We start from the raw sequence: 144,179 nt of genomic DNA on the forward strand, positions 1-144,179 counted from the left end.
GTATCTTGCAGGATTCATAAATTGGAATTGTAAGAGTTGTTGCCCTGTCCCTTTCTCTGCGATCGTCGTTCTAATGGAATCCAGAAAGAACAAAACCCTGTCCTCAAACATTTACATCAAAAGGTGCAAAGTTATGGGCAAAGACCCAAAACATCCACATCAAATTAAATATTTTTCTTTATCAAATAACATAGAAAACAATCCCTTTTTGTGCAGTATTAATTTACCATCCTTACAAACCACTTAATGTAAATGTACATTCCTGTATTGTACATAGGCTGGTCATCTAGGTTTGTACCTGTAGACTTTCCATCACCATGAAGAAAAACAATGTACAATACAGTAATTGAGTACATTGAGACATCAAATGGTTTGTGATAATGTGATGTGATAATGTGGCTCAGTTGGTAGAGCATGGCGCTTGCAATGCTAGGGTTGTGGGTTTGATTCCCACGAGGGACCAGTACAAAAAAGTATGAAAATGTATGCACTCACTACTGTAAATTGCTTTGGAGTAGAATGTCTACTAAAATGTAAAATGAAATAATAGACCATTTCAGTTTTCACATAGAAATAAGTAGCATTTGCAAAGTATTTCAAGAAACTGGAAAAAATATCAAGCAAGTATTTTTATATTCCACAAGTATTATCAGATTAACTGTTTTGTACAGATAATTATCAGACTCAAGTTACAAATGCTGGTAAACACTCAAATAGAAATACATTTAGTTAAACAATTTTGACAAAAGTAGTGCACTGGGCCTTTACTAGTCCTGTATTAGCGGACCAATATAGACGTCTGTAGCACGGGCAATTTTATTTTCCTGCATCGCTGCCCAAATCACAGCACCCCACCCCCAAACTACTTCCCGCGGCTATATATCCGTGCCCACCCACTGCCATAGCCATACACTAGACCTAGCCCTGTCCTATGGTATTGATGTTTTAGATGTATCAGTCTCTCCTCATAATCCTGTACTCTCAGAACACTTTCTTATAACTTTTGAAATTAAATTGGCAGTCCGCCCTAGAGCTGAACCTGGATTAGATTTTAGCCGCCTTGTAAATTCCTCCTCACTTCAAAAACATATTGACATCCTCCCAGATGTTACAGATTCTAACATTCTTACCACAGTTCACCACATGACGGATGATTTACTCTTACAACAGCCCTAGATACAGTGGCACCTATTAGAAATAAAAAATGTACCCTAAGAAAGCTTGCCCCCTGGTACACTGACCATACCCGAGCCCTGAATCGTGCCGCCAGAAAGCTAGAGCGTAAATGCCGTTCCTCCAAGTTTGAGGTATACCGGCTGGCATGGCAAGACAGCATCACCGAATACAAGCAAGCCCTAGCATCTGTGCATGCGTCCTACTTCTCTAAATTAATAGATGATAACAAAAATAACCCTAGATTTCTCTTCAGCACTGTAGCCAGCCTCAGAGAAGAATGCCCCAGCCTGCCCTGAGCCAGCCTCACAGAGAAGCAGGCCCCAACCTGCCCTGAGCATTTTTCTAGCCTCACCTGTAATGATTTTATGAAGTTTGTTATTGAGAAAATTACTACAATTAGAGCTAAAATCTCAAAGAATCCATCTGCTATGCCACAAACCCTACAGGATTATGAGGAGATCACAGCTCTTCTGGATTGTTTAACACCCCTGATTTATGATGGCATGGTTGAACTTATGATGCACTCCAAGCCTACCACCTGCCAACTTGACCCTATACCCAAAAAGCAAGCCAAGGCTTAACATTTTAAACACATCTCTCCAAAGGGGGATACTTCCTGAATCTCATAAATTGGCTGTAATTAGACATAAAAAATAAATACTAAACTTGAACCAGATGAACAAAAAACTATAGGCCCGATCTCAAACCTCCTCTTCCTTTCTAAGATACTAGAGAAGGCCGTAGCCCAGCAGCTGACATTGCTTTTAAATTCACACAGTATCTTTGAAACCTACCAATCCGGTTTTAGACCATTTCAAAGCACTGAGACTGCACTTGTCAAGACAGTAAATTACCTACTGCTGTCCCCTGACCGTGGTCATGTCTCTATTCTTGTTCTTTTAGATTTAAGTGCTGCCTTCGATACGATTGATCATGCTATTCTCACTAAGAGGCTTGAAGACTTGGATGGTCTACAAGGACAGGTTCTCAATAGTTTTAAATCATACCTCTCTGAGCGGTATCAATTTGTTCAGATGGGCAATAATTCATCTGAACGTTCCAAGGTTGAATGTGGCGTTCCCCAAGGTTCTTTGCTTGGATCCCTTTTATTTTCCTTGTACATGATACCCCCTGGTAATGTCAACTGTTAGTACAACATGCACTTTCATTGCTATGCTGATGATACCCAATTGTATTTATATTTTAAACCAGACGATGCTTTACAGTCAACCAACTTATTGCTTTTAAACTCTGATAAGACGGAAATTATACTACTTGGTCACAAGAAACTTACAAACAAAGTGTCAGACCTCACTCTCAACATTGATGGTTACCTCATTACACCAAACATGATTGTTAAAAACCTTGGTGTTACCTTTGACCCCGGCCTAACTTTTGACAACCACATAGAAAGCATATCCAGAACAGCATACTTCCATCTCAGGAATGTTTCCAGAATTAGAAACTGGTCCATGCATTTGTTTCATGTAGGCTAGACTACTATAATGCCCTCATCTCCAGCTGCTCAGACTCTACTATTAGAAGCCTACAACTTGGGGAGGGGGGGGGGCTTTTAATAAGTGATTGTTTTGCTTTCTATGTCCTTTTACTATTGTTTTAATGTAAAGTGATTCTAAATGCACTTTAAATAAAGTTTGATTAGATTAGATTTATGGGGACAGCCAAAGAACCCTTTTCTAAGAGTGTAGTGTTTAAATCATGCTTCAGGACCATTCTGTGTGTTTGAGACACATTGAATTCTGTTTCATTAGAAAACACAAGATATTTAGGAAGCATAACCAGCACAATAAGACTGCTTCTTACGATGATCAAATCTGACATAAAATCTTTACTTCAGAATAGGGGAGATGCTACACTGGAAATTGTCCCAAACCAAATTAAGGTAAAGTGTGTGAATGTTACTGCTTTTGTGCCAGTGAGTGTGTGTATACAGTATATTGTGTCTTTATGAATACATGTCTTTGTTTGTTTGTATTTTATTCTGTGTGTATGAGAGTGCAGTATTCTCTATCTCTTCCCCGAGGCAGTAGGCGGAATTCTGGGGAGGCGAAGCACTGCAATGTTCAAGTAATCCATGTCCCTGTCCTCCTCCTCCTCCTCCTCATTGTTACTCCTCTGTGGTGGGGGAGCATGGGCCTGGCTGTTCTGGAGGATGGAGGGGTGGTTTTGTGGAAACCCCTGTGGATGAACTGCCACATGCACAGGGTCCTGCACTGGTCTTCTACACCTCTGTGAATATAGGAATGTGCCATTAAACACTTTGGAGAGAAATTGGGTTGTATAGCAGCTTGGCGTCACAACATGTATCAATCGCAGCCACCAAGCTACACTGCAGTTCCGATTATAGCCACCTAAGGGCATTAGATAATTTCATCTCTAGCCCTCTCTCAGAACCAGGCTGAAATAGCTATGAAGTGAGAGAGGTGTTATGGGTAGATGTGTGGGTCTCACCTTACAGAGCAACAGTGCCATTATGGTCCCTCCCAGCACCAGCACTCCCAGAATCCCACTCGCAATGGACACAATCATTATGAGAGGAGATTCACCGAAGGCTGACAAAACAGGAGGGAACTAGTTAGAAATATCTTATATTTTCTACATCCAGATTATTACAATAGCTGACGTATAGGTTAGTGTGACAGTTCCGAAAGCACGTGCGTGGTGGCTGTGGGTGTCATCTTGGTGACTAGGTGGCTGTGGGTGTCATCTTGGTGACCAGGTGCTTCTGTGGCAGAACAACTTGGCGTAGAAGAGAAATATGTGAGGTACATGCTAGCCTGGTTTGGAGTTGGTGAAGGTGGGCAGTACCTGTTTGTGTGTATTCACTCAGATACAAATAAAGGCGACCATTCAGAGTCCCATGTGGGAAGGTTGTGAGAGAGCAGCAGTACGGCCCAGCGTCATTCCTCTGTGTTTCTAGTAACGTGTATCCACGCATCGTCACAGCAGAGACACGGTTGATATAGTCCGGCTCCACGACAATTGGGTTGTTTGTGTTAGAAACCAGTATCCTATGGCCATCACACCCTCCAATTCTCCACTCAACCTGGGACACCTCCCCGTCTCCAGACAGCTCACAGGACAGAGTCACAGCATGACCAATCTTTGCTGTGATGTTACCAGAAGTTCTCACCCTGCTGTCTGCAAAACAACCTGGAGGGGAGGGGGTGACTTATTTTGGGACGATCTTACACCAACATGAAAATATCGACACACGTTTCTAACTTTGTTCTCTATAATCATGTAAAATGAGAGATACAGTGCATTCGGAAAGTATTCAGACCCCTTCACTTTTCCACATTTTGTTACCTTACAGCCTTATTCTAAAATGGATTAAAAAAAAAAATCCTTATCAATCTACACACAATACCCCATAATGACAAAGCGAAAACAGGTTTTTAGAAATTTTTGCAAATGTATTAAAAATGAAAAACAGAAATGCCTTATTTACATAAGTATTCAGACCCTTTGCTATGAGACTCGAAATTGAGCTCAGGTGCATCCTGTTTCCATTGATCATCCTTGATGTTTCTACAACTTGATTGGAGTCCACCTGTGGTAAATTCAATTGATTGTACATGATTTGGAAAGGCACACACCTGTCTATATAAGTTGACAGGGCCTCTGGGGGGAGGTCGAAGGAGGAGGTCGTCGGGTAAGCTTGGCGTCGGGTAAGCTTGGCTTTATACATAGCTTGGGCTTTGTCGAGTAAGGCTTAAACTATGTATTTAGATTGTAGTTAGGTATTGTAGGTAGTTATCGTGGGTTGTTGTATGTATTTATTGTAGGTTAGTATTGTATTTGGCTGTGCCCGGTGTAGCACGAAGCTAGCTAGCTAGCCCACCACCTGGACTAGCTGGCGAGTAGCTATTAGCAACGGTATAGTTGTTTCACGCCTGAGAGTGCCTGTAATTACGCCAGCTGGCTGCCTACAATAATTACATACAATAATTGCCTACCATTCAGCTGTTTTCTAACCTCATTGTCTGAACCGTTAACGTTAGGTAGCAAGTGGCTACTGTGCTTGAAATTTAGCTAGCGTGTTGCTACCTGGATAGCTACTAGTAAACAATAGCTGGAACGACCTAGCGAACAGACGCGAACTGGCTGAGTCAATTCAGTGGCTAGCTTTGCACTTGGCTAGCTAACAGTAGCTGCTAGGGGTAAGTCATAACCTACATTCGTGTTTTGTTTTTTACATATTGGTAGCCCGAGTCATTCAAGGAATTCGGGACATGGGTGACTAGTTAACGTTAGTTTGGCTCTCTCTGTGTGTTTGTGCCGTGAAAGGAGGGGTTCTTCTTTGTCTGAAAGCAATGGCTAGCTAGTTTGCTAACTATTCTAGCTAACTAACTGGCTGAATAAGTTGACGACGGACTCGCTCAAGCTGTCGGGACTAACCCACAACGTTAGACACGGACACGAACGATCTGCTTTCGTGTTGATACTCTAGTGGTTTGTTGTGGCCGAGTATTGGCGCTAAACCGTGTTGTTGGAGTCCGGCATGCTAGCTGGCTGTGGCGTCTTATGACTAGGTGCCCGGACGATTTTCATGGAATAATACTGTACCTAGTTAGCTAGCTGAATAAACTAAGTTAGTCTATTCCTAGAAAACATTGAACCGCTGTAGTTTACAACAATTATAGTTTCTGAGGTGGAAGTTGGGAGAGTTATATTTGGGAGTTGTGGTGAGGGAGGCCCCGCTCTCTCCTTTCCCAGATGTTTAGTTCATTTCATTCCGATCTCCTCTGCATTATTGTAGCCATTTGCTGCAGCCTGTCAACTATGCCTCTGCCTATCCCTGTTCTCTCCTCTCTGCACAGGCTATACAAACGCCTCACACCGCGTGGCTGCTGCCTCTCTAACCTGGTGGTCCCTGCACGCACCACCCACGTGGAGTTCCAGGTCTCAGGCAGCCTCTGGAACTGCCGTTCTGCTGCCAACAAGGCAGAGTTCATCTCAGCCTATGCTACCCTCCAGTCCCTCGACTTCTTGGCGCTGACGGAAACATGGATTACCACTGAAAACACTGCTACTCCTACTGCTCTCTCCTCGTCTGACCATGTGTTCTCGCATACCCCGAGAGCATCTGGTCAGCGGGGTGGTGGCACAGGAATCCTCATCTCTCCCAAGTGGACATTCTCAATTTTTCCCCTGACCCATCTGTCTATCTCCTCATTTGAATTCCATGCTGTCACAGTCACTAGCCCATTTAAGCTTAATATCCTTGTCATCTATCGCCCTCCAGGTTCCCTTGGAGAGTTCATCAATGAGCTTGACGCCTTGATAAGTTCCTTTCCTGAGGATGGCTCACCCCTCACAGTTCTGGGGGATTTCAACCTCCCTACGTCTACATTTGACTCATTTCTCTCTGCCTCCTTCTTTCCACTCCTCTCCTCTTTTGACCTCACCCTCTCACCGTCCCCCCCTACTCACAAGGCAGGCAATACGCTTGACCTCATCTTTACTAGATGCTGTTGTTCTACTAATCTTTTTTTATTTAAATATATACATGCTGTTGTTCTACTAATCTTTTTTTATTTAAATATATACATTTGCAAAAAAATCTAAAAAACATTTTTGCTTTGTCCTTATGGGGTATTGTGTGTAGATTGATGAGGGAAAAAAACTATTTTATCCATTTTAGAGTAAGGCTGTAACATAACAAAGTGGAAGTAGTGAAGGGGTATGAATATTGAAATTGTCCTGTCATTTCAGCTCTGTTCGACAATAGTTTGTTCCTAATTGCTGTACATAATGCTATTTGCACTATGCAGTGACCTTGTTGATGATCAGTTGTGATCTTCCACAGTCTTAGTTGGCTAACGTTGTTATGTGGTATTCATGATTCATTTATAACAAGTCCTCTTCTATGCTTTATAGAATTATCGCCAATACTAAGTAGCTCACAAATTTAGGCATATTCGTACACAGAGAGAACCAGTCAGAATATATTTGCCAGTACCTATACTCTATACCTTATCACAACATAACGTCTCATAACACATTTATCAACACCAAGTCTCTCCAGTGGGAATGTGGGTCTCTTACCAGAACAGAGGAGCAGGAGGACGAGTGGTGCTGAGGACCAGTAGTGGACAAGCAGAGACTCTTTAGTACTGACACTCATGATGTGAAATACAGCAATGTTGTGGGGGATGGAGAACATCTCAGAGGTTTATGCATTGACAGGAAATGACAGATTCAACACCAGAGAGTAAGAAGGGTCAATCAAGAAACAGAAGGCACACCACGATATACAGTCACTGTGTGTGTGTGTGTGTGTGTGTGTGTGTGTGTGTGTGTGTGTGTGTGTGTGTGTGTGTGTGTGTGAGAGAGAGAGAGGGAGCGAGCGAGAAAGAGAGAGAGAGAGCATGTGCATACAGTTGAAGTTGAAAGTTTACAAACACCTTAGCCAAATACATTTAAACTCAGTTTTTCACAATTCCTGACATTTAATCCTAGTAAAACATCCCTGTCTTAAATCAGTTAGGATCACCATTTTATTTTAAGATTGTGAAATGTCAGAATAATAGTAGAGAGAATTATTTATTTCAGCTTTTATTTCTTTGTCACTGTTGAGTGTAGAAGTGGTGTGGAATCAAGCGCAGGACACCCAGAGGCTTCGTACTGACGTCTTTAGTGAAGACAAAAAAGAGCAAGCCAAACACGGCTACATACAACCTGGCAGGCAAGCGAACTTTACGCACACCGGTAAAGTACATACAAAGGCACAAAAGTGCGGAGCTCTCTACTACACCGAACAGAGAGACAAAAACGAACTAGCATCCCACAGTGACAATGAACAATTACACACAACACATGACAAAACTCAAGAGAACTTATAGGACGCATAATGAACACTAACAAGGAACAGGTGTAACAAAACAGACAAAACCAATCAAACATCGAAACATAGAACGGTGGCAGCTAGTACTCCGGAGACGACGACCGTCGAAGCCTGCCCGAACAAGGAGAAGGAGCAGCCTCGGCCGAAACCGTGACATTCTTTCATCACATTCCCAGTGGGTCAGAAGTTTACATACACTCAATTAGTATTTGGTAGCATTGCCTTTAAATTGTTTAACTTGGGTCAAACGTTTCGGGTAGCCTTCCACAAGCTTCCCACAATAAGTTGGGTGAATTTTGGCCCATTCCTCCTGACAGAGCTGGTGTAACTGAGTCAGGTTTGTAGGCCTTCTTGCTAGCACACGCTTTTTCAGTTCTGCCCACACATTTTCTATAGGATTGAGGTCAGGGCTTTGTGATGGCCACTCCAATACCTTGACTTTGTTGTCCTTAAGCCATTTTGCCACAATTTTGGAAGTATGCTTGGGGTCCATTTGGAAGACCCATTTGTGACCAAGCTTTAACTTCCTGACTGATGTCTTGAGATGTTGCTTCTCTGGGCGGCAGGTAGCTTAGTGGGTAAGAGCGTTGTGCCAGTAACCGAAAGGTCGCTGGTTCTAATCCCCGAGCCGACTATGTGAAAAATCTGTCGATGTGCCCTTAAGCAAGGCACTTAACCCTAATTGCTCCTGTAAGTCGCTCTGGATAAGAGCGTCTGCTAAATGACTAAAATGTAAAATGTAAATGTATCCACATAATTTTCCTTCCTCATGATGCCATCTATTTTGTGAAGTGCACCAGTCCCTCCTGCAGCAAAGCACCCCCACAGCATGATGCTGCCGCCCCCATGCTTCACGGTTGGGATGGTGTTCTTCGGCTTGCAAGCAGCTCCCTTTTACCTCCAAACATAACGATGGTAATTATGGCCAAACAGTTCTATTTTTGTTTCATCAGACCAGAGGACATTTCTCCAAAAAGTACGATCTTTGATCCCATGTGCAGTTGCAAACCGTAGTCTGGCTTTTTTATGGCGGTTTTGGAGCAGTGGCTTCTTCCTTGCTGAGCGGCCTTTCAGGTTATGTCGATATAGGACTCGTTTTACTGTGGATATAGATACTTTTGTATCTGTTTCCTCCAGCATTTTCACAAGGTCATTTGCTGTTGTTCTGGGATTGATTTGCACTTTTTGCACCAAAGTACGTTCATCTCTAGGAGACAGAACGCGTCTCCTTCCTGAGCGGTATGACGGCTGCGTGGTCCCATGGTGTTTATACTTGCGTACTATTGTTTGTACAGATGAACGTGGTGCCTTCAGGTGTTTGGAAATTGCTCCCAAGGATGAATCAGATTTGTGGAGGTCTACAATTTTTTTTCTGAGGTTTTGGCTGATTTCTTTTGATTTTCCCATGATGTCAAGCAAAGATGCACTGAGTTTGAAGGTAGGCCTTGAAATACATCCACAGGTACATCTCCAATTGACTCAAATTATGTCAATTAGCCTATCAGAAGCTTCTAAAGCCATTACATCATTTTCTGGAATTTTCCAAGCTGTTTAAAGGCACAGTCAACATAGTGTATGTAAACTTCTGACCCACTGGAATTGTGATACAGTGAATTATAATTGAAATAATCTGTCTGTAAACAATTGTTGGAAAAATTACTTGTGTCATGCACAAAGTAGATGTCCTAACCGACTTGCCAAAACTATAGTTTGTTAACAAGACATTTGTGGAGTGGTTGAAAAACAAGTTTTAATGACACCGACCTAAGTGTATGTAAACTTCCGACTTCAACTGTATCTTCAACAGTAGCCACGTTTGCAATCCAAGTTGAGGTGGATTTTAAACAGTTAAAATATAGAAAATAATGTGTACGTTTACTAACAAACTAGTGACAGTTTTACACAGACTCTCATTCTGTAGGTTTGTTTCCATGATGACACAGATGAGGTCTCCTGAGCTCACTAGCCACTTCCTGTGAACACAGCAGCCCTGGTCGATTGGTTTTTTATGCCCCCCCAATCAACATTGTCTCTCACCGTTAGCCGTTAGATAAGATATGCTTTATTGGCATGACAAACAAACAAGATACAAAGGAAGATGAGTCTTAGTCTTATACAAGTAAAAGGATAGTTGAAATATAAATAATTTACTGTACATTCAAACTTAACAATAATAGCACTTCAACTACAAAGAGTGTATGTGTGCGTGGGTGAGAGGATGTGTGTCTGTCATCTCTGTCAGAACATGCAGAGCTTTCCTCCCTTTGAAGTAATCTTATAGTCAGGTCAAGTAGTCTACAGTTTCTTAAACATGTTCTCTAACTTATGTATTTCTATTAATCTATTGCTATTTAGTCTACCATGGTTACGAATCTTTACATCATTTTGGAAAAAGATAGTGACAGCAAAATCAAACAGATATTTGTCAGAGGTTAAAACATAAAATCCTATTAGTCAGAGCAACCCTTTATATTTACACCATGCTATTACATAACTAATATTAAGAGTGTCATATCCATGACAACCTGGAGGATCATGGTTATTTTCTCTAACTGGAGTGTTTGGAATGTAGAGGTCTATAACAATTAAAAATGAACACCTCTGAGTTGCAATATGTCGAGTTCCAGAGCATCTCACAGTCCCTAAAGCAACACAGCTCACCAGCAGCATGGTTGAGGAAAGGCATTGCCAGTTGAAACCCAGCAAGGTTGACCTGCTTAGGCAGAGTGGCATGGTGTTAAGCCAAGGCTAAACCAAGTCAGTGAGGACGGAGGATGGTCTATCAACAGGCTCTCCCATGGCCAGGAATTCAGCCCAGTTCTGGCAGAAGCCACGTGAGTAGACCCCTGTGTCGACAACGAGGCCACACGGACGACTCTGGCCATTTTTCTTCCGCAGTGCAAGTTGTGCCTCCCGCTCCGTCACATTGTAGCTGATATTGATCATTTGCAGCACCAGCAGGTTTAGCAGGCCTGCTGTGACAATACTGCTGTACCAGGCACAGGTGAAGCACAGGGCTGAGCTGGAAAAACATCAGCATGAGCATAGTTACACTTAGAAAACAACATAACACTTTATCTTTCAGTTCTATTTCAGTTGGTTTTAGTTAATTGATTCTTTAAGTAAATCTTCTAGTACTTATTTCAAGTAACTCAAAATATTTGGTAACTACCTGGTGCCAAATAGTAGGTATTATAAACTGGGTGGTTTGAGCCCTGAATGCTGATTGGCTGACAGCCATGGTATATCAGACCGTATACCACGGGTATGACAAAACATTTATTTTTCCTGCTCTAATTACATTGGTAACCAGTTTATAATAGCAATAAGGCACCTCGGGGGTTTGTGATATATGGCCAATATACCACTGCTAAGGGCTGTGTCCAGTCTAAGAACAGCCCTTAGCCGTGGTATATTGGCCATATACCACACCTCCTCGGGCCTTACTGCTTAAATATAGTGGTTCTTGTTTCAATGAATGCTAAATAAACCCAAAGTAATTATTAGATAATTACTATGTAGTTACAATTGTCATTTTGTAACAAATCTTTCATGTGTGTAAATTTTAAGCAAATACCAGGTGTACCTGTACTGACTGTAGACGCCAGGGCAGTAGAGCAGGGCGGTGAGCAGGTTCTGTTGAGGACACACGCTGCGCAGCACCAGACTGATCCCATACAGAGAGGTCAACAGGAAGAGGAGCAGGGTCAGCAGGAAGCTGCGATGATTGGCCTGGCCCACACAGCTGTTTATCCTGCCTCAGCAGTGACAGACACAAGACAACACAACACCACACACACACACACACACATACCCTCAGTTCAAATGACCAACTTCTGCTGTGTTTACATGTGAGAGTACAATTAGCATGAATGTGAGAGAATGTGCTACATGCTCTAAATGTGTCTGGTTGTGTTGGTGCATGTATCTAAATGCCATAAATAACAGATTGTCCTGGTTTGAGGTCGCCTCACCCTGCTGAAGGGTGAACCCCTGTGGGCACTACACATGTCTCTACAGCCTGGTCTGCTTTGGTGACGTCTTTTTGGCCTGACAGTATGACACTTAGTGAGATCATGATTATGTGTGGAAGAGAAGTGTTGAGCAAATATAATTGTGGGGGATCTGAGAGATGAAAATATTGCATGTGTGTATAGCAGGGAAGTGTAGTCAGGCTGTGGTTATCTGAGTGTTGCAGAAAGGTATTTTTCACAAGTCATCCTGTCGCTGCACAAATAATGGTGTACTAAATGACTGGTCCTCCACAACAGACAAAGGTGTTTAATGACACTCACCAGATACAGTGGTGGTCCAGGCGCTGGACACAGCCTCCACAGATCCGGCAATGTCCCGCCCGAGGGGGACGCACCACTTTGCACAGAGGACACCTGGCCCCCTCTGCTTTTAGGGACTGTGTCTGCTGTTCCACTGGTCTGGCTGGGGGGGCTGGCACCACCGACTGGTCCACTCCATTCTGAGAGGCAGAGTCTTTGTCAGGCAGTTGGTAATGATTGGTGCTGGTGCTGTCTGTGTCAGCCAGGGAAGGCTGCACGAAGCCTGGCCCCCTCTTGGTGCGCACAAGAGAGATAAGAGTAAGAACCACACCCGTAGTCACGGTCACCAGCTGCAGGTGACTTACGTCCCCACGAGGTAGGATCTCTGTGATGAAGAGGAAGTACATGTAGGCTAGGGAGAAGAGCGCCAGGCTGAGGAAGAAGAGGGTGCGGCCCTTCTTCCTGTGTGTGGTGTAGTAGTACCACAGAACCAGGCCAGGCAGGGCTGTCAGAATGACCAGGCCCAGCAGGAAGTGCAGGGCTGCCAGCCGCAGTAGCAGGGGAAGCAGCACTAGAGCTGGGACCATGGAGATCTCCACCCGCCTGTCCCCTGATAACAGTCTCAACCTCAGCCGGTCCATCACGGCACCAAACACAGGCAACGCACAGTCAGGTTTCTGAGGCTTACCCTTCAGCCACCTGGAAAAGACATAAGGGTAGGGATGACAGAGAGGGAAACACAGAGAGGGCAGGGGGTTAGACCAAGTGCTTGACTTGGGTAGGAGCTCACCGGAGATGAATACCAGCACCTCAAATGTTCTACTGCTTGAACTCCTGTTCCTTTTATAGAATATTAGCTCAAAAGTATTGTGGAGCTGCTGCAACTAAATATAAACAGTACCAGCACCCAAAATGAATACCGGCACATATTTCAGTCCATGTCAAGCACTGGTTAGACCTGAACTTGGACTGCTGAGTCCTGCCATGATCCTCCCCATTCCACCTATTTCACCTGCTGCAAGCTTCATCCAGATCGTCACAGTCACAGCAGCATTCATGTGGGTCCAAATCACACTCACAACAGCACATGGGATCGTCTGGCTCTGGAGGCTTAAACTTCTCCCATTTCATTCTGGCTGTTCACAGATCCACTTGAAGGTCCTGTGCAAAAGAATAGCAACAGTAGAGAGACAGTCAAACCACATGATAACTATACTGAACAAAAATATAAATGCAACATGTAAAGTGTTGTCCCATGTTTCATGAGCTGAAATAAAAGATCAGACATTTTCCATTCGCACAAAAAGCTTATTTCTCTCAAATTATGTGCACAATTTTTTTTTACATCCCTGTTGGTGAGCATTTCTCCTTTGCCAAGATAATCCATCCACCTGAAAGGTGTGGCATATCAAGAAGCTGATTAAACAGCATGATCATAACACAGGTGCACCTTCTGCTGGGGACAATAAAAGGCCATTCTAAAATGTGCAGTTTTATAACACAACAAAATGCCACAGAGGGCTCAAGTTTTGAGGGAGTGTGCAATTGGCATGCTGACTGCAGGAATGTCCACCAGAGCTGTTGCCAGAGAATGTAATGTTCATTTCTCTACCATAAACCGCCTCCAACGTCACTTTAGAGAATTTGGCAGTATGTCCAACTGGCCTCACAACCGCAGACCACGTATAACTACAACAGCCCAGGACCTCCACATCCCGCTTCATCACCTGCGAGATCGTCTGAGACCAGCCACCCAGACAGCTGATGAAACTGATGAGTATTTCTGTCTCTAATAAAGCCTTTTGTGGGAAAAACTCATTCTGATTGGCTGGGCCTGGCTCCCCAGTGGGTGGGCCTGGTTCCCAAGTGGGTGGGCCTATGCCCTCCCATGGCTGTGCCCTGTCAGTCATGTGAAATCCATAGATTAGGGCCTAATGAATTTATTTCAATAGACTGATTTCCTTATATGAACTGTAACTCAGTAAAATCATTGAAATTGTTGTATGTTGCATTTATATTTTTGTTCAGTATAGAAATTATTTGTTATTTGGGTGTGGTAAGGATATCAAATCAAATTACATTTTATTTGCCACATGCGCCGAATACAACATGTGTAAACCTTACAGTGAAATGCTTACTTACAAGCCCTTAACCAACAATGCAGTTTTAAGAAAAAAAGTGTTAAGTGAAAAAGAGATAAATACAAAATAATTAAAGAGCAGCAGTAAAATAAATACTAGTAGGGAGGGTATATACAGGGGGTACCGGTACAGAGTCAATGTGCGGGGGCACCGGTTAGTCGAGGTAATTGAGGTAATATGTACATGTGGGTAGAGTTAAACTGACTATGTATAGATAATAAACAGAGTAGAAGCAGGGTAAAAGAGGGATGCAAATAGTCCGGGTAGCCATCATTAGCTGTTCAGGAGTCTTATTGCTTGGAGGTAGAAGCTGTTAAGAAGCCTTTTGGACCTAGACTTGGCGCTCTGGTACCGCTTGCTGTGCGGTAGCAGAGAGAACAGTCTATGACTAGGGTGGCTGGAGTCTTTGACAATATGGAGAGTAGTCTTCAGTCTTCATTCAGTGAAGTGCTGCAGTAAATTGGACTGTGTTGGAAATCTTATTCCACCACTGAGGTAATGGTTACATAACATCTTAAACTTGCATGGTGACATCACCTCTGTCAAGGCCTGAAGTCAACTGTCGCCTCCTACAGTGCATTCGGAAAGTATTCAGACCCCTTGACTTTTTCCACATTTTGTTACATTACAGCCTTATTCTAAAATGGAGTAAATCGTTTTTTTCCCCTCACCAATCTACACACGATATCCCATAATGACAAAGCAAAAATAGGTTTTTAGAAATTTTTGCACATTTATAATAAAAAAAAAACTGAAATATCATATTTATATAAGTATTCAGACCCTTTACTCAGTACTTTGTTGAAGCACCTTTGGCAGCGATTACAGCCTCGAGTCTTCTTGGGTATGACACTACAAGCTTGGCACACCTGTATTTGGGGAGTTTATCCTATTCTTCTCTGCAGATCCTCTTAAGCTCTGTCAGGTTGGATTGGGAGTGTCGCTGCACAGCTATTTTCAGGTCTCTCCAGAGATATTTGATCGTCTGGGCCTGGGCCACTCAAGGACATTCAGAGACTTGTCCCAAAGCCACTCTTGCATTGTCTTGGCTGTGTGCTTAGGGTCATTGTCCTGTTGGAAGGTGAACCTTCGCCCCAATCTGAGGTCCTGAGCGCTCTGGAGCAGGTTTTCATCAAGGATCTCTCTGTACTTTTCTCTGTTCATCTTTCCCTCGATCCTGACTAGTCTCCCAGTCCCTGCCGCTGAAAAATATCATCACAGCATGATGCAACCACCACGATGCTTCACCGTAGGGATGGTGCCAGGTTTCCTCCAGACGTGACGCTTGGCATTCAGGCCAAAGAGTCCAATCTTGGTTTCATCAGACCAGAGAATCTTGTTTCCTTTAGGTGTCTTTTGGCAAACTCCAAACGGGCTGTCATGTGCCTTTTACTGAGGAGTGGCTTCCGTCTGGCCACTCTACCATAAAGGCCTGATTGGCGGAGTGCTGCAGAGATGTTTGTCCTTCTGGAAGGTTCTCCCATCTCCACAGAGAAACTCTGGAGCTCTGTCAGAGTGAACATCAGGTTCTTGGTCACCTCCCTGACCAAGGCCCTTCTCCCCGAATGCTAAGTTTGGCCGGGCGGCCAGCTCTAGGAATAGTCTTGGTGGTTCCAAACTTCTTCCATTTAAGAATGATGGAGGCCCTGTGCTCTTCAATGATGCAGAAATGTTTTGGTACCCTTCCCCAGATCTGTGTCTCAACACAATCCTGTCTCGGAGCTCTACGGACAATTCCTTCGACCGCATGACTTGGTTTTTGCTCTGACATGCACTGTCAACTGTGGGACCTTATATAGACAGGTGTGTGCCTTTCCAAATCATGTCCAATCAATTGAATTTACCACAGGTGGACTCCAATTAGGTTGTAAAAAAATCTCAAGGATGATCAATGGAAACAGGATGTACCTGAGCTCAATTTCGAGTCTCATAGCAAAGGGTCTGAATAATTATGTAAATAAGGCTTTTCTGTTTTTTATTTGTACTACATTTGCAAAAATTTCTAAAAACCTGTTTTAACTTTTCATTATGGGGTATTGTGTGTAGATTGATGAGGATTTTTTTTCTTCTATCCATTTTAAAATAACTCTGTAACATAACAAAATGTGGAAAAAATCAAGGGGTCTGAATACTTTCCGAATGCACTGTATACGTAAAGCTAGCTTGTTGCTCTAGTGGTACATACGGTTGGGGCGTCACTGTCATATCTGTCGTGGATGTGGTGGAGGAGTCAAGCGCAGGAAGCAGAGGTAGTCCAACAAGACTTTAATAATGTCCCAAAACAAGAGTACAAGCCCCGACCTCGAAAACACGGAGAGGTGAGGAACAATACGCACACGCGTAAAACACTCCAAAAGGGAAAAATGACACGGAAACACAAACACGTATCAAAACCACGGAGCAACGGACAACCACACACAACTACCCTAGAATAATGCATGGAACTTATAAGACAAGTAATCAACTCTAAAACAAACACAGGTGTGACAGACAGACAAAAGCAATGGAACACAGAAACATAGAGCGGTGGCAGCTAGTACTCCGGGGACGGCGAACGCCGAAGCCTGCCCGAACCAGGAGGAGGAGCAGCCTCGGCCGAAACCGTGACAGTCACCTTTCTCAAATCCGGCCCTCAAGGTGTGCAGGACTGACTGGCACACCAGATGAGGGGTATATATGGGTGCCAATCTGTGCCAATAATCAATCAATTAACTAGCAGGGAGAGAAAGACCTTGAAAATTACATTTGACTTGAGGACTCTCTTAGATGGTCTACTTAATGGATGGAATGAAATCATCCCCCCACAGACAGTTCTTCATCATAATGAAGACATCAAGGTTACGTTGTCTGAAAGGTCTCCATTACTTGCACTCAAATCGACTGCACGTACACATGCACGCGCACGCGCGCACGCACATTTTACTAGCCTTCCCAACTAGGAATACTATGCCATCATCTGCCTCATGAAGTGACAAGGGGAGTCAATTAATGGAGTCAATTAAAATAGCTTTCGATTTTAACAAGTTTTATAATAAAACTACTTTCCTCTAATATGTCGCTTTTAGAAATAAGGCCGTCATGTCATTAGGGAAGACCTATCTGGGCCAACTAAACCCGGGTCCCCAAGCACGCCTATCTTACAGTGAGATAGAATGTACGTTGTTGGAGTGACTGCCAGTGTTGGACTTTGTCTTCTGGTATACTACTTCAAATATAGCCCAGCTCTTCGACAGTGGGTGAATTTAAGTTAAAACTGCAGAAGCAGTCTAAATATTGACTTAAATATTTTATTTCTCAATAAATGAACTTGAAATAACTGTAGGCTATAGTCACAGTTTAAAGGGAAAGGTTGAACAAACAATGTAAATGTATTAAACAATTATCAACTAAATATGATTAATGTTTCAATCCAATATTCTAAATGAATGGTATATCGCATACCAATAAACAAGGTAGTCAATATTTAGAATACTTCTGCAGTTTAAACTTGTTCCCATGAATTACATCTCATAAAGCCTGTGCCTGCTTCAGTAGCCTACATGGTTGTGCAAAATTGTGTGCCTCTAGCTTACCTTTGAGAAAAAAAAGTGCATAGCCTACATTTACCTGGACTGTAGATTTCTTCGGTGAAAGCACCTTTTCCTCGAAGACTAGGGTAAAGACCCTTTGTTTTAGGAACATCAATTATTTCTTATTTCTCTTATGTTTTTCCTGTAATATATTTCAGATTTTCCATGTCAAACATGAGATCCGTTTCAATCTGTTTTAGTATAAGGTCCGTTGACGCGTCTACACTAGAATAAACTTCGGTCCGAATATAAATTCCAGGTGGTACCGGGGTATCTGGCAAGCGTTGGTAGGTGTGATATCCGTTTCAGTCAAAAACTTTGTATACTGTAATATCCTGTAATCCAGCCGTTTTTTGGTGGGGAGAGCTTGATTAAGTTTTATTCCTCCTCATGGGAAAGCAACATGTCGGTCATTGAAGAGGAGCAGACATGATGAGAGGAGTTAGCCAGATTGGCTTGGGTGACAGTGTTGAAAAAGGACATTAGCATGCCTTGCAGTGGCAGCGACAGCGTGTGGCAGCGTATGGAGGTGCTATGCATGCCGCGGATTCTCAGGCGGAAAGTGTCACCACTGCGCCCGACTACTTTGGAAGGGGCAACATAATTTAAATAGCTCAAATGGTCTATTGCGATACACCATGGGGGAATGGTATTCTTTTAAATGTGCTGATGTAAACAGTAGGCTAAAAGCTTTGTTGGTCATTAACAAAATGTACTTGTCTGACATAATATCCCTACCTCCACTCAGTGCTGTGAATGGCTGAGGCTGATGGTCCTGGCAAAGTCAATGTTCTGCACCTGAGACATTGAATAGCTTATCATTTATCAACATCTCTATAGAAATACATGATATTAGACTATACTGAAATTGCCTTAAATTCCACAATAAGCACAGATGTATAGACCTCACCCCTGATATCACCATCACCCTGCTCTAACATGTTATAGGTCAATCACCCTTCTCTAGCTAGTTGTTCCCTTCAATGGCCTTTAAAATGAGTTTGATACCATTTTGGTTTCACAGCTGCCGAATTGTTGGTTTGGTAAGCTTGTGTGCTGTTTTGTTTTGCTGTAACTTTAGGTAACTTTAGCCTGGTGTTGCTGTAGCTAGATGGAGAGTGTGGCATGGGTGTCCTTTTCCATGGATGATAACACTGAGGTGTTAAGAAGTCCAACAACAGCCCTGATAATCTACACTTGAGTTAGTGTGGGAGACAAGACAGACGACATACAGTCATGCAAGAGGAGAGTGGGAAGATCTGTGGGACACACCCACCTTTCAGAATCATATTTCCTCCAGCCAGCAACATGACCCATCCCCACTCTTCACTCACAGAGAAGACTCTGGAGGAGTCAAGCGTGTGTGTGATGGGAAGCAGGAATCCAACTCTAAGTGTATCTATGTCCTGGTCATGTATAACTCCAGTTAAACACTTTATGTTTATAGGTACAGTTATACAAAAGCAGTGCTTTCTGATGTAAGGTTATTCTCAAAATAAACAAAATGATAATTGACTTTTGACAAATAAAAATGTGCATATTCAGAGGTGACAAATTATAACTCTAACCTAAATGAGGCATCTGAGTAAACCAAGCCCCAGGCAGGTGTCTGAACAATGAGCAGCAAACAACCAAAACAGACAGTTGTCTACCGACTCACAATGCACACAAACAGTTGAAAAAAAAAAACAGTTATGAAATTTGTACCAGTTTACATGGGATTCTGATTATAGGGTTATGCAAAAACGTTATTGTGCACAAGTCAATGACGTGAAATCAAATTTCAAAAGTGTGCATATTTTGATTTCACTATAGATATCACACAATAGGCGCACACACACACACACACACACACACGTACACACACGCACACTACAGGTTCATTTGGATATCGGTAGACAGCTGAATTTTCTCTTTACAGTAATGTCCACTCTGGTGATGCTGTGTAGACGGACTGGATCAATACACAGGATGAAGCTCTCCCTGACATGGGCTATTGGGTATGCTCCCATTAGTCAAGCTGTAGTCCGGAACCATGCAGCAGTTAAAAAGCCTGGAGCACATAAGCTCTGTCAGATACAGACTCTCTAATCTATTTTGGTGGGGTTAATGCAGTCAGTCGCAGACAATAACAAGGGCAACGTCTGACTAGCATGTACAGCTGTTGTCAGCAAAAGTGGAATGAACGGAGTGTAGGCCAGTGGAGGCTGGTGAGAGGAGCTATAGGAGGACAGGCTCATTGTAATGGCTGGAATGGAATAAATGGAACAGAGTCAAACGTGTGGTTTCCATATGTCTGATATGTTTGATACCGTTCCATTTATACCATTCCAGCCATTACAATAAGCTTGTCCTCCTATAGCTCCTCCCATTAGCCTCCACTGGTGTGGGCCTATGTGTGAAGACATAATAAAGTTGAGGAGGTTGTTGTATGGCATCTGCCTGTGTGTGATGACTTGAAGCCACCACTGAGAGTTTTTATTTGCTGTTAACCTTTCCTTTGAAATCCCATCATGATATCAAAATGTGAAAATATTCCAAAAAAGGTATTACTTATGCAAATGATAATAACATGCAGTACATACTCTAGATGCATTGTAAATCCAGTTTTAGAATTTTGACACTTTCAGATTTGCTGTGATGTCTTTCTAGGCTGCCTATTCTCAGATGTAATTTCTGTGTAAATCCATGGTGTCCGTGTTGTCCTTACTAGAATGTGTGAACTGTTGGAAGAGCAATATCTGTGTAGAGGGTGTGTGTGTGTGTGTGTGTGTGTGTGTGTGTTTGTGTTTGTGTTTGTGTGTGTGTGTGTGTGTGTGTGTGTGTGTGTGTGTGTGTGGACGTGTTTAACTATACTTGTGGGGACCAGAAGTCCCCACAAGAATAGCAAACCAAGAGAAATTTAACCAACTTGGGACATTTTGTTGGTCCCCACAAGGTCACAAGGTCAAATGCTATTTCTAGTGGGTTTAGGGTTAAGGTTAGAATTAGGTTTAGGGTTAGAAGATAGGGTTAGTTTTAGGGCTAAGGTTAGGTTTAGGGTTAGGGTTAAGGTTAGGTTTTTTGGTTAGGGTTAGGGTTAAGGTTAGGGTTAGGGTAAGGGTACGGGTTAGGGTTAGGGTTAGGGTTAGGGAAAATAGGATTTTGAATGGGACTGAATTGTATGTCCCTACAAGGTTAGCTGCGCAAGACTGTGTGTGTGTGTGTTAGTGGGTGTAGTTATTTGGTTGCATGTGTACCTGCGTGCGTGTGCGTGTGTCTAAACTGTGCCTCTCTTTGACAGTGGGGATTCTCTGGTGCTTCTAACCCCACTCAAGATGCTGCCCATACCGAAGGTCCTGTAACAGACACCATGGCAGTGACGGCACTATCGAGCCTGGCTCTGAGACAGAAAACACCTCACTGTCTACTGATGTCTGTACTGATGTCCCTGTGGAGGAAGAGGGCCTTGTGGGCGAGGACGGCCTTGTGGAGGAAGACGGCCTTGTGGAGGAGGAGGGCCTCGTGGAGGAGGAGGGCTTTGTGGAGGAGGAGGGCTTCGTGGAGGAGGAGGGAGTTGTGGAGGAAGACGGCCTTGTGGAGGAGGAGGGAGTTGTGGAGGAAGACGGCCTTGTGGAGGAGGAGGGAGTTGTGGAGGAGGGGGGCCTTGTGGAGGAGGGGGGCCTTGTGGAGGAGGAGGGAGTTGTGGAGGAGGCAGGCTTTGTGGAGGAGGAGGGAGTTGTGGAGGAGGAGGGCTTTGTGGAGGAGGAGGGAGTTGTGGAGGAGGGGGGCTTTGTGGAAGAGGAGGGAGTTGTTGAAGAGGGGGGCCTCATGGAGGAGGAGGGAGTTGTGGAGGAGGGGGGCCTCGTGGAGAGGAGGGAGCTGTGGAGGAGGGGGGCCTCGTAAAGGAGGAGGGAGTTGTGGAGGAGGGGGCCTTGTGGAGGAGGGGGCCTTGTGGAGGAGGAGGGGGTTGTGGAGGAGAAGGGCCTTGTGGAGGAGGAGGGGGGCCTTGTGGAGGAGGAGGGCCTTGTGGAGGAGGAGGGCCTTGTGGAGGAGGGGGGCCTTGTTGAGCAGGGGGTCCTTGTGGAGGAGGAGGGAGTTGTGGAAGACACTGGGGGCCTTGTGGAGGAGGGGGGCCTTATGGTGCAGCAGCAGCCCAATAAAGAGAATGCGATGGCGGGAGACAATGTGGTCTTCTTCTGCTTGCTGTCTGGAGGTGACCCAGGGTGACCCAGATGGGGTTGAGGTTCAGTGGGTGCACCATGGGCACGAGGAGAGGCACACCATACTGGAGGGAAACCAGACGTCTGAGGATACGTTTGCAGGCCGGGCATTCCTCTCCGGGAATCCCGTTGCTGGGGACTTCTCCATGATGCTGAGGAATGCATCAAGAGCGGATTGGGGAGTTTGCCACTGTCTCCTCACTCCCCATAATGGCACCATTGTGCAGGGGAGTGGAACTAAGCTCAGCATCCGCGAGGACCTGGATTAGTAGTGTCAGGTGAGAGAGTGAACTGTGGGTCTGTGTCAAAGGGAAGGGGGGGGGGGGGGGGGGGGGGGGGTGTAGAGGGAATCTGCCCTAGGGTCAAATGGCTTGCTCTTACTTAAATCCATGGCTGTCTTATCTGATGAGAGACTGAAACTAGCTTGTGGCCTTTTGTCTCTCTCTTCAAACACCGTGAAGGGAGCGGCACCAGGGTTGAATGGAGTTTGGGCTAGACCTTTGTCTCCTTGGTATCTTCTTGATTGATTACAGCATGATGGGGTGGGGTTTGTGTATGTTTCAAGGATTTAGGGCCTTGTCATGTTTAAACTAAACATGAGTGTGTGTGCAAGACAGGGGAGTGAGTGATTGGTTGGAGTACTATGTGCATAATAAAAGTCGAGTTTAGCCGCCCTCAGAGACAAAGGAAGTGGGCGTGGATTGGAAAAGAGCGGGAAACTGTAGGAGGAGGGATTTTAAGTGAAGAGGGAGACGGAAGGGGGTATATATAGAGGAAGAGCAAGAGAGAGGCGGGGCTACTCTGCAGACCGGCCTGACTTTGTTGAAACTCTAATAAAGTCATTTTTGTTGCAACAAAAACTCTGAAAGTATTTTGATTTCTGATTGATTTTCCACAACACTCCATATCAGGACAATTATTTATGATTCTGTCCTGTGTGTTCCTTTTAAAAACAGCATTTAGAACCGTGGGAAACAGTGAATCCAATAGGATTACATTGCAAGTTGTTTAGGATTTATACAGTATAAGCTGATTTTGATGCAATTGAGAAAATACTTGTTCGTTTTTGTTTTCCAACTATTTTCTATTATTTACATATTTTGGTTTCGATGTAAAGAAACAATGCATTGTTTCAATACAGGATTTTTTTTAAACTATACATTTTTGTGAATTGTTTCTTTTGAAGGAGACAACTTTTATGACAGTAGCTAGGTTTCCATCCAATTGGCGACAGATTTTCATGCAAATATTCTAAAATCCACATAAAAACAATATGCACATTTTCCCACCAGAAATGTGTTTCCATCAAATTGACTTGTTGCCGATAAAAGGCTGTGCATGATCACATAGTGCACATCATTTTTTTTATTGAAAACATAAATACATTTGCACAATCAGCACTTGTTGTCTCTCAAATACATCATTACAGTTGTTGGTTAGCTAGCTAGCACATTTTTGCAATGAAATCAGTCAAAACTCCTCAAAACAAGACATGGTATCAAGAACAAGATGAAACTAGCTGAAACGAGTCACTTACGATTCCCCACATGGCAGTTTCTTGTCATTGTTGGTAGCTATCTGGCCATCCAGGATTACAACAACACATGGACTTCTGCGCCATTGAAGCGTGCGCATTGTTTTTGTGACGTTGTCAGCTATCCCATCTATATAGTGAATGTGCCCACTCTGGTATTGGCACATGAACCTTAGCCAACAGATACAGTGCGTGTATAGCCTACATGATGAGATTATTATGGACAAAAGAGCGAGAAAATCTTTGTCCAATACGAGGTGAGTAATCGCTCGTAACTTTACAGTTGGCACTATGCATTCAGGCAGGTAGCGTTCTCCTGGCATCCGCCAAACCCAGATTCGTTCGTCGTACTGCCAGATGGTGAAGCGTGATTCATCACTCCAGAGAACACGTTACCACTGCTCCAGAGTCCAATAGCGGCAAGCTTTACACCACTCCAGCCGACGCTTGGCATTGCACATGGTGATCTTAGGCTTGTGTACCGCTGCTTGGCCATGGAAACCCATTTCATTAAGCTCCCGACGAACAGTTCTTGTGCTGACGTTGCTTTCAAAGGCAGTTTGGAACTCTGTAGTGACTGTTGCAACCGAGGACAGACGATTTTCACACGCTACGCGTTTCAGCACTCGGCGGTCACATTCTGGGATCTTGTGTGGTCTACCACTTCACAGCTGAGCCATTGTTGCTCCTAGATATTTCCACTTCACAATAACAGAATTTACAGTTGACCGGGGCAGCTCTAGCAGGGCAGAACCTTGACGAACTAACTTGTTGGAAAGGTGGCATCCTATGACGGTGCCACGTTGAAAGTCACTGAGCTCTTCAGTAAGGCCATTCTACTGCCAATGTTTGTCTATGGAGATGGTATGGCTGTGTGCTCGATTCTATACGCCCGTCAGCAACGGGTGTGGCTGAAATAGCCAAATCCTCTCATTTAAAGGGGTGTCCACATACTTTCGTATAATGCATCTTCCTCATTCACTCCAGTATCTCTGCACATTGTAAATATGGGACTGGAACTGACCCTGCATATAGTATGCTAACTTACTTTCTCGTGTTCTTATTTTTTATTTCTTGTGTATTTCTACCGTAAGTTATTTTTAGTATGACATTGTTATTGATTACTACATTGTTGGTTTAGAGCTTGCAATAAAGGCATTTCACTGTACTTGTGCATGTGACATAAAAATTTGAAACTTGAATAAGACCCTCGATAGTTATTGGAAAGGAGCATCAAACTCACCACCCTGTGAACTTCATCATAATTTATTTAATCTGTAGCCTAATAAACTACATGCTTTCCGGAGTCGTTGGGGGAGAACCACACAGACTTGTTATCCTGTGACTCCAAATTTACTTTGATATTATTTATTATATAAATATTTGAGCATAAAAGTGTTTCCACTGCCATTTGTCGCATAATTAAGTTTACAGACACAAAAAGATCCAACTTTGTTTAGCGTATTTTGTTTTGTCTACATTTGGAAAGTTTACCGACAAATTTGTGGATTCCATCAGGCCTGTCATGACATTCTTTATGCAACATGTACTTTACTCACATACAGAAGTTTGGATGGAAACCTGGTTACTGGCCTCTTCTAGTGGTTCAAATAGTTGCAGTATGAGGAGCTTCATTTAGTTGTGTCACATTCAGGTGCCCTTACCTTTTTCCATTTTGGATTCATCCAATAAAATGTTTTTGTGAAAGAGGAAATACATTATTAAAGTACAGTTGAAGCCGGAAGTTTACATACATGTCACAGGGTGCTGTAGGTGGGTGTGGTGCAGGAATCAAGCGCAGGACGCAGAAACTAAGTCCAAAAGACTTTATGAAATATTCACGTAGTACACGAGCAAACAAGCCCGGAGGCGGAGTAAAGGCGCACACAGGCGTCAAAACAGTAGGCGCACTAACATGTGCGAAAACCACTCCAAAACAACGGAGGGAAACACGTAGCTCAGAACACCAAACAGAAGAGCAATCACACACAACACCTGACACACACAACGAGAACTAAATAGGACACTAATGAGGACTAACTAGACACAGGTGTACAACATCAAGACACAACCAAACGAACATGAAACATAGATCGGTGGCAGCTAGTACTCTGGGGACGACGACCGCCGAAACCTGCCCGAACAAGGAGGAGGAGCAGCCTCGGCCGAAACCGTGACAGTACCCCCCCCTTGACGCGCGGCTCCAGCCGTGCGCCGACCCCGGCGACGACCAGGAGGGCGCGGAGCAGGGCGCGCGGGATGGTCCCGGTGGAACTCCGACAGGAGAGACGGGTCTAGGATGTCCCTCCGCGGCACCCAGCACCGCTCCTCCGGGCCGTACCCCTCCCACTCCACGAGATACTGGAGACCCCCCCATCCGGCGTCTTGAGTCCAAGATGGACCGAACGGTGTACGCCGGAGCCCCCTCGATGTCCAGTGGGGGCGGAGGAGTCTCTCCTATCTCACCTTCCTGGAGTGGACCAGCTACCACCGGCCTGAGAAGAGACACATGGAACGAGGGGTTAATATTCTTATATTCAACAGGCAGATGTAACCTATAACACACCTCGTTCAATCTTCTCAGGACTTTTAAAGGCCCCACAAACCGCCGACCCAGCTTCCGGCAGGGCAGGCAGAGGGGTAGGTTTCTGGTAGAGAGCCAGACTCGATCTCCGGGTGCGTACACCGGCCCCTCACTGCGGTGGAGATCGGCGCTCGCCTTGTGTCGACGGATGGCCCGCTGCAGGTGGACGTGTGCAGCGTTCCACGTCTCCTGCGAGCGCCTCATCCAATCATCCACCGCAGGGGCCTCGATCTGGCTCTGCTGCCAAGGTGCCAGAACCGGCTGGTAACCTAACACACATTGGAAGGGGGTTAGGTTGGTAGAGGAGTGGCGTAGAGAATTCTGGGCCATCTCGGCCCAGGGAATGTACCGAGCCCACTCCTCAGGCCGGTCCTGGCAATACGACCTCAGAAACCTACCCACATCCTGGTTGACTCGTTCTACCTGCCCATTACTCTCCGGGTGGTACCCTGAGGTAAGGCTCACCGAGACCCCCAAACGCTCCATGAACGCTCTCCATACTCGGGAGGTAAACTGGGGGCCTCGATCAGACACTATATCCTCGGGTACCCCGTAATGCCGGAAGACGTGGGTAAATAGTGCCTCTGCGGTTTGTAGGGCAGTAGGAAGACCCGACATAGGGAGAAGACGACAGGCCTTAGAGAACCGGTCCACAACGACCAGGATGGTGGTATTCCCCTGAGAGAGGGGAAGGTCTGTCACAAAATCCACTGAGAGGTGAGACCATGGTCGTTGTGGAACGGGCAGGGGTTGTAACTTATCCCTGGGCAGGTGTCTGGGCGCCTTACACTGGGCGCACACCGAGCAGGAGGAGACATAAACCCTCACATCCCTGGCTAACGTGGGCCACCAGTATTTAGTGCTAAGACAATGCACTGTCCGGCCAATACCCGGATGTCCAGAGGAGGGTGACGTGTGAGCCCAGTAAATGAGTCGATCCCGAATCTCGAGCGGAACGTACTTCCGACCCACAGGACACTGTGGAGGGCTGGGGTCGGTACGCAACGCCCGCTCGATTTCAGCATCGACCTCCCACACCACCGGTGCCACAAGACAAGACGCCGGTAGTATGGGAGTAGGCTCAACGGACCTCTCCTCCGTGTCATACCGCCGGGACAGCGCATCTGCCTTACCGTTCTGGGACCCAGGGATGTACGTGATTTTAAATACGAACCTGGCGAGAAACATACTCCATCGAGCCTGGCGAGGGTTCAGTCTCCTCGCTGCCCGGATGTACTCCAGGTTCCGATGGTCAGTCAAAATGAGGAAAGGGTGTTGAGCCCCCTCAAGCCAATGCCTCCACACCTTAAGGGCCTGAACTACAGCTAACAGCTCCCTGTCGTCATAATTTCGCTCCGCCGGGCGGAGCTTTTTAGAGTAAAAAGCACAGGGGCGGAGTTTAGGTGGCGTGCCGGACCGTTGAGAGAGTACGGCCCCTATACCGGCCTCAGACGCGTCCACCTCGACCTGAAAGGGTAATGCGGGGTCCGGATGCGCCAGCACCGGAACCGACGTAAACAGGTCCTTCAGTCTCCTAAAGGCCCTGTCCGCATCAGCTGACCACTGCAGGCGCACCGGACCCCCTTTCAGAAGGGACGTGATGGGAGCTGCCACCTGTCCAAAACCCCGGATAAACCTCCGGTAGTAATTCGCAAAGCCCAAGAACTGCTGCACCTCTTTGACAGTGGTTGGGGTTTGCCAATTACGCACGGCTGACACACGATCCACCTCCATTCTCACCCGACGCAGACAACCGATAACCCAAAAAGGAGACCGACTCCTGGAAAAACAGACATTTCTCTGCCTTGACATACAGGTCATGCTCCAACAGCCTCCTCAATACACGACGCACCAGGGCTATATGCTCGGCTCGGGTAGACGAGTACACTAGAATGTCATCAATGTACACGACCACCCCTTGCCCCTGCATATCCCGGAAAATCTCATCCACGAGGGATTGGAAGACTGATGGAGCATTCATCATCCCGTATGGCATGACGAGATACTCGAAATGACCCGACGTGGTACTAAACGCTGTTTTCCATTCGTCGCCCTCCCTAATGCGCACCAAGTTATACGCGCTCCTGAGATCCAGTTTTGTGAAAAACCGCGCTTCGTGCAATGACTCCGTCATGGTCGCAATCAGAGGGAGTGGATAACTGTATTTCACAGTAATCTGATTGAGACCACGGTAATCGATGCACGGGCGCAACCCTCCATCTTTTTTCTTCACAAAAAAGAAGCTCGAGGAGGCGGGAGAAGTGGAGGGCCGTATGTATCCCTGTCTCAAAGATTCGGCTATGTAAGTTTCCATAGCTTTTCTCTCCTCTTGAGACAAAGGATACACGTGGCTCCGTGGGAGCGCTGCTCCTGCCTGGAGATCAATCGCACAATCCCCCTGTCTATGAGGAGGCAACTGCGTTGCCCTAGCTTTACTAAACACGAGAGCCAAATCCCCATATTCAGGCGGAATGTGCAGTGCGGGCACTTGGTTTGGACTTTCCACCGAAGTCGCCCCTACGGAAACACCCAGACATCGCCCCTCACACTGAGCAGACCACCCATTGAGAGCCCTCTGTTGCCACGAAATAGCAGGGTTATGGATACTTAACCAGGGAATTCCCAGCACCACCGGGTACGCAGGAGAGTCGATCAGATACAGCTGTATAGTCTCCTCATGACCCTCCTGCGCACACATCCTAAGTGGCGCTGTGATTTTCCTAATCAACCCCGACCCCAACGGGCGGCTATCTAAAGCATGAACGGGAAAAGGCTTGTCAATAGGCAGGAGAGGGATCCCTAAATCTAAACAAAACTTCCGATCAACAAAATTCCCAGCTGCGCCTGAATCTACTAGCGCCTTATGCTGGGAATGAGGTGCAACCTGTGGAAAACAAACAGGTATACAAAAGTGCGCAACAGAGAGCTCTGGGTAAGTGGGGCGTCTACTCACCTGGGAAGGCTCCCCAGTGCGTGGCCTGTTGTTTCCTCCCTCGGGGAACCCTCCCCAGCACCTGGCCGCAGTGTGCCCTCCACGACCGCAATTGGTGCAGGGCACAGGCCCCCTCGGGCTCCTCCTCTTCCTTTCTCTAGCACCAGCACCCCCGAGCTCCATATGGCTCGGCTCGGAGGTGCCGGAGGGTGGTATGGACGGACCCCACTCGGGACGTCCACGGGTGGCCAGCAGGGTGTCCAGACGGATGGACATGTCGACCAACTGGTCGAAGGTGAAATTGGTGTCCCTGCAGGCCAACTCACGTTGAACGTCCTCCCGTAGGCTACATCGAAAATGGTCGATGAGGGCCCGTTCATTCCACCCTGCGTCTGCCGCTAGAGTCCGGAACTCCAGTGCGAACGCCTGTGCGCTCCTCCTCCCCTGTCTCAGGTGGAATAGACGCTCCCCCGCCGCTTTGCCCTCCGGTGGATGGTCGAACACGGCCTTGAAGCGACGAGAGAACTCGGCGTAGGAGATGGTGGTGGCGTCCATCCTCCTCCACTCGGCGTTGGCCCATTCCAACGCCTTGCCCGTGAGACAGGAGATGAGGGCGGAAACGCTCTCGTGTCCCGAGGGCACCGGGTGTACAGTGGCCAGGTAGAGCTCCACCTGCAGGAGGAACCCCTGACACCCGGCAGCTGTGCCGTCATACGCCCTCGGGAGCGAGAGCCGAATCCCACTGGGTTCCGGACCTGGGACTGGTGGACCGGCCGATGGGGGTGGCAAGGTAGGTGGAGGTGTGGGTACCCCTCTGGACTCCCATCGGTGCAGGGTGTTGATGACGTCCTGTAGAGCAGTCCCCAGTTGTCTGATCTGGTCATCCTGGCCGCGAACATGCTCCTCCAGCGACTCAGGCGTAACTGTAGCTCCTGCTGATTCCATTCAATAAGGTGTGTGATTCTGTCACAGGGTGCTGAAGGTGGGTGTGGTGCAGGAATCAAGCGCAGGACGCAGAAACTAAGTCCAAAAGACTTTAGTGAAATATTCACATAGTACACGAGCAAACAAGCCCGGAGGCGGAGTAAAGGCGCACACAGGCGTCAAAACAATAGGCGCACTAACATGTGCGAAAACCACTCCAAAACAACGGAGGGAAACACGTAGCTCAGAACACCAAACAGAAGAGCAATCACACACAACACCTGACACACACAACGAGAACTAAATAGGACACTAATGAGGACTAACTAGACACAGGTGTACAACATCAAGACACAACCAAACGAACATGAAACATAGATCGGTGGCAGCTAGTACTCCGGGGACGACGACCGCCGAAACCTGCCCGAACAAGGAGGAGCAGCAGCCTCGGCCGAAACCGTGACAATACACTTAGGTTGGAATCATTAAAACTCATTTTTCAACCACTCCACACATGTCTTTTTAACAAACTATAGTTTTGGCAAGTCGGTTAGGACATCTACTTTGTGCATGACACAAGTAATTTTCCAACAATTGTTTATAGACAGATTATTTCACTTATAATTCACTATATCACAATTCCAGTGGGTCAGAAGTTTACATACACTAAGTTGACTGTGCCTTTAAACAGCTTGGAAAATTCCAGAAAATGATGTCATGGCTTTAGAAGCTTCTGATAGGCTAATTGACATCATTTGAGTCAATTGGAGGTGTACCTGTGGATGTATTTCAAGGCCTACCTTCAAACTCAGTGCCTCTTTGCTTGACATCATGGGAAAATCAAAAGAAATCAGCCAAGACCTCAGAAAAAAAATGGTAGACCTCCACAAGTCTGGTTCATCCTTGGGAGCAATTTCCAAACGCCTGAAGGTACCACGTTCATCTGTACAAACAATAGTACGCAGGTATAAACACCATGGGACCACGCAGCCATCATACCGCTCAGGAAGGAGTCGCATTCTGTCTCCTAGAGATGAATGTACTTTGGTGTGAAAAGTGCAAATCAATCCCAGAACAACAGCAAAGGACCTTGTGAAGATGCTGGAGGAAACAGGTGCAAAAGTATCTATATCCACAGTAAAACGAGTCCTATATCGACATAACCTGAAAGGCCGCGCAGCAAGGAAGAAGCCACTGCTCCAAAACCGCCATAAAAAAGCCAGACTATGGTTTGCAACTGCACATGTGGACAGAGATCGTACTTTTTTGAGAAATGTCCTCTGGTCTGATGAAACAAAAATAGAACTGTTTGGCCATAATGACCATCGTTATGTTTGGAGGAAAAAGGGGAGAGCTTGCAAGCCAAAGAACACCATCCCAACCGTGAAGCACGGGGGTGGCAGCATCATGCTGTGGGGGTGCTTTGCTGCAGAAGGGACTGGTGCACTTCACAAAATAGATGGCATCATGACGAAGGAAAATTATGTGGATATATTGAAGCAACATCTCAAGACATCAGTCAGGAAGTTCAAGCTTGGTCGCAAATGGGTCTTCCAAATGGACAATGACCCCAAGCATACTTCCAAAGTTGTGGCAAAATGGCTTAAGGACAACAAAGTCAAGGTATTGGAGTGGCCATCACAAAGCCCTGACCTCAATCCTATAGAAAATGTGTGGGCAGAACTGAAAAAGCATGTGTGAGCAAAGAGGCCTACAAACCTGACTCAGTTACACCAGCTCTGTCAGGAGGAATGGGCCAACATTCACCCAATTTATTGTTGGAAGCTTGTGGAAGGCTACCCGAAAAGTTTGACCCAAGTTAAACAATTTAAAGGCAATGCTACCAAATACTAATTGAGTGTATGTAAACTTCTGACCCACTGGGAATGTGACGAAATAAATAAAAGCTGAAATAAATCATTCTCTCTACTATTATTCTGACATTTCACATTCTTAAAATAAAGTGGTGATCCTAACTGACCTAAGACAGGGAATTCTTACTCGGATTAAATGTCAGGAATTGTGAATAACTGAGTTTAAATGTATTTGGCTAAGGTGTATATAAACTTCCGACTTCAAATGTATATGAGAAAGACTAAATACAGTGGGGAAAAAAAGTATTTAGTCAGCCACCAATTGTGCAAGTTCTCCCACTTAAAAAAGATGAGAGAGGCCTGTAATTTTCATCATAGGTACACGTCAACTATGACAGACAAAATGAGAAGAAATAAATCCAGAGAATCACATTGTAGGATTTTTTTATGAATTTATTTGCAAATTATGGTGGAAAATAAGTATTTGGTCACCTACAAACAAGCAAGTAACTTCTTCTTTAAGAGACTCCTCTGTCCTCCACTCGTTACCTGTATTAATGGCACCTGTTTGAACTTGTTATCAGTATAAAAGACACCTGTCCACAACCTCAAACAGTCACACTCCAAACTCCACTATGGCCAAGACCAAAGAGCTGTCAAAGGACACCAGAAACAAAATTGTAGACCTGCACCAGGCTAGGAAGACTGAATCTGCAATAGGTAAGCAGCTTGGTTTGAAGAAATCAACTGTGGGAGCAATTATTAGGAAATGGAAGACATACAAGACCACTGATAATCTCCCTCGATCTGGGGCTCCATGCAAGATCTCACCCCGTGGGGTCAAAATGATCACAAGAACGGTGAGCAAAAATCCCAGAACCACACGGGGGGACCTAGTGAATGACCTGCAGAGAGCTGGGACCAAAGTAACAAAGCCTACCATCAGTAACACACTACGCCGCCAGGGACTCAAATCCTGCAGTGCCAGACGTGTCCCCCTGCTTAAGCCAGTACATGTCCAGGCCCGTCTGAAGTTTGCTAGAGTGCATTTGGATGATCCAGAAGAGGATTGGGAGAATGTCATATGGTCAGATGAAACCAAAATATAACTTTTTGGTAAAAACTAAACTTGTCGTGTTTGGAGGACAAAGAATGCTGAGTTGCATCCAAAGAACACCATACCTACTGTGAAGCATGGGGGTGGAAACATCATGCTTTGGGGCTGTTTTTCTGCAAAGGGACCAGGACGACTGATCCGTGTAAAGGAAAGAATGAATGGGGCCATGTATCATCAGATTTTGAGTGAAAGCCTCCTTCCATCAGCAAGGGCATTGAAGATGAAACGTGGCTGGGTCTTTCAGCATGACAATGATCCCAAACACACCGCCCGGGCAACGAAGGAGTGGCTTCGTAAGAAGCATTTCAAGGTCCTGGAGTGGCCTAGCCAGTCTCCAGATCTCAACCCCATAGAAAATCTTTGGAGGGAGTTGAAAGTCTGTGTTGCCCAGCGACAGCCCCAAAACATCACTGCTCTAGAGGAGATCTGCATGGATGAATGGGCCAAAATACCAGCAACAGTGTGTGAAAACCTTGTGAAGCCTTACAGAAAACGTTTGACCTGTGTCATTGCCAACAAAGGGTATATAACAAAGTATTGAGAAACTTTTGTTATTGACCAAATACTTATTTTCCACCATAATTTGAAAATAAATTCATTAAAAATCCTACAATGTGATTTTCTGGATTTTTTTTCTCATTTTGTCTGTCATAGTTGACGTGTACCTATGATGAAAATTACAGGCCTCTCATCTTTTTAAGTGGGAAAACTTGCACAATTGGTGGCTGACTAAATACTTTTTTTCCCCACTGTATGGTTTGGGAAATTATGTCCTTCGTGGCGTCAAGGTTACTAGCTGTAATTGTGTCTTAAAAGCACATTATCAATACATTTACAGTGCATTTAGAAAGTATTCAGACCCCTTGACTTTTTCCACATTTTCTTAAGTTACAGCCTTATACTAAAATTGATTAAATAAATAAAAATCCTCAAATCTACACACAATACCCCATAATGAAAAAGCGAAAACAGGTTTTTAGACATTTTTGCAAATGTTTAAAAAAATAAAAACAGGAATATCTTATTTACAGAAATATTCAGACCCTTTGCTATGAGACTCGAAATTGAGCTCAGGTGCATCCTTTTTCCATTGATCATCCCTGAGATGCTTCTACAACACGATTGGAGTCCACCTGTGGTAAATTCAATTGATTGGACATGATTTGGAAAGGCACATACCTGTCGATATAAGGTCCCACAATTGACAGTGCATGTCAGAGCAAAAGCCAAGCCATGATGTCGAAGGAATTGTCCGTAGAGCTCCGAGACAGGATTGTGTCGAGGCACAGATCTGGGGAAAGGTACCAAAAAATGTCTGCAGCATTGTAGGTCCCCAAGAACACAGTGGCCTCCATCATTATTAAATGGAAGAAGTTTGAAAACACCAAGACTCTTCCTAGAGCTGGCTGCCTGGCCAAACTGAGGAATCGGAGAAGGGCCTTGGTCAGGGAGGTGACCAAGAATCCGATGGTCACTCTGACAGAACTCCAGAGTTCCTCTGTGGAGATGGGAGAACCTTCCAGAAGGATAACCATCTCTGCAGCACTCCACCAATCAGGCCTTTATGGTAGAATGGCCAGACGGAAGCCACTCCTCAGTAAAAGGCACGACAGCCCACTTGGAGTTTTCCAAAAGGCACCTAAAGGACTCTCAGACCATGAGAAACAAGATTCTCTGGTCTGATGAAACAAAGATTGAATTCTTTGGCCTGAATGCAAAGCGTCACATCTGGACGAAACCTGGCACCATCCCTACGGTGAAGCATGGTGCTGGCAGAATCATGCTGTGGGGATGTTTTTCAGCAGCAGGGCTGGGAGACTAGTCAGGATCGAGGGAAAGATGAACGGAGCAAAGTACAGAGAGATCCTTGATGAAAACTTGCTCGAGTGCGCACAGGACCTCAGACTGGGGCGAAGGTTCACCATTCAACAGGACAACGACTAAGCACACAGCAAAGACAATGCAGGAGTGGCTTCGGGACAAGTCTCTGAATGTCCTTGAGTGGCCCAGGCAGAGCCCGGACTTGAACCCGATCGAACATCGGAGAGACCTGAAAATAGTTGTGCAGCGATGCTCCCCATCCAACCTGACAAGAGCTTGAGAGGCTCTGCAGAGAAGAAACGGGAGAAACTCCCCAAATACAGGTATGCCAAACTTGTAGCGTCATACCCAAGAAGACCTGAGGCTGTAATCGCTGCCAAAGGTGCTTCAACAAAGTACTGAGTAAAGGGTCTGAATACTTATGTAAATGTGATCGTTTTTTTTTTTAATACATTTGCAAAAATTTCGAAAAACCTGTTTTTGCTTTGTCACTATGGGGTATTGTGTGTAGATTGAGGATATATATATATATATATATATTTTAATCCATTTTAGATTAAGGCTGTAACTTAACAAAATGTGGAAAAAGTCAAGCGGTTTGAATACTTTCCAAATGCACTGTAAGTCAATACTATTTGACTATGACCATCTCCATCCAGCATAAAACACCAGGCAAATTGTTATTATTTCCCATTCATTTAATTTTCTTTAGACTCATACAATACATGTGACATAAATATACCTTTAAGGAGGAGACAACGGATTCTAACCCACACACACACACAGTCTCCGTCTCACACAACAGAAAAACAACAACATTGACAACATCAAAATATCCACAGAGAGAAGCTATAACATAAAATCAAATCTGAGAGGCAGGGAGAGAAAGAGGGTGTCAACCTCCTGAAATAAACAAGGTGCCTCTGTCCCGTTACCCCTGTGTACATTCTCATCTTTTTTAACGATCACTATTGGTGGTGGTAAGTCACACCTGGGAGATGAAGGTAACACTCCACGTGTTGTAGCTAGTAGTTAAGTACAAGTGTAGCACCTGATCCGGGTCCACTGATTATTGGCTGTAACCAGGGCTGTAGTTGTGTGCTCTTCATGGATGACAAGGGGGCTGAAGGGAGAGGAGGAGCACATCCATGCAATGGGGTCAGGGATGATGGGATTACTAATGGTAATAGACTCTCAAATGTGAGATTTAGTATCCATAAATTCAAGTTTAAACCAAAAAAAAGAAGAAAAAAAATCCAGTACTGCCTTGTACATGACAATGGTGTTTAAATAGAAAGAGCATGGTGGTAATAAAGGGGTTGAACATGGTGTTGGAATGTGGAGGAACAGACACTTAGGAATGACTGAGGTATGACTGTCACTGGCCTAAGGAGATATTCACAAACAGGGGCCACTGAGAGCACTGGGGGCTGGGGCTAGGGCTAGGAGGGGAGGGAGGTGGGCGAGAGCTCAGTCCTCCAGGGTACGGAAGGCGTTCTGCATGTCCTCCAGCAGCTGGGAGTACTCTGCTTTGATCTTGGCCTCGCCCTCCTTCACTGGGTCCTGAAACAACATAGTTACACAGAGACACTGAGGTTAGGAGACACAGAGGCACATTGACACTCCAAGACAAAGTCCCACATTGGATGTACAAAGACCAGAGGTGGTAGAGGGATTGAGGAAGTTGATTTTGAATGCAGATGAACATGGATAAAGGGGCTGAACAAGCATGTACCTTGAACTTCATAGAGCTGAGTCTGTAGAGGATCTCTCCCATGTGCTCCCGGATCATGGACCAGGTGATCTTGTTGTCACTCTGAGCAGTGGTCTCCACTGCATGTCGCGCCAAGTCGTAGAACGCAATCGTGTTGGAAAGGATGCCCACCGTTTTGTAGAAAGGGCAGAACCTTCGGGAAAAGGGCAGAAAAGTCAATAAATTAACCAATATGTGCTTAATAACCGATGATTAAGTCATTTTAGTATGTTTATGACACAGATGAATGTGTGCCAGTGTGTGCATTTACCTGTCATATGGAGTATAGCCATTCTGCTGCAGGAAGTCATCCTTGAGTAGTTTAGCAACCTCCAATGTGATCTTGTCGGTTTCAGCGAGAGATGCCTGTTGTTAAGATGACATGGGGGACAGCAATAAGTGCCTAGTGCGTGCATAAATGGCCATCATCAACCCATAACCTTAACTCTTCCGCGCACGGGTTCAGCCTCACCTTGCCTACAAGCTGTACAATCTCAGCCAGATCCTCCTCCTCCTGCAGGATCTCCTTGGTCTTGGTGCGAAGTGGCACAAACTCAGGGAAGTGCTTGTCATAGTACTCGTCCAGCGCCCGTGTGTACTTGCTGTAGCTGATCAGCCAGTTGACTGAGGGGAAATGCTTTCTCTGGGCCAGCTTCTTATCCAGACCCCAGAACACCTGAGAGAGAGAGAGAGGAGAAAGAAGAAAGAGAGAGAGAAGAAAGAGAGAAGAAAGAGAGAGAGGAAAGCGAGAGGAGACAGAGAGGAGAAAGCGAGAGAGAAGAAAGAGAGAGAGGAGAAAGGGAGAAGAAGAGAGAAGAAAGAGAGAGAAGAGAAAGCGAGAGAGAGGAGAAAGCGAGAGAGAGAGAAATAGAGAGAGATAGCGATAGAGAATAAAAACAGTAATGAGGAGTAGGAAGAGTAAAGGTTTGAATTGTCCAAACTAAAATTGTAATATATACACAATTGAGGCATTACCTGTACAATACCCAGTGTAGCTGAAGTAACAGGATCAGAGAAGTCTCCACCAGGGGGAGACACACTAGGAGAAATAACACAAGGCCAAGGTATTCAGACAACAGTCTGCCATCACTGTATAATATGTTCCAAGGAGGATTACACTACATGGTCCAGGTATCTGGTGTTGCAGGACTGGTACAGGACAGAACCTGTCTGACCCTTAGTGCCAGGAGGCAGGGGTGGTGATAGAGGTTCCCCCTGCTGGTAGAATGATGTAGTACTCACGCTCCAACAATGCTGACGCTGCCCTCTCTCTCTGGGTTGCCCAGGCACTTAACCCTGCCAGCACGCTCATAGAAGGAGGCTAGTCTGGCTCCCAGGTAGGCAGGGTACCCGCTGTCTGTGCACAAACAGCACACAGAGTTGTGACTGGTTCAAAATGACAGACATGTTGCTGTAACAGTCTTAAAAAGAAGATACTTGATTGCTATTGGCTTATTGTACTCACCAGCAGGCATCTCAGCCAATCGTCCTGAGATCTCCCTGAGAGCCTCGGCCCACCGGGAGGTGGAGTCGGCCATCATACTAACGTTGTAGCCCATGTCTCTGAAGTACTCAGACAGAGTGATTCCTGCAGTGGCACAAAGTAGATACAGTCAGAATCAGAGGCACAGAATTCCAGTCACCACAAAGTTATGAGAATGAATGGTGACTAATTCCCCCACATTCCAGATTTACAACTACCAACAACAACGATAATGATTCAAAACAGCCGACACCAGCTTTCTAGGTTGCCATCTGTAATGTGATCGGCTGGTACCTGTGTAAATGGAGGCCTCTCTAGCAGCGACAGGCATGTTGGAAGTGTTGGCCACTAGCGCTGTTCTCTTCATGATACTTTCAACCTTTCCATCCACTTCCATTGTAAGCTATGGTGCAGGGAGCAATACCATTTGTCAGACTGAAAACACATCACAAACTGGTGATCGGCTATGCCAGACACCCAAGTAGAATAATTCACTGATCTCATGAACATGTTGTCAATGATTTGGAACTTGACACACAGACTGTCACTAACCTCAGGAAAATCTCTCAACACTTCAGACATCTCATTTCCACGCTCTCCACAGCCCACATAGATGATGACATCACTGTTGGAATACTTGGACAGCGACTGTGAGATCACAGTCTTGCCACAACCGAAGGCTCCTGGGATAGCAGTAGTACCACCCTGGACACACCTGTGAGCACAGACAAACACAGAGCCAGAAGCAGGTGACTTGTCAGAGGCCTCAGTCTAAGTAAGGGTCAGGATGAAAGGATATAAAGTGAGTAGAAACAAAAGAAAAGAAAGTAGAGATATGTATACTCACGGGAAGAGGGCATCCAACACTCTCTGGCCGGTGAGCAGGGGGTGATTGGCAGGTAGCTTCTCTGTGACCGGGCGAATTTGTCGCACTGGCCAGACCTGGATCATGGTAAACCTCTCCTTCAAACCCTCAAACTCCAGTTCCAGCACCACATCCTGCCGAAACACAGACACAATTGACCAAACAACAGAGACAAGACAATGGCATTATGCCATTCAGCTGTAAAGATGTTAGTAGGTGGGGGGTGACTCACACTTATGGCTGTGATGATACCAGTATGGCAATATTTGTTTACATGGCAATTTAAAACATGAAGCAGACCAAACTCTTTGGTCCTTTAAAAACCTGCTGTATGTAACATTTGTTGTACTATAGTTTGGAAAATACTGTACATAAATGTGACTCTGGATGACAACATCATTATGTCTGTTTCCAACATTGGGGCTGTTTTCATAAAGAAGTTAAACCCATTCGTGTTTCGTTTCCTTGCCACAACACTAACGAGTATCGCGATACTGGTTTCGTCCCGGCTCTACTCACGTTGACATCATAGTTTCCAGGTGGGGCCACGTAGGTGACAGTGCCTCTGCTCCGGGGAGGGAGCATCAACTTGTGTTTGATCAGCGAGTTCTCAAACACTGTGCCGTAGATATCCCCACCTGTTATGTGACTGCCGGTCTGAGGCAGAGATGGACAGGGGGAGGGTGAGAACATAATATGTAGATTCAGGAGATGGATCATATTTCAGTGGAGACACATTCAAACACACCTTGCTTACTCACAAGGAAATACATTGTTTTCTTACTCTAAGACTCTGGCCAGGTGTAAACTCCCACTTGAGGTCACGGTTGAGGGCTCCAATGTTGACTCCTCTGGGGATGTAAATGCTTTGAGTGAGGTCATTGATGTCTTTGAGGGGCCGCTGGATGCCATCAAAGATGGACCCCATGATTCCCGGCCCCAACTCTACAGACAGGGGCTTTCCTGTCCGAAGGACAGGGTCTCCGACAGACACACCAGCTGTGGTGTACATTCAGGAAAACGAACAACATAGCCTAGTATATGCCAGACAAGAGGACAGGTTAGAATACATCAGAATGGAAGTACACAAGAGTAAGTGAACAGTCAACGGTTAGTGAAGGTGGGAGTAACTGTATGTCTAGCAGCAGAGCAGGTATGACTGGAAAGGATACAGGTCTCCTCGTAGACCTGAATGGTGGCCATGTCGCCCTCCAGCCTGATGATCTCTCCCACCAGCTCACTGTGGCCCACACGCACCAGCTCGTACATGGCCGCTCCTGCCATGGCGGTGGCCGTCACCACTGTTGATTAAACAGGTTAGACAAAAAAAAACACACGACAGACAACATGTTATTTGAAAGTAGCAGGCAGTCTGGCTACATGGTCAAGTCTAAATAGATAATATTTTTGCCATATTGGAAAATAGCAGGCCAAATTGACCAGGTGCTATTAAAACGTTGGTAGCTCACTGAACTAAAGCCCTAGGATCCTTGATTGGAACTGCAGACACTGACCTGGACCAGAAACTCCATGCACATATCCAAACTCGCTTTCCCGCTCTTCATCACGGATCTTAGGAAGCTTGGAAGTGTCCATCCTGAGCGTGTCTGCAAAGAGTACTGAGAGGAAAAACAGAGAGATCAATCATGCGACACTCCACTATGACGACACATGACACTAGCTATATATTGATAAACTGTTAAAAATAAATGTAAGTACTTAATGAATATAATTCACCATAACCACACAGAATCAAAAGAAACATTTCATTCATTGGTTCTGTGACATGTAAGCTTGCTCAGTGCTAATACCTGGAGATCTTCGATACCATCTGCTTTACAAAAGCAGGAGAAAAACAACAAGCTAGGAAGCTAGCTAATTAGTCTCTACAGACCATATTACAACTACAAAAGTTATGAAATACAGTCTTAGTTTTAGTTGTTTATCACACAAACCATATACCTTAGCTACTAGCTAGATAGAGCTAAACTAAACGTAGAGTCAGGCAGGTGACAGTGACAGAACGGAAAGGTAACAACAGTTTGCTAGCTGGCTAAGGTTAGCTAATCTGCGTGGTTTATCATAGTTTACTAGCCAGTTGCAATGAATTGACAATAATGTTATCAAACTAAATTTGATTAATATGATTCGGTTTGATTACCTTCTCTTAGTATTCAATGGTCCAGGGCCCTTCAGAAATTTCTGTCGGATGAGGAGACTGATCAGCTGACAGACGCAAAACTATCTTGGGAAACAATCACCATTGTGGCTCGGAGGCCCTGGCTTACATTAGAAAAGACGAGCTCTGGGAGCCAAAATGGCGTAACAGCGCAACAGTTTCCTTACCCGTTCGGCTCTTTTAGTTCGAATGCGGCGGCGGCTACGTTCCAATATCATTGACGTTATTTCCTCGTCTCCTTTCCTCATTGACAAAGTTTACTTAGACACTCAGTCAAAATAAAGCTATTGCTTTGCAGTAGCAACACAGTCAAAATAAAGCTATTGCTTTGCAGTAGCAACACAGTCGAATGATATCCAATCACTTAGACCGTTTTTGCTGTGATAGGGCTAAACTTGGGCGATCTATTAGCCGAATAAACTGTCCAGTTAAGATTTTAAGATTAAATTGGCCTAACTATGCTAGGCTAATTAATCAGCAAAATAGCCTACATATCTATACACACACATATATCCATGTGCCCATACAGTATAGGCTAGCATCTGTAACGAATAGTCTAAAATTAGTGTGTCCCATGACACAAATTATGGAGAGAACAGATCCACATAGCAGAATGCACTCATGTTATGAAGCATCACACGGCGTGAATCCAATGGTAAGCCTTCATTTTACATAGCCTATCTATAGCTTCCCTGCATGATTTTATTAGCCTATTCTAGATATGTCTAGTTGCCCTTTTGAAATGGGAACAAGCACTGCGCTCATAACTTTTGATCGGTTTAAATAACCTAGTTGTCATAGGCCTAGCCTATGTGACAGTGATCCTAGCCTATCGCAGAAAGTGTGGTCGATTGAGCCTCATATGTTATTTATCATCTTTTAGGATTTATTTCCAGGTTATTTTGTAATAACAAACAATACGGACACAGGATTCGTCTCTCAAGTTGGAACGGGATGTGGACCGTGCGTTTTGCTGTTGGGGCTTTTATCAGTATGATTTTCCAAGTGGGCATGACGCAACAGTGGACGAATGGTGAGTATTGCCATGGTTGGAAGGACGCGCAATCTACCTGGCGAGGGGGTTTCCATTGTCCCGAGCGCCACGATCAAAGAGAAGCAGTGATCTGCTGTGGAACTTGTGAGCTGCGCTACTGTTGCGCACTCATAGGCGCAAGACTGGATCAGGGAAACTGCATCAACCACGAGCAAGTTCTACAGGCTGGCACGTCTGAGGACGAGAAAGATGCCAAGATCGCAGGTAAGTTGTAGCTTTGGCTACTGAAATAGGAACACATACTTCAATTTTTATCCTTGCTTGGTTAATTATTCTTTTTCATAAAGGCCTAATGTGCTAGCTATAGAAGGCCTATACTAGGCAAAGCTACCTATTCCTTGATTACACACACAGTGAGATTCCTTATAAATGGTATTGATGAATGAGAAAGCCTAATGCAGTGTGTGCTTGAATCCAACCCACCAAATTTGCCTTAAAGTGTGGCCTCATGTCCAAGCATTTATTAAATTCTTCAACATGCAGTTAGCCTACTCCTCACATCACGAGAATCATGTTAAGACTTGATCTGCTGCCAAGAAGCTTTTCAATGAACCGTTTTTTTTCTTCATGTTTTGCACAGTTTAATACTTTTCTTGGAATATGAACACATCCCCAGCCTTGCTAGAACTGAAGAACAGGGGAGTCTAATTCAAGTGCATAGTGTATACAACTCCAAAATATTTACACAGGAAGGTCATCCTTAAAATGTATTTCTTTCCTTTCCACTCAATCAATCCTTCCACTCCTCCCCTGCCCTCTTTATTTTTGTGCTTTCTTTTCACTCTGTAGTACCTGTCTATGTTCCCTTTGTTATCGTGGGCTCTGTGTTTCTGGCCTTTATCTTTCTGGGCTCCATGGTGGCCATGGGTGTCTGTCTGAGTCGTAAACAGGAGATCTCCCAAAGCCCAGACGCTGGTCCCCAGGGTGGGAGTGGAGAGCAGCAGCAGGAGGTTGTACCCATGACTGTGAGTACAGGGACGTCCTGTGGTTCCACCTCATCTCTCTACCCTCCCAATGCCAGCCAAGCCTGTTCAACTGGACCCACACGTGTCCACCAAACCTTAAAGAGGCAGGAAACTCCCACCAGCCCACAACCCTCCATGGTCCAACCTTTTACCATGCACCCCTCCATGGTGTTTTCCACCCTGGTTCACCCCTCCATGCTTCATCATTCCATAATGCATCCTTATATGGCTCAAATGCCTACTCTGTATACCTCACAAGGGGAAAGCCGTCGTCTCCCATCTCCCTGCCCTCCATCCAGCTATACCAGCACTAAACCCAGGCACACTGAAGTGATCATATAATTTGTGACTTTGACTTTGAAAGAGTATTTGGGTAATCAAATAGGAAAATATGAATAAGCCCAGGAAATGTAATGTAAATGTGTGGCAGCCAGTTTAGACTAATAAAAATGTTTAGGAGAATAATTGCAATTGGTCAGTTACCAATAATTCAAACATTCATATTTTATTATTCCTTAAAATGTATAGTATTTCTTTGTAAATATCCTGTACTAATTTCTATAATTTACACAATTAAATTGTTGGACTTTTTCGGATGTTTTTTGTTGTTGTCCATAATATAGTTATATTAGGCCTACTGTTAAGTATTTCCGATGCAACAGCTACACTATGCACATAACCCTGTCACATAATAATAATAATTTAGTGGGGACTTATATTTTGTCCTATTTCACACATGTACAAGTGTGTATTAATAAGCATGAAGAGTTTGACATGACACCATGATTTAGGTGACATGATACTGTATCATGATATCATGACACCATCATTTACCACTTATTTTATCTAAAACATTCCTCAATGTGATCTCTATACATCAACAGAATTTACTCTGGTGGTTGCAGAGTTTATCATCAGGCCTTTCTCAGGGGCGCAACATTGGTTTTAGAAGTGGGGGGGACATAAAGTCAGTTCAACCACCGTGCTGCTGAAGTGGCGACCAATCCTCTGTTTTAGTTCGCGCTGATCGCATTGCTGTCCATGGTTGCTGAATGTTTGCGCGGCTAGTTAGACGTCTCGTGCCAACTTCTGCTTTTACAATTTAAGTTAAAACATTGTTTTTACGTTTTTACTTCCCATTTTAAGACATGTTTTTATCCATAATTCCTTATGTCCATCTGAAGCATCTATCTTCAGCAGTATCTTTTTATGGAGACCGTTTTAGGCCTAGGTAATCAGACAGAATCAGAATCATGTTTATTGTCCTACAAGAGGAAAATCTTGGCATAGCTCACAAATGACACAAAACATATAGAAAACACAGCAGGAAACAAGCTAAAGTCAGACATAAGTAGTAGCAGGAAGCCACCCATAGCAGGAAGCTGCATGGAATTGGTAATGAAGCAAACATGGCTACCACAAGGGAACCTGAAGGATAATTGTGGGGTAATGGTGGTATAGGCCTAGCTATAATCATCACAGGGGGAAAAAAACTGTGATAAATGGAGGATACATGATATAGTGTCTTGGGGCTCAGTGTCATGGATAGCCTAATAGAGGTATTAGTGACTGGGGGTGTACATGGGTGCGGTGATAGTGATGTGTGAAAACATTGGGATCAACAGTGGCATTGTCCCCTGTAGCTCAGTTGGTAGAGCATGGCGCTTGCAACGCCAGGGTTGTGGGTTTGTTTCCCACGGGGGGCCAGTATGAAAATGTATACACTCACTAACTGTAAGTCGCTCTGGATAAGAGCGTCTGCTAAATGACTAAAATGTAAATGTAAATGTAAATGCATTGTCATTGAGGGTAAATACTGTATTACCCGACTGCTCGGAGGTGTCTACATGGTCCCAAAGCACACCATTGCCTAGTTTTGTATCACATTCCAATGATAAAACTGGGGGGGGGGGGAATGCTAGTTCAGAATTTGGGGGGGACATGTCCCCCCTGTCCCCAGTGAAAGTTGCGCCCCTGCCTGGCTGGGACTACTTTGGCCCCATGGCTCTTCTGAGAGACAGAATCCAGCTGGACTAAAGAGAAGGAGAAACGAACAGAGAAAGGCATCCTTAGGCAAGCACTCACCTGTGTGCAATATTGAATTGCACTGGTTATATCAATTTAGTAGCAGGATAAGATTTTAAGAGAATGAGTATATGGTGATCTCCTTTCCAAAACTATAACGCTAATCATGCAATCTGAAAGATGAAAAATCTATCTTGTAATCACAAATTGTTATCTGACTGTAGAATTCCATCAAGCTCACTAATCGTGACAATTCTTTTCTCGTGTAGGCCTAGCTGAAATTAACTATTTGTAGAGCTGCCAGACACATGATTGAATGTGCCAAAAAAACAACAACTCGTAGGCCTAAAAGTAAGAAAATAGGTCGTCTGACAACGGGGTGTAGCCGTCGTGGTGGTGGGATGCCCGCTGTTGGCTGGTGTCATAAATGATCACCCCCTGGTTTAATCCGTTATCTTTTGAAACAATTAATTGACAATCCGAAAGGGGTCATATCTTCGAAGACACATTTTTCAGTGTTTATTTATACATTTCAGAAGAACTGGCCTAAACCAAAGTCACAAAGGCCTAATAATGCAATTTATGTAATGTAAGCTTGTGTTCAAAAATAGGGATTCTCGTCATCATCCCGAAAACTCACTCACGTCGCGCTGTCAAACTGCCCATGGTTGTCATGATGGATGTTTTTGGCGAACCTGATTGGACGACACAACTAAATCTGCTAATTAAATCTCTGAGCCTGGATGCTGATTTGTGCGGGAGATTGCTCCTCACAGAAAGAATCCTGGTGAGATGAGGGGACAGAATAGCAACTCTACTGGTGGACTGCAGCTGAAAACTCCTAAAAGGACACATTTGGTGAGCGTCCCGTCTTTATCATGTTGTTAATCATATCCCGATATCTTCCCTCCTTTGTTATGTCTGTTTAAGTGTATTATATGTAGGCTACTACAATTAGGGTGCTGCTATTTAAAACCCTCGGTCACTCACGGATCACAGACGACTATTCTTCGGTCCATCTGGAGTTGCAGGCACTTAATTGTTACAATCAAGATAAGGTATCCCTCTAAAGTGGTTTGAAACAAACAGTGCGCTGTTCGCTCAGTTGATACTGTTATACTTATTGGCTCTTCTAATCACCTCAGAGCATCTGGTTGGGACAACCTTGCTATTCTTGCATGCTTAATTGCTAAATCTGTAGGATGCTTGCTCAAGGCTGTAGGATGCTTTGGATTCATGGTTTGTTGATAAATGTGTGCTCAAGCTTGCCATGATGATCAAGCCCACAGGGCACAGACGTCAATTCAACGTATATTCTATGTTCGTTCAACGTAATTTTATTGAAATGTTTTTTAAAAATTTTTTATTGGATGGTGAGTTTAACATTGCTGAGGTTCCTCCCAGTCTTGCATGGCATGTGTCACCATTCATAATATGTTGCACAGCAAGGCCCCTAACTTAAATTTAGCATAATTCTACTTCAAATAAGACTACATTCATATATACTTCCCTTATATAAGCCAAATAATAATTTATAATAGCAAAGGTTCAAAAATGATTCAACAGTTGCATTAGTATGCTTGCCTTGACTGAAAGCTAAAACCTGTGTCTCCCAGAGGTAACACATAGGCTTTAGCTCAGTTGACTATACAACACAATATTGAAATACCAAAAAAACTGGGTTTGATACCAGGTTGTTTACAAAAAGCATAGTTTGAGCCTATAGTCACTCAGGGGGACCCCTTGTGATTATGTGTAAATTAATGTATTTTCCTGCAGTTAAATGTCTGGAAACAAGTCTTGATTGGCTGTTTCAGGGTCTAATACAATGAATTGCCTCTCTAAGGAATTTTCCATGAATGAAATGAAAGGCTCTGGGGTGACGTAAAGAGTAGTTATATTATTTATTATTTAGTTTGTTCCATGATGAAACTTGTATGTGCTCTGATGGCATTACATAAAGACGAATGGGATTTGGTTAGTAATATAATCCGGAGAGGTTTGAGTCGACTGCCTCTGTCTCATGCCTTAATCTGGTCTGAATTGTCTGTTTGTGTCTAATGGAACATGGAGGTTATTGTCAGTGGCTGTGTGTCCCAGCAGGTGGTGTGTGGCGTGGTGTGAGGGGAGATCATGCCCCTGGTCAAGAGGAACATAGAGCCCCGGAACCTCTGCCGCGGGGCGCTGCCCAAGGGGATTGGCAGTGAGCTGGAGTGCGTCACCAACAACAGTCTGTCTGCCATCATACGTCAGCTCAGCAGTCTAAGTAAGACACACCTTCCACACAGTCACACCCCCTCGTTATGTACATTAAGTAATCACCTATCATTTAACCAGATTTATGCATCCATCCTCCAGAATGGTGACCTATACACCCACATCCCTCAGTGTTACACTGGAAAAATGACCAGCTTATGCAGATAAATTAACTCAGTGCATTTAAATGTTTTTAATGATTGGAATCTATTTGGTAAAATACATGTTGATATTGACAGATGTGTGTGTGTGTTTTAGTGTGGGGAGGGATAGAGAGAATTAGAGGATGAGACATCTGGTCCATACATACCCATATTACTGTGTCTGTGTGGGTTGGGATTGTATGAAGTCACTGGAGATTAGAGCTTACTGTAGAGCTTAGTTTCACAGAAGCAAATAAAGGAGTGAGGGAGAGAGGGACAGAGAGAGAGAAAGAAAGAGATTGTGCTCTTGTCTCAGCGTTTTGACAAATCTCAATAATTTGGTTGGTTGGAAATCTCCATCACTAAGTTGCTCCTGTCTGTTCAACTTGACCTCAACTTATCTCTTTGCTCTTTTCTGTGTAGTATGAAGTGTACTTCTCCAATCATCTTGTCTGACCAGTTGGACACGGTGAAAGTCTGTAGTAATGACTACTCTCTGTCCTCATGCTTCAGGTAAACATGCAGAGGACGTCTTTGGAGAGCTGTTTAGTGAGGCTAACACCTTTTACGTGCGTGCAAACGGTCTCCAAGACCGCATCGACCGCTTGGCTGTCAAGGTCACCCAGCTGGATTCCACTGTGGAAGAGGGTCAGTTGGGGTCAGGGGTCAGGGGATAAGGGAAAAAAAGAATAATCTTCTCTGTAATGTTGAAAGAGAAGAACCGACTCATTAGTTGTCCTCCTTGTCTCTGGTTCTGCATGGCCCATAATCTACTTATCTCAGTATCTTCTTATTGCTTACCTTTCTATCAATCTCACATGCTCTGTTTTGCTCTCCAGTCTCTCTGCAGGACATCAACATGAGGAAGGCGTTTAAGTGTTCCACAGTCCAGGACCAGCAGGTGGTGTCCAAAAGCAGCACATCCAACCCTGTGGCGGAGATGTACAACACCAGCGACAAGCCTCCTCCTCTCAGCATCCTCTCTGCCTACAGGTTTGTGTGGATGCATCACAATCACCAGACGAGCTTTAACCTCCAGTCGTGACGTATAGCTAACTAGTCTCTCTTTTGACACAGAGATGACCACACTGATGGGATGAAGTTCTACACAGACCCGTCCTACTTCTTTGACCTGTGGAGAGAGAAGATGCTGCAGGACACGGAGGATAAGAGGAAGGAGAGAAGAAGACAACGGGTGAGAGACTCTTAATATCTCACTTTAAACAGCTCATTTCTTCTTAGCAACTTGTGTAGACAATATCCTGTATAACTCCACACCTATTTGCAAAATGACCTCGCTCTCTCTCTCAGGAGCAGAAGCGATGTGTTGACGGCACACTTCAGCGTGAGGTGAAGAAGGTTCGTAAAGCCCGAAACCGCCGTCACGAGTGGAACATGATGGCGTTCGACAAAGAGCTTCGCCCAGACCATCGCCACCCTCACTCTCTCCACCGGGGGGCGTCGTCTGAGGGCTCCCTCTCCCCGGAGAGCAGGTCAGTGGTTCCTTCCCCCAATTAGGACTATATTCATCTCTCCTGAGCAAAGGCTTCCTTCACCATTTGCTTTCCAAATGGCATATTAAAATATTATCAGTGTAAAGAGTTAATAATAATGACTTTTAATGTTGACTAGATATGATCTGCCAGACTACCCAACTGCTCCAGGCCTTCCCCATGCTACATCCAACCACACCCTGGCTCACCCCTACCAGCCTGCAGACATCCATGAGTCTGTGGAGCATGAGTACCACAGCATCGGCGTCAGCTACAGAGAGGGGACTCTCAATCGCACACACCACCCCACCCCTCTGCATCATTCCACTGAGAGAATGAATGGCACTATAACGCTTCCACCTGCAGACTACAGGTATTGTGACTGTAACAATAAGAAATCTGTAATATAGGTTAGTGAATCTGATTTGTTTATGCTAATTGTTCTAAAACTGAAAACCTTCTCTCTATCTTTCTCTCTCAGTATAATGGAGTACTGTGCCAGTTCCGGAACACCACCTCCTCCCCCAGCCCCTCTTATCCCATCTGCAGAGACAGCCTTTGGCTCTCCCATGGTATCCCCCACCCCCCTTACTGGATCCTCAGGCTATTGTCTCCCAATGCTATCTCCCCCAGGACCCCGTATGATTCCACCTCCCCCAGGTCCACCCCCACCACCAGTCCCTCCCGCCCCACCCCAACTGGCAGGACTCAGTGATCGGAAGAGACAGGACACCCAGCCTGTCACTGGTACTCGAAGTGACCTTCTGTCAGCAATTCGCATGGGTAAGTTTAGCTGTACTTAGATGTTTACCTATCTTCTGGAGACAGCAGAGGTTATTTTTTTTAATACAAAGTATTTGCACAGAAGTTCATGTTTAGACTGTTTGTGAATGTCTCTTGTGTGTGGGTCTGTTTGTGTGGGTCTGTTTGTGTGGGTCTGGGTCTGTGTGGGTCTGTTTGTGTGTGTGTGTGTGTGTGTGTGTGTGTGTGTGTGTGTGTGTGTGTGTGTGTGTGTGTGTGTGTTTCTCAGGCATCCAGCTGAAGAAGGGGCAGGAGCAGCAGGAGCAGCAGGCCAAGCGGGAGCCTGTGGGGAACGACGTGGCCACCATCCTGTCCCGACGCATCGCAGTGGACTACAGCGACTCAGAGGACGATTCCGAACTGGAGGACAACGACTGGTCAGACTGACCCTGACTCCGCCCCTGACTCCGCCCCACACTGTGACCTCACACCATGGACACATCTCTCCTCCAGCCCAACTATCCCACAACGGTGATGTGGTACAGCTGTGCAGATGAATTATGGGAGTCTCGTATGCAGTATGCGGTCAGGGACACTGTTTTTACAGACCAATGACCATTTTATGGTTAATAATGATAAGTGGGCATAGGCTGAGGACCCACTTGCATTTTAATGTTAGCCATTGTGTCCAGTAGGTGAATGGACTTCAAATTAAGGCAAATTAGTTTCCTGATGAACTGAGATTCAGCTGAAATCACTCAAAGGTATGCGGACCAAATAACCAAGTGGTGAATTTCCCCCTTTCCCTACTGTACCTACAGAGCTGTCAGCTCTCTTTATCAGACACCAACATGATCATTTCATCTAAATACATCACCAACACTATACTCTCAATGTCACTTATCATCATTTGATTTTATCTGAATTCGTGATCTTCTTTTGATTACTCCCATGATGTCTGTGTCACGACCTGTGTGAAGGTAAATGTGTACACTCCTGATGCATAAGACAATTACAGCATTAGGGTACTTATTGTCTTACCGGTATGCCCTTGAAAATGTTGAAGTCAATTAAATTCCAACTATATTCCAACATACTTAGCTGATCTTCATGTGACTTCTCATCACCTCTGAACTTTCTCTTAGTCAACGATTAGAAAGATTTGAAAAAAAAAAAAAATATAATGTATGCACTCACTAACTGTAAGTCGCTCTGGAGAAGAGCGTCTGCTAAATGACTAAAATGTAAATGTAAATTTGAGGTTCTCTGTAGCATAGGAGACCGTCTCTGAACAGACATAGCGGTACGTTCCAGCTCGACTGTGTTTAAAATGAGTTGGAGTGCAACCAATGACACAAATTATGAATTGCTTGTCAATGGAAACATCTTCTTCTTCAAATGTATTCTAGCGCTATATTTAAGATGACTCCTGAGTGGCACTGTGCTCACGTTTAATGCACCTTATTATACTGAACAAAAATATAAACGCAACAGGCAACAATTTCAAAGATTTTACTGAGTTACAGTTCATAAGGAAATCAGTCAATTGAAATACAGTTGAAGTCGGGAAGTTTACATACACCTTAGCCAAATACATTTAAACTCAGTTTTTCACAATTACTGACATTTAATCATAGTAAAAATGCCCTGTTTTAGGTCAGTTAGGATCACCACTTTATTTTAAGAATGTGAAATGTCAGAATAATAGTAGAGAGAATAATTTATTTCAGCTTTTATTTCTTTCATCACATTCCCAGTGGGTCAGAAGTTTACATACACTCAATTAGTATTTCGTAGCATTACCTTTAAATTGTTTAACTTGGGTCAAACGTTTCGGGTAGCCTTCCACAAGCTTCCCACAATAAGTTGGGTGAATTTTGGCCCATTCCTCCTGACAGAGCTGGTGTAACTGAGTCAGGTTTGTAGGCCTCCTTGCTCACACACGCTTTTTCAGTTCTGCCCACAAACTTTCTATAGGATTGCAGTCAGGGCTTTGTGATGGCCACTCCAATACCTTGACTTTGTTGTCCTTAAGCCATTTTGCCACAACTTTGGAAGTATGCTTGGGGTCATTGTCCATTTGGAAGACCCATTTGTGACCAAGCTTTAACTTCCTGACTGATGTCTTGAGATGTTGCTTCAATATATCCACATAATTTTCCTTCCTCATGATGCCATCTATTTTGTGAAGTGCACCAGTCCCTCCTGCAGCAAAGCACCCACACAGCATGATGCTGCCACCTCCGTACTTCACGGTTGGGATGGTTTTCTTCGGCTTGCAAGCCCCCCCTTTTTCCTCCAAACATTATGGCCAAACAGTTCTATTTTTGTTTCATCAGACCAGAGGACATTTCTCCAAAAAGTACGATCTTTGTCCCCATGTGCAGTTGCAAACCTTAGTCTGGCTTTTTTATGGCGGTTTTGGAGCAGTGGCTTCTTCCTTGCTGAGCGGCCTTTCAGGTTATGTCGATATAGGACTCGTTTTACTGTGGATAAAAATATAGATACTTTTGTACCTGTTTCCTCCAGCATCTTCACAAGGTATTTTGCTGTTGTTCTGGGATTGATTTGCACTTTTCGCACCAAACTACGTTAATTTCTAGGAGACAGAACGCGTCTCCTTCCTGAGTGGTATGACGGCTGCGTGGTCCCATGGTGTTTATACTTGCGTGCTATCGTTTGTACAGATGAACGTGGTACCTTCAGGTGTTTGGAAATTACTCCCAAGGATGAACCAGACTTGTGGAGGTCTACAATTTTTATTCTGAGGTCTTGGCTGATTTCTTTTGATTTTCCCATGATGTCAAGCAAAGAGGCACTGAGTTTGAAGGTAGGCCTTGAAATACATCCACAGGTACACCTCCAATTGACTCAAATTATGTCAATTAGACATCATCTTCTGGAATTTCCCAAGCTGTTTAAAGGCAGTCAACTTAGTGTATGTAAACTTTTGACCCACTGGAATTGTGATACAGTGAATTATAAGTGAAATAATCTGTCTGTAAACAATTGTTGGAAAAATTACTTGTGTCATGCACAAAGTAGATGTCCTAAACGATTTGCCAAAACTATAGTTTGTTAACAAAAAATGTGTGGAGTGGTTGAAAAACGAGTTTTAATGACTCCAGCCTAAGTGTATGTAAACTTCTGACTTCAACTGTAAATTCCGTAGGCCCTAATCTATGGATTTCATGTGACTGTGAATACTGTCTGTTGGTCACAGATACCTTCAACAAGATAGGGGCGTGGATCAGAAAACCAGTCAGTATCTGGTGTGACCACCATTTGCCTCATGCAACTCGACATCTCCTTTGCATAGAGTTGATCAGGCGGTTGATTGTGGCCTGTGGAATGTTGTCCCACTCCTCTTCAATGGCTGTGCGAGTTGCTGAATATTGGCGGGAACTGGATCACGCTGTCGTACATGTCGATCCAGAGCATCCCAAACATGCTCAATGGGTGACATCATGTCTGGTGAGTATGCAGGCCATGGAAGAACTGGGACATTTTCAGCTTCCAGAAATTGTGTACAGATCCTTGCGATATAGGGCCGTGCATTATCATGCTGAAACTTGGTGATGGTGGCGGATGAATGGCACGACAATGGGCCTCAGGATCTCGTCACGGTACCTCTGAGAATTCAAATAGCCATCGATAAAATGCAATTGTTCGTTGTCCATAGCTTATGACTGCCCATACCATAACCCCACCGCCACAATGTTGACATCAGCAAACCGCTTGCCCACATGAGCGGTTTGCCCACTAAAGTCGGTTACGATGCCGAACTGCAATCAGGTCGAGACCCTGGTGAGGACGACGAGCACGCAGATGAGCTTCCCTGAGACGGTTTCTGGAAGTTCTTCGGTTGTGCAAACCCACAGATTCATTGGCTGCCCGGGTGGCTGGTCTCAGATGATCCCGCAGGTGAAGAAGCCGGATGTGGAGGTCCTGGACTTGCGTGGTTACACGTGGTCTGCGGTTGTGAGGCCGGTTGGACGTACTGCCAAATTCTCAAAAACGATATTGAGGCGGCTTATGGTAGAGAAATGAACATTCAATTCTCAGGCAACAGCTCTGGTGTACATTCCTGCAGTCAGCATGCCAATTGCACGCTCCCTCAACTTGAGACATCTGTGGCATTGTGTTGTGTGATAAAACTGCACATTTTAGAGTGGCCTTTTATTGTCCCAGCACAAGGTGCACCTGTGTAACGATCATGCTGTTTAATCAGCTTCTTGATAGTCCATCCACCTGACAGGTGTGGTATATCTTGACAAAGGAGAAATGCTCACTAACAGGGATGTAAACAAATTTGTTCACACAATTGGAGAGAAATAAGCTTTACATGATTCACACTTGAGTTTTGGCAATAAGAATTCTAGATTTTCGCTATCAACAAACTGCAAACGTTCGTATCATGCTGAAATGTTATGACAAATGTAACTATTAGGGAAGAATCCACTCTAAATGATGACTCCTAAGTAGTTATGTACATGAAGGGACTTGAAGGGAGGAAACCATTTCCTGGATCATTTGGAATAGGATTACCCACTGCTGAAGGTACTCTGTATCTTTACTGCTGCCAGACTGAACAGGTAAACAAACAGAGACAAATTAGGTCAGGAATAGACATGAATGAAGAGTGACAGAGTGAGTAGAGAACCTCAAGTAGAACTCAGACAAGTCAAGGACTTCGTACTGCATGAGCTGTCTACTGACTGTATGGACAGGCTCCTATATGACTGAATGTACTTCCATGACACCTGTGCATGAGTTCCATACAAGGCATCAGTCATACAAATGGAATATTGGTAGGGTTTTGGTCAGTAGAAGTGTGCCAGTACAAGTAGCTAAGTGTAGGGCCAGGGACCCAGACACACTAAGCCCTCAGAAGCAGGCTTAGCAGTTTGAGAGGGTGCCTACCCAGGGTCCTAGACACTGTGGCTGTATTAACAAGTCTCCCTACAGGTACACAGTGCCATCTCTCCTCTGCTAATGCCTCTTCTGCTTGCGGGAGGGGGAGGGGGTAATCCCTCTAAACACAGACAGACCTATGCACGTATCAGGTAACTCTCTGTTGAGTGCATAGTGCACACTCAGGATAGCGTGAGAGACTCTTGGATAAAACCAAGATGACGTCTGTGTGTTCACTTTTTGATGTCATGTGTCTTCCACTGCATCCATTTGTCACAAAGATGAGGAAGAGACATTAACAACACATTAGGGCAACCAACATGAATCTAATTGGGTCACAGGGTTTCCAGGAAAATACAAAGAAACGTTCCCTCTTGCATTGTGAGTGATCATGTTTAGTAATGAAGTTAAATGACTGAAAGAAATGTTGGTAACACTTTACTGTAGGTGTCCTTATTCATGCATTCATAAAGCCTTTATAACAGCTAGTGTATTCGGAAAGTATTCAGACCCCTTGACTTTTTCCACATTTTGTTACGTTACAGCCTTATTCTAAAATGGATTAAATTGTTATTTTTCCTCATCAATCTACACACAATACCCAATAATGACAAAGCAAAAACAGGTTTTTAGAACATTTTGCTGGGGGAAGGGATCACAATCTATGGAAGGGATCATCAACTAGATTCAGCCATGGGCCGATTTTCTTCTTGAGCGTATGGTCAGGGGGCCGGAACATAATTACAAATAATTTGTAGACTGCAAATTGACCGCAAGAAGCACAGACAGATATGTTTGACTAAAACATAAATTCAAACCTTGCTTACACAATTAAAATCACTTGGAGCTGATGTCGTCAACCTTCTTTTCAAAGTGGTTGACAAAGTTGTCCGCAGTGAGGGAGGAGAAGGTTTCCTAGGGTTAGAGGCAGAAGCTTGAAATTCAGAGTGGTAGAGGGAGTGAAAGGATGATAGGTTTAGTTTCCCTCAATTTTTGCTCAGCTACCCGCAGCCCTGTTCTGTAAGCTCGCAATGAGTCACTCAGCCACGGAGCAGGAGGGGAGGGCTGAGCTGGCTTGGAGGAAAGGGGACAGTGCGAGTCATAGGATACTGAAAGGGAGGAGAGTAGGGTTGAAGAGGCAGAATCAGGAGACAGGAGGGAGAAGGATTTAGCAGAAGGGACAGATGATAGGATAGAAGACGAGAGCGTAGTGGGATAGAGAGAGCAAAGATTGTGACTGTGCATGACCATCTGGGTAAGGGCTGAGTGTTTAGGGTTGGCAGAAAGGGAGACAGAAAAGGAAACAAAAGTAGTGATCAGAGACCTGTAGGGGGGTTCCAGTGAGATTAGTAGGCGAGCAGCCTCTAGTAAAGATGAGGTCAAGTGTATTGCCTGCCTTGTGAGTTGTAGGGGATTGGAGAAGTGTGAGGTCAAGAGGCAAGGAGGGGAAAGAGAGAGTTGGAAAGAAATGAATTCAAAGGGAGACGTCGGGAGGTTGAAGTCGCCAAGTACGAAGAGTGGTGAGCCATCGTCAGGAAATTAGCTCATCAACGCATCAAGCTCATTGAGGAACTCTCCAAGGGCACCTGGTGGGCGATAGATGACAACAATGTTAAGCTTGAGTGGACAAGTGACAGTATGGAATTCAAATGAGGGGAGATGGACAGGTGAGAGAGAGAGAAAAGTGAAAATCTCAATTTAGGAGAAATTAGTAGACTTGTGCCACCACCGCGATGACCAGATGCTCTTGGACAATGAGAGAAAATGTAGTTTGATGAAGAAAGAGCAGCTGGAGAAGCAGTGTTCTCTGGGTGGATCCATGTCTCCGTCAGGGCCAAAAAGTCAAGGGACTGAAGGACAGAATGGGCAGAGATGAACTCAGCGTTCTTGACCGCAGATCGTCAGTTCCAAGCGCTGCCAGAGACCCGGAATTCCACATGGGTTATGCGCGCAGGGTACACAAAATTAGAAGGGTTGCTGCCAAGGGTTGGGGAGCATCTGTAAAGCCTACGGGGAGAGGAGCGACCATGGTAGGTCAGATGTCCATCTTGCTTGAGTTTGAGAGACTTGGGTTTCTGCTGTAGCTGCAGTGTTGCACTCTGCTAAACTGTTGCACCCTTTTCTGCTGTCCATGGGATGCAGTCTGGATAGGATGAAAGGATCAGGCACTGCTCCTCAGTGTTCTCCACAGGGCAGTTTGCCAATCTGAAGGCCTGGCTGAGGCTGAAGGTGTAGGTAGTTGGAACAACATGTATGTTGTGAAAGCACCCTCTACGTAGGATAACAGGTTAGGACTGCTAGAACCTTGTGGTTGGGGTTTACCCAGTTGGAGGACTTCAGGGTCAAAGTGGGAAGCCTCTAGCTTCCGGAGGACCACTGAGGAGGATTGTCTTTGGGACCTGGTGTAGAGGTACCTACCTGGTGTAGAGGTACCTCTAAGGTGAGGAAGAGGCTTGTCTCTTGGAGCCTATCTTGAGGTCCAGGCTCGGCTTCCTCTTGCTCTGGTTGCAAACCTTGAAATGAGACATAGGACTCATCGGCGTCAGAAGTGTTACTTTGTACTGTTGCTGGTTGAGGAGCAGTTGTGCGGGGACCAGCCGGAGGCCCACTGTCCTGACTGTGGCCAGGGATTGAGTGACTGTGATTCTCCTCCAATAGGAATTAAGAAATGTGGTCAAGCACCTGATGCCTTCATGGCGCCTCCTGTACTGGAGCAGTTGGCTCCTAAACTGCTCAGCCTGTGCCATCTCTTCAATTTCGGCTTTAGACACCACAAGCTCTCTTAATGACTTCATGTTCAGCTCTTGTTGCTGGTTCTGCTGTGGAGGTGGTGTACTGGTTGTGCCGGTGGTAAGCTGGTAGGTGCGTCAGCTCTGTGGAGATGGTGCACTGGTTGTGCCGGTGGTAAGCTGGTAGGTGCGTCAGCTCTGTGGAGGTTGCCAACCTCTAGGTGAAAGTGCTCATAGCCATACCGCTTTGGTGAATGGCACTGTCGGACTGGGCGTCCTTCCCGAGAGCTGGCTAAATGAGAATGTCCTGTATACATCCTTTTTTGGTAGCCACCAAATCCGCTTGAAGGACCATGTAAAAAATGGTCTAGTTTTGAAAGGACTGTATGGCTGGTTTTAGTGCACAGTGATGGCCGCCCAAGGGCTCCTGTCAGAGAGATTCAGGACTTCTCTTTGATCCGTTTTATTTACGCAGGTCAATCAGAGGACATTTAAGTTATAAAATGTAGTATGTATGGTTCTAGGATCAAAGGAAACAAGTGACAGTTATCGACATAAATCCACAATAAGCTACAATTACCGAAGGCACAATTCATCAATAGACATTTCCCATATAATGCTACTCGAAGGGTGCTATAAGTAGCAGTACTGAAATTGCTTAAACTTAAATGAACAATATGCAACATGCTAAACAATAGGGCAATTACAGCATCATAAGTAAAGTTCAAGATCATCATCTGATAAATCGGAAACTATAGGACAAATGAAAGTACATAGTAAGACAAAACATCAGATAACTCACTTTTGGTCAGACGCATACTGCTGTTCTTCTTCTTCGAGGTTTATCGGCAGACTACACTCATAAGGTGTAATGCCGCCACCTACTGTACGAAGTAGTAAAAAAAATCCCCCAAAATCTGTTTTGGATGAACAAATTCATACTAATTACCAAAAACACGAACAAAATTTCACTCTACTACCCTGAATTTCTGTTGGATTTACATGTCTATTCAGATACCTACACAGGATCAGGAACCTGGGAGGGGGGAACCTCTTCATTCAGTACTCCCGGTAACATTTCGGCTGTAAAGTCCTGGAGATCCAGAAATCTATTTGCCGCCTTCACAATGATGTCTAGCTTCTTAGATGTTTTATTACAGTAACATGCTTCATCTGACTCTTCAACTATGACATATTTATTCCTTCGACAAACACTTGCCACCTGTCCAAAGTTTTTAAAATTGTAACACTGCAGTGGTTTCTGTACATACGGTCTCACCGCATATCTCACATACCCAAGTTTTATATGAGTCGGGAAAACCACTTCATCAAATGACAGTAAAACCGATAGGCATTGCTCCTTCTTTCCGTCTATCATTCGGGTCAAGCGACATGCGTCTACCACTCCTGGCATGTTATCCCTAAACCACACAGCCTCTATGTCCAACAAGACACCAGAGATGACGCCTTTAACTGGTGCCCTACTCTGACAAATCATAGCTTTCCACATCATACTTTAATATCTTGTAGAGCCACAGAGCTTTCTCCTTTTGCGCTTTTGACACATGCAAAATACACATCATACCGCTCCTGGTCTCTGACCGATTCCACTTTTCCCAATTCGTCCTTCACCATCTTCCAGACTGCAAATGTGTCACCCCAAAAACCATCCTTGCTGGTGAATCTCACTCCAACCATAACCTGCTGTTCTTTTCCAACTTTAGCCCCTTTTACTCCACTCTTCACCATCGTCCACTCATTCTCACCAACTGGACTCTCGCGCCAACAGAATCGCACAATGCTTCCGCTATTGCTACCCCCATATCATCCAGCTGTGTTCCTCTCTTCGCCTCGCGGATAATGTGCTTTTCATCGATGGCTGCTGTTCCATTAATTGTTTGGTGTGGTGTGTGTGTAGCGGCCATCTTAATATGGTCAGCTGGTGACCACCTGACCCGTCAGGTGAGCTGTCAGGTTACTGGGCGGACATTATGGAGAGGTACTTTGCCACTGTGATAGTGAGTTTATAGTGAACTGGGCATTTACTTCAGAATATCCGCAACAGTATACATTCCAGCAGTCTATGCTGATTATTACATACATTGGGGTCTGGATTTATTGACACCCTTGATAAAGATGAGCAGTAATGACTGTATAAAATAAATAATTCAAATACTGAGCTCATTTACAATTATATTATATTGTACTAATACAATTGCTCAGAGAAAGAGATGATGTTTTTTATTCTTATAAATAAAATAGTCAAATGTTTAGTATTTAGTCCCATATTCCTATAACACTTGTGACTCTACAAAGTTGTTGGATGCATTTGCAGTTCGTTTTGGTTGTGTTTCAGACTATCCTGAAGGAATAATGAATAATGATGAGTGAAGAAGTTACAGAGGGTGAAATATCATATCCCCAAGACATGCTAACCTCCCCTGTTATTAGTAATGGTGAGAGGTTAGCATGTCTTGGGGGTATGATCTTTGACCCTCTGTAACTTTCTCACTCTTCATTATTCACAATTCATTCAGGATTATCCGTAATCATGGTAGCATCCACATGAATGTAGAAGCGTTTAGAAACATATTATATTCTTATTTACAATAAAAGTGACTCCAAAATGACACAATACATTATTTACCATTAATTTCTATTGGGCACAAAATAATCTGAAACACAACCAAAACGAACTGCAAATGCATGCAACACGTTTGTAGAGTTACAAGCTTTATGTAGTCATTGTGGCTAGGAATATGGGACCAAATAAAACACTTTTGACACTTTATTTATAAGAATCTATAGCGGTGTCAATAATTTTTACCCATAACTTTGTGATTTTTTTTTATTACTTGTTGTTTTTGCGACTTTTTCCAAATCCAATCAATTTTCCAACATATCAATCAATAAAATGTATTTATAAAGCCCTTTTTACATCAGCAGATGTCACAAAGTGCTATACAGAAACCCAGCCTAAAACCCCAAACAGCAAGCAATGCAGATGTAGAAGCACCATGCAGCCCACGTTCTGATTTCTGAGACATTCTAAGGTTTGTATCATTCACAACTAATGTTTTCAAATAACACTAAATCTAGCATATAGGACCTGTTTCAAATTATCACTTTTCCACTCAACGTAGCTCATATGCGCACTCGCTCGGGAATGGGGAAAACGTGTTTATGTTCATTACCGGTCAATTACTGTGAGACCGGCAGTTACTGTCTAACAACATGTCATGACTGCCACAGCCCTAGCTTATATAGTATACATTCCATTAGTCTATGCTGATTATTAGTATTATTAGATATTTGACTATTCAGCAAGAAGGACAATCACACAACGGGGATATAAAAATAAAATATTATATTTGTCCTATTTCAAATCAAATATGTATAAGCGTGTATTGGAAATGTGTTTTTTGCATATCCCAACTCCCACTGAGACACACACAGAGAGTGGGGTCACGGTCTGCCATTATCAACGACGACGCCGGAGCAATTTATGCGCCTTGCTCAAGGGCACATTGACAGATTTTTCACCTGGTCGGCTTGGGGATTTACTCTAGCAACCTTTACGGTTACTGGTTCAACGCTCTAACCACTAGGCTAGGGAAGGACCGGCATGAAATTAAGTTGACGTGTTGCTCGTATGCCCCTCCTCCCCCCTTATATGCAAATGTATTTTGAAAAAAGGAAAGAAATTGATGGGTGGATACTATAGACAACTTTGTCCGGCCCTGTAAACTACCACAAAGGAATCCTACAAGAGGAGGGCTGCTACTGGAATGGATTAGAGAATAAACCAGGAAAGTGCGTCCCCAAAGTGGGATGGGGCGCGAAGGCTGGAGGGTGTCACAGCAAAATTTAAGACAGCATAATCGAACCAGAGGCCATGGGGCCAAAAGCTGGCATTGGTACTGAGGTATCCCTGCTGTGTGTATAAGCGAAGGCCAAGGCGGAGCTCGTGAGTGCATCCGCGTCCCCGGGCCATCGAAGATCAAGACGGGTGTGGCCGTTGACACTGGCGTTGAGTTTGGTCAGACTGGGATCAATATCGAGGTGCTGGGAACTTTTCTATACGCTAGCCAGTGAGCACAATTTGTTAAATACAGCTTTCAATGGCTTTTTAACCAAAATTATGTATTTTCAATGTCTTTTGCTCTTTTTCAGGTCCTCTAATGCGTGCGTGTGTCTGTATGTGTCAGACCCGGCACCAGGATAAAGTGACGTCTGCATTAGATGCTCTGTGTTAGGGGCCCAGTGCTCTGGATCTTGCTCATGATGGACTGGACCACAGGTTGAACCCTGACCTCCCAAATCAGCTGTGTGGAGCTTGAGAAAGAGAGAGAAAGAGAGAGGGAGAGAGAGAGGAGATGAGGGGAGGGAGAGGGAGAGGGATAGAGAGGGGGAAGGAGAGAGGGAGAAGGAGAAGGAGAGAGTGAGAGAGAGGTATATTTCAATTATTTAATTTGTTATTGAAAGTTATAGTTATAGGGAAAATCTAATCAGTTGCACAACTGAATGCATTCAACCTAAATTCGTCTTCCGTATTTAATCCAACCCCTCTGAATCAGAAAGATGCTGCGGGCTACCTTAATCGATGTCATTGGCGCCCGGGGGGTTAACTGCCTTGCTCAAGAGCAGAAAGGCAGATTTTTCCACCTTGGGGATTCTAACTAGAAACCTTCCGGTTACTAATTGCTAGACTACCTGCCGCCCCTGCCGTCTAGACGATGTAGCTTCTATTAATATGGAGCTAGTCTGACCTCGGATCTCTGATTCAGAAATCACTGTGCAACAAAAGTGCATGTGTGTGTGTCCATGAGTGTGTGTGTATGCGGATGTATCCAGCCCCAAAAGAAAGTGTCCTGTTCTGCAGCAGCTCAGTTTGAACACTAGGGGGTGATATAGTGCTGTGGAGGAGAAGAGGCTTCTGTGATACATGTATAGGTTGATTGTTTAGCAACAAAACCGATGCATGCGCAACTATGGGGCAAAACAGACAGGATTGGTTTAGAATGTTGACAACATGTAAAATATATTTAGTCTCCAAAGTTTGTTGAAAACATAAATACATTTGCATAATGAGCACTTTAATGTCTCTCAGATACATCATTATAGTTGTTGGTTAGCTAACTAGTGAATTTGAGCCATATTAGCATTAACATGAAATCAGTCAAAACATAACATGGTATCAAGAATAAGATAAAACTAGCTGAAACAAGCCAATTATGATTCCCCACATGGCAGTTTCTTGTCATTGTTGCTATCCATTTGGCTATCCAGAATCACATCAACTCACAGACTTCTACCCCATTGAAGTGTGCGCATTGTTTTCATGATGTTGTCTAACCCATATATACATGTACATACCTGTGTGTGTCTGTGTGTGTCTGTGTGTGTGTGTGTGTGTGTGCATAAAAAAGAACAGTCACCAATAGAGTTGATAAGAATATATTGTAAATTCAGTCCACTGATTAAGTACAATACATCAAGCTGTTTTCATTAAGTGTAAGTAAACCAAGCACATCTGTGGCCCTGAAGCCTTGTCTGTAGGCGATAAGAGAACTAAACAGGTGGAATGAATACATCTCCAAAGCAGTGGACCTCTGGGCTCTGAGTGGTGGTGTGTCACTTGCTGAAGTCCCATTCAAGCTTGGAACCAAACAGAGAAATTGATGTTTTCTTCCCGATAGAGAAGCCTGAACCAAGAAATTGTGCCCCGACCCCTTCCTTGCCTATATCAAAGCCGGTGGTAGCTGCCAGACCCAATGTGGCCTTCGTCGGCCCGGCGGATGCTGAGACACTTCCGACCTCAATTGTATGCATTACTTTTTTATGGTCATCCGACCACTCAACATCGGTGCTGTTCTTGGGCCCGTTCACCTCTATGCCGTCAACTGTGAACACAGAACAGAGAGTTTTGGTAACAGGGCTGTCAGTAGGGAGAGAAAAGAGACATTGGGAAACAGCCAGTGTAAAAAAGAAACTGAAAGTAAAATGTTTGCTGATTTGACACAGTTTACAATATTCAATCATAGCAAAAAATACATTTATCTATTGAGTTTTTCTAGTTTCAAATCAGTCCAGTTGTGATATCATGACTGTGTCAGGGCCTGGGGAAAGGCCAGTGCCACAGACCATCAAAAGTTAATTAGTATAACAATAACATATGTTTCACCATATCTCCTTTTTTCAAACACTTGTATATACACTACAGGTCAAACGTTTTAGAACACCTACTCATTCAAGGGTTTTTCTTTATTTTTACAATTTTCTACATTGTAGAATAATAGTGAAGACATCAAAACTATGAAATAACACATATGGAATCATGTAGTAAACAAAAAAGTGTTATATTGAGATTCTTCAAATAGCCACCCTTTGCCTTGATGACAGCTTTGCACACTCTTGGCGTTCTCTCAACCAGCTTCATGAGGTAGTCACCTGGAATGCATTTCAATTAACAGGTGTGCTTTCTTAAAAGTTAATTTGTGGGGTGGGGTGGGGGGGTGGTATACAGAAGATAGCCCTATTTGGTAAAAGACCAAGTCCATATTATGGCAAGAAAATCTCAAATAAGCAAAGAGAAACGACAGTCCATCATTACTTTAAGACATGAAGGTCAGTCAATACGGAACATTTCAAGAACTTTGAAAGTTTCTTCAAGTGCAGTCGCAAAAACCATCAAGCGCTATGATGAAACTGGCTCTCATGAGGACCGTCATAGGAATGGTTGACCCAGAATTCCCTCTGCTGCAGAGGAACGGATGATCTCCGCATGTGTAGTTCCCACCGTAAAGCATGGAGGAGAAGGTGTTATGGTGTAGGGGTGTTTGCTGGTGACACTGTCTGTGATTTATTTAGAATTCAAGGCACACTTAACTAGCATGGCTACCACAACATTCTGCAGAGATACGCCATCCCATCTGGTTTGGGCTTAGTGGGACTATCATTTGTTTTCAACAGGACAATGACCAAACACACCTCCAGGCTGTGTAAGGGCTATTTTACCAAGAAGGAGAGTGATGGAGTGCTGCATCAGATGACCTGGCCACCACAATCCCCCGACCTCAACCAAATTGAGATGGTTTGGGATGACTCGGACCACAGAGTGAAGGAAAAGCAGCCAACAAGTGCTTAGCATATGTGGGAGCTCCTTCAAGACTGTTGGAAAAGCATTCCAGGTGAAGCTGGTTGAGAGAATGCCAAGCGTGTGCAAAGCTGTCATCGTCCTCACCTGTCCTATAATATTTTTTACCAATAAATCCCACAATCAAAATGTCTACTTAATTTCATGCCGGTCTTTTTATTTTTAGGGTGGCAGGTAGCCTAGCGGTTAAAGACTTCGGGCCAGTAACCGAAAGGTCTCTAGTTTAAATCCCCGAGCCGAAAAGGTGAAAAGCAAGGGCCTTAACCATAACTGCTCCAGGGTCGTCGTTGATATCGGCAGACCCTGGCCGTGAACCTCAGTCTCCGAGGGTGCATCAGTGGGAGTTGGGATATGCAAAAAACACATTTCCAATTCACATATGTGCATTAATACACACTTGTACATGTGCGAAATAACACAAATATAAGCAACCACCAAATTAATTGTAGTTTTTATTTTTATATCCCTGTTGTGTGATTGTCTTTCTTGACAAATCGTCAAATATGTAACAATACTAATAATCAGCATAGACTGCTGGAATATATACTATCTAAGACAATACTTGAAATCATGATGCTATATCTTTGAATGGACCAAGGGACACGTATCTGGAATGTGCACATGTTTGCATTTCATGTACTGTACATAGAGACACTGTACTATGCCTCCCACACACAAAAACCATCCCCAGCTGAGATTCTCCATTGAGTTTGCCACAGGTGAGATTCATTACACATAAACCAGAATAATTTGCCTCCAACTAAATTTAGGGCTCTATTCTATCTGTATTGCGGATGTTTAGCGTTACAGCATGATTGAAATTAAAAGGCAATGTTCCCGTGTTAGAGGAGACTGCATTCACAGTAAACAATGCATATGACAGCTCAATCGGAAATCACCTTAAATAACTTCTTACTTTTTACCTTAATTAGCTTTCAATTTATATTGTGCAATCTCTAACGCTTCAGCAATATAGATTTAATAGATCCTTAATCCAGGCCATATTACGACTTGGAAGTGAAAAATCGCAATTTCCATTTAGATTGATTATAATTTTTGGTCCTGTGCAGTTGTAAATCAAACAAATACACGAATGAACCCCAAACATTTATTTAAATGTTTATTTTAAAATAAATAGTGAATCGTGCAATAGTGCCAATATATTTGGCTGCATCTGTGGTTGCTTCAAGGTTGGAATCCCAAAATAAGTGTAAAGTAGTACAAATAAATTAAGCTAGTTGTGCTAGACATTTTTTTAGATAAAAGTAGAATATTGTTTTTTAACATATGCATGTTTTTCTCTTCTGACAAAACAGCTGATTCAAAGGTGATGTGGCGGATCTCAAAACTCTTCCACGGAGGACTCAGGTAGGATACTCTTGAGCTTTCTTGGCAGGAGGAGACTATCGAGGAGGCGAGGACACTCCTCCATTCGCCTACTAACGAATTTACCCTTTCCTTGACCACTCAACCACTCATCGGTTTCCCGTTCATGAAGGAGAGGAGGACTGATGTGCCGAGGAGAGGACGGACTTTTACCCAATTGAGAATCTCCCATTGTTATTTTTGTTTGTGATCAGAGGGGTGGGAGCATATATTTCACTCATATCCTAGCAGTGATCCATTGAGTTAAAGGCAGATGTCAGAGGTTACGTGACCATAGGGCGGAGCACACACATGCCAAAGGAAAACCCTATACAGGTAGTCAGACATAATATATACACAGTCATCCTTTTCTTTTGTTCACACCCCAAGCTCACAAATACTTATGCACATAGTCTAAGTGATGTGACACTAAAAGTTTGTTCAGAGTAGTTTAGTTTGATCATTACCTTTCTGCTCAGTCTACAGGTGTTCTCCGGATGGGAATCTTGAAGTGGATGTGATGTCCTGCTGTTGTGGCTCAAACATTTATAGTTAAACTTCTCTATCATTATTAGCCCATGAAATCGAACCAACCAATTAGAGTACATGGTTTTATCAGAGAAGGGGAGGGGGAAACTGATAGGCTGGGTACTTATCTGTTTAGCTAACATGCCACTACTTGTAGAGTATAAACAGGAAAAGAAGTGGGCCTCCACCCCCAACCTCCCATCCCACTCCTCCAACGCCACCCAGCCAACATGTCTCCATCCTCCAGCCTAATTGGACAAACATGTTAACTTTGACTCTTACAATAACTCAGTAAAACCCGGTAGTGATTGTAGTGTCTGAAGGTCTATTGATTTTGCTGATGTTTGCAAATGGTGTAATAGATGAACTTTACTCTGCTTTGCTGAAGCATTTGGAAAAGCATTGCTACATAGGTTTCTTGGAATAGAGGACATTTGGAGATATGTGAAAGCCGGGGATTGGTTTATTAAAATCACGCCATATTACGTTACATTGGATATTGTCGTATCGGGTGAATGGTGGCATATTATTGCTGTCAACAAAGAGTCCGTTTATGCTGCATCGTGTTAGAGGCTTTTATTAAAATCACGAGGTTACAGCATAAGTGACAGGTGACATGACACCCGGAGAATGACGCCTCAGAATGGCTGCTCGTTCTGACTTTCTTCTTCGTTTTCCCCCCTATTTATAAACAATGATGCTCCCTCTTCTGGCCAATCCCCAGTCTCCCCTGTCTACAACACACTTCCGGTCTGTTGTACGTGACGTTACACTAAAACATATACTAACATAAACAACATTCCATTTCTTCATGAAAAACATTTAACAAAGACATAATCTTCAGATACGATAATATAAATACTGTGTCTTAAACAAAGGACTGGGAGAGAGACACCACATTTTAATGGCGACGAGGATTTGGGACGTGCTACGTCTTTTCTCAGCATTCCATTCATGGGCTACGAAATGACTCCCGCTCAAGACGCCGGCAGATAAGGTGAGATTACTCACAGTTCTTTGGGCGCTGGTCGGTTCGTGTGCTTGTGTCTGTGTTTGTTCAGATGTACCGTTAAAGGACTTGTGTGTGTGCGCTTTGCTGTTATTTGCTGTGGGATGAAAGTCCGTTCTAAATTTCTACCTTTGTTTGCGTTGGGAACAACGCAAACAGGGGGGAGAGTATATAGGAATTATTGACACTGGACACACATATTTTGGCTTGGAAAAAGTGTGAGAGAGTGTCCAGGAAAAGCATGAAGGAATAAGGCCAGGAAATAAGGAAAAGTATACTTTTAGGACGTCGCTGATTTATTTATTTTTTGTCTCCAAAGCCCCATACACTACCCACCACTGTGACCTGTACGCTCTTGTTGGCTGGTCCTCACTACATGTTCGTCGTCAAACCCACTGGCTCCAGGCCATCTATAAATCACTGCTAGGCAAATCCCCGCCTTATCTAAGCTCATTGGTCACCATAGCATCACCCACCCGTAGTCTGCGCTCCAGCAGGTATATCTCACTGGTCATTCCCAAAGCCAACACCTCCTTTGGCCGCCATTCCTTCCAGTTCTCTGCTGCCAATGACTGGAACGAATTGCAAAAATCTCTGAAGCTGGAGACTCTTATCTCCCTCAATAACTTTAAGCATCAGTTGTCAGAGCACCTTACCGATCACTGCACCTGTACACAGCCCATCTGAAATTAGCCCACCCAACTACCTCATCCCTATATTGTTATTTATTTTGCTCTTTTGCACCCCAGTATCTCTATTTGCACATCATCTCTTGCACATCTAGCATTCCAGTGTTAATACTATTGTAATTATTCTGCACTATAGCCTATTTATTGCCTTACCTCCATAACTTGCTACATTTGCACACACTGTATATATATTTTCTGTTGTATTTCTGACTTTATGTTTTTTTTTTACCCCATATGTAACTCTGTGTTGTTTTTATTGCACTACTTTGCTTTATCTTGGCCAGGTCGCAGTTGTAAATGAGAACCTGTTCTCAACTGGCTTACCTGGTTAAATAAAGGTGAAATAAAAATAAAATAAAAAATAAGGAAGCCCTCAAACGAGGCGATCATTAAGATGGGCCATAAATCCTAGGAGAGTCACTAGGTTGACTTTCGGGTCAGTTCTGGGAACTGTGAGTTTGTGGAAGATACATTCAATTGCATGTTACCTCTCGGAATATAGTTGACGAAGTATATGTTCGAAGTAACCTCTCATTGAATATCTGCAACTCGAGGTAGCACAAATTTAGGAAGGAACAATGAGAAATAAGGAGCGAGGGTAGCATGCTTAGTGTATTGTATGAACGGATGCATTCCTCTTGAATTGTGTGTGTGTGAGAGGAAGAGAGCCTATGTGTGTGTGTGTGTGTGGGAGAGAGAAAAATAATAAAATAAAGACGTCTCTGTTGTGTTTAAACTGTGTGTCGACTCATGTTAGGATAAAATCTATGTTAGAGATTTATACACACATATATATATATATATATATATATATATATATATATATATATATATATATATATATATATATATATATTTTGGTTAAGAACAGGGATTTTTGTAAGAAGTTAAGCCCCTAGAATAAAGTTAAGCCCCTAGAATGAAGTTAAGGTTAAAAACCTTATGAGTCTCTGTTTGTGAGAACGTTAATAATTGTTAACTATATAAACTATGAACCCCCTGGAAGGACAATAAGTTAAAAAATCATATGAGTCTCTATAAAAAGAGAACGTTTACTAACTAATCATGAGCCTACAGGGAGGACTTTTTTTTAAGAGTGTATAGAGATGTTTTGTAATTGATAACAACATAACTATAAATCTGCAGATTACGATAAGTGAAGATAACAAACTTGGAAGTGGGATTTGTGTTCTATGTTCTATGTGTTCCGTGTTCGTTTGTGAGTTTTGTTAAGTGTTATTGTTTGTCTATGGGAGGAGAGAACGGAGCGACAGCGGGTCTGTCTACTCTGTTGTTCCTTTCACTCTGAAATCGCATTGGTGACTGAACTGCGCACGCATAGGATTTTATGAGTTTAGAGTTACGTAGACAGAGAGGGAGCAGACAGAGACTTGCACACAAGTGGAGTGTTCTGTTTGTTGAATTAACTGTTGCTTGACTGTGAAACTGTTTGGTTGATATCGGTTGAGTTGGTGAATGAGAGATATATTGACGGATTAAAAATAATAATAATAAAATAAATAAATAAAATAAAATGTTATTGAGCTATTTATAATATTCCTGAGTTAAGCTGTTTGCTTATTTCTTAGCGTGAATGTGAATATAAGTATGCATAAAATACTAAATTGTTGTCTGTTCCTTTTGTTTTTCTGTCATATGAGAGACGAGAAGGAGGAGACAGAGAGAGAGAGAGAGAGAGAGAGAGGAGGTGCTGACCAGTACATCAGCGACAACAACCCAGTCCAATCAAGGCCAGTACTGTTCTTATCCACAAAACCTACTTTCCCTTACAGGATATAATACATACATTGTGTATATATAGGATATTTCATGTTGTGACCATTTCGCAGGAACTTGGCAACAGACTGATGAATTGATGTAATTGATAATTGCACATTAGAGTTTTTGTGAATGACTTGTTTTAATTAGAGTTGTGTTGGAAATCCAGCATTGACATTATTCTGTAAAATTAAGGTAATTGGGTGCTTATTAAGCAATTGGTTTGTGAGTGCTGTAGTGTTGCAGGATTAGAGGTCTTTTATTTTTGGATTGCTCGGAAGTTGACTACTTTCCTTTACTTTTCCTGATCGGATGTGGTAAGACTGCCACTAATCAATAATTTGGTAAAATAAAATTCATAAAATAAATTGATATATTGATTAATTAATTGATTAATTATTTTTAATTAAAAAAATAAAATAAAAAATAAAATAAAAAAATATATAAAAAAATGTTAATAAAACTATAAATAAAAAAATTGGGAAACACATAACAGAGTCGTTACAATGGGGAAAAAGGACATAAAAACTACAAAAGCAATTACTCCTCTTGATGTAGTACAGAATAGTAATCCTCTAGTTAATGGTATAGCAAGATTATCCGAAAAATTGAATAAACGTTGGCCTGACATTGAACAACCATGGCCAGTGGAAGGGACTCTTAACCCAGACGTCATCAAGATAATGCAAGTGCTTGTATCCACGTATAAGGCAGATCAAAAGAAGGGGAAGAAAGGAAAACTACGCAAAGAAAAAAGACAAAGAGAGCTGGGTGTTCTTAAGCTGTTTGAAAATGAAGGACAAAAACTGATAAAAGATACAAAAGATAAGAGAGACAGAGGTACAGAGAAAATGGCAAAAGAGGTGAAGGTGACAGAAAAAGTAATTGCAGAAGTCAATACACCTTTCTCACATATGGATTCAGCAAAAACACCCCCACCTTATGAGAAAGAAGCCAAGTTTAAGGACGTTTATCCTCAGCTTCCAGTGATCATTCAGGAGGGTGACTATTGCATCAGAGATGAAGATGAACAAATAATAGAGAGAGGACAAGCAGAAACGACCATAAAGATTAATCCAAACCCCAAAAGCAGGAAGAAAACGAGATGTCTGGAAACTAAGGGTAGAGCGAGGTTCAGGAGGATGGAACTTTATGATGATGATGATGATGATGATGATGATGATGATCAGAGTGATTCAGAAGAGATCATGGGTGGATATGACCCTGTCATCAGACAGAGGTTGGCCAGAGCGGAAAGAAGGGGTGATGGAAGTTGGAAGAAGAAGAATACAAGTGATTCGAGTTCTGATGAAAATGAAGATGGAGACAACGATGAAGATTTGGAGATTAAAGGTGCTTCATATTCAAGAGGATTTTATCCTACAATGACTAGCACAGAAGAAATAGAAAGAGATATAGACCGATGCGTCTCATGCCTGGATAAAGTGACTAGTTTAGAAGAAGTGAAAAAACTGGAGGAACAACTCCAGAAGCTGAAGATAAAGAAAAAGAAGCTGCTGAGAAAAGAATCCCAAGAATCTGAGAATAAATATACATTGAGGCCAAGAAAAGAGGGCACTAGTAAGAAAATTATGCCGGTGATCATTCGAGGACAAAACCTAGAATATAAGCCTTTGCAGAATACCGATATGTCAAATATACTTGAGAAACTGCCTACTCTTCAAGATGGAGCATATCCTTGGATTTCAAAGTTGGAAGAAATTACGGTGGGAACACAGTCTGCCATAGGAGACATTAAGAGACTTTTGGCTAATCTCCTTGGGATTCCAGGCATGGAATAAATTTTTCAGAGAGCTGGACTGAATAGATATGTGGGGACTGCAGTGAACGACCCTGAATTGTTGGCTGCAAGTAGAAATCGGCTGTGGAGAGCACTGAGAGATACGTTTCCAACAAATGTGCATCCTGACAACATTCTGATTGACCCACTAGGACAACAAGAAAATCCGAGAGCCTACGTGTCAAGAGTTCATCAAGTGTGGAGAAATATTACCGGAAATGATCCAGATGTGAGTCAAATTGAGCAGTCAATCTTGAGAGCTAAACTACAGATGGGACTGCCCTTACCGGTAAGGAGCAAACTGGCAGAGGTGGTTGGACTTGGAAGCATGACAAAAGGTGTCTATACAGATCATATAGCCCATCAAGTGGATCTGTACCGGAAAAAGGAACACAACCAGAAAGAACAGGACCAAGAAACTCTCAGAAAACTCAATCAAATACAACTGGTAGAGAATAAGAAGGATAAGAAAAGCTTTGGTTATGAAGAATCAGTGTGAACCAAATCAACAATCACTGCCACAGCTTCAACTGAACAAGGTCAAATGCAACTGTACCAGCCACAACTAGTGGTACAAGTTGTTTCATATCCATAGATCGTTTCTGGAAAGAAAGAATTTCAGAGGAAGATACAGGAGCAAGTGAAGATCATCTGGAGGACCGGTGAACCCTTATAGGGGCCCGAAGCAAGGATTCTAGAGGTGCCCAGAAGATCCGAAAGGGGGGTGTCAGCTGGTAGCATCAGGACCGGAAAAAGATCCAACAATTGAGGTGAAAGTAAACAAACGACCATTGGAAGTGATGGCGGATAACGGAGCTGCTTTTATCTGTGTTCAGCCTGAAGAGGTTACACATCTCACTATGTCAAATCAACTAATTAGGACAGGGATTTGGAGGAGTGAAGATCACCGATTTCTCAAAATGATGATTTCGGCTGAAGGACAAGGAGAGCCACAAGCTGTACGGATAACACACAAATCTATTTGCAGTGTGAAGATGGATTCAGACCCTATTAAAGAGAAGATGTTGCAAAAGGTTCAAGAATGTTTGAGATATCAAAGTAGTACTGATATTGGATTTATGAAATCAGCCCAATCGAGGTGAAAGTTGAACTTCGACCAGGAGCCAGACCTCCTTGGAAGAATCAGTATCCATTGAAAGATGAAGCAATCCAAGGGATTGAACCAGAAATTGAAGGACTTTCAATCAATTATTGTTTTGGAGAAACCATGATGATTTAGGAAGCTATGGGTTAGCTAATGTTGCAAGAGGGGAGATTAGGATAAAGATCACAAAGGAGTAGGATTTTTGGGAACCATATTTTCTTGAATAGGTTGACTATGTCATAGGCAGGTGCATAATCTGTCTGAAAAATAATGTTTGACTGTTATTCTTGGTTACATTCATATACCAAGAGGTGCATAAGATGTCCAACTAAGCTAAAATATGCTCAGTCGGTTGCAAAGTTGTTGTGTAAAGAAGTCATCAGCAAGTGGGAATTTCCCAATTTAATATCCTCAGAAAATGGGAAAGAGTTTTGTAAATAAATCAGTAAAATGGTTTTTGAAAAAATTAGAGAAAGAAAACATTTGAAAAAGTCAGACTAAAATGTTATGAAAACTAGGGTTGAAATAATTATAGGAAATGTTGAATATCTGATAGTGGGATAATTATATTATTGTGATATTTAGTGTTTTCTTATGAATCAAAGGGGGGAAATGGAATTCATATCATTTTTTGAATTCTTATATTATTGCTGATATTGATGTTTTAATTTGAATGTGTTGTTTTGCAAAAGATACTGTTTGGTCTTTTCTTTTCTTCCAGAAGCATATGGGGGAATATGTAGAGGGACTCAAATACTCAAACATGGACAATATGAATGGACTGGAAGAAGTGGAACAAGGAAGGTGTGGAAATGTTCAGATTCCATCATCGACGTCGCATTGAAAGTCGACACTGTGGAGGAGCTGCAGTGTAGTGGACTACATTCCAGTGTTATATTCTTTCTGTATTAATTTTTGAAGAATTATGTTTTCTGTTGTTGGGTACATGTGGGGACCTCAGATGTTTTTGTTTATTTCGTTGAAGCTTAGGGATATTGGGTCTAGGCAGGGACAGAGAGAATCCACAGGAGGGTCCGATGGGTCGACCAGCCTGAATGTGGACATTTTTGATTGTATTTTGTTTTCTGAGGTTTTCATGTGTATTCAATTGCATCATAGCTTAAAATGCATTGATAAAGATTTATAAATTGATCTGGAGTACTTAGGTGGTCGCCTAGGGCAGAGGGGCCGTGAGAGAATTTTCCTGTCTTGATTGACTGATGGATATTTGGAATGAAAGCTGCCAGACAGGTTTTTCGCTCTTACACTCCATAACAATTTATTTACACCCCATACAAAAATGTGTCTATATAAACATGTGTTTACTCTCCATAAATTTTGGTTTATTGCTAAAGTTACTCAAGAACAAAAATTGTTATTTGTCATAATTCTATTCTTTTTGTTTTCGAGACTTAATTAGTCTCGAAGGGGGGAAATATGTAGTGTCTGAAGGTCTATTGATTTTGCTGATGTTTGCAAATGGTGTAATAGATGAACTTTACTCTGCTTTGCTGAAGCATTTGGAAAAGCATTGCTACATAGGTTTCTTGGAATAGAGGACATTTGGAGATATGTGAAAGCCGGGGATTGGTTTATTAAAATCACGCCATATTACGTTACATTGGATATAAATACTGTGTCTTAAACAAAGGACTGGGAGAGAGACAACATATTGGATCAACAGATTGGCCGTTTCTCTCCAGATATAACTGCAGATATCTGTAAATTAATACTGTGAACTTTGATACAATAAATCTTTATAATCAAAGAACAGTGTAAGCGGACTTCTTATCATCACGGCATTATCAGCAACGCTGTCTTGGACACCACATGATTTCTAAGAAGTGGAAAGTGAAAGTGTGAAAGCATCAGACTCTTGTGGGGTCTTTTTGTGTGTGTGTGTTTGTGTGTCAGACCTGGCCATAAGGGGGCAGTTGAAAATTGTTACATTCTTGCATTCGAATTATACTGAATTCTGCTTATATAATCACGCTATACCATAATAAACATAAAGTCCAAATGCAGAGACTCCAAGATCACTGAGTGCTTTTGAAGTCTGTAGCATATCTCTGCTGCGCTGTATCAGCACAATGCACTGTGCCCTACAGCAATTCCGTTTAGATGGGAAATTAACCTATTACAAGCAGCCTATGTGAATGCAGCCGTACACACAGCTGTCTTACCAAAATAATGCAAACTAAATGCTGAAAATAGTAGCCTAGTTATACATGCATGAAAACAAAAATACTGAATAGTAGTTTGGCTTAGAATACAGACACAACTGCGAAAGTGAATGATTGAATGAATGAATTAATGCGAACAGAACAAAACAGAGGTACCAAGTAGTAGGTCTAGTAAACAATATATTAGATCGATAAAGGCATGACACAATCTACACTGAACAAAAATATAAATGCAACATACAACAATTTCAAAGATTTTACTGAGTTACAGTTCATATAAGGAAATCAGTCGATTGAAATAGATTTATTAGGCCTTAATCTATGGATTTCACATGAGTACATATATGCATCTGTTGGTTACAGATACCTTAAAAAGAAAGGTAGGGGCGTGGATCAGACAACCAGTCAGTATCTGGTGTGACCACAATTTGCTTCATGCATCGCGACACATCTCCTTCGCATAGAGTTGTTCAGGCTGTTGATTTTGGCCTGTGGAATGTTGTCCCACTCTTCAATGGCTGTGCAAAGTTGCTGGAAATTGGCGGGAACTGGAACACGCTGTCGTACACGTCGATCCAGATCATCCCAAACATGTCTGGTGAGTATGCAGGCCATGGAAGAACTGGGACATTTTCAGCATCCAGGAATTGTGTACAGATCCTTGCGATATAGGGCTGTGCATTATCATGCTGAAACATGAGGTGATGGCAGCAGATGAATGGCATGACAATGGGCCTCAGGATCTCATCATGGTATCTCTGTGCATTCAAATTGACATTGATAAAAGGCAATTGGGTTAGTTGTCCGTAGCTTATGCCTGAAATACCATAACCCCACCGCCACCATGGGGCACTCTGTTCACAACATTGAAATCAGCAAACCGCTCGCCCACACAACGCCATAAACCAAGACCCTGGTGAGGACAACGAGCACGCAGATGACCTTCCCTGAGACAGTTTCTGACAGTGTGTGCAGAAATTCTTCGGTTGTGCTGTACAAACCAACAGCTGTCCGGGTGGCTAGTCTCAGACGATCCTGCAGGTGAAGAAGCGGGATGTGGTGGTCCTGGGCTGGCGTGGTTACATGCAGTCTGCGGTTGTGAGGCCGGTTGGACGTACTGCCAAATTCTCTAAAATGATGTCAGAGAATTTAATGTTAATTTCTCCAACAACAGCTCTGATGGACATTCCTAGTCAGCATGCCAATTGCACACTCCCTCAAATCTTGAGACATCTGTGGCATTGTGTTGTGTGACAAAATTGAACATTTTAGAGTGGCCTTTTATTGTCCCCACCACAAGGTGCACCTGTGTAATAATCATGCTGTTTAATCAGCTTCTTGATATGCCACACCTGTCAGGTGGATGGATTATCTTGGCAAAGGAGAAATGCTCACTAACAGGGATGTAAACAAATTTGTGCACAAAAATTTAGAGAAATAAGCTTTTTGTGCATATGAAACATTTCTGGGATCTTTTATTTCAGCTCATGAAACAATGGACCAACACTTTACATGTTGTGTTTATATTTTAGTTCAGTGTAGATTGAGTTGTAAAAAGTCATTTCCGGGTAGGCCTGAAATTGCCTGACTATAACTAGAAGTGTCAAATGCCCTGTAAACGCTGTGAACATTACGTGTGAGGAAAAAACCTCAAGAAATACTGATGCAATATTGCAAATATGACTCCTAGACCATTTCTTGGTGTGCTGTGTCCTTGTTTCTGAGTCACAACAACAAACCATAAGAGTGTCTTAAGATACGTTTGGCTTTATGTCAGATGGAACATGCATTGAGTGGATCTTCTCTGTCTGGTTATGCTGTTGAAGACGAAGTCTGTGGCCTAGAGGATCTGAAGGCCCTACAAATCTTGTCTTTAGTCTATAGTCCAGAATTACCATTTAGGTTGTTCAGAATGTGCGAATGCTACAAAGTCTGTTAACTCATTTCTGTTTTCAGACACTTGCACACAGGTCAATTATTATGAACCTGTGTTTAGTTTCAGGTTGCGAGATTGGTTTAGGGTGCTTGATATGTTCCAACAAGTGCATTTATTTTACCACAGACAGAATGTACTCCGCTGGTCCCTTCTGAACACAAGAGAGAACTTTCACTACCCTTCTAGAAGGTTGAGCAATGGCACACCCGTCGCTATGGGCGGGCCATAGGGGGCGGGGGCCCGCCCCCAAAAATGCTTGTGCCCCCCCCCACTTGAGGCCCAGATCTCTTAAAAAAATTACTTTACTTTTATATTATAATAGTTGCTAATTTTGTGTTGCATTAATGTTGCATTCTTTATCATTAAAACATTAAAAATATAAAGAAACAATGGTGTGATTTTGTTTGATTGATGGGAATCTACACTTCAACAGCCTATCACGGCCTTAATAAAAAGAAAGTTAGGCTACGTACGTGACGTAGCCTACGTCAGTGTAGCCGCTCAACAGTTACCGCGCATTTTTGAAAGCTGGATGAGTTTTCGCCAGGCTTACTCGCTTCAGTTCGTCATGGATATCCGTAAGTGGTTGAAAAGCCCACCAACAGTCTCCTCTGCCAAATTGGATACGACACCGACGCCTCCTGATGTTGTAGTTGGAGAAGGAGACCCTGGACGACAGTCTGAGCCTGATGCTAGTAGCTCCGTGGAGGCCGACCCTGGGCCTGGCAGGACCTGCAGGTCAAGTGCAACCGCGACTGGGGCAGCATTTGGGCCACAACTGCCTGTTGAATCATTGGGTGTGAGTGACCTCGGCATGGACAAACCCAGACAGGTTGTGTTGAGGAAATATCCAGTCAAAATGTTTGGTTCAAAAAAACGATCATTTTACTCTAGCTGGTATTTGAACAGGGACTGGCTTGAGTACTCGGTGGAAAAGGACTCCGCATTTTGTTATGCCTGCAGGAAATTCAAATCTGTATCATCGGACTCGACCTTCTCCATTAAGGGATTTAATGATTGGAAACATGCAATTGGAACAGGCAAGGGCTTAAATAAGCATGCAGCTTCAAAATAACATTTAGCCTGTGAAGCAATGTGGAGAGATTCAGAAAAACGTAGAGAGAACAGATACATGTCAGCTGAAATTGATATGCTGGAGTTTTTAGTGGTGAATTAATTGCCGTTACGTGGAGATAATGTCCTCCCGAGTGGTGCAGTGGTCTAAGGCACTGCATCGCAGTGCTAGCTGTGCCACTAGAGATCCTGGTTCGAAAAACGATGGTCTGTGTGAGCGCCTCTTGGTAATGGCCACATCTGAGAAAGGTGATGCAGAGGCTCTGACAGGTGTCATCATTGATGAGCTCACCAGCGCCGGACTTAGCACGGACAAAATCCTGAGTCAAGTTTATGATGGCGCATCACTCATGTCTGGCAGGCATGGTGGTGTGCAGAAATTGCTCCAAAACCAGCTGGATCGTAACATACCATATATTCACTGCTTTAATCACCAACTTCATCTGGTTGTGATTCATGCCATGTCCAGTGAAGCAGCTGTCGATTATTTTTTTGGAGTTTGCAACATGCTGTACAACTTCATCAGGAAGCTAACCGTGGCTATTCTGTACAAAGGCGATCCCCCTGAAACGTCTCTTGGACCATAGATGGACTGGCCACTTGGCAACGATCAAAGTTGTGGTAAAGAGTTTTCACGACATATCCACATTACTGACCGAGGTGGAAAACACACGAGGCCTTGGAGCGGAGGTGCGCGTCGAGGCTACGGGGCTGCTTCGTGCCATTACGCAGCGCAGTTTTCTTTTCATTGCGCACCTTGTTATGAAACTGTTGTCACTTTTCGAGCCGCCTAACAGACTACTACAGGCCGAAGATATGGACTTGTTCACTGCGGTGACACTTGTGAACAGCGCTTCTGACTGCGTGAAGACACTACGCTCAGAAAACGAGTTTTCTGCACTGTGGGATCTATGTGCTCCTCCAGCATCGGCCACCGACCCTGGTCCAAGCAAGAGAAGACGCACAATTAATAAGAACCTCTGCGGATTTGCAGTTGAAGAAACAGTTGGTCAGCCACAAAGTGACATAGATGAAAAGACTGAGTTCATGAGATTGTTTTACAGTGTTATCGATGCTGTGCAAGGAGAGATGAATGCGCGTTTTGGAGTGCGCAGTAGCGAGCTCATTGGCGCACTGGCTGCTTTGAACCCAGAGGCAGATGATAATTTCCTGGACCCATCAAAGGTAACCCCTCTCCTGGTATTAGCTGGAACTGATGTGGTTGAATCTGAATATACTGTGGCTCGTGAGTTCCTGGTGAAGAAAATGACTGACACCCCGGTTCCCCCCGAAGATGGAAAATGGACAATAGCCAACATCCTCAGCACATTCAACTGTGCACTCCAGGCTATGCCGACTGTTCTCACAGCCTACACACTTGCCCTAACTTTAGGAGCTTCCACAGCAATGTGTGAAAACTCATTTTCCACTCTCAAAAGCGTCTTCTCAAAGGCAGCTCCAAAATGCAGGTGTTTCAGCCTAGCTCAGTGCTTTCTGTGGTGGAGGGGCAGCCAGCAGAATATAGAGAGCGTAGGCGTTGGTAATCTTCTCTAGTTGCGCCGTGATTGGCTCAGTGTTCTGTCACTCATGGGGACACTACGTCACCACATAATCTACAGGGAGAGATAGCAGTTCAAGCCCCCTTGGGTGCTGCCATAGATTTACATTAGAAGTGCCCGTCAAAGAAGGCTTAAGGTCATTGGCTACAGATGAAATGACATCAAATCACATTATATCTACCATAGCTTTGATTGGACTGATCATGTTACTTTCAAAATCTTAGCTAGCAAGCTAGACAAGCAGTCATCATTATGAATCACGTCGACAATCTACTGGCAAATCCTCTTCAATCCTTGTCATATGAAGATGAATTATAGATAAATAATAATAATAATAATAATAATAATATGCCATTTAGCAGACGCTTTTATCCAAAGCGACTTACAGTCATGCGTGCATACATTTTTGTATATGGGTGGTCCCGGGGATCGAACCCACTACCTTGGCGTTACAAGCGCCGTGCTCTACCAGCTGAGCTACAGAGGACCACATAAAAGGTATCGGTGCTCATCGGCCATTGGATATAAACATTACACAACAAGTCGTAAATCGTAAATTCAACAATGAGTAGTTTGGAAGGAATCAATGTCACTATTTTGCTTGCCCAGCCTGCTATTCTGTGGATGTCAAGAGTTGCTGTAGGTAGGTGTGGTGTGGAATCAGGCGCAGGACGCAGAAGTAAAGTCCAACAAAATACTTTAGTAGATTACACAACAATAATCCAAAACCAGCCCGGAGGCGAAAAAAGCGCGCACAGGCGTACACAAACAGGCGCACTAAACAAGTGCGTAATCTTCTCCTAAAACAAACAAGGAGGTAAGCTACAAAACAGCGCACCAAAATCCAGGTAGCGCAGCAACACGACAAGGAACAATTACACACAACACCTAACTAACAACAAGGAACTAAATAGGGTGCTTAATGAGACATAACACAAAACAGGTGTGACAAACAGACAAAACCAATCAAACAAGAAACATAGAACGGTGGCAGCTAGTACTCCGGAGACGACGACCGACGAAACCTGCCAGAACAAGGAGGAGGGGCCGCCTCGGCCGAAACCGTGACAGTGGAGAGGGTGTGTGGTCCAAGTCTGGGTTTAAGGATTTAAAACATCCGTCTGAAATGGTCTCTTTTCCAAGCTTAAAAGGATAAACATTCACTCACAACACAATGGGCCGGAAAAGGTTGAATACATTGGCCATGCTGTCAATCCAGAATGACCTCTGCTCGGTTCAAAACAACTGGAAACTCGGAACTGGGAAATCTCAGACTTCAGTGAGTTCAAGACAACTGGGAACTCTGAAAAAACTGTCTCCGACTGGGAAAATACGCTTTGAAAGGTCATCCAACAAAAAGTTCAGTAATAGACCCATGTAATTCCAGTTGTTATTGCGAGAGTTTTTTTGTTTGTGCAATGCGCTGTCTGTGCATCGATATAGTGTTTATAAAATTGTATTTTAGACCACATAGGCCTAATAAAATACTTTAAATGGCAGGCTAACCGCGTCTCTCTCTCTCTGTCTGAATCTATCTGTATTTGTCAAAGGCGTCAGTGAAATGCGGTGGGCGAAGTCAAACGCAGGACACAGAGCTGATCCGAAAACGTACTTTACTAGAAAGTAAACTGAGAATACACAATCTCCACACAGGGAGGAAATAACCCGCACACTAACGACTGCCGATAACAAATACAATCACACACAACACACAGTGTAAGACAGAGGGTTAAATAGGGAAGACAATACAACATAATGGGAAACAGGTGTACACAATCAAGACAGAACAAGTCGAACACAGAGACATAGATCGGTAGCAGCTAGTACTCCGGTGACGACGAACGCCGAAGCCTGCCCGAGCAAGGAGGAGGGGCAGCCTCGGCTGAATCCGTGACAGTATTTCTGTCTGTGTCCATTTTGAAAGTGCTGAACGAATAGGCCTACCTCATCACAGCTCGTTTGCTTGCAGTTGCTTATACTTAGAGCTAAGTGTTAATGATATAAGAACAAACATTATGAATTTACTGAACATAAATGTAATAATGTTTGTGTATGGTTCAAAATTCAAAACACTTGTTGTCGTTCGTTATTATTGAAGGACAATGAGGTTCTTATCGACTTAAATTAATCCAAAAGGAGTCAGTAGAAACCAAATTTGTTTAAGCAAGTCAGCCATATCAGTTATGGCTTTAAAAATTCAGTAAATGAGGCTGAATGAACTGTTTCGCTGCCAGACGAGGCGTGTAGCAGCGGTAAAGATTAATTCCATGGTGCTGAAAGGAAAGCTCTGCTGTCAGGACAGCTTTATGTAGGCCCTAACAGTTTGTGGGCACATTTTGTCACTGTTATAGTGCAATTAATGTATTGTTTAGTGTTGAGTTGTGCAGTGGCTTTGCTGGCATGCATCAAAAACAAATTTGAGTTTGCCCCACCAAGATTTACATGCTAAAATCGCCACTGAGTGATTCATGTGTGCTGCGGTCTATTACAGAATCTTGATTAAAGGCTTGTCCCAATGCTGCATTGCAGTGTGCCGCACGTCACATGAGTTCCCAAGCCAAACACGTCAAAGATCGGGCCCACGTTTTACCGCAAGACGTGAAAAATAAGTACATAATCTCCCCGCCAAAGCATTTCTCATAATTTGAAGCCTACAAAAGACCAATAAACCTGTTTCAATAAAAGGTCAAAAGGCTACCCTCTCCTTGTGTTTCATCCATGCCTCAACCCAGGTCTGCCAGGCCTCAACCCGAACTCAGGTCACCATGGCTTCAACTCAGGCCATCAAGGCCTCAACTCAGGGTATCCAGGCCTCAACTCAGGGCCCTACCAACCAGGCCTCACCACCCCAGCCCTACCAGTCTCCGGGTCAGCCCTATCCCGGCTCAGCGCTACCAGTCTCCGGCTCAGCCCTATCCTGGTTCAGCCCTACCAGTCTCCGGCTCAGCCCTACCAGCCTCCAGCCCAGCCATACCAGGCTCCAGCCCCCTGCTCAGCCCTACCAGCCCTTGGCACAGCTATACCAGGCTCCAGCCCAGGCCCCAGCTCAGCCCCATCAGCCTCCGGCCCAGCCATGCTAAGCCCTAGCCCAGACCCCAGCTCAGCTACCAGCCCAACCTAACCAGGCCCCAGCTCAGCTACCAGCCCAACCTTACCAGGCCCCAGCTCAGCTACCAGCCCAACCTTACCAGGCCCCAGCTCAGCTACCAGCCCAAACATACCAGGCCCCAGCTCAGCTACCAGCTCAAACTTACCAGGCCCCAGCTCAGCTACCAGCTCAAACTTACCAGGCCCCAGCTCAGCTACCAGCCAATCCTTACCAGGCCCCAGCTCAGCTACCAGCTCAAACTTACCAGGCCCCAGTTCAGCTACCAGCTCAAACTTACCAGGCCCCAGCTCAGCCACCAGCCCATCCTTACCAGGCCCCAGCTCAGCTACCAGCCCAACCTTACCTAGTAACAAGCCCAGTGGCTCCAGCTTAGCAACCAGCTCAGCATTACCAGTCCCAAGTCCAACAACCATCTATGCCTACCCTGAGCAGCCAGCCAGCTAACCCCATCCCCAGCCAAGATGGGACGGATACCAGACACCTAGTCATGAACCCAACGTGCCACTCCTCCAGAGTGTTCCCCCTCCAGTGGCCAGTGCCAAGCGCTATACCTTCAGTGGTCAGTGGACCAAACCCCCAGAGTGCTCCCCCTACAATGACCAACCTATCATGCCCCCTGAACACTCCCTGTACAGTGGCTTCGCCCCCCTAAAGCTCATACACCCGGACCCCCAAATCCAGATGGCCATCTTGGCCACCCAGAGTCCGCTGGCCATCCCGGCCCCCCAGAAGGCCATCCCGGCTCCCGAACCCATACGGCCAGACCGACCCCCCCCCCCCTGAACCCCGACGGTCAGCTCCGACCCCCACCTGAGCCACCCCCAGTGGCATTCCATGGGGTGCCCAAATCGAGTCATGCCACCACCTACACCCCCCTATGGGGCGGCCATTGGCTCCTCTACCCTCTAAGGCATACCACCATGTGCATGCACATTTGAGGGGCAGCTGTGTAAAACCCCTCCCACATCCCTTATTGGTAGCCACACACCTCCATCAAAGCTAGTTAAGAACAATCAAGTCCACCTGAAAGAGGCAGGGCTACCGCTTTAAATGCCCCACCTGCAGTCATTAGTACTCTTTCAACCAATCAGCACAGACCACTAGAGATGCGTTATTGACTGAGTATTGCATGAGTGTGGTTTGTGGTGGCCAAGGTATTTAATTTTCTTTGTAGTTATGTAGATTTATATTGTTGTGCATATAAATGCACTTCCTGTATTTGCTAATTGTGTAACGCTGTAGTGTTTGGAATATTTCAGATTGGGATGTTTGCCCTTTATTCAGCATGTGCCTAGACATCACCATCTTTCATCAGCTGTGACATTTCTCATCATTTGAAGCCTACAAAAGACCAACAAACTGATTTTAATAAAAGGTTTAAGGCTACCCTCCCCTTATGTTCTTACAGACATACCCATTGCGTTACATGCTACCCAGACTTTAAGCTATTTTACACATGAGAAACCCTTCGTATTCTGTCAAAGTATGTTGGGTCCCCACAAGTATAGTTAAACATATCCACACACACAAGAGAGTCTGGTGCTGCTCTCACACTTTCACTTTCCACTTCTTAGAAATCACTGACGGATTTGACTGAGTTATTGTAACAGTGAGTTCAAGTTCCATACTGAGTTATGGCATGGGGGACACACAAAAAAAACCTGCGAGAGTCTGATGCTCTCACACTTTCACTTTCCACTTCTTAGAAATCGCTGTTGGGTTTTACTGAGTTATTGTAAGTCAAAGTTAACATATTGGTATAAGACACAGACTACAAGGATGTTGATACAATGGGGTTGGAGGATGGAGAAATGTTGGGGGAAGAGAGGTTGGGGGTGGAGGCCCATTTCTTTTTTTACATTTTCTGTTTAATATACAATAAACGTATTTATCATACAAAAGAGGCCAAACTCTGATGTTTCAAATGTTTAATCAGCGAAGATGCATCAGCTGAATACATGCATTCAATACAGTGCAGTGTCCATTTATACCCTTAGCTCTCCCTTCCACAAAGATGTACTTCAGTACTTTTCCATTATCCAGGATTTCTCCGTGCTCCTTCGTGCATATCACCTTATCAGTCAGCAGAGGCCTTCAGTTATTGGGAGTACACATTCCTACAATCCACTGCTGTCCACTAAATAATTACACTCAGGGGCGGTGTGTTCAATAGGGCGATATGGGCGACGCACTGCCAAACGGGAAAAGGAAGGGATTTTTTTTCTAATCAATTATATCACGGCAACAGTAGTTATCAGTGTTGTAATCTAGACGTCTGGTCTGATCTGCCACTAAATGTCCAATCAGGCTAAAGTCGTGCTTCAAATGCCCCCCCCCCCTTTTGGGGCGATTTCAGTCAGGTTGAAAATCGCCCAGAAGTCTCTCATAGACTCCCATGTAAAATCTATTTTTTTCAAATATCAGAGCTTTCAATACAATCTCTATGGGTTTCTGAGGGCTTGCACTTACGCGCTTTCGTCATACGTAACATAACCATGAACGTAACTAAGAAAAGAGCGGGTAGCCTCATCAATCAATTCACTATTACTGTCAAAATGGCAGTGCAACTCGATTGTCTCTTTGAAAGAAGTTCCTTTTTGTCGGCGAACAAATGAAGATAAATTGGCAACGAAACAATTAGGACCTCCCAGACCAAATTTAATAATTCAACAGGTTTCTACTAAAGGCGGAAAGTCCTACACCCGAGGATTTTCCAAAAATTGGTACAAACGAAAAAAGAACATTGCCACTCAACTGGATGAGGGATACAGGCTAGCTGTCCGCCGCCACAACGATGAGGTTAGTGTTGATAATCACAAGTTTACTGGGGAACTGAGACCAAGTAGAGACTTTGGACAGGGTGGATATGGTATAATAAAGGCAGTTTATTCAGAGGTAAAGATATCTGGAATCGCGTGCACGGACCCGTTCGTCAAACTCTTAGGGAGCTATACATTAAGCCCCATTACTTACCATATCAGATAAGAGAAATTGCTGCAGCTACATATATTTTACATCCTGGCCCTACATAGTTCACTATTTGCATCACTTACCAAAATATTACATGTGGTCATATATGCTTGGAAAGTGGAGATGCCATAGAACGTCAAAAAAGTAAACATTGCTGGAGACACATTGCCGTTTTGGAGAAGACATCGCGTTTGCTAGCGAAGAGATTTGTTGTGGCAAATGAACTTGGGCTGGGAATTGCCAGGAACCTCACGATAAGATATATGCATTGCGAGTCTCATGATTCTATACGTATTGCGATTCGATGCTGTGATTTTATTGCGCACCATATGTCTGTTGCAGAGGGATCAGAAAGCCATGAGAACGAGTTTTGATCAGTCATGGAAATAAAAGTGCTGAAAACAAATTGGCTCCCAATGTGAAAAGATTGAGAACAAGCTATGAAGGAACAATAATGGTGTTTTGGTGCAGGTACAGCCAACTAGCGCTAAAATATTGCGATATTGTCAATACAGTATATCGTAAAGTATCACTATGTAACTCGATTTCTTTCACCCCAATCCCTCAAATTAACGGTAAATAACTGAATTGTTTGCCCCACATTTAGCTAAGATGATTAGCTAGCCAGCTAAAATGTTTTATTTAGTTAGCAGTCGCATCTACAATAGTTTACTGTCAATAACATGTCTCCAAAAATGACGTGGTGTCTCCAATTGTGTTGACATTTTACAATTGCGATGCGCATCCATGAGTATCCACTTTCTGTAGCTCAGCTGGTAAAGCACGGCGCTTGTAACGCCAAGGTAGTGGGTTCGATCCCCGGGACCACCCATACACAAAAATGTATGCACGCATGACTGTAAGTCGCTTTGGATAAAAGCGTCTGCTAAATGGCATATTATTATTATTATTATTATTATCTGAAGAGAGCCCCGAAACATTGTGTGCAGACATTTTATGCAATAAATGAAGTAGGTTGAATCTAGTAGTTCTGATCTTCTGATTGGTCCTGATGAGTTGGGCGAGGTCCCCTCCAGGCTAGTGTGACTGTTGCATTGGCTCTGAGTCGGGTTCTCTGTCTTCAAATGTTCAGCCTAAGAGAGGGGATTTTTGTGTGTGTGTGTGTGTGTGTGTGTGTTTAACAGTGATGATGTGTGTGTGTGTGTGTGTGTGTGTGTGTGTGTGTTTAACAGTGATGATGTGTGTGTGTGTGTTTGTGTGTGTGTGTGTGTGTGTCCTCAGAGCAAGAACTCGTGAGTTGGAAGAACTGAGAGGCCTATGGCGTGGGTGTTGTCCTTGGCCACCTGCTGACAAGGCTGACAAGATAGGACCCTTTTGTCCATTGTTATTGGATAGGAACAGAACTTATAACCAGCTCCTGACCTAAATAGATCTTAGCACAACATTTTACTCAACATATCATATTCCATATTCACTATAACAAATATATTTACTACGACATTAGCAAGAACCGCCACATCCTCAGCCGGCTAATCCAGTGTGTGAAGTTTTGCGGAGTGTTTGAGTTAGCTTTGCGAGGCAAAGATGAAACTGAGGGCTCCACCAACCCTGGTAAGCCAACACTTTTGAGATCAGTCAATAAATGCTTCTGGTATTGACTTATATGCTGCCCCTGTCTTCATGTTGTTGCTGGACATATCTTTTTAAAAATGTGTGTAGGTCACCTAAATCATCAGAAAAATTGCCCCCCCTGAGAATTTTTTGAGGAGCCGCCACTGATTACACTTCTCATACACAAAGAGCTTAAACCTAACACTACTATAAAACAGTCATTTACAATGTATCAATACTGAATGTATTATTACTTAAACTCTGTATGTATTTCTGACCGTCTTTATTTTATTTTGAGTGGCAGCCTACAGGTACAGGTTTTATAAACTTATAAATGTAAATGGATAACATTTACATTTTACATTTTAGTCATTTAGCAGACGCTCTTATCCAGAGCGACTTACAGGAGCAATTAGGGTTAAGTGCCTTGCTCAAGGGCACATTTACGTCATTTAGCAGACGCTCTTATCCAGAGCGACTACAAATTGGTGCATTCACCCTATAGCCAGTGGGATAACCACTTTACAATTATACCATTTTTTTTTTTTTTTAAATTGGGGGGGTAGAAGGATTACTTTATCCTATCCCAGGTGTTCCTTAAAGAGGTGGGGTTTCAAATGTCTCCGGAAGGTGGTGAGTGACTCCGCTGTCCTGGCGTCGTGAGGGAGCTTGTTCCACCATTGGGGTGCCAGAGCAGCGAACAGCTTTGACTGTGCTGAGCGGGAACTATGCTTCCGCAGAGGAAGGGGAGCCAGCAGGCCAGAGGTGGATGAACGCAATGCCCTCGCCTGGGTGTAGGGACTGATCAGAGCCTGAAGGTACGGAGGTGCCGTTCCCCTCACTGCTCCATAGGCAAGCACCATGGTCTTGTAACGGATGCGAGCTTCAACTGGAAGCCAGTGGAGTGTGCGGAGGAGGGGGGTGACGTGAGAGAACTTGGGAAGGTTGAACACCAGACGGGCTGCGGCATTCTGGATGAGTTGTAGGGGTTTAATGGCACAGGCAGGGAGCCCAGCCAACAGCGAGTTGCAGTAATCCAGACGGGAGATGACAAGTGCCTGGATTAGGACCTGTGCCGCTTCCTGTGTAAGGCAGGGTCGTACTCTCCGAATGTTGTAGAGCATGAACCTGCAGGATCGGGTCACCGCCTTGATGTTAGCGGAGAACGACAGGGTGTTGTCCAGGGTCACGCCAAGGCTCTTCGCACTCTGGGAGGAGGACACAACGGAGTTGTCATCCGTGATGGCGAGATCATGGAACGGGCAGTCCTTCCCCGGGAGGAAGAGCAGCTCCGTCTTGCCAGGGTTCAGCTTGAGGTGGTGATCCGTCATCCATACTGATATGTCTGCCAGACATGCAGAGATGGGGACGGCAGAGCACAACTCTGCCGTCCCCATGAAGGGCCCAGCTGCAGAGCACAACTCTGCCGTCCCCATGAAGGGCCCAGCTGCAGAGCACAACTCTGCCGTCCCCAGAACAGAATCATTATTTAATGATCTGCCTAATCTTCCTCTTACAAGGCCTCTATACGTTGCCGGTAGGTTCCATATACACCGCCAATAATAAGCTATGGAAATAGGCCTACTCTACACTTCGTTTCCTTCATAAGCTTTGCTCAGCTCTAAGTTCCCGTTTGACTTCATTTGATTTTTCCATCTTGAAGTGGTCTGACAATTTCACTTATTGTTGCCTGTAATAGTCGTAATTAAAAAAAAAAGTTGTGATAAAGAAATCACCTATAAGACTCACAATTGTTCCTATTTGAAAGCTGAAGCTTCAGGACATTAAACACTATTAGCCTATTTGGGAATAATTATGCCATTTAGCAGACGTTTTTATACAAAGCGACAGTCATGCGTGCATACATTTTACATATGGGTGGTCCCGGGAATCGAACCCACTACCCTGGCATTACAAGCACCGCATTTCAAGCACCATGCTCTACCAAATGAGCTACAAAGAAAATTCCATAACATTAACTTGCCTTAAAATAGTATTTTACAACTTGATGTTATATGGTTCCTCACCCTGAAAGTAGTCCCCGGACCAGGAGAAACCAATCCATGGTTCAACTCTTCAAACAGCCACTACAAACCCCAACCAACCTTAACCACCACAAGTTAACAAATCAATGGAAGTGATGTGAGCATGTTTAAAAAGCCCAAATCACCGGAAATCAACTCTATATTTGGTTTGATGTTACTTAGGTGATTTTGACATTTAAAAAACATGCTCACATGCCCCCATCACTTCCATTGATTGTTAACTTGCGGTGGCTAAAGCTAGCTGAAGCTTCCAGTGGCTGTTCAAAGAAAACCGAACCATGGATTAGTTTCTCCTGGTCCACAGACCACTCCCAGGGCGAGGAACCATCCAACATCAAGTTGCAAAAGTGAAATACTACTTTAATGCTTTTGAAATGCTATTTTAATTTGTAGGATTTCGCTTTTGGATGTTTGTTTCGCAACAGCGAGGAGGGATGCATGAATAATTTATTTTAGACTAAGCTTTGCTCAACTGTAAGGTTTGTGGCAAACTATTCCTTTGATTTTTCCATCTTTCTATTGTTTGTTCTACCTGATTATTGCCTAGCATGTTTTTAGGTTATTCAAAACTTTGAGAACTTACGGCATTAGATAAATTCATTGTTTGATCATGAAGTACAGCGGTGGGAGGAGAGAGAAAGCCAGCAGGCATAAAAACTGAAGTCATATGTACCTGTAACCCCGAAACAAAACAATGACAAAACAAATAAATAATTGGTCCAAAACAAACTGACCCCGAGAGAGTCTGATGCTCTCACACTTTCATTTTCTACTTCTTAGAAATAACTGCTGGGTTTTACTGAGTTATTGTAAGAGTCAAAGTTAACATATTTGTCCAAGACAAGGACTACAAGTATATTATTACAATGGGCTGGAGGATGGAGACATGTTGGCTGGGTGGGGTTGGAGGAGTGGGATGGGAGGTTGGGGGTGGAGGCCCACTTATTTTCCTGTTTATACTCTACAAGTAGTGGCATGTTATCTAAACAGATAAGTACCCAGCCTATCAGTTTCCCCCTCCCCTTCTCTGATAAAACCATGTACTCTAATTGGTTGGTTGTACTTCATGGGCTGATAATGATAGAGAAGTTGAACTATAAATGTTTGAGCCGCAACAGTACGACATCACATCCACTTCAAGATTCCCATCCAGAGAACACCTGTAGACTGAGCAGAAAGGTAATGATCAAACTAAACTACTCTGAACAAACTTTTAGTGTCACCACACTTGGGGTTGTGAACAAAAGAAAAGGATGACTGAGTATACAGAACATTAGGAAAAACGTCCTAATATTGAGTTGCACATAGGGCTGTGGCGGTCAATACATTTTGTCAGCTGGTTATTGTTAAGCAAAAGACTGCCGGTCTCACAGTAATTGACATTTAACATCAACACATTTAACACCTCCAGGTCTCAATGCATCAAGGTGCTGATGTGCGCCTTTGGAATGTAGGGTCTGAAGGTCTATGATTTTGCTGATGTTTGCAAATGGTGTAATAGATGAACTTTACTCTGCTTTGCTGAAGCATCTGGAAAGCATTGCTACATAGGCTTATTGGAATAGAGGACATTTGGAGATATGAGGAGGCCAGGGATTGGTCTATCTAAAACCACCCATCTTATGTTACATAGGATAAATACCATGTTTGAACAAAGGACGAGAGAAAACCACATATTAACAGATTGGGCCGTTGTTCTCCAGATATCTGCAGATGTCTGTAAATTGATACTGTGATCTTTGATACAATAAACCTTTATAATCAAAGTACAGTGTAAGCGGACTTCTTATCATCACAGCATAATTAGCAACATATTTTTAGATTCCACAGGAACATCTACATTTAAAAATGTTGAATAAATCAATTTAATATACACCATCACAATAAATTCATTGTTTATTTTAGTCAGGTCTAAAGAAACATTATGATATGAAGAGAATGTATTTCAGAAGAACAGAATGTGTTGGCCTGCTGTATGTTAGTTATCTGTCTATGCTCCATGCCCTAGACTGTAGTGTTGTTAATTTAGTTCAGAAGATATGCTTATAAACAATGTTCCCTCTCTGCTGCGCGAGGGCCCACAGCTCTTCTTGAACTGCTGCGCAGAAGAAATACGAAATTGAACTTCAGTCAACTTTCTACAGTTTTTCCCTTTAGTTAACACTCTCTCAATGTTTCGATCTACTGTGGGAATTGTGATCGAATTAACGCAATATTAGCCACTTTCAATCTAATAACTGAACTGAATGACTACAGACCAGTAGCACACACTTCCGTCCTCATGAAGTGCTTTGAGAGGCTAATCAAAGACCATATCACCACACCCCTCCCCGACACACTCGACCCTCTCCGATTCGCCTAGCGCCCTGACAGATCCTCGGAAGACGCAATCGCCATTGCACTTCACACTGCCCTTACCCACCTGAACAAAAGTAATGGATTTGTGAGGATGCTGTTCATCGACTACAGCTCTGCCTTCAATACCATAGTGCCCAGTTGCGGTCGGTGCCGTTTAAGATGGGAAGATGATATATATATTTTTATTAACATGGCCTTATTTATTTTACAACATACTGTATGACTGTCATTCATATTCCATTTATCCAGCTCAATGTAGCATCGATAGTTTTAGGCTACAACATTATACTCTAATTTTCCCTATACCCAACAGTAGGTTGCTACACCTAGCCTATGAATGAAAGTTCGTAGGCGCACAGTTTGAGAGAATTTTGAGTAATCAAGGTTACAGACAGTGACACATTCAATACCGCCTTGCACACTCTTGCCTGCATCTACTGTAGCTGATCTAGGGTGTAATCATTAGTCAACAGTTGCAAACGATAGTTTCTATTGGACAAATTCAGGTATGTTTATCCACGTTTCGTTCCGTTTAAGAAACATTTTTCAACAGAATCGGTGCAATGAATACAACTCTGATCACACTCAAACACAGTTTATACGGTGCATTCGGAAAGTATTCAGACCCCTTGACTTTTTCCACATTTTGTTAAACATGAGTCCATGCAACCTATTATGTGACTCGTTAAGCACATTTTTACTCCTGAACATATTTAGGCTTGCCATTACAAAGGGGTTGAATACTTATTGACTGAAGACATTTTAGCTTTTCATTTTTAATTAAGTTGTAAAAAAAAATATTTTTTTTAATCAGTCTATAACACAACAAAATGTGGAAAAAGTCAAGGGTTGTGAATACTGTCTGAAGGCACTGTATATGCTCCCACCCTTCTGATCACTAACAAAAATAACAATGGGAGATTCTTAATTGGGAAAAAGTCAACTCCTCCGTCCTTTCCTTCCTGACTGGGAAACCGATGAGTGGTTGAGTGGTCAAGGAAAGGGTCAATTTGTTAGTAGGCGAATGGAGGAGGGTCCTCGCCTCCTCGATAGTCTCCTCCTGCCAAGAAAGCTCAAGAGTATCCTACCTGAGTCCTCCGTGGAAGAGTTTTGAGATCCACCACATCCCCTTTGAATCAGCTGTTTTGTCAGAAGACAAAAGCATGCATACGTTTGAAAACAATATTCTACTTTTATATAAAAAATGTCTAGCACAACTAGCTTAATTTATTTTTACTACTTTACACTTATTTTGGGATTCCAACCTTGTAAACATCCTTTGCATGGTGACTCGCGAGTGGGGAAAGAGTCTCTTTACATACAAGTGCATTTTCGTCCACGTTCCCACACCTCGTCGCCTCTCCTTGATTATCTTTGACCTTTTTCAAAACGAATCGAGGACGGAGGGTGGAGGAGTTGAAAACCCCATTTTGAAACACCCTAAGAAATTCCTTATGTCAGCGGACCATTGAGCCTTGAGGCAGAGCATCAACAGACTGTATGTCTGATTGCTATTGTATTTGTACATATATATGTTTATTTATGTCTGTATCGGTATACCTATAGATACAGCCACATGGAGATTTGAGTACATGTGTGTAACAGTATTGCTTCCATCCCTTTCCACTCCCCAACCTGGGCTTTAACCAGGGACCCTCTGAACACATCAACAACTGACTGCCACGAAGCATCGTTACCTATCGCTCAACAAAAGCCGCAGTCATTGCAGAGCAAGGGGAACTCTACTAGCGTGCACCGCTAACTAGCTAGCCATTTCACACCGGTTGCACTCACCTTCCTTTGACCGCCTCCTTCTCCTTACCTATGGCATCCTAACCTATCGCTCCACATACACTACATAACCAAAAGTATGTGGACACCTGCTTGTCGAACATCTCATTCCAAAATCATGAGCATTAATATGGAGTTGGTCCCCCCTTTGCTGCCACAACAGCCTCCACTCTTCTGGGTAGGCTTTCCACTAGATGTTGGAACATTTCTGCGGGGACTTGTTTCCATTCAGCCACAAGAGCGTTAGTGAGGTCGGGCACTGATGTTGGGCGATTTAGGCCTGACTCGTAGTCAGCGTTCCAATTCATCCCAAAGGTGTTCGATGTGGGGCCTAGCCCGAGCCATGAAAAACAGCCCCAGAACATTATTCCTCCTCCACCAAACATTACCGTTGGCACTATGTATTCGGGAAGGTAGCGTTCTCCTGGCATCCGCCAAACCCAGATTCGTCCGTCGGACTGCCAGATAGTGAAGCGTGATTTATCACTCCAGAGAATGCGTTTCCACTACTCCAGAGTCCAATGGCGGCGAGCTTTACACCACTCCAGCTGATGCTTGGCATTGAGCATGGTGATCTTAGGCTTGTGTGCGGCTGCTCGGCCGTGGAAACCCATTTCATGAAGCTCCCAACTAACAGTTCTTGTGCTGATGTTCCTTCCAGAGGTAGTTTGGAACTCAGTAGTGAGTGTTGCAACCGAGGATGGATGATTATTATGTGCTACTTTCTTCAGCCCACAGCGGCCCTGTTCTGTGAGCTTGTGTGGCCTACCACTTCGCGGCTGAGCCATCGTTGCTCCTGGACGTTTCCACTTCACAATAACAGCACTTACAGCTGACTGGGGCAGCTATAGCAGGGCAGAAATTTGACAAACTGACTTCTACTGCCAATGTTTGTCTATAGAGATTGCATGGCGGTGTGCTCGATTTTATACACCTGTCAGCAACGGGTGTGGCTGAAATAGCTGAATAATTTAAAGGGGTGTCCACATACTCTTGTGTATATATATAGTGTAGATTTCTGTGCTGTTCATGTTTGATAATGATCATTACCAATTAATGATCTATACCCACCTTCTTGAGCTTAGCCTTACCCCATTGTAACCTTAACCCACATCTAAGTTGGTTGTTATTTGTTTTTGTTTATTATTTATTAACAAACAATGTTGATCTCATCGACTGTCAGTTATTTTATCCATAATATCATTCTATAAATTTTGTTGTTGTTTTCTCTCTGTCTCTCTCTCTCTCTCTCTCTCTCTCTCTCTCTCTCTCTCTCTCTCTCTCTCTCTCCATCCTGTGCTAACATCTGTCTTGTGTGTTTTCCAGTCATCACTGCCATTGAAGAGATGAAAAGGAGTGAGGAAACAAGTATACCTGTAAAGGCATCCATTGAGACGCTGTATGACAACGAGGAAGACGGCAAGGGAGAGTGGCACGGGGAGGCAGGAGTGTATAAGGGTAAATTAGACATCGGTGGCGTGAAGTCTGTGACCGAGGTTGGCAATATGGGTGTTGGTGGTGTGGCATCGAAGGAAAAAAGGACTTAGTGGGCACCTTGACTACAGATTGGGGAAGACTCAATTAGACCTTGGTGGCGAGTTGATGGTGGAGGGCAGGTTGCCCAACGCCGGTGTTGCTGCTGGGATAACTAACGATGGAGTTAAAGCCATGGCCACAGCTGAGCTCCTAGGTGCCTCTGTATCCCACGGGAAGGCGACAGCCACAATGCGTCTGGCAGCTGATACAGGCTTTGGAGTAGGCAAGGATGGGGTCGAGGCACAATTTCTTGGTACAGGCTTCTCTATCGGGAAGAAAACATCAATTTCTCTGTTTGGTACCAAGCTTGAATGGGACTTCAGCAAGTGACACACCACCACTCAGAGCCCAGAGGTCCACTGCTTTGGAGATGTATTCACTCCACCTGATTAGTTCTCATATAGCCTTCAGGGCCACAGATGTGCTTGGCTTCTTTTATACTAAAAGAAAACAGCTTCATGTATTGTACTTAATCAGTGGACTGTATTTACAATATATTCTTATCAACTCTATTGGTGACTGGACTGTTCTTTTTTATGCACGCACGCACACAGAAAAACATGCACGCACACACACACAAAAACATACACACACACACACACCTCACATAGAGGTATAGGTCATGGAAGCCTTGTCCCCTCCACAGCACAATTATCACCCTCCAGTGGTCAAGCTGAGCTACTGCATTAGAGGACACTTTTGGCTGGCCTTCAGAAACGCGTGTGTGTGTGTGTGGACGTGTTTAACTATACTTGTGTGGACCAGAAGTCCCCACAAGAATAGTAAACCAATAAATGTTTTACCAACTGGGGACATTTTGTTGGTCCCCACAAGGTCAAATGCTATTTCTAAGGGGTTTAGGGTTAAGGTTAGAATTAGTGTTAGGGTTAGGATCTAGGGTTCGGGTTAGGAGCTAGGGTTAGGTTTAGGGTTAGGGTTAAGGTTAGGGTTTTGGGTTAAGGTTAGGGTTAGGGTTAGGGTTAAGGTTAAGGTTAAGGTTAGGGTTAGGGTAAGGGTACGGGCTAGGGTTAGGTTTTGGGTTAGTGGTTAGGGAAAATAGGATTTTGAATGGGACTGAATTGTATGTCCCTACAAGGTTAGCTGTGCAAGACTGTGTGTGTGTGTGTGTGTGTGTGTGTGTGTGTGTGTGTGTGTGTGTGTGTGTGTGTGTGTGTGTGTGTGTGTGTGTGTGTGTGTGTGTGTGTGTGTGTGTGTGATAGACAGGGAAACAGAGGTTTGTTCAGTTTATTGTGTTAAGGTCCTGAGTTGGACGAACAGACTTATCAACTACAGGAAAACAGGAAGGAATGGACAGGAAGAGAAACATTAGAGATGAGGGGACAATTAATAAATAAGATTAATACAATATCGTAATATGAGATATTCATCTTAATAAATCCACATAAACAGATTCAATAACTATTAAAATAAATACTTCATACATTCACTTTTAAATGGTTACTGCTAGTATAGGACTAAAATAAATACTTGCTAAACTGTGTTTTCAAGTTTTACATTAACTATATAACTAACCGAATAAATATAAAGTCTGTATGTATTATGAAAAGTATATAGATACAAATTCTGCATTTTTACTCATGACTACAAAGTATATATATTAGTGCTTCCCAAACTTTTTCACTCATTCCCCCATTTCATCACAAGCACTGTCCATGACACAAACTGTTCACACCCCTCTTGTTGGCAGTTTTAAAGCTTATTTCCTGCAATTCTACACATTCTGCCATGTCTTATATGCAGTGGCGGCTCCTGAAAAAATTCTCAGGGGGGGCAATTTTTCTGATGATTTAGGTGACCTACACACATTTTAAAAAAGATATGTCCAGCAACAACATGAAGACAGGGGCAGCATATAAGTCAATACCAGAAGCATTTATTGACTGATCTCAAAAGTGTTGGCTTACCAGGGTTGGTGGAGCCCTCAGTTTCATCTTTGCCTCGCAAAGCTAACTCAAACACTCCGCAAAACTTCACACACTTGATTAGCCGGCTGAGGATGTGGCGGTTCTTGCTAATGTCGTAGTAAATATATTTGTTATAGTGAATATGGAATATGATATGTTGAGTAAAATGTTGTGCTAAGATCTATTTAGGTCATGAGCTGGTTATAAGTTCTGTTCCTATCCAATAACAATGGACAAAAGGGTCCTATCTTGTCAGCCTTGTCAGTTTCAGTTCTCCAGTAAACTTGTGATTATCAACACTAACCTCATCATTGTGGCGGCGGACAGCTAGCCTGTATCCCTCATCCAGTTGAGTGGGAATGTTCACTCTCCCCAAAGCAGACAATCTCAAACAGCTATCCATGTGGGTATTTGACAGCTCATGTTTCTTAATCTTTCCTGAAAGATGGTGCATGTCCGTTACACACCAGTCGCTGTCCAAGCGGTGCTGTCTGCCGTGCCGCCTTCAGGGTGAAAGAGTAAGCAGGGGGTAGCAGAAGACTGCATTAGCTACATCGCAGCCTGCTAGCCAGGTTTTTCGTTCGTACCAATTTTTGGAAAATCCTCGGGTGTTGGACTTCCCCCCTTTAGTAGAAACCTGTTGAATTATAAAATTTGGTCTGGGAGGTCCTAATTGTTTCGTTGCCAATTTATCTTCATTTGTTCGCCGACAAAAAGGAACTTCTTTCAAAGACACAATCGCGTTGCACTGAAGCCTAGCCATTTTGACAGTAATAGTGAATTGATTGACGCTGCTACCCGCTCTTTTCTTAGTTACGTTCATGGTTATGTTACGTATGACGAAAGCGCTTAAGTGCAAGCCCTCAGAAACCCATAGAGATTGTATTGAAAGCTCTGATATTTGAAAAAAATAGATTTTACATGGGAGTCTATGACAGACTTCTGGGCGATTTTCAACCTGACTGAAATCGCCCCAAAAGGGGGGGGGGGCCATTTGAAGCACGACTTTAGCCTGATTGGACATTTAGTGGCACTGTGGCAGATCAGACGTCTAGATTACAACACTGATAACTACTGTTGCCGTGATATAATTGATTAGAAAAAAAATCCCTTCCTTTTCCCGTTTGGCAGTGCGTCGCCCATATCGCCCTATTGACCCCACCACCCCTGCTTATATGTGTTCAAGATTAACTGAGTGACTCAAACATTACAACAAAATCAATGGGCTAAAACACCTAGCTAAATAAATATGGGCTAGTTGATCGGTTATAAATAGCTCTCTAAGGTCTGCAATGACAACATGACAAGAGGAAAACAGCTGTTTCACTACCAAATTTCAAAATTGTTCCTTTTTTATGCTACTATTACAACTTTCAAGAGTAAACTGAAAGCCTGACTGAGTTCCTTCAAAAAACATCAACCCAGTATGCTACGTAATACAGGAGCGAGTGCCAATTCTGAAGGTACCAGAATACGTGTGTACCAGGCGAAATGTGGAAGAGATACCATCTGCAGGGACCAAATGTCGTTTGGAGCTGGCGAAATGTGTAACCTATACCAGTTGATAATGTGCGGTGCTGTTTCACACATTTCAGTGCTACGTTTTTTAGCCAGGCCCGTTGTTCTGTTGTTAAATATGTTAAAATAATTCCCTGAATTATTGTAATTGATGGTAATAATATTAATAATAAAATATTTTGCTCATGTTACTGTGCTGTTGTTTGAATATTGTTTGTTAGGTTAGAATTGATTTAAAAATTATTAGTAAACCTGTAGAGGCTAAATCACACTGTAGGCCTATCCGCAATTTGATGTAATAAAAATGTATTGTTAACCAGGTTTGTGTCTTTATTTCGACATTTTGAATAATGGTGTAATAACCCATGACTTCTTTATACCTTGGAAGGTGAGGGAGTAGCTCTTTATAAACTGATGACTTTATTACTTACCCGGAGCATGGTGTAACAGGCAGGCAGTCAAGTGTATAGGGTGCATTCCAATACTCTAACAATGATACCAATAGTGACCGACCGGCTCGATTCGGTCTTATGTAGCAACATTTGAAATTGTGTTTTTTGCATTGGATAAAAGTAGAGACTCAGAGCTAGAAAATGGTATTTCATACACTGAAGTTGAGGAACAATGGGAAAGTAATTCTGCTTTGAAAGTTGATAAACTTGTAACCTCACTTTTGAGAAAATGGCCCTTGAATGTTTTGGGAAACCTACAGGAGAGCTCTCCTTTGTCTACACCCATTCAGGATCGTTCACACACTCTTAAGCCTTAGCCCCACCCATCTCTTTAAGGATTCACATGTGATGCCATGTACTAAACAACCAAAGATTACAAGATTAAAGGCTGGTTTATACTACGTCTATCGACAGTTTTCGCAGTGACGTCATTGTCGTTGTCGTTGTCGTTATTAAAAAGTATAAACACAAAATCTACAGGCTGCATGACAGCCTGGTGGTCCAAAATAGCATAAATCGAGTATTTTAAACACCTATAAAACCACCTGTCTAGCAATCCATGCAACGAAAAGCAACTTTCTAAACAACGTTTTGGTTTGTTTCTAGCTTGTTAGCTGGCTAGCCAGTTCAAATAATGACCATATCATATAGCTGACAACGTCTTCACTTTAGCTCATTTGTCTTCATTATTACAGGAAAATACAAACGCACAACAACATAATTATTTACAAGTTAATGGCGAGCCAATTACAGAAAATAGGTTACGGTTCTGAGTGTGACGAAATTAAAGCAGGGCATTCTACCGGAGAATATTATAACTTGGACACTGTCTCGTTGGCCTAACGTTATATCCTAATTTGACTTTGGTGCATGTTCTTCACATTACCGTCTCTGGTAAACACATACTATATCAAATAAAATCAATGTTGCACAGGATACAGAAGGTGTAGTGAAATGGTTACTTACATAGTGGAGTCTTTTGTTTAGACATGTAGCTAGCTATCTAAACAATGAAGCATAATCCCAACTCATAATGTTACTACCCTGCATGAATCTGCAGGTAGCTAACCAACCAGGTACAATGTTAGCTAGCTAGCTAACATTAGGCTATAACTAGAAATGCAAATGGCTCTGATATACGAATAATATTACTACACAGATCATACACGTAACGTTAGCTAGCGAGCCAGCCAGCTAATGTTAGCTAGCTAGCTAACAGTAAGCTTTAACTTGAAATGAAAACGACTTTCTGACAAAATTAGAAACGTATAATATCTGAAAATGTAGCTAGCTAGACTATCTTACCCGTATATATGGATGGACGCTTCTCCCTCTCTGTCACGGATGACATGGTTGCCCTTAGTTTGAAGATGTAATCCGGAGACAGGTGTTTTATACAACAGCCTTCTGTGTGTTCTCTTTTTGACTCCCTCTGCATATTTGCAATCAAACGGCAGATTTTTTTCCATCTCCTTAGCTATCATACTCTAATTCCACCCGGCATTCCACTGATTTCAAAACTCGGTCCTCCAGAAAGTGGAGAGCAACACTTATGCAGTTCTACTACGTGATATCTTTCAAAAAAGCGCGTTAGAAAGGATTACCTACACATACTGACCAGCTCATATTATAGACAAAAGCGTGCTACATGGCAGACCAATCCGAACTTATCTCTCGGCATGTCCAGCCCTTCCATTATCTCAGCCAATCATGGCTAGCGGGAAGGTTCCTGTCTTTTTCCGTGGCTAAACCAACTAGGCTCATAATTTAACAATTGTATTCGTATTTACAGATGGCATACACGTTTGTTATGAAGGCACATGAAAGTTCACATGTTCCAGAAGGGATTTCTGCCAAAAAACGCATTTTGATAAAAAAAAAAAGGTTTAAGTTCAAATGGCTCCCCTGTGAAGTAGTGACACCTAGTTTCCTGAAATGAGTCAGGTAACTCAAGTGCTCCACCCCCTGGTGGCGTGTATGTGTAATGACGTTAATCCTACATTACCACATTCCTCCCCTCTTAAGATTTTATTATAAAATCTTCACAAATAAACCCTTTTTTAGGATATACAACATAAGACATTCCCTATGCTCTTCTATTGCGTTAATAAAGTAATTCTGAAATAAAGGTCCTTTAACTGAAACATTCTTTTGAACTTGTTATGTACTCTACTGATCTAAACAAGTCAGTGTAAACAATAAAAATGATATTTCACATGTTCACAATCATTTTCTTTTATTTTCACATTCTTCATTAACTGTAAGTATTTAACTCTTGAGTCTATTTTACTGTGAGTCTTTTAGTTGTCTTTTAAAAACAATTTACTGTATATCACAGTTTTTTTTTCTTCAGTTCAGTCTTTTAAGTGGCTTGGAAGCATTGCATGCCTCTGTGAACAATGAACACTAGGGGTAGGGTACATTCTCAACGGTGGAAAAGCCACCAGCTGTTTCTGAGTCGAGCTCAGAGTATCTGACTCTGAAACAGGGTTTTGCTCTTGTCGAACTGTTTCCTCTGTTACAGTCTCTCCCTGTGAAACGTGCACCACAGAAGCACTTGGATAGCTAGAGAACAGCCTGTCCTCTGCCATCACAACTGGTAACTCACTTGCTGTTCCTTCCCATCTGGCAAGAATCTGATCAACATGTCTGCGAACCACTTTACCATCTCATAACATTCCCTTGTAGGAGACGGGACCAGTCACTGAGTCTATGAATCCAGGAATCCATTTTGGCGAATGACTGACATTTCTGGTAAGCACAGGGTCCCCCTCTCCAAAACTTTGGCCCTTAGTACGTTTGTCAAGGTTCTCTTTCTGTCTGTTTTGTTTGCGTTCAACTTTCCTTTTCAGGTCTGGATAGAATAGGTCCAGTGTGGAGCGTAGTCTACGACCTGATAACAACTCAACAGGTCCAGTGTGGAATGTAGTCTACAACCTAATAACATCTCAACAGGTCCATTGTGGAGCGTAGTCTACAACCTAACCCAATAACATCTCAATAGGTCCAGTGTGGAGCGTAGTCTACGACCTGATAACAACTCAGCAGGTCCAGTGTGGAACGTAGTCCACAACCTAATAACATCTCAACAGGTCCAGTGTGGAGCGTAGTCTACAACCTAATAACATCTCAACAGGTCCAGTGTGGAGCGTAGTCCAAAACCTAATAACATCTCAACAGGTCCAGTGTGGAGCGTAGTCCAAAACCTAATAACATCTCAACAGGTCCAGTGTGGAGCATAGTCCAAAACCTAATAACATCTCAGCAGGAGATTGTGGATTGAGGTGTTGTTCTGTAGCTGAACAGAACACATGACACTTTTTCTGCTATGCTCCCTTCTACTCTTTTCTTCATAATTTCTTTGATTGTCTGTACTGTGCGTTCCGCCAGTCCATTTGAAGATGGATGATATGGAGCAGATGCACAATACCGTTGTTTCTGAAGAATTATTGTGTTTTTGTACTCATGAAACTGGTCGCATTGTCGCTCACCACTATCTCAGGTATCCCTTGGTTACTAAAGCTCTGTCATAGGCCATCTATAGTAGTGGTGGATTAAGCAGAACTAACTGGATACACATCCATCCATTTTGAATGTGCATTGATGATTATCAGGAACAATTTCCCCATGAACAGCCATGCGTAATCTTCTCCAAGGTTTCACTGGAAACTCCCAAGGGTGGAGTGGAGCTGCTGCCTGTGCCTTTCTGTGTTCCTGACACATGTTACATGTCTTGACTAGATTCTCTATCTCCTCATCTAGTTTTGGCCACCATCAGTAACTCCTAGCCAACGCTTTCATACGCGAGACCCCAGGGTGACTGATGTAGCTGCTGTAGGATAGCCTGGCGTGCTGGAAGTGGAATAATCACTTGTGCTCCCCACAAAACGCAACCATCCTGTACGATCAACTCTGTTTCCCTGACACTGTATGGTGTGAATTCAGTCCCTTCTGTTTGTTGTGGCCTTCCCCTTACCACATGTTCTCTAACTCCAGAAAGTACTGTATCTTTACCTGTCCAGGTTCTCACTTGCTCTGCGTTCACGAGTGCCGTGTCTGTGTCCACGAACATCAGCACTCTGTCCTCTTGAGCTGTTATGATGGGCGTGTACGGAAGCAGAAGACGGCTCAAGGCATCTGCGTTCCCATGTTACTTTCCTGCCTTGAAAACGATGACATACTCGCATGCCCTCAACGTCAATGCCAACCTCTGGATTCTCGGAGACAACATCTGTGGAACATCATTTAATTGAAAAGAGATGGTACATATGGTCAAATACCTGCCATATTTGTATTTGTGGAACCTCTGAACCCCAAACATTACTGCTAACCCCTCTTGTCTAGTTGGGAATAGTTCTTTTCTGCTGGGTTAAGAGTTCTCGACATGAACCCTATTGGTCTCACAGTTCCGTCCTGCATACGGTGTGACAGAACTGCCCCTAACCCGTAGGGTGACGCATCAAACGAGAGAATGAGGTCCTTCTCTCCACCGTAGTGAACCAAGACATCTGATGACTGTATCAGTTTCTTTGATTTTGCAAACGAAGCCTCCTGCTCTTTCCCCCACTGCCACTTTGTTTCTTTACACAGTAGTGTGTGAAGAGCTGCTAACACTGTTGACAAGTTTGGCAAAAACCTGTCATAATGGTTTAGAATTCCCAGATAACCTGTCATAATGGTTTAGCAGTCCCAGGTGACCTGTTATAGTGGTTTAGCAGTCCCAGGTAACCTGTTATAGTAGTTTAGCAGTCCCAGGTGACCTGTTATAGTGGTTTAGCAGTCCCAGGTAACCTGTTATAGTGGTTTAGCAGTCCCAGGTAACCTGTTATAGTGGTTTAGCAGTCCCAGGTAACCTGTTATAATGGTTTAGCAGTCTCAGTTAACCATTATAACAGGTTACCTTGGACTGCTAAACCATCATAACAGGTTATCTGGGAATTCTAAACCATTATGACAGGTTTTTGCCAAAATTGTCAACAGGTAACCTGTTTAGCAGTCCCAGGTAACCTGTTATAATAGTTTAGCAGTCCCAGGTAAGCGTTTAACTCAATCACATTTGTAGGAGCAGGTGCGTTCTGGATTGCTTGTACCTTGTCATTTAGTGGATGGATACCTGTGGCGTCCATTCTGTGTCCTAGGAACACTGCCTCGTTCCCCATGAAGGTACACTTACTCCGCTTGATACGTAAGCCCTCACTCTCCAATCTCTGTAGTACCTCAGTCAGTGTGCTCAGATGCTCCTGGTCACTCCTCCCCGTCACCAGGATGTCATCCAAGTAAATGGCAACGTGGAATCCCTTGAAGTACGCCCTCGATGGTCCTCTGAAAAATAGCAGGACTGCTGGAGACACCAAAAGGTAAACGTTTATACATAAACAACCCCTTGTGTGTATTTACTGTACAATGCTTAGATTCCTCATCCAGAGTGATCTGTTGGTATGCATGGCTCATATCTAACTTTGTAAATAGATCCTCTGTTTTTGGAATAGGATACTGCTCTAACTTGGATACTCTTAACAGTCAGTTTGTTTGGGGGGAACCAACTCTATATTAATGCCCATGATTTTGGAATGAGATCTTCGACGAGCAGATGTCCACATACTTTCGGTCATGTAGTGTATTTGTGAGTCTGTAACTCACTCATCATTATTCACGATTTATTCAGGATTATCCGTAATCATGGTAGCCTCCACATGAATGTAGAAGTGTTTTGAAACATATTATATTCTTATTTACAATACATGTGACTCCAAAATGACACAATACATTATTTACCATTCATTTATATATCAGACCAAATACTTAACTTTTTACTACTTTAATACACATACAAACATAAATTATTCAGACCCCTTTTGACTTTATCCACATTTTGTTACTTTACAGCCTTATTCTAAAATGGATTAAATATTATTTTTCTCTCAGCAATCTACACACAATACCCCATAATGACAAAGCGAAAGCAGGTTTTTATGATTTTTTTGCAAATGTATAAAAAATAAAAACTGAAATACCTTATTTACATAAGTATTCATACCCTTTGCTATGAGACTCGAAATTCAGCTCAGGTGCATCCTGTTTCCATTGATCATCCTTGAGATGTTTCTACAACTTGATTGGAGTCCACCTGTGCTAAATTCAATTGATTGGACATGATTTGGAAAGGCACACACCTGTCTATATAAGGTCCCACAGTTGACAGTGCATGTCAGAGCAAAAACCAAGAGGTTGAAGGAATTGTCCGTAGTGCTCCAAGACAGAATTGTGTCGAGGCACAGCTCAAGGGGAAGGGTGCCAAAACATTTTTGCAGCAATGAAGGTCCCCAAGAACACAGTGGCCTCCATCATTCTTAAATGGAAGAAGTTTGGAACCATCAAGATTCTTCCTAGAGCTGGCCGCCTGGCCAAACTGAGCAATCGGGGGAGAAGGGCCTTGGTCAGGGAGGTGACCAAGAATCCGATGGTCACTCTGACAGAGCTCTAGAGTTCCTCTGTGGAGATGGGAGAACATTCTAGAAGGACAACCATCTCTGTAGCGTTCCACCAATCAGGCCTTTATGGTAGAGTGGCCAGATGGAAGCCACTCCTCAGTAAAAGGCACATGACAGCCTGCTTGGAGTTTGCCTAAAGGCCCCCAAAGACTCTCAGACCATGAGAACCAAGATTCTCTGATCTGATGAAACCAAGATTGAATTTTTGAAGACATTCATTTTCATTTTTAGAGCGGCCACTAGTATCTGGTCAATATAATGGATAATCTCTGATTGTAGCAACTACAATATATCATTATTGTTGACAAAAATTGAGAAAGTGTCAGTTTGTCACTTTCAAGGGATTGTAGTCATGACATATTCAGATGCTTAGGACATTCACTCAAATATGGGTTGTTCATTTAGATTTTGATAAAAATTATCAAGTATGCAACGACTTCCTGGTGTGGTCAGAAATACTTAATCTTCTTCGATGGGGTTTAACGGCAGTTGACATCCAATGTTAATGGTGCATTACCACCACTAGCTGGACAGGGTATTGAATGTGAAAATAAAAAACCATTGCGGGAAAGGGGGAAAACGACATCATACAAAATGCAACATTAAACACGTCAATTAACAAAACCCATGTGAAGAGTGAAGTGAGTCCACTCCAAAATACATCCCTATTGATGTCTTCAGTTATATCCTCTGCCTTTACTTCTTGCACCACTCCAGAAATAATCCCCTTGATAGGCGCCCTGCTACGAAAATCCATACAGGAAACATTCCACTCCAATATCTTTTTCAGTCTTAAAACATGCTTCTTCTGCTCTGCAGACACACAAAAAATCAAAATAAGACCACTTCTTGTGACTCTCACTGACATTCCACTCCCCCAACGCCACCTAGCCAACATGTCTCCATCCTCCAGCCCCATTGGATCAACATGCTTGTAGTCAGTGTCTTAGACAAATATGTTAACCTGGACTCTTACAATAACTCAGTAAAACCCGGTAGTGATTTCTAAGAAGTGGAAAGTGAAAGTGTCAGACTCTTGTGGGGACTTTTTGTGCGTGTGTGTGTTTGTGTGTGTGGGTGTGTGTGTTTGTGTGTGTGTGTGTGTGCGTGTGTGTTTGTGTGTGTGTGTGTGTGTGTGTGTGTGTGTGTGTCAGACCTGGCCATAAGGGGGCAGTTGAAAATTGTTACATTTTTGCATTCAAATTATACTGAATTCTGCTTATATAATCACGCTATACCATAATAAACATAAAGTCTAAATGCAGAGACTCCGAGATCACTGAGTGCTTTTGAAGTATGTAGCATATCTCTGCTGCGCTGTATCAGCACAATGCACTGCGCCCTAAAGCAATACTGTTTAGATGGGCAATTACCCTATTACAAGCAGCCTATGTGAATGCAGCCGTACACACAGCTGTCTTACCAAAATAATGCAAACTAAATGCTGAAAATAGTAGCCTAGTTACAATGGCTTGTGAAAGTATTCACCCCCTTGGCATTTTTCCTATTTTGTTGCCTTACAACCTGGAATTAAAATGGATTTTTGGGGGGTTTGTATCATTTGATTTACACAACATGCCTTCCACTTTGAAGATGCAAAAAATTTTTTCTTGTGAAACAAACAAGAAATAAGACAAAAAAACAGAACTTAAGCATGCATAACTATTCACCCACCAAAGTCAATACTTTGTAGAGCCAACTTTTGCAGCAATTACAGCTGCAAGTCTTTTGGGGTATGTCTCTATAAGCTTGGCACATCTAGCCGAATTTTTGCCCATTCTTCAAGGCAAAACTGCTCCAGCTCCTTCAAGTTGGATGGGTTCCGCTGGTGTACAGCAATCTTTAAGTCATACCACAGATTCTCAATTGGATTGAGGTCTGGCCTTTGACTAGGCCATTCCAAGACATTTAAATGTTTTCCCTTAAACCACTCGAGTGTTGCTTTAGCAGTATGCTTAGGGTCATTATCCTGCTGGAAGGTGAACCTCCGTCCCAGTCTCAAATCTCTGGAAGACTGAAACAGGTTTCCCTCAAGAATTTTCCTGTATTTTGCGCCATCCATCATTCCTTCAATTCTGACCAGTTTCACATGCCCTGCTGATGAAAAACATCCCCACAGCATGATGCTGCCACCACTATGCTTCACTGTGGGAATGGTGTTCTCAGGGTGATGAGAGGTGTTGGGTTTGCCCCAGACATAGCGTTTTCCTTGATGGCCAAAAAGCTCAATTTTAGTCTCATCTGACCAGAGTACCTTCTTCCATATGTTTGGGGAGTCTCCCACATGCCTTTTGGCGAACACCAAATGTGTTTGCTTATTTTTTTCTTTAAGCAATGATTTTTTTCTGGCCATCCTTCCGTAAAGCCCAGCTCTGTGGAGTGTACGGCTTAAAGTGGTCCGATTAAGAGATTCTCCAATCTCCGCTATGGAGCTTTGCAGCTCCTTCAGGGTTATCTTTGGTCTCTTTGTTGCCTCTCTGATTAATGCCCTCCTTGCCTGGTCCGTGAGTTTTGGTGGGCGGCCCTCTCTTGGCAGGTTTGTTGTGGGGCCATATTTTTTATTTTTTTTAATAATGGATTTAATGGTGCTCCGTGGCATTTTCAAAGTTTCTGATATTTTTTTATAACCCAACCCTGATCTGTACTTCTCCACAACTTTGTCCCTGACCTGTTTGGAGAGCTCCTTGGTCTTCATGGTGCCGCTTGCTTGGTGGTGCCACTTGCTTAGTGGTGTTGCAGACTCTGGGGCCTTTCAGAACAGGTGTATATACACTACCATTCAAAACTTAGAAATGTTCTTGTTTTCGAAAGAAAAGCAATTTTTTTGCCCACTAAAATAACATCAAATTGATCAGAAATACATTTTAGACATTGTTAATGTTGTAAATGGCTATTGTAGCTGGAAACGGCAGATTTTTTATGGAACATCTTCATAGGCGTACAGAGGCCCATTATCATCAACCCTCAGTCCTGTGTTCCAATGGCACGTTGTGTTTGCTAATCCAAGTTTATCATTTTAAAAGGCGAATTGATCATTAGAAAACCCTTTTGCAATTATGTTAGCACAGCTGAAAACTGTTGTGCTGATTGAAGAAGCAATAAAACTGGCCTTCTTGAGACTAGTTGAGTATCTGAAATTGTGGGTTTGATTACAGAATCAAAATGGCCAGAAACAAATAACTTTCTTCTGAAACTCGTCAGTCTATTCTTGTTCTGAGAAATGAAGGCTTTTCCATGTGAGAAATTGCCAAGAAACTGAAGATCTCGTACAACGCTGTGTACTACTCCCTTCACAGAACAGCGCAAACTGGCTCTAACCAGAATAGAAAGAGCAGTGGGAGGCCCCAGTGCACAACTGAGCAAGAGGACAAATACATTAGAGTGTCTAGTTTGAGAAACAGATGCTTTACAGGTCCTCAACTGGCAGCTTCATTAAATAGTACCCGCAAAACACCAGTCTAGACGTCAACAGTGAAGAGGAGACTCCGGGATGCTGACCCTCTAGGCAGAGTTGCAAAGAAAAAGCCATATCTCAGACTGACCAATACAAATAAAAGATTAAGATGGGCAAAAAAACACAGACACTGGACAGAGGAAGATTGGAAAAAAGTGTTATGGACAGACGAATTGAAGTTTGAGGTGTTCGGATCACAAAGAAGAACATTTGTGAGATGCAGACCAAATGAAAAGATGCTGGAGGAGTGCTTGATGCCATCTGTCAAGCATGGTGGAGGCAATGTGATGGTCTGGGGGTGCTTTTGTGGTGGTAAAGTGGGAGATTTGTACAGGGTAAAAGGGATCTTGAAGAAGGAAAGTTATCACTCCATTTTGGACGGCGCTTGATTGGAGCCAATTTCCTCCTACAACAGGACAATGACCCAAAGCACAGCTCCAAACTATGCAAGAACTATTTAGGGAAGAAGCAGTCAGCTGGTATTCTGTCTATAATGGAGTGGCCAGCACAGTCACCGGATCTCAACCCTATTGAGCTGTTGTGGGAGCAGCTTGACCATATGGTACGTAAGAAGTGCCCATCAAGCCAATCCAACTTGTGGGAGGTGCTTTAGGAAGCATGGGGTGAAATCTCTTCAGATTACCTCAACAAATTGACAACTAGAATGCCAAAGCTCTGCAAGGCTGTAATTGGAGGATTCTTTGACGAAAGCAAAGTTTGAAGGACACAATTATTATTTCAATTAAAAATCATTATTTCTAACCTTGTCAATGACTAAATTTTCTATGCATTTTGCTATATTTCCTATTCAAACTCATTTAATGTATGTTTTCATGGAAAACAAGGAAATGTCTAAGTGACCCCAAACTTTTGAACGGTAGTGTATACTGAGATCATGTGACAGGTCATGTGACACTTAGATTTCACACAGGTGGACTTTATTTAATTAATTATGTGACTTCTGAAGGTAATTGGTTGCACCAGATCTTATTTAGGGTCTTCATAGCAAATAGAGTGAATACATATGCACGCACCACTTTCCGTTATTTATTTTTTATACTTTTTTGAAACAAGTTATTTTTTCATTTCACTTCACCAATTTGGACTATTTTGTGTATGTCCATTTAAATTACAGATTGTAATGCAACAAAATAGGAAAAACGCCAAGGGGGAAATCCGTCGATTGAAATAGATTTATTAGGCCCTAATCTATGGATTTCACGAGTACAGATATGCATCTGTTGGTCACAGATACCTTAAAAAGAAAGGTAGGGGCGTGGATCAGAAAACCAGTCAGTATCTGGTGTGACCACAATTTGCTTCATGCAGCGTGAAACATCTCCTTCGAATAGAGTTGATCAGGCTGTTGATTGTGGCCTGTGGAATGTTGTCCCACTCTTCAATGGCTGTGCAAAGTTGCTGGATATTGGCGGGAACTGGAATACGCTGTCGTACACGTCGATCCAGATCATCCCAAACATGCTCAATGGGTGACATGTCTGGTGAGTATGCAGGCCATGGAAGAACTTGTACATTTTCAGCTTCCAGGAATTGTGTACAGATCCTTGCGACATGGGGCCGTGCATTATAATGCTGAAACATGAGGTGATGGCAGCAGATAAATGGCACGACAATGGGCCTCAGGATCTCATCACGGTATCTCTTTGCATTTAATTTGACAATGATAAAATGCAATTGGGTTAGTTGTCCGTAGCTTATGCCTGACATAACATTACCCCACCGCCACCATGGTGCACTCTGTTCACAACGTTGACATCAGCAAACCGCTCGCCCACACGACGCCATAAACCAAGACCCTGGTGAGGAGGACGAGCATGCAGATGACCTTCCCTGAGACAGTTTCTGACAGTTTGTGCAGAAGTTCTTCGGTTGTGCTGTGCAAACCATCAGCTGTCCGGGTGGCTAGTCTCAGACGATCCCGCAGGTGAAGAAGCGGGATGTGGTGGTCCTGGGCTGGCGTGGTTACATGCAGTCTGCGGTTGTGAGGCCGGTTGGACATGCTGCCAAATTTAGAAGTGTCAAATGCCCTGTTAGTGCTGTGAACACTACGTGTGAGAAAAAACCTCAAGAAATACTGACGCAATATTGCAAATATGACTCCTAGACCATTTCTTGGTGTGCTGTGTCCTGTGTTTCTGAGTCACAACAATAAACCATAAGAATGTCTTAAGCTCAATGTCAGATGGAACATGCACTGAGTGGATCTTCTCTGCCTGGTTATGCTGTTGAAGATGAAGTCTGTGGCCTAGAGGATCTGAAGGCCCTACAAATATTGTCTTTAGTCTATAGTCCAGAGTTACCATTTAGGTTGTTCAGAATGTGCGAATGCTACAAAGTCTGTTAACTCATTTCTGTTTTCAGACGCTTGCACACAGGTCAATTTTTATGAACCTGTGTTTAGTTTCAGGTTGCGAGATTGGTTTAGGGTGTTTGATATGTTCCAACAAGTGCATTTATTTTACCACAGACAAATTTTACTCCGCTGGTCCCTTCTGAACAAAAGACAGAACTTTCACTACCCTTCTAGAAGGTTGAGCAATGGTAGAGGACTTTTGGAGCCCCCATGCTAGAGGCAATGTCTAATGGATGAAGAGCTTGAGCTAGACGGAAGTCTAGAGACCAATGGAGCTGGTGGAAGGCTTGAGGCGGACGGAGGGAGTGGAGGTGGTGTCGGGTTACACGTAATCTCTTGTGGACAGATTCACGTGTAAACGGGAAGTGACAACTATTGCAATAATTGAACTTCTTGGTAACCTATAACTCTGTGCACCCGGTAACCCACTCACTCTATGTTCCACAGCCTAAGTGCAGCGATGCCCCCTGCACGAGTCCGGTCGCCCCTGCCCGGACTCAGTCCCAGCGGAGGGGCCTGGTGATGGGGAAACCACCGCCTGGCCCCCTATCTCCGGAGCCAGAGCCCCCATCTTCTTCTCACCCTCTACCCTTCTGCTCGGGTCTCACAGTCTGTTTCTGGCCCCTGCCTGCCCTCTCCCTGGGCGTGATAGTCCAGCTTACTCCCTGGAATCCCAGACCTCCAGGCCTACAGGCCTCCACACCTACTCACCCGTCCCAGTCGAACACTCCTATCTCTGGACATCACCCATGGCCAAATAACACACACAAACACACAGGTCAATTTCAAAGTTATCAACTTCACTTCTTCACCAGTGGATGACGGATGAATTGCTGCCTTGTTCAGAGCTCTGGCCCGGCTGGTGTTATGAGGCAGACAATGGAAGCTATAATACCGGGATTGCGTTTGAATCGATGTATTCCAGTGGCAGAGCCCCACCTGTTTTGAGCCCCACCTGTTTGGCTAAAAAGAAAAAGCACGTTATTTTGGCATTAATTCATGTCACAGATATGTTTGCAAACAATGAAAAAAAAAAGTTAATCAAGCTGCATACTAACATGGTCTCTCTCTTGAGTAAGGCAGCTCCAAAATGCAGGTGTTTCAGCCTAGCTCAGTGCTTTCTGTGGTGGAGGGGCAGCCAGCAGAATATAGAGAGCGTAGGCGTTGGTAATCTTCTCTAGTTGCGCCGTGATTGGCTCAGTGTTCTGTCACTCATGGGGACACTACGTCACCACAGAATCTACAGGGAGAGATAGTTCAAGCCCCCTTTGGTGCTGCCATAGATTTACATTAGAAGTGTCCATCCAAGAAGGCTTAAGGTCATTGGCTACAGATGAAATGACGTCAAATCACATTATATCTACCGTAGCTTTGATTGGACTGATCATGTTACTTTCAAAATCTTAGCTAGCAAGCTAGACAAGCAGTCATCATTATGAATCACGTTGACAATCTACTGGCAAATCCTCTTCAATCCTTGTCATATGAAGATTAATTATAGATAAAAGGTATCGGTGCTCATCGGCCATTAACATAAACATTACACAACAAGTCGGAAATCGCAAATTCAACAATGAGTAGTTTGGATGGAATCAATGGCTAAATGCAAGCGTTGCAAAGCAATCACTATTTTGCTTGCCCAGCCTGCTATTATGTGGAGAGGGTGTGTGGTCCAAGTCTGGGTTTAAGGATTTAAAACATCTGTCTGAAATGGTCTCTTTTCCAAGCTTAAAAGGATAAACATTCACTCACAACACATTGGGCCAGAAAAGGTTGAATACATTGGCCATGCTGTCAATCCAGCATGACCTCTGCTCGGTTCAAAACAACTGGAAACTCGGAACTGGGAAATCTCAGACTTCAGTGAGTTCAAGACAACTGGGAACTCGGAAAAAACTGTCTCCAACTGGGAAAATACGTTTTGAAAGGTCATCCAACAAAAAGTTCAGTAATAGACCCATGTAATTCCAGTTGTTATTGCGAGAGTTGTTTTGTTTGTGCAAGGCGCTGTCTGTGCGTCAATTTAATGTTTATAAAAGTGGATCTTCGTGATTGTATTTTCCTTCCTTTTTAGACCACATAGGCCTAATAAAATACTTTAAATGGCAGGCTAGCCGCGTCGCTCTCTCTCTGTCTGAATCTGTATTTCTGTCTGTGTCCATTTTGAAAGTGCTGAACAAATAGGCCTACCTCATCACTGTTATGGCTATGGTTCAACCCAGCACTCAGAGAAACAAACACGACAAAGGGAGTGGAAGAAATAAAAATTATTTTAATAAAAGTTCAAAGTGTCTTAGTCCAAAAATCAACTGAAGAAAAGGAACAGAGTGGGCTAGTCGGCTCCGGAGGAAGGAGAGGCTGAGGCAGGCAGGCAGACGGGAAGGCAGGCAGGCAGGTTGGGAGGTATGTCTGCACTGAAGACAAAACAAACGACAAGTTATGGAGAGTACAGAGCCAGGCTGAAGACAAAGACAAAATAATTCTACTGGTGAGCCAAGTTACCGCTCTGGTAAGAACAACGATCTGGCGCCGGTGGAGAGCCATGCCCAGGAATAAGTAGTGCAGGTTGATGAGAGAATAGGATGCAGCTGCGTAGGCAGGAATCACTGGAAACAACCCGCAGCTGCACAGGAGAGGCAGATCCTGAGCACGCCCCCTGATCCACTCCAGACACACCCACATAAAGGGGACAAACACACATACAGATACAACAGACAAAGAGGGGACAAAACAAGGAGGAAGGGAAACAGAAAAGGGAGAGACAAGCTGCCCACATAACAGTACCCCCCCCTCAATGGTCGCCACCTGGCGACCCACCAGGCCTGTCAGGGTTGTCGTGATGGAAGTCTGTGATCAGCTGAGGATCCAACACAAAACGCTTAGGGACCCAAGACCTCTCCTCTGGTCCATAACCTTCCCAATCGACTAGGTATTGGAGACCCCTACCCCGCCTCCGAGAGTCCAGGAGCCTACTGACGGTGTAGGCCGGATGGTCGTCAATGAGGCGAACAGGTGGAGGTGGATCAGCCGGCGGACACAAAAGGCTGGAGGACACAGGTTTCAGTTGGGAGACGTGGAAAGTAGGGTGTATCTCCATGGCTGAAGGCAACTTCAAATGAACCGCAGCGGGGTTAATGATGGACTCCACCACAAACGGACCCAGGTACCGAGGAGACAGCTTGCGTGATTTGGTACGAAGAGGTACGTTCTTTGATGACAGCCAAACCTCTTGACCAGGATGAAACACAGGTGCGGGAGTCCTGCTCCTATCCGCTGTTGTCTTGTTCCTGTCGGTGGTCCGAAGCAATGCTTCCCGAGCGTCGCTCCACACTCTCTGGCAGCGGCGGAGGTTCTCCTGAACCGAAGGAACAGCCAATTCCTTCTCCTGAGCAGGAAACAGAGGGGGTTGATAACCCATGGTAACCTCGAAGGGTGAAAGACCGGTGGCAGAGGTGGTGAGGGAGTTGTGGGCGTACTCTATCCAGGGCAGATGTTTGGCCCAGGATGATGGATGTTGAGCAGCCACACAACGAAGGGTTGCTTCGAGGTTTTGATTGGCTCTTTCTGTTTGACCGTTGGTCTGGGGATGAAACCCTGAGGACAGACTAACGGAAGCACCCAAAGCAGAACAGAAAACCTTCCAAACACGGGAAGTAAACTGTGGGCCTCTATCAGATACGATGTCCACAGGTATTCCATGGGGACGGAATACATGTTGGACTAGGAGGTCCGCTGTCTCACTGGCAGACGGTAATTTTGGTAATGCTATATAGTGGACAGATTTAGAGAATCTGTCCACAATGGTAAGTATAGTATCATTACCTTCAGACTTGGGTAGGCCGGTGACAAAATCCATGGCAATGTGGGACCAGGGACGGCTGGGAACTGGGAGGGGTAGCAGCAGCCCCGAAGGGGACTGATGGGAGGCTTTGCCCCGAGCACAGGTTGAACAGGCTGCCACAAAAGCCCGAACGTCAGTTTCCATTGAAGGCCACCAAAAATGTCTCCTAAGCAGCGTCAACGTGCGTCTCATCCCAGGGTGACCAGCAAAACGGGAGGTGTGAATCCACTGCAACACCTGAGACCGGACCGTCTCGGGAACAAAGAGTAGGTTGGGAGGTCCATCACCCGGTCCCGGGTCCGTGGCAAGTGCAGTCTTCACAAGAGACTCGATCTCCCACTGAACAGCCGCCACGACGCATGAGGAAGGCAGGACTGCCTCAGGCTCGCTGGTCTCCGAAGGGTCAGCAAACTGGCGGGACAAAGCATCTGGTTTAACATTTCTTGACCCCGGTCTGTATGTAAGAATAAAGTTAAACCTACTAAAAAACAGGGCCCATCTGGCTTGGCGTGAGTTGAGTCTCTTAGTGGCTTGGATGTAAGCCAAGTTTTTGTGGTCAGTCCAGACCACAAACGGCAGTTCAGCTCCATCCAGCCAGTGCCGCCATTCTTCCAGTGCAAGCTTGACCGCCAGCAGTTCCCGGTTTCCAACGTCGTAATTCCGTTCTGTGGGTGACAATTTCTTGGAGAAAAAAGCACAGGGGTGAAGCTTTTGGTCAGTGGGGGAGCGCTGGGAGAGGACTGCTCCCACACCTGAGTCCGACGCGTCCACCTCCACAACAAACTGCAGAGAGGTATTGGGGTGTATCAACACAGGGGAGGTGGAAAACAGTTCCTTCAAAACCCCTACCGCCTGCTCCGCCTCAGGGGACCACAGGAAAGGGATTTTTGGGGATGTGAGTCTTGTAAGGGGTGCCACCACTCTACTAAAACCCTTAATGAATCTACGGTAGAAGTTAGCAAAGCCCAAAAATCGTTGAAGTTGCTTACGGGTGGTGGGTGTGGGCCATTCCGTCACTGCCCAGATCTTCTCGGGGTCCGCCTTCACCTGCCCGCTCTCAATTATGAATCCAAGGAACGATGTAGACTGTTTGTGGAACTCACACTTTTCTGCTTTGACGTACAGCTTGTTCTCCAAGAGCCGTTGAAGGACTTGACGGACGTGTGACTCATGCTCCTCGGGTGACTTGGAAAAAACAAGAATATCATCCAGGTATACAAAGACAAAATGGTTCAAAAAATCCCTAAGAACATCGTTCACCATGGCTTGGAAAACAGCAGGGGCATTTGAGAGCCCAAAGGGCATGACCAAATACTCAAAATGTCCCAGTGGAGTGTTGAAAGCGGTTTTCCACTCATCTCCCTTTCGGATTCGGACAAGGTGATAAGCATTCCTGAGGTCGAGCTTGGAAAACACTGTGGCGCCATGCAGAGGTTCAAAAGCTGAGTTGATGAGTGGAAGGGGATACTTGTTTTTAACAGTTATGTTGTTTAAACCCCTGAAATCGATACAGGGGCGTAACGACTTGTCCTTCTTTTCCACGAAAAAGAAACCTGCACCCAAAGGAGACGACGAGGGACGGATTATGCCTGAGACCAGAGAATCACCAATGTACTGCTCCATTGCCTCTCTTTCCGGTCGGGATAGATTGTATAACCGACTAGAGGGCAAGGGAGCACCAGGAAGCAGTTCAATAGGGCAATCATAAGGCCTATGTGGTGGTAGAGACAGAGCCTTGTCCTTACTGAAAACCGCCGCTAAGTCATGGTATTATTTGGGGACAGATGACAGATCAAGAGGAGCTGAGGGAGGAGTTGGGTTACACTTAGTGGGGGGAACCGCTGACCTCAGGCACTTGGAATGGCAGTTAGTGCTCCAACTGAGAATGGTGTGACGTGTCCAATCAATTTGTGGGTTGTGAAGAGCCAACCAGGGGAAGCCAAGGATTAGGGAGGTAGCTGAGCCAGACATAACTCTTAGCTGAATGCTTTCACAATGATTGCCAGAAATCACTAGGGAAACGGGGGTGGTTTGATGAGTTATCTCCGCGAGGAGGCGCCCATCAAGGGCTGTGACCCGAATGGGGGTAGGTAGTGGCTCCATGGGGATACGAGCCTGTGTAACGAACTGGTGGCTAATAAAGTTGTCTTCTGCACCTGAGTCTATGAGAGCTGAGAGTGGCAGGGAATGACTCTGGAAATGTAAGGTTACAGGTACTTGTAATCGGGGAATGACGGGTTCCGGATCTAACTCTGGGCTCGCAAGTAGACCCACCGTAACGAGTGAGCCTTGTCTTTTGGGTCGCTTAGAGCATGTAGCCAGAATGTGTGTGTCGTCTCCACAGTACAGGCACTCACCTGCCTGGAGGCGCCGTTGCCGCTCTGCTGGAGGTAGTTGAGCTCGACCCACTTGCATTGGTTCCTCCTCTGTGCTCGGGATGGTATCAGGAACAAAAAGCTGCCGGCTCCGGGGAGGCGAGACTCGAGTGGTTGAAGGCTGGGGAACTCGTCCTCCTAGATGTGGCCGATCGCCTCTCTCCCGACGCCTCTCCCGCAACCGATTGTCTAGCTTAATGGACAGGGAAACGAGAGAATGTAAATCATGTGGCTCATCACGAGCAGCCAGTTCATCCTTAATGGCTTCATTCAAACCGTTTAGAAATGCTCCTTGAAGTGCCACATTGTTCCACTTGGAGTCCGCTGCCAACGTCCAGAACTCAATAGAGTACTCTGCCACACTGTTAGAACCCTGCCTCAAATTAAAAAGTATCTTGGAGGAATTACCCACATGGTCAGGATGGTCAAAAACAGTCTTCAATTTAGCAGAAAAATCAGCAAAAGTCAATCCAGTCAAAGTTTGATCTGAGCACACAGCCTCAGCCCAAACCAGAGCTTTCCCTCTTAACAGCCCCAGAACATAATGTACCTTAGATGAATCAGTAGAAAACGACAGTGGTCTCTGCCGAAAAATCAAGTCACACTGAAGCAAAAATCCCCGGCACTTGTCCAATTCTCCATTGAACGGTTCAGGCGACGTGACAGGGGGTTCCCGACGGAACGAAGCCTGCCTAATGTCCGAGGAAACAACTTGGGGTGCATCAAACTGGGGGTCAGAGAGAGATGGAGAACTGATAACAGACAATTTAGAGACTTGTGTAGTTAACTGAGTCACCTGGTTCAGCAGTTGATGATTATCTTCCACAAGAGTCCGAATCAATTGGTCATGCTGTCCTAGCAACGTTCCTTGAGCCTGGATAGCTTGTTGGAAGCTGTCTTCGTTTGCCCCGTGCTGTTTCTCTGTTGGGTCCATGGCCAGATCGTTCTGTTATGGCTATGGTTCAACCCAGCACTCAGAGAAACAAACACGACAAAGGGAGTGGAAGAAATAAAAATTATTTTAATAAAAGTTCAAAGTGTCTTAGTCCAAAAATCAACTGAAGAAAAGGAACAGAGTGGGCTAGTCGGCTCCGGAGGAAGGAGAGGCTGAGGCAGGCAGGCAGACCGGCAGGCGGGAAGGCAGGCAGGCAGGTTGGGAGGTATGTCTGCACTGAAGACAAAACAAACGACAAGTTATGGAGAGTACAGAGCCAGGCTGAAGACAAAGACAAAATAATTCTACTGGTGAGCCAAGTTACCGCTCTGGTAAGAACAACGATCTGGCGCCGGTGGAGAGCCATGCCCAGGAATAAGTAGTGCAGGTTGATGAGAGAATAGGATGCAGCTGCGTAGGCAGGAATCACTGGAAACAACCCGCAGCTGCACAGGAGAGGCAGATCCTGAGCACACCCCCTGATCCACTCCAGACACACCCACATAAAGGGGACAAACACACATACAGATACAACAGACAAAGAGGGGACAAAACAAGGAGGAAGGGAAACAGAAAAGGGAGAGACAAGCTGCCCACATAACAATCACAGCTCCTTTGCTTGCAGTTGCTTATACTTAGAGCTATGTGTTAATGATATAAGAACAAACATTATGAATTTACTGAACATAAATGTAATAATGTTTGTGTATGGTTCAAAATTCAAAACATTTGTTGTCGTTCGTTATTATTGAAGGACAATGAGGTTCTTATCGACTTAAATTAATCCACAAGGAGTCAGTAGAAACCAAATTTGTTTAAGCAAGTCAGCCATATCAGCTATGGCTTTAAAGATTCAGGAAATGAGGCTGAATTAACTGTTTCGCTGCCAGACGAGGCTCCGCTGATAGCCAGGTGTAGCAGCGGTAAAGATGAATTCCTTGGTGCTGAAAGGAAAGCTCCGCTGTCAGGACAGCTTTATGTAGGCCCTAACAGTTTGTGGGCATTGTTTGTCACTGTTATAGTGCAATTAATGTATTGTTTAGTGTTGACTTGTGCAGTGGCTTTGCTGGCATGCCCCACCAAGATTTACATGCTAAAATCGCCACTGAGTGATTCATGTGTGCTGCGGTCTATTACAGAATCTTGATTAAAGTTCCTTGTCCCAATGCTGCATTGCAGTGTGCCGCACGTCACAAGAGTTCCCAAGCCAAACTCGTCAAAGATTGGGCCCACGTTTTACCGCAAGACGTGAAAAATAAGTACTTCATCTCCCCGCCAAAGCATTTCTCATCATTTGAAGCCTACAAAAGACCAACAAACCTGTTTCAATAAAAGGTCAAAAGGCTACCCTCTCCTTGTGTTTCATCCATGCCTCAACCCAGGTCTGCCAGGCCTCAACCTGAACTCAGGCCACCAAGGCCTCAACTCAGGCCATCAAGGCCTCAACTCATGGTATCCAGGCCTCAACTCAGGGCCCTACCAACCAGGCCTCACCACCCCAGCCCTACCAGTCTCCGGGTCAGCCCTATCCCAGCTCAGCGCTACCAGTCTCCGGCTCAGCCCTATCCCGGCTCAGCCCTACCAGTCTCCGGCTCAGCCCTACCAGCCTCCAGCCCAGCCATACCAGAATCCAGCCCCCTGCTCAGCCCTACCAGCCCCTGGCACAGCTATACCAGGCTCCAGCCCAGGCCCCAGCTCAGCCCCATCAGCCTCTGGCCCAGGACCCAGCTCAGCTACCAGCCCAACCTTACCAGGCCCCAGCTCAGCTACCAGCCCAACCTTACCAGGCCTCAGCTAAGCTACCAGCCCAACCTTACCTAGCAACAAGCCCAGTGGCTCCAGCTTAGCAACCAGCTCAGCATTACCAGTCCCAAGTCCAACAACCGGCTCAGCATTACCAGTTCCAAGTCCAACAACCAGCTCAGCATTATCAGGCTTCCTATGCCTACCCTGAGCAGCCAGCCAGCTAACCCCATCCCCAGCCAAGATGGGACGGATACCAGACACCTAGTCATGAACCCAACGTGCCACCCCTCCAGAGTGTTCCCCCTCCAGTGGCCAGTGCCAAGCGCTATACCTCCAGTGGTCAGTGGACCAAACCCCCACTTTTCCATTATCCAGGATTTCTCCATTCTCCTTCGTGCATATCACCTTATCAGTCAGTAGAGGCCTTCAGTTATTGGGAGTACACATTCCTACAATCCACTGCTGTCCACTAAATAATTACACTTCTCATACACAAAGAGCTTAACCCTAACACTACTATAAAACAGTCATTTACAATGTATCAATACTGAATGTATTATTACTTAAACTCTGTATGTATTTCTGACCGTTTTTTATTTTATTTTGAGTGGCAGCCTACAGGTACCGGTTTTATAAACGTATAAATGTAAATGGATAATGTACCTGTAACCCCCAAACAAAACAGTGACAAAATAAATAAATAATTGGTCCAAAAGAAATGACCCCGAGAGAGTCTGATGCTCTCAGACTTTCATTTTCTACTTCTTAGAAATAACTGCTGGGTTTTACTGAGTTGTTGTAAGAGTCAAAGTTAACATATTTGTTTAAGACACGGACTACAAGTATATTATTACAATGGGCTGGAGGATGGAGACATGTTGGCTGGGTGGGGTTGGAGGAGTGGGAAGGGAGGTTGGGGGTGGAGGCCCACTTCTTTTCCTGTTTATACTCTACAAGTAGTGGCATGTTAGCTAAACAGATAAGTACCCAATCTATCAGTTTCCCCCTCCCCTTCTCTGATAAAACCATGTACTCTAATTGGTTGGTTGTACTTCATGGGCTGATAATGATAGAGAAGTAGAACTATAAATGTTTGAGCCACAACAGTACGACATCACATCCACTTCAAGATTCCCATCCGGAGAACACCTGTAGACTGAGCAGAAAGGTAATGATCAAACTAAACTACTCTGAACAAACTTTTAGTGTCACCACACTTGGGGTTGTGAACAAAAGAAAAGGATGACTGAGTATACAAAACATTAGGAAAAACGTCCTAATATTGAGTTGCACATAGGGCTGTGGCGGTCAATACATTTTGTCAGCCGGTTATTGTCAAGCAAAGACTGCCGGTCTCACAGTAATTGACCTTTAACATAAACACATTTAACATCTCCAGGTCTCTATGCATGGAACACCTACATTTAAAAAAGTTGAATAAATAAATTTAATATACACCATCACAATAAATTCATTGTTTATTTTAGTCAGGTCTAAAGAAACATTATTTCAGAAGAACAGAATGTGTTGGCCTACTGTATGTTAGTTATCTGTCTATGCTCCATGCCATAGACTGTAGTTTTGTTCATTTAGTTGACAAGATATGCTTATAAGCAATGTTCCCTCTCAGCTGCGCGCCTGTGTGCACGGGCCCACAGCTCCCTTCGAACTGCTGCGCAGCAGAAATATGAGCCCGCGCAGAGAAGCACGAGATTGAACTTCAGTTAACTTTCTACAGTTTTTCTTTTAGTTAACACTATCAATGATTCGGTCTCCTTTGGGAATTGTAATCGAATTAACGCAATATTAGCCACTTTCAATCTAATAACTGAACTGAATGACTACAGACCGGTAGCACTCACTTCCGTCCTCATGAAGTGCTTTGAGAGGCTAGTCAAAGACCATATCACCACCTCCCTCCCCGACACACTCGACCCTCTCCCATTCACCTAGCGCCCTGACAGATCCTCGGACGACGCAATCGCCATTGCACTTCACACTGCCCTTACCCACCTGAACAAAAGTAATGGATTTGTGAGGATGCTGTTCATCGACTACAGCTCTGCCTTCAATACCATAGTGCCCAGTTGCGGTCGGTGCCGTTTAAGATGGGAGGATGATTTATATTTTTTATGAACATGGCTTTATTTCTATTACAGCATATTGTATGACTGTCATTCATATTCCATTTACCCAGCTCAATAGAGCATCGATAGGTTTAGGCTACAACATAATAGTCTAATTTTCCCTGTACCCATCATTAGGTTGCTACACCTAGTCTATGAATGAAAGTTTGAGAGAATTTTGAGTAATCAAGGTGACAGACAGTGACACATTCAATACCGCCTTGCACACTCTTGCCTGCATCTACTGTAGCTGATCTAGGGTGTAATCATTAGTCAACAGTTGCAAACGATAGTTTCTATTGGACAAATTCAGGTATGTTTATCCACGTTTCGTTCCGTTTAAGAAACGTTTTTCAACAGAATCGGTGCAATGAATACACCTCTGATCACACTCAAACACAGTTTACTTTCAACCAGACACATACAAACAGCTCGTTGTATATACAGTGCATTCTGAAAGTATGAAACATGAGTCCATGCAACCTATTATGTGACTTGTTAAGCACATTTTTACTCCTGAACTTATTTAGGCTTGCCATTACAAAGGGGTTGAATACGTATTGACTGAAGCCATTTAGCTTTTCATTTTTTATTAAGTTGTAAAAAAAAATATGGGGTATTGTGTGTAGGCCAGTGACACAAAATCTAAATTGTATTCATTTAAAATTCAGGCTGTAACACAACAAAATGTGGAAAATGTCAAGGGTTGTGAATACTGTCTGAAGGCACTGTATATGCTCCCACCCTTCTGATCACTAACAAAAATAACAATGGGAGATTCTTAATTGGGAAAAAGTCCTTTCCTCAACTCCTCCGTCCTCCTTTCCTTCCTGACCGGGAAACCGATAAGTGGTTGAGTGGTCAAGGAGAGGGTCAATTCGTCAAGAAAGCTCAAGAGTATCCTACCTGAGTCCTCCGTGGAAGAGTTTTGAGATCCACCACATCCCCTTTGAATCAGCTGTTTTGTCGGAAGAGAAAAACATGCATATGTTTAAAAACAATATTCTACTTTTATCTAAAAAATGTCTAGCACAACTAGCTTAATTTATTTTTACTACTTTACACTTATTTTGGGATTCCAACCTTGTAAACGTCCTTTGCATGGTGACTCGTGAGTGGGGAAAGTGTCTCTTTACATACAAGTGCATTTTCATCCACGTTCCCTCACCTCGTCGCCTCTCCTTGATTACCTTTGACCTTTTTCAAAACGAATCGAGACAGAGGGTGAAGGTGTTGAAAACCCCATTTTGAAACACCCTAAGAAATTCCTTATGTCAGCGGACCATTGAGCCTTGAGGCAGAGCATCAACAGACTGTATGTCTGATTGCTATTGTATTTGTACGTATGTTTATTTATGTCTGTATCTGTATACCTATAGATACAGCCACATGGAGATTTGAGTACATGTGTGTAACAGTATTGCTTCCATCCCTTTCCACTCCCCAACCTGGGCTTTAACCAGGGACCCTCTTTAACCAGGGACCCTCTGAACACATCAACAACTGACTCCCACGAAGCATCACTAACTAGCTAGCCATTTCACACCGGTTGCACTCACCTTCCTTTGACCGCCTCCTTCTCCTTACCTATGGCATCCTAACCTATCGCTCCACATACACTACATGACCAAAAGTATGTGGACACCTGCTCGTCGAACATCTCATTCCAAAATCATGAGCATTAATATGGAGTTGGTCCCCCCTTTGCTGCTACAACAGCCTCCACTCTTCTGGGAAGGCTTTCCACTAGATGTTGGAACATTGCTGCAGGGACTTGTTTCCATTAAGCCACAAGAGCATTAGTGAGGTCGGGCACTGATGTTGGGCGATTAGGCCTGACTCGTAGTCAGTGTTCCAATTTATCCCAAATGTGTTCGATGTGTGGCCTAGCCCGAACCATGAAAAACAGCCCCAGAACATTATTCCTTCTCCACCAAACATTACAGTTGGCACTATGTTTTCGGGAAGGTAGCATTCTCCTGGCATTCGCTAAACCCAGATTTGTCCGTTGGACTGCCAGATAGTGAAGCGTGATTTATCACTCCAGAGAAGGCGTTTACACTGCTCCAGAGTCCAATGGCGGCGAGCTTTACATCACTCCAGCCGACGCTTGGCATTGAGCATGGTGATCTTAGGCTTGTGTGCGGCTGTTCGGCCATGGAAACCCATTTCATGAAGCTGCCAACTAACAGTTCTTGTGCTGATGTTCCTTCCAGAGGTAGTTTGGAACTCAGTAGTGAGTGTTGCAACCGAGGACGGATGATTATTACGTGCTACGTGCTTCAGCCCTCAGCGGTCCTGTTCTGTGAGCTTATGTGGCCTACCACTTCGCGGCTTAGCCGTCGTTGCTCCTAGACGTTTCCACTTCACAATAACAGCACTTACAGCTGACTAGGGCCGCTCTAGCAGGGCAGAAATTTGACAAACTGACTTCTACTTTCTATGTTTGTCAATGGAGATTGCATGGATGTGTGCTCGATTTTATACACCTGTCAGCAACGGGTGTGGCTGAAATAGCTGAATAATTTAAAGGGGTGTCCACATACTCTTGTATATATAGTGTAGATTTCTGTGCTGTTAATGTTTGATAATGATCATTACCAATTCATGATCTATACCCACCCTCTTGACCTTAGCCTTACCCCATTGTAACCTTAACCCACATCTAAGTTGGTCGTTATTTGTTTTTGTTTAGTATTTATTAACAAACAATGTTGATCTCATCGACTGTCCGTTCTTTTATCCATAATATCATTCTCTTCATTTTCTCTATCTCTCTCTCTCTCTCTCTCTATCTCTCTCTCTCTCTCTCTCTCTCTCTCTCTCTCTCTCTCTCTCTCTCTCTCTCTCTCTCTCTCTCTCTCTCTCTCTCTCTCCATCCTGTGCTAACATCTGTCTTGTGTGTTTTCCAGTCATCACTGCCATTGAAGAGATGAAAAGGAGTGAGGAAAGAAGTATACCTGTAAAGGCATCCATTGAGACGCTGTATGACAACAAGGAAGACGGCAAGAGAGAGTGGCACGTGAAGTCAGTGACCGAGATTGGCAATATGGGTGTTGGTGGTGTGGCATCGAAGGAAAAAGGACTTAGTGGGCACCTTGACTACAGTTTGGGGAAGACTCAATTAGACCTTGGTGGCGAGTTGATGGTGGAGGGCAGGTTGCCCAATGCCGGTGTTGCTGCTGGGATAACTAACGATGGAGTTAAAGCCATGGCCACAGCTGAGCTCCTAGGTGCCTCTGTATCCCACGGGAAGTTGACAGCCACAATGCGTCTGGCAGCTGATACAGGCTTTGGAGTAGGTAAGGATGGGGTCGAGGCACAATTTTTTGGTACAGGCTTCTCTATCGGGAAGAAAACATCAATTTCTCTGTTTGGTACCAAGCTTGAATGGGACTTCAGCAAGTGACACACCACCACTCAGAGCCCAGAGGTCCACTGCTTTGGAGATGTATTCACTCCACCTGATTAGTTCTCATATAGCCTACAGATAAGGCTTCAGGGCCACAGATGTGCTTGGCTTCTTTTATACTAAAAGAAAACAGCTTCATGTATTGTACTTAATCAGTGGACTGTATTTACAATATATTCTTATCAACTCTATTGGTGACTGTTCTTTTTTATGCACACACACAAAAAAACACTCACAAACACATACACACACACACATACACACACACCTCCACAGCACAATTGTTACCCTCCAGTGGTCAAGCTGAGCTACTGCATCAGAGGACACTTTTGGCTTGCCTTCAGAAACTTGTGTGTGTGTGCGTGGACGTGTTTAACTATACTTGTTGGGACCAGAAGTCCCCACAAGAATAGTAAACCAATAAATGTTTTACCAACTGGGGACATTTTGTTGGTCCCCACAAGGTCAAATGCTATTTATAGGGGGTTTAGGGTTAAGGTTAGAATTAGTGTTAGGGTTAAGAGATAGGGTTAGGGTTAGGAGCTAGGATTAGGTTTAGGGTTAGGGTTAAGGTTAGGTTTTTGGGTTAAGGTTAAGGTTAGGGTTAGGGTTAGGGTTAGGGTTAGGGTTAGGGTTAAGGTTAAGGTTAAGGTTAGGGTTAGGGTAAGGGTACGGGTTAGGGTTAGGTTTAGGGTTAGTGGTTAGGGAAAATAGGATTTTGAATGGGACTGAATTGTATGTCCCTACAAGGTTAGCTGTGCAAGACTGTGAGTGTGTGTATGTGTGTGTGTGTGTGTGTGTGTGTGTGTGTGTGTGTGTGTGTGTGTGTGTGTGTGTGTGTGAGTGTGTGTGATAGACAGGGAAATAGAGGTTTGTTCAGTTTATTGTGTTAAGGTCCTGAGTTGGACGAACAGACTTATCAACTACAGGAAGACAGGAAGGAATGGACAGGAAGAGAAACATTAGAGATGAGGGGACAATTAATAAATGACATTAATACTATATAGTAATATGAGATATTCATCTTAATAAATCCACATAAACAGTCAATAACTATTAAAATAAATACTTAATATATGAATTTCTAAATGGTTACTGCTAGTATATGACTAAAATAAATACTTGCTAAACTATGTTTTCAAGTGTTACATTAACTATATAACTAACAGAATAAATATAAAGTCTGTATGTATTATGAAAAGTATATAGATACAAATTCTGCATTTTTACTCATGACTACAAAGTATATATATTAGTGCTTCCCAAACTTTTTCACTCATTCCCCCATTTCATCACAAGCACTGTCCATGACACAAACTGTTCACACCCCTCTTGTTGGCAGATTTAAAGCTTATTTCCTGCAATTCTACACATTTTGCCATGTCTTATATGTGTTCATGATTAACTGAGTGACTCAAACATTACAACAAAATCAATGGGCTAAAACACCTAGCTAAATAAATATGGGCTAGTTGATCGGTTATAAATAGCTCTCTAAGGTCTGCAATGACAACATGACAAGAGGAAAACAGCTGATTCACTACTAAATTTCGAAATTGTACTTTTTTTATGCTACTATTACAACTTTCAAGAGTAAATTGAAAGCCTGACTGAGTTCCTTCAAAAAACCAACCCAGTATGCTACATAATATGGGAGGAAGTGCCAATTCTGAAGGTACCAGATTACGTGTGTACCAGGCGGAATGTGGAAGAGATACCATCTGCAGGGACCACATTTCGTTTGGAGCTGGCGAAATGTGTAACCTATACCAGTTGATAATGTGAGGTGCTGTTTCACCCATTTCAGTGCTCCGTTTTTTAGCCAGGCCCGTTGTTCTGTTGTTAAATTATTAGGTTAAAATAATTTCCTGAATTATTGTAGTTTTATTCGTATTTACAGATGGCATACAAGTTTTTTAATGAGGCATATGAAAGTTTACATGTTCCAGAAGGCATTTCTGCCAAAAAACGCATTTAGATTTTTATAAAAAAGTTTATGTTCAAATGGCTCTCCTGTGAAATAGTGACGTGCGACATATGCCTAGTTTCCTGAAATGAGTCAGGTAAGTGCTACACCCCCTGGTGGCGTTTATGTGTAATGACGTTAATCCTACATTACCACATTCCTCCCCTCTTAAGATTTTATTATTAAATCTTCACAAATAAACCCTTTTTTAGGATATACAACATAAGACATTCCCTGTGCTCTTCTATTGCGTTAATGAAGTAATTCTGAAATAAAGTTCCTTTAACTGAAACATTATTTTAAACTTGTTATGTACTCTCCTCGTCTGACCATGTGTTCTCGCATACCCCGAGAGCATCTGGTCAGCGGGGTGGTGGCACAGGAATCCTCATCTCTCCCAAGTGGACATTCTCAATTTTTCCCCTAACCCATCTGTCTATCTCCTCATTTGAATTCCATGCTGTCACAGTCACTAGCCCATTTAAGCTTAATATCCTTGTCATCTATCGCCCTCCAGGTTCCCTTGGAGAGTTCATCAATGAGCTTGACGCCTTGATAAGTTCCTTTCCTGAGGATGGCTCACCCCTCACAGTTCTGGGGGATTTCAACCTCCCTACGTCTACATTTGACTCATTTCTCTCTGCCTCCTTCTTTCCACTCCTCTCCTCTTTTGACCTCACCCTCTCACCATCGCCCCCTACTCACAAGGCAAACCTCATCTTTTTTACTAGATGCTGTTCTTCTACTAATCTCACTGCAACTCCCCTCCATGTCTCCGACCACTACTTTGTATCCTTTTCTCTCTCGCTCTCCTCCAACACTACTCACTCTGCCCCTACACAGATGGTAATGCGCCGCCGCAACCTACGCTCTCTCTCTCCCCCGCTACTCTCTCCTCTTCCATCCTATCATCTCTTCCCTCTGCTCAATCCTTCTCCCTCCAATCTCCTGATTCTGCCTCCTCAACCATCCTCTCCTCCCTTTCTGCATCCTTTGACTCTCTATGTCCCCTATCCTCCCGGCCGGCTCGGTCCTCCCCTCCAGCTCCGTGGCTTGATGACTCATTGCGAGCTCACAGAACAGAGCTCCGGGCAGCTGAGCGGAAATGGAAGAAAACTAGACTCCCTGCGGACCTGGCATCTTTTCTCTCCTCTCTACATTTTCTTCATCTGTTTCTGCTGCTAAGGCCACTTTCTACCACGCTAAATTCCAAGCATCTGCCTCTAACCCTAGGAAGCTCTTTGCCACATTCTCCTCCCTGCTGAATCCCCCCCCCCCCCTCCTCCCTCTCTGTGGATGACTTCGTCAACCACTTTGAAAAGAAGGTTGACGACATCCGATCCTCGTTTGTTAAGTCAAATGACACTGCTGGTCCTGCTCACACTGCCCTACCCTATGCTTTGACTTCTTTCTCCCCTCTCTCTCCAGATAAAATCTTGCGACTTGTGAATGCAGGCCGCCCAAAAACCTGCCCGCTTGACCCTATCCCCTCCTCTCTTCTCCAGACCATCTCCGGTGACCTTCTCCCCTACCTCACCTCGCTGATCAACTCATCCTTGACCGCTGGCTATGTCCCTTCCGTCTTCAAGAGAGCGAGAGTTGCACCCCTTCTCAAAAAACCAACACTCGATCCCTCTAATGTCAACAACTACAGACCAGTATCCCTTCTTTCTTTTCTCTCCAAAACTATTGAGCGTGCCGTCTTTAGCCAACTCTCTTGCTATCTCTCTCAGAATGACCTTCTTGATCCAAACCAGTCAGGTTTCAAGACTGGTCATTCAACTGAGACTGCTCTTCTCTGTGTCACGGAGGCTCTCCGCACTGCTAAAGCTAACTCTCTCTCCTCTGCTCTTGTCCTTCTAGACCTGTCTGCTGCCTTTGATACTGTGAACCATCAGATCCTCCTCTCCACCCTCACCGAGCTGGGCATCTCCGGCGCGGCTCACTCTTGGATTGCGTCCTACCTGACCGGTCGCTCCTACCAAGTGGCGTGGCGAGAAGCTGTCTCCGCACCACGTGCTCTCACCACTGGTGTCCCCCAGGGCTCAGTTCTAGGCCCTCTCCTATTCTCGCTATACACCAAGTCACTTGGCTCTGTCATATCCTCACATGGCCTCTCCTATCATTGCTACGCTGACGACACACAACTAATCTTCTCCTTTCCCCCTTCTGATAACCAGGTGGCGAATCGCATCTCTGCATGTCTGGCAGACATATCAGTATGGATGACGGATCACCACCTCAAGCTGAACCTTGGCAAGACGGAGCTGCTCTTCCTCCCGAGGAAGGACTGCCTGTTCCATGATCTCGCCATCACGGTTGACAACTCCGTTGTGTCCTCCTCCCAGAGTGTGAAGAGCCTTGGCGTGACCCTGGACAACACCCTGTCGTTCTCCGCTAACATCAAGGCAGTGACCCGATCCTGTAGGTTCATGCTCTACAACATTCGGAGAGTACGACCCTGCCTTACACAGGAAGTGGCACAGGTCCTAATCCAGGCACTTGTCATCTCCCGTCTGGATTACTGCAACTCGCTGTTGGCTGGGCTCCCTGCCTGTGCCATTAAACCCCTACAACTCATCCAGAATGCCGCAGCCCGTCTGGTGTTCAACCTTCCCAAGTTCTCTCACGTCACCCCCCTCCTCCGCACACTCCACTGGCTTCCAGTTGAAGCTTGCATCTGTTACAAGACCATGGTGCTTGCCTATGGAGCTGTGAGGGGAACGGCACCTCCGTAACTTCAGGCTCTGATCAGTCCCTACACCCAAACGAGGGCATTGCGTTCATCCACCTCTGGCCTGCTGGCTCCCCTTCCTCTGCGGAAGCATAGTTCCCGCTCAGCCCAGTCAAAACTGTTCGCTGCTCTGGCACCCCAATGGTGGAACAAGCTCCATCACGACGCCAGGACAGCGGAGTCACTCACCACCTTCCGGAGACATTTGAAACCCCACCTCTTTAAGGAATACCTGGGATAGGATAAAGTAATCCTTCTACCCCTCCCTTACCCCAACCCCCCCCCCCCCCCCCCCCCAAAAAAAAAAAAAAAACACATTGTAAAGTGGTTATCCCACTGGCTATAAGGTGAATGCACCAATTTGTAAGTCGCTCTGCTAAATGACGTAAATGTAAATGTAAATGTCTACTGATCTAAACAAGTCAGTGTAAACAATAACAATTACATTTCGCATGTTCACAATCATTTTCTTTTATTTTCACATTCTTGGATAACTGTAAGTATTTAACTCTTGAGTCTATTTTACTGTGAGTCTTTTAGTTGCCTTTTAAAAACAATTTACTGTATATCATAGTTATAGTGCCTTGCAAAAGTATTCATCCCCCTTGGTATTTTTTCCTATTTTGTTGCATTACAACTTGTAATTTAAATGGATTTTTATTTGGATTTTATGTAATGGACATACACAAAATAGTCCAAATTGGTGAAGTGAAATGAAAAAAATAACTGTTTTCAAAAAATTCTCATAAATAAATAACAGAAAAGTGGTGCGAGCATATGTATTCACCCCCTTTGCTATGAAGCCCCTAAATAAGATCTGGTGCAACCAATTACCTTCAGAAGTCACATAGTTAGTTAACTAAAGTCCACCTCTGTGCATGATCTGTCACATGATCTCAGTATATATACACCTGTTCTGAAAGGCCCCAGAGTCTGCAACACCACTAAGCAAGGGGCACCACCAAGCAAGCGGCACCATGAAGACCAAGGAGCTCTCCAAACAGGTCAGGGACAAAGTTGTGGAAAAGTACAGATCAGGGTTGGGTTATAAAAAAATATCAGAAACTTTGAACATCCCATGGAGCACCATTAAATCCATTATTAAAAAATTGAAAGAATATGGCACCACAACAAACCTGCCAAGAGAGGGCCGCCCACCAAAACTCACGGACCAGGCGAGGAAGGCATTCATCAGAGAGGCAACAAAGAGACCAAAGATAACCCTGAAGGAGCTGCAAAGCTACACAGCGGAGATTGGAGTATCTGTCCAAAGGACCACTTTAAGCCGTACACTCCACAGAGCTGGGCTTTACGGAAGAGTGGCCAGAAAAAAGCCATTACTTAAAGAAAGAAAATACGCAAACACGTTTGGTGTTCGCCAAAAGGTATGTGGGAGACTCCCCAAACATATGGAAGAAGGTACTCTGGTCAGATGAGACTAAAATTGAGCTTTTTGGCCAACAAGGAAAACGCTATGTCTGGCGCAAACCCAACACCTGTCATCACCCCGAGAACACCATCCCCACAGTGAAGCATGGTGGTGGCAGCATCATGCTTTGGGGATGTTTTTCATCGGCAGGGACTGGGAAACTGGTCAGAATTGAAGGAATGATGGATGGCGCTAAATACAGGGAAATTCTTGAGGGAAACCTGTTTCAGTCTTCCAGAGATTTGAGACTGGGATGGAGGTTCACCTTCCAGCAGGACAATGACCCTAAGCATACTGCTAAAGCAACACTCAAGTGGTTTAAGGGGAAACATTTAAATGTCTTGGAATAGTCAAAGCCCAGACCGCAATCCAATTGAGAATCTGTGGTATGAATTAAAGATTGCTGTACACCAGCGGAACCCATCCAATTTGAAGGAGCTAGAGCAGTTTTGCCTTGAAGAATGGGCAAAAATCCCAGTGGCTAGATGTGCCAAGCTTATAGAGACATACCCCAAGACACTTGCAGCTGTAATTGCTGCAAAAGGTGGCTCTACAAAGTATTGACTTTGGGGGGGTGAATAGTCTTGCATGCTCAAGTTTTCTGTATTTTTGTCTTATTTCTTGTTTGTTTCACGCTAAAAAATATTTTGCATCTTCAAAGTGGTAGGCATGTTGTGTAAATCAAATGATACAAACCCCCCCCCCCACCCCCCCCCCCCCAAAAAAAAAAAAAATCTATTTCAATTCCAGGTTGTAAGGCAACAAAATAGGAAAAATGCCAAGGGGGGTGAATACTTTTGCAAGCCATTGTATTTTTTTTTATTGTTTTCAAAGTTCATTCTTTTAAGTGGCTTGGAAGCATTGCATGCCTCTGTGAACAATGAACACTAGGGGTAGGGTACATTCTCAACGGTGGAAAGGCCACAAGCTATTTCTGAGTCGAGCTCAGAGTATCTGACTCTGAAACTGGGTTTTGCGCTTGTCGAACTGTTTCCTCTGTTACAGTCTCTGTCTGTGAAACATACACCACAGAATCACTTGGATAGCTAGAGAACAGTCTGTCCTCTGCCATCACAACTGGTATCTCACTTGCTGTTCCTTCCCATCTGGCAAGAATCTGATCAACATGTCTGTGACCACTTTACCATCTCATATCATTACCTTGTAGGAGACAGGACCAGTCACTAACTCTATGAATCCAGGAATCCATTTTTGCCCATGACTGAAATTTCTGGTAAGCACAGAATCCCCCTCTCCAAAACTTTGGCCCTTAGTACGTTTGTCAAGGTTCTATTTCTGTCTGTTTTGTTTGCGTTCAACTTTCCTTTTCAGGTCTGGATAGAATAGGTCCAGTGTGGAACGTAGTCTACAACCTAATAACATCTCAACAGGTCCAGTGTGGAGTGTAGTCTACAACCTAATAACATCTCAACAGGTCCAGTGTGGAGTGTAGTCTACAACCCAATAACATCTCAACAGGTCCAGTGTGGAGCATAGTCCAAAACCTAACAACATCTCAGCAGGAGAAAGTCCTGTTGTTGATTGAGGTGTTGTTCTGTAGCTGAACAGAACACATGACACTTTTTCTGCTATGCTCCCTTCTACTCTTTTCTTCATAATTTCTTAGAATGTCTGTACTGTGCGTTCCGCCAGTCCATTTGAAGATGGATGATATGGAGCAGATGCACAATACCGTTGTTTCTGAATAATTCTTGTGTTTCTGTTCTCATGAAACTGGTCGCATTGTCGCTCACCACCATCTCAGGTATCCCTTGGTTACTAAAGCTCTGTCGTAGGCCATCTATAGTAGTGGTGGATTAAGCAGAACTAACTGGATACACATCCATCCATTTTGAATATGCATCTGTGATTATCAGGAACATTTCCCCCATGAACAGCCATGCGTAATCTTCTCCAAGGTTTCTCTGGAAACTCCCAAGGGTGGAGTGGAGCTGCTGCTGGTGCCTTTCTGTGTTCCTGACACGTGTTACATGTCTTGACTAGATTCTCTATCTCCTCATCTAGTTTTGGCCACCATCAGTAACTCCTAGCCAACACTTTCATACGCGAGACCCCAGGGTGACTGATGTAGCTGCTGTAGGATAGCCTGGCGTGCTGGAAGTGGAATAATCACTCGTGCTCCCCGTAAAACGCAACCATCCTGTACGATCAACTCTGTTTTCCTGACACTGTATGGTGTGAATTCAGTCCCTTCTGTTTGTTGTGGCCTTCCCCTTACCATCAATATATCAATCAATCAATCAAATTGTATTAATAAAGCCCTTTTTACATCAGCAGATGTCACAAAGTGCTATACAGAAACCCAGCCTAAAACCCCAAACAGCAAGCAATGCAGATGTAGAAGCATGGGGGCTAGGAAAAACTCCCTAGAAAGGCAGAAACCTAGTAAGAAACCTGGCCAGTCCCCTTCTGGCTGTGCCGGGTGGAGATTATAACAGTACATGACCATTATGGCCAGATTTTTCTCCAAGATCTTCAAACGTTCATAGATGACCAGCAGGGTCAAATAATAATCACAGTGGTTGTAGAGGCTGCAACAGGTCAGTACATCAGGAGTAAATGTCACTTGGCTTTTCATAGCCGGGCATTTAGAGGTTGAATTGCAGGTGCGGTAGAGAGAGAGAGTTGAAAACAGAAAGTCTGGGACAAGGTAGCACGTCCGGTGAACAGGTCATGGTTCCATAGCCACAGGCAGAAGAGTGGAAACTGGAGCAGCAGCACGACCAGGTGGACTGGGGACAGCAAGGAGTCATCAGGCCAGGTAGTCCTGAGGCATGGTCCTAGGGCTCAGGTCCTCTGGGATGGGAGGGAGAGCGGGAGAGAGAGAGAATTAGAGGGAGCATACTTAAATTCACACAGGACACCGGATAAGACAGGACAATAACACCAGATATAACAGACTGACACTAGCCCCCCGGCACATAGACTATTGCGGCATAGATACTGGAGGCTGAGACAGACGGGGTGTCGGGAGACACTGTGGCCCTGTCCGACGATACCCCCTGGACAGGGCCAACCAGGCAGGATATAACCCCACCCACAATTGCCAAACCACAGCCCCCACACCACCAGAGGGATTTACATTTTTACATTTTAGTAATTTAACAGACGCTCTTATCCAGAGCGACTTACAGTTAAGTGAGTGCATACATTTTCATACTGGCCCCCCGTGGGAATCGAACCCACAACCCTGGCGTTGCAGGCGCCATGCTCTACCAACTGAGCTACATGGGATATCAACAGACCACCAACCTACTACCCTGAGACAAGGCTGAGTATAGCCCACGAAGGTCTCCTCCACTGCACAAGCCTGAGGGGGTGACAAACCGGACAGGAAGATCACGTCAGTGATTCAACCCACTCAAGTGATGCACCCCTCCTAGGAACGGCATGGAAAGCACCAGTAAGCCAGTGACCCAGCCCCCGTAATAGGGTCAGAGGCAGAGAATCCCAATGGAGAGACAGGAACCGGCCAGGCAGACACAGCAAGGGCGGCTTATCGCTCCAGTGCCTTTCCGTTCACCTTCGCACCCCTGGGCCATACTACACTCAATCATAGGACCTACAGTAGAGATGAGCCTTCAGTAAAGACTTAAAGGTCGAGACCGAGTCTGTGTCTCTCACATGGATAGGCAGACCATTCCATAAAAATGGAGCTCTATAGGAGAAAGCCCTGCCTCCAGCTGTTTGCTTAGAAATTCTAGGGACAATAAGGAGGCCTGCGTCTTGTGACCGTAGCGTACGTGTAGGTATGTACAGCAGGACCAAATTGGAGAGATAGGTAGGAGCAAGCAGACTAAATAGCCTTGGTTTCTCAAATGACTGACTCGCCTGGTTCACCAACTACTTCTCAGATAGAGTTCAATGTGTCAAATCGGAGGGCCTGTTGTCTGGACCTATGGCAGTCTCTATGGGGGTGCCACAGGGTTCAATTCTTGGGCCGACTCTTTTCTCCGTATATAACAATGATGTCGCTCTTGCTGCTGGTGACTCTCAGATCCACCTCTACGCAGAAGACACCATTTTGTATACATCTGGCCCTTCATTGGACACTGTGTTAACAAACCTCCAAATGAACTTCAATGACATACAACACTCCTTCAGTAGCCTCCAACTGCTCTTAAACAGTGGCGGCTCCTGAACAAATTCTCAGGAGGGGCAATTTTTCTGATGATTTAGGTGACCTACACACATTTAAAAAAAGATATGTCCAGCAACAACATGAAGACAGGGGCAGCATATAAGTCAATACCAGAAGCATTTATTGACTGATCTGGGGAGATGGATTCCAGTTTCTGTGACAGATTATAAATAATCTCTGATGCCTTTGTTATATTAGCTTTTGGTTGAATGTACTGTCGTAGTAAATATATAATGTTATAGCTTGGTCTGACTAAAATCTTGTGCATGACCCATTTTGTGTTGGGCCTTTGTATTCAATACAATGGACAAAAGAGTCCTATCTTGTCAGCCTTGTCAGCAGGTGGCTAAGGACAACACCCACGCCATAGGTCTCTCAGTTCTTCCAACTCACGAGTTCTTGCTCTGAGGACACACACACACACACCCACACACACACACACACACACACACACACATCATCACTGATAAACACACACACACACACACACACACACACACACACACACACACACACATCATCACTGATAACACACACACACACACACACACACACACACACACACATCATCACTGTTAAACACACACACACACACACACACACACACAAAAATCCCCTTCTCTTAGGCTGAACATCTGAAGACAGAGAACCCGACTCAGAGCCAATGCAACAGTGATACTAACCTGGAGGGGACCTCGCCCAACTCATCAGGACCAATCAGAAGATCAGAACTACTAGATTCAACCTACTTCATTTTATTGTATAAAATGTCAGCACACAATGTTTCGGGGCTCTCTCTTCAGATATCTCCCTACGAGATTGACGAACGGGTCCGTGCACGCGATTCCAGATATCTTTACCTCTGAATAAACTGCCTTATATTATACCATTATCCACCCTGTCCAAAGTCTCTACTTGGTCTCAGTTCTCCAGTAAACTTGTGATTATCAACAGTACACAACGGTAACAAACAATTGGGGGAACTCACGGGGCTGATAGTAAGGTCGCAATGACACAGAAAGCAGTTCAATGTCGGGGTACAGAGTCGCTCTCTTACCAGGATCGCGGTCCGCTCTGACCAGGGTGAAGCCGGCCGGCTCCACTTCTCTGTCCGGGACTCTGTCATCCAGCCAAGTCTCAGTAAATGCCAGCAAACAGGCCTCCCGATATTCGTGTTGGAAGCGCAGATTCGCTGACAACTCATCCGCTTTCCCCCTCTGTGACTGGGCATTAATCAGCAAGGTGGTGGGTAAGGGAACTTTGTTCTTAATTTTTTAAAAGTCGTTGTCTGATTCCCCCGCGTTTTCCACGTTTGCATTTGGGTTTGTAATCCACTCGCAGACAATCAGGTATTAGATGGGCCATTGGGATATCCATCGCGTTCGTATTTGAGTTGCATTGTAGTAAAAAACTCCCTGCTGTATTGGATTCCGCTGCCAGCAGCGTTTTCATTATTTAGTCCGTTCGTAGCGGGTATGTACACGATCAACAAGATCAGTCCAAAACCAACCACTGGAAATCCATGGTTGGCAGAATGTTTGTAAACTAAGTCTACAAATTAAAAACATAAAATAACGCCACACTGCAGGTCGCAACAGAGACGCTGCTAGCCGCTATTGTCTTAGTTACGTTCATGGTTACGTCACGTATGACGAAAGCGCATAAGTGCAAGCCCACAGACACCCATAGAGAATGTATTGAAAGCTTTGAAATTTGAAAAAAATAGATTTTACATGACAGGCTATGAGAGACTTCTGGGCGATTTTCAACTTGACTGAAATCGCCCCAAAAACGGGCGGGGCCATTTGAAGCACGACTTTAGCCTGATTTGACATTTAGTGGCTGGCAGATCAGACGTGAACACTGATTACCACTGTTGCCGTGATATTATTGATTAGAAAAAAAATCCCTTCCTTTTCCCGTTTGGCAGTGCGTCGCCCATATCGCCCTATTGAACAGGCCGTCCCTGCTCTTAAACACTAGTAAAACGAAATGCATGCTCTTCAATCGAACGCTGCTGGCACCCGCCCACCCGATTAGAATCACTACTCTCGACGGGTCTGACCTAGAGTATGTGGACAACTACAAATACCTAGGTGTCTGGTTAGACTGTAAACTCTCCTTCCAGACTCACATTAAGAATCTCCAATCCAAAGTTAAATCTAGAATCGGCTTCCTATTTCGCAACAAAGCCTCCTTCACTCATGCTGCCAAACATGCCCTCGTAAAACGGACTATCCTACCGATCCTTGACTTCGGCGATGTCATTTACAAAATAGCCTCCAACACTCTACTCAGCAAATTGGATGTAGTCTATCACAGTGCCATCCGTTTTGTCTCCAAAGCCCCATACACTACCCAACACTGTGACCTGTACGCTCTTGTTGGCTGGTCCTCACTACATGTTCGTCGTCAAACCCACTGGCTCCAGGCCATCTATAAATCACTGCTAGGCAAATCCCCGCCTTATCTTAGCTCATTGGTCACCATAGCAGCACCCACCCGTAGTCTGCGCTCCAGCAGGTATATCTCACTGGTCATCCCCAAAGCCAACACCTCCTTTGGCCGCCATTCCTTCCAGTTCTCTGCTGCCAATGACTGGAACGAATTGCAAATATCTCTGAAGCTGGAGACTCTTATCTCCCTCACTAACTTTAAGCATCAGTTGTCAGAGCACCTTACCGATCACTGCACCTGTACACAGCCCATCTGAAATTAGCCCACCCAACCACCTCATCCCTATATTGTTATTTATTTTGCTCTTTTGCACCCCAGTATCTCTATTTGCACATAATCTCTTGCACATCTAGCATTCCAGTGTTAATACTAATTGCAATTATTTTACACTATAGCCTATTTATTGCCTTACCTCCATAACTTGCTACATTTGCACACACTGTATATATATTTTCTGTTGTATTTTTTGACTTTATGTTTTTTTACCCCATATGTAACTCTGTGTTGTTGTTTTTATCGCACTGCTTTGCTTTATCTTGGCCAGGTCGCAGTTGTAAATGAGAACTTGTTCTCAACTGGCTTACCTGGTTAAATAAAGGTTAAATAAAAAATTAATTAAAAAAGCCCATGTAATGCTTTGTAGGTTAGCAGTAAAACCTTGAAATCAGCCCTAGCCTCAACAGGCTAGCACTGGAGTAATATGATAAATTTTTTGGTTCTAGTCAAGATTCTAGGAGCCATGTTTAGCACTAGCTGAAGTTTATTTAGTGCTTTATCCAGGTTGCCGGAGAGTAGAGCATTGCAGTAGTCTAATCTAGAAGTGACAAAAGCATGGATGAGCTTTTCTGCATCATTTTTGGACAAAACTTTTCTGATTTTTGCAAAGTTACGAAGATGGAAAAAAGCTGTCCTTCATGGCTACAGACGTGAGTGCTACGGGTTGGTAGTCATTTAGGAAGGTTATCTTAGTGTTCTTGGGCACAGGGACTATGGTGGTCTGCTTGAAACATGTTGGTATTACAGACTCAGTCAGGGACATGTTAAAAATGTCAGTGAAGACACTTGCCAGTTGGTCAGCGCATGCTCGGAGTACACATCCTGATAATCTGTCTGTGAATGTTGACCTGCTTAAAAGTCTTACTCACATCGGCTACAGAGAGCTTGATCATATAGTCATCCGGAACAGCTGATGCTCTCATGCATGCTTCGGTGTTGCTTGCCTCGAAGCGAGCATAGGAGTGATTTAGCTCGTCTGGTAGGCTTGTGTCATTGGGCAGCTCGCGGCTGTGCTTCCCTTTGTAGTCTGTAATAGTTTTCAATCCCTGCCACATTCGACGAGCGTCAGAGCCGGTGTAGTACGATTCAATCTTAGTCCTGTATTGATGCTTTGTCTGTTTGATGGTTCGTCGGAGGGCATAGCGGAATTTCTTGTAAGTGTCCGGGTTAGAGTCCCGCTCCTTGAAAGCGGCAGCTCCACCCTTTAGCTCAGTGCAGATGTTGCCTGTAATCCATGGCTTCTGGTTGGGGTATGTACGTACGGTCACTGTGGGGATGACGTCATCAATGCACTCATTGATGAAGCCTGTGACTGATGTGGTGTACTCCTCAATGCTAGCTGAAGAATCCCGGAACCTATTCCAGTCTGTGCTAGCAAAACAGTCCTGTAGCTTAGGATCTGCGTCATCTGACCACTTCCTTATTAACAGAGTCACTGGTGCTTCCTGCTTAGTTTTTGCTTATAAGCAGGAATCAGGAGGATAGAGTTATGGTCAGATTTGCCAAATGGAGGGCGAGGGAGAGCTTTGTACGCATCTCTGTGTGTGGAGTAAAGGTGGTCTAGAGTTTTTTTCCCTCTGGTTGCACATTTATCATGCTGGTAGAAATGAGGTAGAACGGATTTAAGTTTCCCTGCATTAAAGTCCCCGGCCACTAGGAGCGCTGCCTCTGGATGAGCGTTTTCCTGTTTACTTATGGCCTTATACAGCTCATTGAGTGCAATCTTAGTGCCTGCATTGGTTTGTGGTGGTAAATAGACAGCTATGAAAAATATAGATGAAAACTTTCTTGGTAAATAGTGTGGTCTACAGCTTATCATGAGATACTCTACCTCAGGCGAGCAAAACCTTGAGACTTCCTTAGTATTCGATTTTATGCACCAGCTGTTGTTTACAAATATACACAGACCGCCACCCCTTGTCTCACCGGAGTCAGCCGTTCTATCCTGCCAATCTAGCGTATATCCCGCCAGCTGTATGTTATCCATGTCGTCGTTCAGCCACGACTCGGTGAAACATAAGATATTACAGTTTTTTATGTCCCGTTGGTAGGATAACCGTAATCTTAGGTTGTCTGGTTTATTTTAAAATGATTGAACATTGGCTAATAGGATTGATGGAAGAGGCAGTTTATCCTTACAAGGCACCCCGACCTACGTCCACGATATCTCCATCTCTTTCTCATGAGAATGACGGGGATTTGGGCCTTGTCGGTGTCTGTAGGATATCCTTCGCGTCCGACTCGTTGAAGAAAAGATCTTTGTCCAATACGAGGTGAGTAATCGCTGTCCTGATATCCAGAAGCTCTTTTTGGTCATAAGAGATGGTGGCAGAAACATTATGTACAGAATAAATTACAAATAACGCAAAAAAACACACATAATAGTACAATTGGCTAGAGGACTGTAAAACGGCTGCCATCTTCTTCGGCGCTATTGTTTCATCCTAACATCGTTGGTGCCGACGTGGATAACAATATCCCTATACTCTCTACACTCGCCAGTTTTTGTCTTAGCCAGGGGATTTATACTACTATCAGTACTTACTGGTGGCACAGACGCTGTTTCATCCTTTCCTACACTTACATTGCCCTTGCCTAACGATTGCGTCTGAAGCTGTGCTTGCAGCACGGCTATCCTCACCATAAGGCGATAGTTCTCCTGTATATTATGAGTACAGTGACTGCAATTAGATGGCATAGTGTTAATGTTACTACTTAGCTTCTGCTGCTGGAGGTCCCGTAGAACCACGTTCAGATAAAGCGTCCAGGGTAAAAAAAGTTGAATGAAAAAAGTAGAGCTTTTAAATATAACAATAACTAAGACGTTGGTAAAATGTGTTAAATGAAGATAGATTAAACGGTTTTAAAAAAGTAAAAACCGTCAAGTTTGGCAGGTAGCCAAGCAGCAACAAACAGCGTAGCAGGGAGACAAGTGACGCGCTCAAAACGGAAGTGAGTGTGATGAGGTGATGTTGAAGGAGTCAGGTGCAGGAGAGTAAATCACAGAATAACAGGCTTTATTCCGCAAATACAGAGTTACGCAGTAATGCGTCAAAAAACACTCCAGTGCGCAAAACAGGCGCACTGGAAAATACAAGGCACACAGGGAAATATTCCGGCGATACAAAATACACGGAGCTCCACCGAGCTTCACTTTCCTCTACAAATAACAATCACACACAAAGACAAGAGGGCAGAGGGAACACTTATACAGGTACTGATGCGGGGATATGAACCAGGTATGAGTAATAAACAAGACAAAACAAATGGAATGATTAGATGAGGAGCGGCAGTGGCTAGAAGGCCGGTGACGACAAACGCCGAAGCCTGCCCGAACAAGGAGAGGAGGCAGCCTCGGAGGAAGTCGGGACAGTACCCTCCCCTTGGCGCACAGCTCCAGCAGCGCGCCGACACCGGCCTCGGGACGGCCAGGAGGACGCGGAGCAGGGCGAGCCGGAAGGTGACGGTGGAAATCCGGCAACAGGGAGGGATCAAGGATATCCCTCACCGGGACCCAGCACCGCTCCTCCGGACCGTACCCTTCCCACTCCATGAGGTACTGAAGGCCCCCCACCCGACGCCTCGAATCCAGGATGGAACGGACAGAGTACGCTGGGGCCCCCTCGATGTCCAGAGAGGGCGGAGGGACCTCCCGCACCTCAGACTCCTGGAGCGGACCAGCCTCCACCGGCCTGAGGAGAGACACATGGAACGAGGGGTTAATGCGGTAATCAAGAGGGAGTAGTAACCTATAAGTAACCTTGTTTATTCTCCGCAGGACTTTGAACGGCCCCGCAAACCGCAGGCTCAGCGTCCGGCAGGGCAGGCGGAGGGGCAGATTCCAGGTCGAGAGCTAGACCCTATCACCCGGTACAAATTCCGGGGCCTCACTGCGGTGGCGGTCAGCATTGGCCATCTGGCAACGCACGGCGCGTTGGAGGTGGACTTGAGAAGCGTTCCACGTCTCCTCCACGTGCCAAAACCAGTCATCCACCGCAGGAGCCTCGGTCTGGCTCTGATGCCACGGTGCCAGAACCGGCTAATAACCTAAAACACATTGAAATGGCGTTAGGTTAGTGGAGGAGTGGCGGAGAGAGTTCTGGGCATATTCGGCCCATGGCAAGAACACCAACCACTCCCCTGGCCGGTCCTGGCAGTAGGACCACAGGAACCTACCCACATCCTGATTCACCCGTTCCACCTGCCCATTAGACTCGGGTGAAAACCAAAGGTCAGGCTGACCGAGACCCCCAGGCGTTCCATGAACGCCTTCCAGACCCTGAATGTGAACTGGGGACCCCGGTCAGACACTATGTCCTCTGGCACCCCGTAGTGCCGGAAGAAGTGTGTAGATAGGGCATCCGCAGTCTGCAGGGCCGTGGGGAGACCGGGCAGAAGAAGGAGGCGGCAGGCTTTGGAAAAGCGGTCCACAACAACCAGGATGGTGGTGTTACCTTGAGAGAGGGGAAGATCAGTAAGGAAGTCAATACTCAAGTGGGACTCAAGTGGGACTGCTGCTCCAGTTTCAACTGTTCTGCCTGCGGCTATGGAACCCTGACCTATTCACCGGACGTGCTACCTTGTCCCGGACCTGCTGTTTTCGACCCTCTCTCTCTCTCTCTCTCTCTCACTCTACCGCACCTCTGAATGCTCGGCTATGAAAAGCCAACTGACATTTACTCCTAAGGTGCTGATCTGTTGCACCCTCTACAACCACTGTGATTATAACAACCACTGTGATTATTATTTGACCCTGCTGGTCATCTATTAACGTTTGAACATCTTGAAGAACAATCTGGCTTTCATGGCCATGTACTCGTATAATCTCAACCCAGCACAACCAGAAGAGGACTGGTCACCCCTCCGAGCCTGGTTCCTCTCTAGGTTTCTTCCTAGGTTCCTGCCTTTCTAGGGAGTTTTTCCTAGCCACAGTGCTTCTACATCTGCATTGCTTGCTGTTTGGGGTTTTAGGCTGGGTTTCTGTATAAGCACTTTGTGACATCTGCTGATGTAAAAAGGGCTTTATAAATACGTTTGATTTTATGTCTCAAATGTCTCAAGGCTTAAAAATCCTTCTTTAACCTGTCTCCTCCCATTCATCTACACCGATTTGAAGTGGATTTAACAAGTGACATCAATAAGGGATCATAGCTTTCACATCGATTCACCTGGTCAGTCTATGTCGTGGAAAGAGCAGGTGTTCTTAATGTTTTGTACACTCAGTGACTATATATACACACACACTACATTTACAGTCCCTTACAAAACCCACATACATTCACGTACATTGCATACAGTATGCATACGCACACACATACATAACACACACACGCATACCAATACAACACAAAACACACATACATACACACACACTTTTACACGC

General features: G+C 44.2%; 4 protein-coding genes and 2 long non-coding RNA genes across 6 annotated transcripts; 3 read left to right on the forward strand and 3 right to left on the reverse strand.

Annotated features, from left to right (window-relative positions):
• Positions 1 to 10,795: 10,795 nt before the first annotated feature.
• Positions 10,796 to 13,452, reverse strand: LOC311099318 (palmitoyltransferase ZDHHC23-A-like; the record flags this gene model as incomplete). Its single annotated transcript, XM_084140042.1, has 4 exons — positions 10,796 to 11,069; positions 11,634 to 11,801; positions 12,343 to 13,020; positions 13,334 to 13,452. The coding sequence occupies 4 exons, from the start codon at positions 13,450 to 13,452 to the stop codon at positions 10,796 to 10,798; spliced, it is 1,239 nt and encodes a 412-aa protein (XP_083996168.1).
• A 22,189-nt stretch (positions 13,453 to 35,641) lies between these two features.
• LOC311099319 (V-type proton ATPase catalytic subunit A-like) lies at positions 35,642 to 41,325 on the reverse strand. Its single transcript, XM_084140043.1, has 15 exons — positions 41,222 to 41,325; positions 40,575 to 40,679; positions 40,233 to 40,361; positions 39,845 to 40,059; positions 39,580 to 39,717; positions 39,043 to 39,194; positions 38,748 to 38,910; positions 38,490 to 38,598; positions 38,178 to 38,300; positions 37,955 to 38,069; positions 37,688 to 37,751; positions 37,185 to 37,388; positions 36,984 to 37,078; positions 36,695 to 36,866; positions 35,642 to 36,522 (listed from the first exon to the last, which is right to left on the reverse strand). Exons 2-15 carry the CDS (start codon positions 40,654 to 40,656, stop codon positions 36,430 to 36,432), a joined length of 1,854 nt encoding a protein of 617 aa, XP_083996169.1. The 5' UTR covers positions 40,657 to 40,679; positions 41,222 to 41,325; the 3' UTR covers positions 35,642 to 36,429.
• Positions 41,326 to 42,193: 868 nt separating this feature from the next.
• Positions 42,194 to 43,600, forward strand: LOC311099333 (protein shisa-2-like; the record flags this gene model as incomplete). Its single annotated transcript, XM_084140054.1, has 2 exons — positions 42,194 to 42,497; positions 43,083 to 43,600. The coding sequence occupies 2 exons, from the start codon at positions 42,194 to 42,196 to the stop codon at positions 43,598 to 43,600; spliced, it is 822 nt and encodes a 273-aa protein (XP_083996180.1).
• A 3,816-nt stretch (positions 43,601 to 47,416) lies between these two features.
• On the forward strand, positions 47,417 to 50,363 carry wasf3a (WASP family member 3a; the record flags this gene model as incomplete). Its single annotated transcript, XM_084140145.1, has 8 exons — positions 47,417 to 47,549; positions 48,196 to 48,330; positions 48,522 to 48,675; positions 48,760 to 48,877; positions 48,994 to 49,175; positions 49,315 to 49,548; positions 49,657 to 49,958; positions 50,206 to 50,363. The coding sequence occupies 8 exons, from the start codon at positions 47,417 to 47,419 to the stop codon at positions 50,361 to 50,363; spliced, it is 1,416 nt and encodes a 471-aa protein (XP_083996271.1).
• Positions 50,364 to 63,000: 12,637 nt separating this feature from the next.
• LOC311099506 lies at positions 63,001 to 66,783 on the reverse strand. The gene is made up of 2 exons (XR_014609726.1): positions 66,548 to 66,783; positions 63,001 to 63,462 (listed from the first exon to the last, which is right to left on the reverse strand). It is a non-coding gene; the product is annotated as an uncharacterized lncRNA (long non-coding RNA).
• A 23,761-nt stretch (positions 66,784 to 90,544) lies between these two features.
• Positions 90,545 to 95,636, forward strand: LOC311099573. Its single transcript, XR_014609732.1, has 2 exons — positions 90,545 to 90,618; positions 94,915 to 95,636. It is a non-coding gene; the product is annotated as an uncharacterized lncRNA (long non-coding RNA).
• The last annotated feature ends 48,543 nt before the right edge of the window (positions 95,637 to 144,179 follow it).

This window comes from Coregonus lavaretus (assembly GCF_964263955.1).
Source record: "Coregonus lavaretus genome assembly, chromosome: 24".
Lineage (NCBI taxonomy): Eukaryota > Metazoa > Chordata > Actinopteri > Salmoniformes > Salmonidae > Coregonus > Coregonus lavaretus.

What these genes read in the sequence shown, in the direction of transcription:
- LOC311099319 (XM_084140043.1), bottom strand. Translation starts at nt 40,656, where the DNA reads ATGGACACTTCCAAGCTTCCTAAGATCCGTGATGAAGAGCGGGAAAGC. An exon ending in GTGTTGGATGCCCTCTTCCC is followed by an intron (nt 38,911 to 39,042) that starts GTGAGTATACAT and finishes CTGTGCTCACAG; the next exon opens with GTGTGTCCAGGGTGGTACTA. An exon ending in CTACACTGGGTATTGTACAG is followed by an intron (nt 37,389 to 37,687) that starts GTAATGCCTCAA and finishes TCTCTCTCTCAG; the next exon opens with GTGTTCTGGGGTCTGGATAA.